General features: G+C 36.3%; 4 protein-coding genes across 4 annotated transcripts; 3 read left to right on the forward strand and 1 right to left on the reverse strand.

Moving 5' to 3' along the window:
- The first annotated feature begins 15,230 nt into the window (after positions 1–15,230).
- htr1fa (5-hydroxytryptamine (serotonin) receptor 1Fa) lies at positions 15,231–44,315 on the forward strand. Its single transcript, XM_028021883.1, has 3 exons — positions 15,231–15,427; positions 38,736–38,850; positions 39,228–44,315. Exons 2-3 carry the CDS (start codon positions 38,795–38,797, stop codon positions 40,423–40,425), a joined length of 1,254 nt encoding a protein of 417 aa, XP_027877684.1. The 5' UTR covers positions 15,231–15,427; positions 38,736–38,794; the 3' UTR covers positions 40,426–44,315.
- Positions 44,316–45,570: 1,255 nt separating this feature from the next.
- Positions 45,571–56,838, forward strand: LOC114148035 (uncharacterized). The gene is made up of 11 exons (XM_028022948.1): positions 45,571–45,762; positions 46,548–46,693; positions 47,015–47,096; positions 47,323–47,458; positions 48,036–48,238; positions 48,480–48,616; positions 49,157–49,295; positions 49,488–49,772; positions 50,983–52,119; positions 53,552–54,330; positions 54,823–56,838. Exons 1-11 carry the CDS (start codon positions 45,574–45,576, stop codon positions 55,847–55,849), a joined length of 4,260 nt encoding a protein of 1,419 aa, XP_027878749.1. The 5' UTR covers positions 45,571–45,573; the 3' UTR covers positions 55,850–56,838.
- Positions 56,839–59,183: 2,345 nt separating this feature from the next.
- On the reverse strand, positions 59,184–67,787 carry LOC114148036 (uncharacterized). Its single transcript, XM_028022949.1, has 11 exons — positions 67,587–67,787; positions 66,384–66,623; positions 66,125–66,242; positions 65,175–65,327; positions 64,865–65,059; positions 63,663–63,736; positions 63,233–63,430; positions 62,802–62,939; positions 62,619–62,708; positions 62,368–62,511; positions 59,184–62,298 (listed from the first exon to the last, which is right to left on the reverse strand). The coding sequence occupies exons 2-11, from the start codon at positions 66,621–66,623 to the stop codon at positions 62,170–62,172; spliced, it is 1,479 nt and encodes a 492-aa protein (XP_027878750.1). The 5' UTR covers positions 67,587–67,787; the 3' UTR covers positions 59,184–62,169.
- Positions 67,788–69,007: 1,220 nt separating this feature from the next.
- Positions 69,008–74,536, forward strand: c7h3orf38 (chromosome 7 C3orf38 homolog). Its single transcript, XM_028022950.1, has 4 exons — positions 69,008–69,199; positions 69,433–69,608; positions 72,572–72,780; positions 72,855–74,536. The coding sequence occupies exons 1-4, from the start codon at positions 69,067–69,069 to the stop codon at positions 73,216–73,218; spliced, it is 882 nt and encodes a 293-aa protein (XP_027878751.1). The 5' UTR covers positions 69,008–69,066; the 3' UTR covers positions 73,219–74,536.
- Positions 74,537–144,179: the final 69,643 nt, after the last annotated feature.

Here is a 144,179-nt window from a genome sequence, read left to right on the forward strand (position 1 = left end):
CTTTGAAATTGGGCCTCTGTCTCTTTAAGAAACTCCTGCTCCTCCCAGTGCTCCACCTGGAAGGAGCAGGAGTTTCCAGGTGGAGTACCTGTTCCTCTTTACAATGTTCCTCTTTATTGTTTTTACCAGCATTTGCACTGAGAAGTAGCTTGTATAATGAGCTCAGTAGACCTGCAGTTCCAAAAGGTGTTTGCTAATTGTTGCAGCAGCTTGATTGAGGGAGCCGAGTGGGGGAGGGGTGCTCTGTAATGCAGAAGCTCGACTTGGAGACTCGGCTTGAGGGAGGTTCATGCAAAAGGCAGCACTCAGCAAACAGAATGGTAGTTATTCTGTTTGTCCAAACAGAGGAGATTAAAGGATTTCTCCAACATGCATGAAAGAATCAAAGTGACGCTCCAGGTATGTTTGAGTGAATAACATTACAACCTTCTAAAAAGCTATTTTAAATAATAATTGAAGTTACTTGACTGTGCTATAAAATGACACCATGTCCATGGAAATTACATAATTCTCCACCCTTTAAGTGTATATATTCATACTGCACTGTGATCTTTACAATATCACAGTGCAGTATGAATTTTACTTTCAGTGTATGAGTTATTTCATGTCTTGTGTTGCTGCGTGAGTAATTCACAAAGTATTCTAAAATAATTGAAAACTACCTGAGCCTTTCCAAAGTCTCTTTTAAATTAACCTGGTTTCTTAACTTTCACAGTCCATTTAAAACAGTGACATCATTGGATAATTTTATTGTTTCAATTTTTACTTGCACTTGCTTACTAGTTTACTTTTAGTAAATGTATCTTTAAAAAAATCTAATCATAACATATCCTTGCCCTACCTGCATGAATTTTTGTAAAGTGAAACTTTCATGATTTTTCAAAATAACTACAACAAATGTATATGTTAACAGTTTTAGAGATCCTTATTTTGTTTGGAATATATTTGTGCTCTACCAACAAAAAAAAAAATAAGCACGTCTGCAACAACATAAAATAACATCACAAATGCTGGATACTTTCCAACTGGTTCAACAAGGTTTTCACGTAATGTTATTCAGAACTTGAGTCATTCTCCCTCTGCCCTCAGCTTGTACTTATGTTGAGCAAAACACAATTATTTGACTAGGTTAGAAAAGATCTCTCTTAAGCTATGCCGGCAATGAAGTGCAGCTACTGCACCTCATCTTGCCTGATCAGATGAATTGAGGCAAAACAAGTGAAAATGCACTTATTATAAATTATTAAAGAAGAGTAAGTAACAAGAGGTTCGTACCATGTTATGAATAAGGATTAACAAAAAAACCAGCCATGGGTTAGTGATAAGACATGCTTTGTTTATGGTTTTTACATGTTTTCTACTTGCTTGGAAAAGGCTTATTTATCATGCATCAGGCGAAACAATGACATTTTCAAATGAGCAAAGCAAACAAATTATCTGCTCACCGGGGATTTACATTCAGCTTCAATATTTGAAAGCATATGAGTTAAATGAAAGTGGACATTAGAAATAATTTTTGCTGGATGTTTTTTTCTGTGAACAGCCACTGTTTATAAATCAGTACGGAAACAACAAGCATGAGAACTCAATAAGCTGAGACCCTCAAAACCCATATAGGATGATACCATTTCATGCAATTTGTAAACAAAGTAGATCATGTGTAAAATGGGACTGTCAAATGTAGGGAGAGCAAATCTACTTTGGAGTTTCTTCAAAGATGTGGTTGTCTTATCAGTTCTTTAGAAACTAAATTGGTTAAAAAGGAAAAATCACCTTTTGGGCCAGAAATAATGTAATAAATCCTTTGATTTTTCTAACATGGTGCTCAGCCATCACATTACAACAGTAGAAAACACATCTTTGGTTTATCTTTAAGAACACATAGTCCCAGTCAAAAGTTTGCACTCATTCAGCATGGGCATGAATACTGTTAGGTTTGACCTTTTTGATTAACTGAACCACTCCTTCTTTCAGTCTGGGATGAATACACCTTTAGCTAGTTATTAAAACAAGAACTGAGTTAACTAGGCTGAAATTAGGGTTCAAATATGTAGTCCCTTAAAAACACATTTTCCACTTACAATATGTATTTGCTTTTAATTCATTGTCATACCAATTTAAGACCATCAAGCAAATATTTGTATCACATGAAATATATTTATACAAAATACAGTTTTAAAAGATAATTTTATTTGAAAATATAATTCCTTACCTTGTTAAATTATGAGGTAACGTGATTAAAGGTTATCTCCCAGGTCTTATTTTTCACCTCACAACTCAAATATAAACAGGGACACATACCTAGAAAATATACACAAACCACTTTTTCTGCCTTGTATTTACAACCAAGAGGTTGAAATGTCTGTCCTTACCATATATAGAAAACAATGTTATAATATGAGAAAACATCATAGATTTTTTGTGAACGGCATTCACAAAAACATTGCTTTTCTTTGCTTGTTTGAAATATGCCAAAGCATGCTGCTGTACTCTGTGAGAACACTAAAGAACAGTGTGACTGTTCACACTGGACAAAAATAGACCCGTTCAAATTCTGTAGTGAGTAAGAATTCAAAATCATTTAATAAAAGTTATATGAAATTCATGGCATGACATGCTCGGACCAGAACCTTTTCTTCTCTAGTAAAGATTGCATTAATGTACATTAAAGTAGACAAAATACACATACATACTTTATGTGAAAGATTATTCCACTCATTCAAGACACAGCTTTAGATCATTTATTGTTTAGACATAGAGAACAGTACCGGTAAGTAAATTCTTCCCAGCAATGGTTGCTGGTAAAAACCTTAGAATATGTTTCAGGAAGAAATACCTCTGACTTTCAAACAAAGACTTGTGGTCTACTTTACTGCTTAGGAATAGAGATTTGATCTAAGTAAACATTTCATAGATTAAATTTGCAGAGTTGCTCCAAGTTGTATTAAAGAGAGGAAGGAAGAAAGAAGGAAAGAAAATACCAAACACAGAGTGAGCCAGACCAAATCAAAGCTTTGCCTCTAAATTGTGATGGCAGAGCAAATTTAGTAAAAAGGAAAAAAAGAAGATTCACTTTCCCTAATTCAATGACAAGCTCCAGTGAACAGTTTCATCATTTTGCTGGTGGTAGAGTGCATTCCAAGGACAACTACAATTTTTGGCAAGGATCTCGACCCAAAGGACATGGAGGTGTGTTGTGGAATCCATGTCTCTCTCAGAGAAAATCAAAAATTCTGCTCTTTAGATGCTCTTATTTCCTCTCTCTGTGACTCTGCCTATATGGATGGGACTCTAATGGCAGCCCTTATTGCTGTTCATCAGAAAGAGCTGCTAATATCTGCCACACGGTTTCTGCTGCAACTTCAGTTGCTGCTGAGATGTGAGTGGCTGCTATTCAAATAGTGATTCATCTCCTCTCAACTGAACAAGACACCTATTTGTGGGTGAGTAGGCTTGTGCACATATGTGTCCGTTTTTTAGAATTTATATTTCTTTTATACATATATGATGATGACCAGCAACCTCTGTTACATAGTCGTGAACCCCCCTTCCGATGGCACTTTCTTTTCCTGACTTTGGATCATTCCGGTGAACCCAACAGGACTACTGACGCTGCTGAAGTCTGTGCTTTAATGTGTCGACTGGTTTGGACCTACAAAAGGTCTTACTGATAAGAGCTTTCAGTTGCCTGATACTTGTGTCAATTTTTAGACTGCAAAGCCATTTTTTTCTTTTATCATATGATGTTCTTACTCTTGACTTTAAAAAAAAAAAAATTCTCTACGAATGCAAAGATGAACAGTAAGGCTCTGAAACTGTTTTTCATCAAAGGACTCCGACATGTAAGCGAAAAGCAGACTAATGAGGGCAGACGCTTACATGGGTTTCTGCAGCCACATAAGGCAGAGTGACACGCGTTTCGATAAAACCTCCTACACAGTCAATAGTAGTTAGCAGAAAATGCCAGCAGTTATTTAAAAAAAAAAAACAACATGTTTTTGATGGTGTGGCTTTGAGGAAACTATGTTTCAACTGCATATTTCAGTTGCTTTTAAGTCTCCTTGATGAATTCGGGGCAATAAAAACTTTTTCATTTATAAGAAATTTTTATCAGGACCTTTATTTGTCAACTGTGGCTGACATAATAGTTTTTTTGTATGTCAAGCAGAAAGTTTGTTGTTTATAAATGACATTTAGGTCTGTATGTTGAAGAGTTCTTAAGCATTAAAGTGAAAAATTGCACATCAGCTCATGTTGTAAAAGTGTTGAAGTTTTATAGCATTCCTTTTTTTCCCCTCAACATCTGAAATCACTGTTTCCTGTTTTAGTTCAGTTAAAATTACCAAACATATTCACATATACTTAAATGCCAGAAAAATGACAGACATTTTTTTTTGCTACTTCTTTTAAATTAAGAGGCTTACATGCAATTAGCTTACATTAAATACACAAATATTGTTATGCCTACACGGCATGATGCCACAGCTTTGAGCAACCATCTCTCCACACATACACCTATGTTTTCTACACAGAATTCACCTCTGGTATTAGCCTACTCTCTGAAGGTCCCAGAGCTCATGAAAAATTACACACTCAAATGTGTAACATGTCTAACTCATGCATTGCAACAAAGAGGAAAAAACTTAGTGGAAAATCTTGTGTATAATTGCCTTTGTGCTGTCCTCTCAGATCCCCACATTTATCAAGCTACTGTTCTATTATTCTGCTAAGGTCAGCTTAACATTTCAGTCTGAAACAATCTCTGAGTCATGATATTATTGTTCTAAAAGCATTGTCTCAATGTTTAGAAAGGAGATTTGCTATGAGTATAAATAACCATTAAATTCCAAAGGCAATTGTTTAAAAAACAAAAAAAGTAAAAATTACCATTTCTGGGCACCACCTAGCCATCAGGAAATAATAGTCAAATATTTTTAACCCTGTTATTGCTTATAAATACCTACCTGATAAGTCATTTTCAGAGAGAGAGACAGAATATATATATATATATATATATATATATATATATATATATATATATATATATAAAGAGAGAGAGTTACATAATCCACATGACATCAAAAAGTTTCCTATCCTAAAACTCTTACTTGTCTTCCACCTGTAACTAAAAGTGAGTTAATGCAGTTCTTTCTTAAGAGTTTTTATATCAGCCTCTTTGTTCCTGGTCAGCAACCCTGTCATTCAATGCTGGAGTCCCAACAAGGGAGTTTCAGCTAATGTGTACTTTCTCAGAGTAAAAATGCGGGTGAAGTAGTAATAATAAAAGATGATTTCACTTATTGTGTAGATATAAGGCCTCAGATTCTGGAGAATAAAGATTGGAGCACTTTTTCCTCATGAATTCCAGCTGCTTTTGTTTTGATTTTTGTTATTTTGTCAGGTCACAGAATCAGCCACAAAAGTTTATTGAACAGAAATCGTTAGATTGTTTTAACAAGTTTTTGCTTCACTGTAATTATAACTTCTTCATCAGTTTTTTGGGGGTATAATTAGAACTTCAAAAGATTCTAACATCCTTCTGCTCTGAAAATTGAATTGAGTGAGAGATTATTTTCAATATTTTTCATTTTTAATACTGTGTGCAAACATACTTACAAAGGCATCCAAGGAAACAAGTTTTAAACAAGTTCTAGTTGTGAAAACAATTAAAATTCTGTTACTACTAACCTGCAATGCAAAAATCAATTTATATAAGTAAGCACTGTTGATCACAATTTTCTTTGCAGGTTTTTCACTAGAACTGTGGAGTGGAGGTATTTTAATTGTCAGCCTTGAGGGATATTTTATTCTCTCTCTGGTTTTTGTTTAGCAAAAAGCAATTTTCTAGAGAAGATTATATTCTAGTATTTAAGTGTTTTCCGCTGATTACGTAACAGAACTTGGGTTCATCTTGTGCAGTCTCAGGAAACAGAAATTCCCAACAAACAACTTGCAAAGCTGACATGTATTATCGCATTATTTGTTTTGTGCACACAGCATCGTCTTACACAGGATGAATATACAGTACATGCAATGGGTGACGCAGCTTTGCTAAAGATTGACATTTACATCACAATAGAAAGATATATTTCCTTCAAAATCATTTCTGAGAAACATATTCAGCAGAACTGTGCTGAACCGAAAAACATATGGTTACATTAAATATAGCAGTCTCGTAATCTGTTGCTGTTTGATTTACAATGTTTCCTTTACTGCAGTAGCGGCTGGTGCTAAAAAAAACTGAGGGGGGCGCACACAAACAAATGAAAAACAAACAAAACAAATCTTAAAAAATAGCACTATTTGAACATGAATTTTGCCCTCCTTTCCTTCTGCCCTGCAAATTTCTCAATTACATTCTTGTTAAAGTCAGTCATCTCTGTGAGTAGTCTTTTCTCCACTGACAACATGGCCAATGCATTCAGCCTGTCCTGAGTCATTGAGTTTCTCAGAAAAGTCTTGATTCTTTTCAGAGTTGAAAAGCACCTTTCAGCTATGCTAAGTTTCCCCCCAAAACTTAGCTTCATTGCATTGTCTAGGTGGCTGCGGCTGTTTTCGTGCCGTTTGCATTTTTCTGAAAGATGTTTTAAGTCTCTTACCCCAGTTGTTGTCCACATTGCCTCCGTGCCAGAACTTTGAAATAGCAAACACGAAAGCAGTAAAATGCATTGCTTAATGCAAACGTAAACGTGAATCGACCTAACGAACTGCAGCTGCGCTAATGAGTCGAATCGGGGATTGTCCAATCACACAATGTTTTAAAAAAAATTAGCCAGTACTGACGCTCTACCAGTAATGACACAACAAAATGGGTGTGTCCGGGACGCAGAGCGCTGCGCCCTGTGGAAAACCTTAAACAACCAATTAAAAGTCAGCCTCAGATCACCTGCTTGCCAAAAATTGATGGGCCTACATACATACTCATTAGGACGGCGCCCTGCACATAGGAAGTGTGCACAATGTGAGCAATTAGAATTATGTATTTACTATTTTAATAAATTCTAACATGTCTATTGGACACACAGTATGAATAAATACATGTCTAAGTATTTTGCAGTTCAGAATAGAAATCATTTATTATCTAAACAATTTAAAGGGGGCGACGCCCAAGCGCCCCCTACTGGCCAGCCGCCACTGCTTTACTGACTTTGTAAATGATTTTAATTGTGCGAAGGTACATAGTAAAAGTAAATGACCCTGCTTCCTGGAGGGTACATTCATAGTAATGAGTAAAGGCAACACATCCTAGTTAAACTACTTGGTTTCTGCTTGATAAAAAAACAAGACCAAGATTGTTTGGGTTCTTTTGCATTTCTTCCACATTTAATGTGAACTACAATTTGAAAAACTCTGCTGCAAAGAAGCTAAAATATTTTAGAGGCAAGTATAGAAACTATGCAACGAGAATAATGTGGTTGTGTAAGTGTCCACTAATCATCTGCTGAGGCACATTTGCATTTGATTACAGCACCCATTCTTATAGGAGTCTATCAGCCTGGCACATCTTGAATTTGCACTATTTGCCCAAACTTATTAGCCAAATGTTCCTGATTTCTCCTCACAGCAGTTGGCCAGGCAGATTGCTACATATTTTCAGCTCTAAGATCTGGCTGGGCCAGTCCAAAACTTTAATCTTGTCTGGTAGAAATGTTTTTCTTTTCTTTCTTTTTTTTTTAAACCTGGATGTATAGTTTTCTTGTAGTTGTGCTTAAAGATGAAATTCTTTTTCATCTTAATTTTTCAATCTAGAAGCAGAATGATTCTCCAAGATTGACTGGTAGCTTGAACTGTTTAGCATTCTCTCTATCTTGACAGATGCTCCAGTGAAGAAAAACAGCCCCAGAGCCTGATGCTGCTAGTTCTGTGACTCATTCTATTGATCTCATGAAACACATTTTTCTACATGCTTTTGTGAGACTTTTGTGAAATGGTTTCATTTATTAGGAAAGACTTAAATTTCACTACCCTATATGTGCTATATGTGCACTCTGATCAGTGTTCTTATTGTCTAATTATCAGTTTTGGAGGAACGTTGAGTTTTTGGTTACTGTTGGAATTGAAACATATATTTTCTCCTATGTTTTTGTACTGAATATTATGCTGACTGATGATGACTAAAACACTTTCAGTGTTTTTGTTCTCCTCTGAACTGGAATAAACTCACTCAAAACCTGAGATGCTTCTTTATTTCATGTCTGTAAACATGTATTTTCTGCAGAAATTAGCCGTTTGACTGAACACTAATGAGTGATTGAGGGCAAAGTTTTGATTATATCTTTTGGTTCTTGTTATAGAGTATTTGACATATGACATTCTCTTTTTTTAGCAAACCTTGAATGTTTTACTTTTCCTTTGATTTCCTGTAGAGAACTTTGTATTACTCTATGAATGAATGGTGCAATGCAGGTATGGATCTTTCAAAGTACATCTTGTCCTTTATAATGCACACTCTAAGTTACCTATTTTTGTGTGAGTGTGTGTCTGAGTAGCAGCGTTTTAGACTAGCTATTGTATCTCTCCTTTGCTGGTCTTCAGACTTCTATTGTTACTAATTTGGTTGAAATTTGTTCAGCTAATGAACTTGGATCGATGGCTCATTTCAGGAAGGTGACACACCGATATGAATTCCCAGTGGAATCTTTCTCAAAGCATCACACCAACCTTTCTTATTTAACTTCACATACTGTTCATTGTTTTCCTGATTTAAAAAAATATAATTATATTGCATGTTTATTTACTCTCTAACACAGCTTCTACTTGCTATTCACACCAATCAAGGATGGAAATCGATAGGTAACAATTATGTGGTAATGACATTAAAGGAGCCGTTCCATCCATCTGTCTCCCTTGAGTGACTAATAACTGATCGTGGAGAAAATTACTCTCATGTTATACAAAGTTGATCCAAGGTTGTTTCACACCATCTACCTTCCGTTTAGTTCCCACGCTGTTGGCTGAACATTTGGTTCCTTTTATTTGTGTTGCTCTTGATATGCAATTGTGTAGGTGGTGGAAAGGCTGGCTTGTTTGGAAAATAATAGATTACAGTTTGGTAAAACAAAACAAATGAAATTATTTTTAAAAAAAAGCCATTTATCAAGTGCTCCTTTAGCCTTGGACCTCTAATTTACAATTCTTGAAGAAGAAGAAGAGCATTAAAAGTCATCAAAAGCCCACAGTGGGTGTTAAAAAATGTGGAGGACAGGGAAATGATTATGTGCCAAGGGGATATTTGTTTTGCAGGCTCCTTTTAATCAACAGATAGGTGGAACATGACGTGAGGTGCACACACACAGACACACTCTGATGATTCAAACAAGCCCTAATCACCACTAGAGCTGTGCTGTGGCACATGGGAAACAGCAATCTCTACAGGGATTTTATCACAACTTACACATCAATTTTACTGATCTGATATTATATCTACCCTCCCTTTGACTTCTGCTCACATATATTTGAAGAGAGCTCTGACTCTGTTCTTTCATGCTTTCTCACAGGTGTGAAATGTGTAAGTCTGAAACATGGCATTAATTCTTTGTAGATGCAGCATCAATGGAAGGGACATTTTTAGTCTGGTCTCAGCTCTGGACTTGTATTTTTGTTTCTTATCTAACTTTCCAATTAGTGGTTTCCCACTTTTTCACTTTTTGGTGGAAAAAAATGTAAACATATACTTGATAAACAGCTGTTCCAATGAAAGATTTTCTGACTCAATTCAAATTATAGTTATTTTATATGTTTCTAATTATTAGTCTTTTGATGCATTTTTAGTATTCATAGCCTGGATTTTTTTCCCCCAGTTTGTCATGTTAAAACCAACAACTATGCCATATTTCAAAGAGATTTCATGTGATAGACTAGCACAATATATGGTATTTTTCAGCTTGTTAGAAATAAAAATCTTATATATGTGGCCAAATCTTGAACTGATCTTCTCTGAGTCAATATTTTTTAGACCAACTTTTCACTACATCTCCAAGTTCTTTGGGGGACAAAACAGCTTTGCACATTTGAAGACTGAAATCATTGTCTGGTCCTAACTCTGGTATTTGAAACACACAAATATGTTCAGCCTGAAAGCATGTTCTGAAACATGTAATGGCTTCATTAAATTTTCCATAGATAAGGCTATTGCTGCAAAAGTCCTAATCTCAGCACATGCTTGTGATCCTCTGTGTTTGATCCGATGTCCAGCTGTGTTTGATCAGTTCAAACAAGTGAATCTAACAATTTTAAAGGATATAGCTGAACATATAAAGTCATAAAGTTCTCCTTATGATCATGCTCCTGCTCACCTCTTTAAGGAGGCTTTCCCAAACATAGGGCAATTTATGTTCGCTGTTGTAAACAGCAGTTTGCTGTCAGGTATTGTCCCTGTAAGTTTTAATCATGCTGTGGGGCAGCCACTACTTTAAGAAACTTGGTCTTCACTCAACTGCTTCAGCAACTTTTTTTTTATAAACTCCCTTATATTTCTAATGTTTTAGAGAAAGTTACCATTTCTCTGGTCAAGTCCCTTTTAGACGAATACAATAATATGGAGGTTTTTCAGTCAAATTTAATGAGTTCTTAATGACATTATCCTTTTCTGTTCTAACTGAGAGGGAACAGGATAATCAAGTGAGGTGACAAATAGACAAGAAATCCATGTTGGTGAGTTTAAAATGGAATAAAAAAACCTGCATGACTGAGAGAGAGCCAAGGCAGCTGCAGAAGAGTCAGTGATGTCTGCAGGGGGATGTTCACTGGTAACAAGCTGTCTCATGGTGGTTAGACTGAGAGCAGAACCGTTTCTTCTTATATATTTTTTTCACATTAGCATGCAGAGTCAAGCTGATCTCCAAACACCCAGCAATAATAACCTCTTAGAAACAAGGGTATGGAAGACAGTAGAGTACACTCCACCCAGCATGGATGCTAATTCCAATGGTTTCATATGAATGGTGTTTATATCACCCTATAGCAGGTTTTCATACTATGGTATATCTTCAATCTCACTTTGCATATGAATACAGCTTCTCTGTTGGACCTGAAGAGGTTCTGACAGTTGACTACACTTTAAGCATTGCGTATGAAAAGATACAGCTGCCACCTACAAAGGTTATCCAATGGCTTTGCAGGTGGGTGGATGTGTCAGAGTATAAGAGGATAGAGGAGAATTTTGTGGACCAGTGTGAGTCCTTTGTAGCCAAACAACACCAAAAACCAAAGGGCTGATGGAGGTCTTCAGAAACTCCTAATGTGCTTCTGTCTAACAATCTTGTATGTCTGGAAAATTAAAAAAAAATTTGGAAGTCCTTGAGCCGAGGTTTTTCTTTTTCTCCTGCAGATGACCAAGTAATATAAAGTTTGTGGCACACGTATGTATTTTTTCAGTTTTTCTGCATGAGTCACCTACTCCTGCTGCCTCCATGCTGTAGTTCAACATGGCAAAGTCTTGCAATATATGTTAAACAAGAGATTTATACAAATTCAGAACCAAAAGAAGGAGCCAAACAATAGGTATCAACTGAGAGACAGCTGTTTCAGTGTATTTTCATTGTCCACAAGACACAACCTTTTTTCTTCAGAATGTAAAAGGCTGAAACCTGAAGACACTAAAAATGGACTCCTGAGGCCCCAAATCAAAATGTTTTCTTTCAGTTTATGTGATACATGCAATTTCACTACTACCCTAGAGTCTAGATTGCCTACAACTCAATATGAGAGTTAATAGTTGCCAGCCTCATTTTCTTCAGCTACTACCACATGCAGCTTGATGCATTTACTGGTCTTAAAACTTTTACTTAAAGCCTATAATCTTGCAGTCTGGCAACTTGGTTTAATCACTCCACATACAGACTGCAGTCTTGTCATGAATCCAAAAATCTCAGTGCTCCATGTAGTATTTCTTTTTTCTTTTTTCCATTTATTCTTGCCCTTTGTAAGGAATTGTGTTGTAACTTGAGACTCCTGTAGGATTGCAAAAACATGGATTATGAAATTATATTATGGGGATCCATTTTGCAGTCTTTGCAAAATGCATCACTGTGTTTCTGTCATTTTTTAAAAGTACCACAAATAGAAGGTTTTCAAAATACCACCACCTTCAAGGCATTTTTGTATGACCTGGATATTTATAATGTGATATAACACATTATAATTTGTGTTAAACAAATACTTTTGATCATTGCGGTGTCTCAAGATACAAGTGCATACCGTATTTCTAAGCCGCAGGTAATTCATAGGTGGTACATCTGAAGGCAAGCTGGGTGTTAAGTTTGAATTTTTGCACATTTTTGTTAATTAATAGGGTGAAAGCTTCACATTCATGCTCAAATACCCCACAAATATTTGGTAAAGATGAGATTTTAAACCAATAAAACTTGACACAAAAGGGATTTATGAGATAATGATCCCAGACATGGATCAGAAGTAATATTTAGAATGGAAATCATGACAATAAATTCAGCCTCTGGAATGGCTTTGGCTTTAATGCTATTAAACATCGTGACCCTAACTGAGCCCTAATAATAAAAATGGTAAGCTTACTGTCTACAAAAAGTGAATAGTTTTTCTGCAACTTGCTAATGGACATATCAATGCAGTGTGTATATTTTGGAGCCTGTCTGTATAATTTTGAACATGTCAAGTTTTAGAAACCAAACTCAACCCTGCAATAAATTTAAATGCATGCTCCTATTTTTGGTTTCTAAAGTCAATGAATTTGTTGTTAAAACTCTTCAAATGCATTACTAAAGGTTCAAAACTAACCAAAACTAATGACATCCCTGCCCATGGTGATTCTATATAAACTTTCCACCAGACCCATCTGCTGCCAGGAAATTCAGTGATACAGTTGCTGTATAACCCAATATTTCTTTTCAGGCACATCTTCAACATTGTTTTCCACCTTGCAAATATTGTTCTGTGAGTTATTTGAAAGTGTTGCCTCATCCGCAGCAAACCTTATGCTGGCAACAAACTCCTATAACTCCTTTGGCTCCTCTAAACTTGGATTTGTGGGCTGCAGTTGTGACGCTTCTTTAACATTGCACCCAAACAAGTGACCACACTACAGACAGAAAGGCCGGCTTGTTATGCACTATAATTCCATTTTCAGACTCATGTTATTCTAATCAAAACAAGCGAAATAAAGTTTCAGCCCACATCTGCCCACACATCACAACAAACTGTCTGAATTACTGTAGATCTTCATAGCATAACTATAGCTCATCTACGTCCAGCAGTCAATAGGGGGAATTTTGACATCAATCAGTGACTTTATGTAGAAAACACAAAGAGAACAAATTTACATAACATCCAGCTTAATAAATAGCAATGTTACAGCGCTCAGAGGGAGGTGAGTTGAGAAAATGATAGAAAATGTAACACAACACCTCCGAATCACACACTAGCTCATTGTCTAATCAGTGTTTTCCAGTTTCCTAATTAGGACTTGAATTCAAGCCCTTAATGTAGCCCTCATTGCTTTTTCTTAAAGGCTTTTCTGTTGCCAAACACCTAAGTACAACACTAAAATAGATATTATGCTTTCTTTGTAAAATAAGTAAATGTTTTTTTCTGTGATATGCTGTGAACTTATAAATAAATGTAACCAAAGTGTACATACTGCTGCCATAAATTCACACATCATCTTACTTTCATTAATAGATCTCTTATGTTCGCAGCTCAAGTGGTAGTGTGAATCTTCACATAGTTAAGACAAGTCTGTGACTAACCAGTCACAATTTGATTTAATATGAAATGTTTCTGTTGTAGTGTTTGACCACACAAGAAGACTTTCGGGTGTGCTAGGAAGATATTCTGGGCAAAGAATGGAGACACCGAGTCTGAGCAAATGGATTCCAGTGCATGAGGAGATGGGCAATACTGAAGAAGAGCAAAGGTGGTGCATTTAATCACAGTTCTGTAAAATTAATATGTTGGAAAAAACCCAGATATGGTGCTGTACATGTATCGTCCTGTGCCCTATAAAACCAATGCTGTCCAGAGAACAGCAGGGAATCCTTTATGATCCGACTATGACTTCCCCATGATTTGGTTGTGCTGACTTTGGCTGCAGTTTGTAATAAAATCTTTACTGTTCAACTGAAGTTCAGCCAGCAGAGCTTTTGTTCCTGAAGTATCACCAACTTCAGGAACAAAAGAAGGGCAGGACAGGGCAGGGCAGATCTACCAGTAGCACAATTCAACCATGGATGGTTGCCAAACTTGGGACCTTTGCTCCGACTGCCCATTTCCTCTCTGCTCACTTTCTTTTATAAAGGCCACTAGAGCTCCAGAATGTGTTCTTTGCTAAATTATATAAACTAAGTTTGACAAGAGCAAAATTTGTAGATGTGCAAAGCTAATGGAGGCCTACATTCAAAGAACTTCCAATTGTAACTGCTACAAAAATTTGTTCTACATAGAACTGACTCAAAGGGACTGTATCCAGATGCATTTAACACTTTCTGCATTTTAATTTGTAAACACTGAAAGCATTTTATTTACATTTCATAAAGTTTTGTTGTAGCCTTTAAAAATTTGAAAAACTGCAATTATTAATATTGTATGAGGGGAAGTATACACGCAGTTATGTATGCATGTTTAAAAAGTATCAAGATAGGATGCTTAGTACTTATTTGTATTTCAGTTTTGGTTTCTGGACTCCAGAAGATTTTACTTCAACAATTTATATATAATCCAAATATTTTAAGGGAAAGGCATGCAGTTTTTCCCGATGTTGACATAGTTTTAAAAAGCTTGTTCTTACTTATGGTGAATGTACTGAACTGTGATTTGCTATTTTTATTTTAAGGCTTCTAAAAAGTTAGATCTTGGTTTTACTCAGGAAAAGCCAGACTTCTGTGGTCAACATTAGAATTATAAACATCAAGGACTACACATTTTGTTTAGCACAGTTATGGTTGATTTATGTTATATGAAAATAAAACAAAAATAATCAACTGATAAACCTGATGGTGTGAGAATACTAGTGCACTTGGAGGCCACCTGTTGGATTGGGGTCTTTTTAAGCAGCTACTTAGTGCATTTATGCCTTGGGCCGGCCATGCATTACATAGAATATACACTACAGACACAGAGCAAAATTAGGTACGGATACTTATATCCGTACCTGACATTAAACGTGCCATTTTTTTAATTTATAAATTAAGTTATAATACTTATTATTATTATTATTATTATACTTTGTTGCTGTTGCTAATATATTGTCTTCACACCTCCTCTCCACTGACGCACCTCTCTCCGCTGTCTGTGGCCAAGAGGCTCGCTCTCGCCTGAGCGCGCTCCTCTGTCGGCTCACTAACTGGGTGTCGGCGTGAACGTCGGGAAGCTGTGAATGAACATTAATGTGGAATCTAATGTGCTTGTCGCGCCGGATGGTTTTCCTCGGCCATTTCATTTCTGCTTCGGAAGCCGGGTAAGTTAATTTCTGGCAAGTTCTGCGCACAATGGGACACAGGCTGGTGCGTATTTTGATTAATTAAGGAAGCGAATTTAAGAAGTACTTTCTGGACATAGACAGGTTTGATAATATAGGTGTGTATTTGGCTCAAGTGATATAGATGCTGTGTTTCTATTTTTCTACTCACATTCATGCACTAAATGTACACACAACAATATTTTCTTAACATTTTCCTAATAAATCATAAGTATTGTCTCCCATGCAGTTTAATAAAGTATCATCTTGGCGAATTTCGAAGACCTCTGGTTCACATACCCTTACATTTGTGCCAACATATATTTAATTTAAGTTTTTTCCAATTTTTTCCTCTCAGATCAAAAGTATTGATTACAGCACACAACATAATTGAAGGCTGGCGTTAATTATGCAAGAGACCAAATAAATAAACATACCTTTTGCAGGTATGGCGTTCACTGATTGACTCCCTCAGATTTAATTAAGATGGAAAAGGTCTTTCTTCTTCTGAGGGTTTGATTGGAAGGGAAAGGTTGTAATGAATGTGTTGCTGTATGGATCCAATATCTGCTCATAATAAGACTCCCATCTGATGGAGACTTTTATAGCACCACATCCTTCAAATACTTTCTGGAATTCATGAGAGAATCCATTTAGCTGCAATGTTTGGGTTCTTTGAGAAACAGAAGGTTCACTTTTTTTTCAGGACCAACCCCTAAGAGATCAGCTCCACACGCTGCATTAACTTTGGCATGTAGGAGAGTGCATGTGATAGAATAGGTAGAGGTTTGCATGTGAAATAATTGTATGTGCTGCAGTGTTAGTGAAGGATTCATTTACTGCCGGAATTGGATGGTACGATAGAGATAGCAGAGGAATCAAAGGGCTTGAAAGCTTTGTTGCATAATTGTGAGGATCTGTGTGCTTAGCATTGTGGATGTGCACCCCACCCAGTCACCAAAACAGAAATTTGATGTTGGAGATTTTTTTTAATAATTAAAGAAAAACAAAAATCTCAATTTTAGTAAATGTAAAACAATGTAAAACAATTGCATCTGGGAGCTACTGTACTTTGTAGTGAGAAAATTACTGTGATAGAACAGGTTGTACAAATAATAATAAAAAATAGCTATAAAATGTTATTTTATGCCTGCATAGACAAGAGGTGTTCAGTTCCATGCAGAAGTTAAAATACCCCCAAACCATTTCATAACTTGTTGCATTATAACAAAAAATATCAGTGTTATGTGGAACACCAGCTCAAAGTAGAGTACAATTTAGAAGTGGACAGAAAATGTAGTTGGTTGACCAAGTTGATGACAAATTCTGAAAAGTGTGGCATGAATTTCTGTTCATCCCTCCTGTGTCAACACTTAGCAGCTATTCTGTCAATTTCACATGCAAATCTTTAGTGGTATGTCACTCCCAGCTTTTCACATTTAAGAAATTTGTTCTTGCAAAATGGCTAAAGCTCAATCTGATTTAATGGAGAGCATCTCTGAACAATAGTGCAAATTTTTAATTGTATTTAGGTCTAAATCTTTATGGGACTGTTGTAATACATTTTCACAGCTGCATTTGAACTATTTCAATGCAGATTTGGCTGTATAACAACTTCTGCCACAGCTTCAAGACTTTTGCAGCTCTTTCTCTAGATTTACCTTGTATTTAACGCTTTCCCATTGGGCGTGGCGTGGTGGCGTAGGGGATAGCGCGACCCATGTTTGGAGGTCTTGAGTCCTCTACGCGGCCGTCGCGGGTTCGACTCCCGGACCCGACAATATTTGCCGCATGTCTTCCCCCTTTCCTGTCAGCCTACTTTCATATAAGGCACACTAGAGCCTACAAAAGACCCCCCTGGGGGCGGGGGTAAAAAAAACTCTGCCCAGTGTTTCTTTTATTTTCCGCAGAAAATAAAAGAAAAAAATCACCCATAATTAAGCTGCCACCATGTTCAAAGTTGCTGTGTTCAAAGTCATATGCATTCATATTTTATCATCTCACATAGTACTTTGCATGAAGAACAACATGTCCACGTTTTGTTTCATCTGACCGAACAAACTCCTTTTTGTTTTAATTGCTTCTACCACATTTGCTTGGCAAACTTTGAATTGACCTTTAAAAAATGGCTTTCTTCTTACCACTCTTTTATGGCTAATGATGCTAATGTTAGCATCAGTGCTAATGTTAGCCTCTTAGCTGCTTGTCTGAGTAATGTGCTTCTTTCTTGGAATTTATGTTTAGTTAGACTGTCATAATTTGGTGGCTCTGTAGTAGGGGTGCACCGATTTATCGGTCAGTCAATTTATCGGTGCCAATTTCCTTAATTTTGCAAGATCGGTGATCGGATGATTTTTACATGTGAAGCCGATCTTATCCACCGACGTTATCGGCAAAGGTCTAAAGATCAACCACTGTGCTTTTCTTTTCTCCCATGAGAGAGGTTTGAATGGCAAACCGGCTGACCAGGTCATATATTAACTTTTTCAGTTAACAACAGTTACCCTGTTGTTGCCAATTCAGCAACATTTCAGACAAAAAAATGGTATTGGTCAAAATCGGAAAGTTAGGCTTTTTAAAAGATCAGTAAGAAAACTGCAATCGGTGCACCCCTAGTCTGTAGTTATACCATAGTTTTGGACTGAGCAGTTCTGTGTGAGAGGTTCAAAACCCTACTTGAAACACCAAACAGGTGTATCAATTTGTCTTTATGAGACTGTTTCTTCACTAACATGTTCTTATAAATCTCTTAAGCCTTCACAGAAAAGCTGTGTTTATCCCGGAATTCAATTAGAATCAGCTGACCTCTGAAAGCAAGTGGTGACACTGGGTTTTATTCAGGAGGTTTTAAAAGGTGTCGAAAATATTTCCACGCTACACTTAATTGTAGGAAGCTATGTTACCATAGTACTTTAAGGACCCTCTTGCTTGATCATTTTAAATATTGAAGGTTGTCGAACTCTATGTGGCAATGTACATAAATTCACTGCAGATTTTTAATTACACTGAAGTAGTTATGTTAGAAACAAAAATAATGGACACCAATGATGAGAAGCAGAGTCAAACCAAGGACAAAGTCATGTCTGAGGCCTCATTGCAGCAAATAATCAGTGCAGTTGATTCAGTGTAACTCATTTAGACTGATATGAAACCATTTGCTAATGGAATAGCTGTAATTTCTCTCTTCTTTTCCCTAAAGCATTTACATACTACATCAAGCACAAATAGAATTGTTGAATGTGTTTCTTTCGATTCTTTGCACAACACTGCAGCATACTTTCAAAATGTAAGTATAGATGGTATTACCATCACACAAACCGTTTTGTAATTAAAACTTAAAATACATTTTAAGGCAGAGGGAGACAGAAGATAAGTTAATTTTAAGCATATGGGTGGCTTGAAGCTGCACTCCTTGGTGAAAAACAAACTGGCTTACAAACATTTTAAGGCAAACATATGTAATATTATTGCTGTAAGGTGGCCAAAGTCACCCTTGGAGTAGAATACATTTTTAACTCCTCCACATCAAGAAAAATAAGAGGTGTTTCTGGCATCACATCAGGATGCCTCCTGGGCACCTATGTTTGGAAATCTTCCATGCACATCCCACTGGAAGGAGACCACAGGGCAGCTCTAGAAATTACTGGAACAGCTATAAATCCCTGGAACTCTCAATGCCTTGGGATTTCTCTGAATGAGTTGGAGTGGCATTGCATGTCTTGGTTTTTGGTCTGGAACTGTTACCTTTGTGACCTGAACTCTGATAAGCAGGAGAGGATGAAAGTTGTACTCTTATCCATTCTACCTCACATAGAAGGGTAAGAGTCTTACAACCACTTTTAACTTCCATCATAGGACTAAGACTTTTTTATATAGTTGCAATTGGTTAATAAGCAATAACTACCTCGTTTTTAGTTTTCCTTTGAGAATGAACAGATTTCTTTCTCACTTTAATAGCCCTTACACAACTTTTTTTAAAGATGATGTTTAACTCTGACCTGTGACTAATGGAGGCATAAAAGAAAACTCAACACAAAGACTGAACCTGTGCTGAGTAACCACATAACAGACAACTTACTCAAAAGTAAATATTTGCATTTCATGGCCTTGTAGCCAAGAGTCCACCAAATAGTGCATAAATTTAATTGGTTGTCTACAAAAATATTTTAAAGATTAAGAAGCATCAGATTGATCACATTCTGCACAAACATGGAGATTCCAATGAGCTATTAGCTGAGTCATAGAATTGATTGACAAAGTGAAGCATGAAACACTTTTAGGTACTATGTAGGCTTTCTTTATTTTCTTACTACTTGTTCTTTCTTTTTTTACTTTTCTTTGTTGGTTTGTTTCTTTCTTTTTTCCTTCTTTTAACCAGTCACTTTGTCTTAAGCTATCATATTTAAATAAAGTAATTATTACAAATCGAGGTGGAAATTTAGGCTACAAATCCCAAACTAAGATGAAAAGCTTATTGAAGGACTTCAAAGTATTATGGAAGTGTGGCAAAATATACTTTGGTTGTAATGAGGAATGATTCATGTCTCTTTTGTACAGTAAATGTCTTGTGAGACAGGAACTAAAAGCATTACACCAAAACAGAATGGTGTTATCGCAATGGGAGAAACACATCAAACATTCACAATAGCTTTCAGTTTGAGTAATTCATCCATATACATTTTAAAAGAAATGATGAAAGCATACAAAATCTGAATTTCTAACTTAGATTTAAATGCTTATAAAAAAAGAACTAAAAGTTAAGAATTTTAGATGGGAAACTGTTCTCATCAAAAAGCCATTGGTCAAATTGTTTAGATGATGTTGGTTATTTTTACTTATTTCACAGAATATTTTACTGACTTTAAGAGATGAATCACTGAAAGAAAGCTGGCAAAGAAAATACACCAGATGAGTCAAAGTGAGGGTGTAGGAGAGACGCTATTCAATCTTTTTTTAAATATAAAGAAAAACATTTTATCACACACATTCATCACGTTTTCTTGTTTATTCTGTAGTGAAAGGTTGTACTCCAGCAAAACTAAACTTTGCATAAATATGTGTTTCCTGGTTTCAGGACTGTGTTAACCTTATTCATTAAGATGTATCCTGTGATGGACCTATAAAGTCATTTATCCCAGTGGTTCTAAACTTTTCAGCTTCTAACATTAAAATTTATGTCCAGAGAGAGTCTAATGGTTCCCAATCCAAGGGAGTTACAGTCCATCCAGTCATATCTAGGGCTACCCTGTGGGGTCCTTCCAATGAGATGCACCTAGAAGACCTCCAAAGCTAGGTGCCCTGGAGGCATCCTGATCTGATGCCAGGAATATCTCAGTTTATTTCTTTTGATGCAGTGGAACGCCACTACCCTGACTAATGACAGGAACAGGAACCCATGAACGTATAACACCAGATCTGGCCTCCATCCATTGGCTTCATGTTCATTACTAGATGAATTTAATTATCTTGTTGAATGTTTATAATGCCACATGGGTTGTCCTTGCTTATTAGGAACTTTTACACCACTATGCTACAACAACAGCACTCGGGTCTACTAACCAGATGTCCCATAAACCAAACATTAAAAATAGCTGACTTTTGCAGTGGGTGCACCCTTTTTATAGAACTACCTTTTAGTCATGTTTGTTCTGTTTTAAATAAGAATTTTTTCTTTATTTTTTTAAATTATTTTTAGATTGCTTTACTTTCAGTTATTTATCTTATTTTATTGTTTTAGTGAACATATCTTGCCATTGGTCCAACTTGCTTAGTTTTAAATGCCCTTTATAAATAAACTCACATTTACAATTATGGCATAATTGCACCATATTTATCTCTTGATGGCAGACACTGAAAACATGTATTTTGAGGTTTGTTTTTTTTAGCGCTGTCTATTATGGAAAAAAGTCCAGAACTTTGAGGAATTAGCATTTAATTAATTGTCACCATTCCATGGGAGATGAGAAATCAAATTAAGGCTAGCTGCCAAATGAAACCACATGCTAGACAGTTATTCTTGTTTCATCATTGGGATTTGAAGACCTTTGAAGGCTCTTTAACACCAGACTAAAAACAGCAGCACAACCACATCAGCCATTCGTTGCGTTTGTGTGTCTGTGTGCTGATGAGGGAATTACACCAGCAGTAGAAGAAGAGGCAGGTTGGGGGTGCATGTAATTTGTCAGGTCGCATGAGTAATAGAAATCAATTCAGGAGAGTACACAATAACTGACTCGGTAAAGGTGAACTTCTTACTGTGAATGACCTTTAGGCGCTAAGGTGGCAGGTTTGAAGAGGTCATAAATCATATAATACTATAAAGTGGACCTTATCCGAAGCCTTAAGAGATGGTCTTCCCCCATGGCATCTTTTATGAAATTGACTTCTAATGGAACAAAAGCTTAAAGCCCCTGTAGTAGCACCTGCAGCTTTTAATGTCCATTACAATGAGTGTAGATAGAATGTCCAGTACTTTGTTATTTAATGGTCATAAAGCCATATGTACCACTTCATGTTTTGAGAGTGGAGAACAGAGTAAAGCAGTGACTGTATGCCTATACAGCTATCCTGTCTACTTATACACGGTGGGCAATGTTAAATATCTAGCTCACATTTATGAGCCACTAGGAGGGCTGAAATCTTTCAAATTTGTCAAATATAAATGTTTGCACCCAGTTCCTAAACTTTCTCTGAGAATGCTCTTTTGTGTAAGATTAAAATTTCCTAACTGATGCTATAGAAGATGATTCAGTTTTCATCATTTGGGAATAATAAGGATGATTTGATTTGCAAAAATTGCCTAGCCAACAGTATTATTCTTTGCAATGTTACATTTATAAATTATATTAATGCAGAAGATATTTTTCTCAATAAAACTTGTCATTTATATGATGTAGTCTACATATTTTTCGGCTATCTAAGATTATTAACTTTACATTGCAGTTTAACATAAAGTGGGTAATTTACTGTGTACGTACAATTTCAGTGTACATAAAGTAACAGTTTCAGAACAGATTAACTTTTTCTCATCATACTATTCCAGCTGTTTGAAGCCCCTTTAATAAGATCTCTGAGAACATGACTGACTTTCACTATCTATACAGAGAATAATGTAGTAATACCTCTCCCCTTCCCAGGCAAAGTCCATCAGTTAATTGAAATAAGGCTGTTACATTTTTCTCATACTGATTGAAAATAATAAACTTGATGAATGGAAATATTCCGAGATGTGAAAAACACAGACATTAGTGGCGTGGAAATCACAAGTCTCAGTAAACATTTAAAGCAAAGCAGAAATTTACACTTGAAGCTTTATATAGATGATGTTTTTGACAGTAACGTCTTTCTTATGAGATGTATTTTTTTGTAGCTTGAGTTTCAGAGATGCATAATTCTCAATTCTATTAAATGAATTAAATGATGTTCACTACCCTGCATCTAATTTCTCAAGATAGCTTTTTTTTACCTGTGATTGTTTTTTTCTTCCCTATGCCATCATTACAACATAGATTCAAACCAATTGAAATCAGTTTGCCTATCATTCAAAAGGTGCAGCAAACTTGAATAATATTCTAACATTTATGTGAAATTATAGTTGCTTTTGGCCTCCATGGACTACTGTGTAATCTCAGTTTGGCTCTGCTGTTGATCTATTTTTGAGAAAATACATCAGAGATTTGCAGATGGCAAAGGAATGATGCCGTATAAATACAGAACTGCTCTTGTTAGCAGCCTAGACATATTTATCATGTAATATTTTAACCAACTGTCAACACTGTTTGCAAAATAGCAGGGTTAGCCGAGTTTCTATATCTACATTACCATGCCTGCTTTTGCAGACATAAATCATGGAGAGAAGTTGTTCCTAAATACTTTACAAATTCTTTGTAAATATATATAAATAAGAACATTTTTATAGCAGCAAAATCTTAGATCAAGCATGCATATCCACATCCTCTGAATTTGAACCATTCAGTTCCTTTGAAACTGAAAGGTTTCAAAGGAGCAATCAATTAGTATTAGTGTCTGCATTGGTGGTGATCTGAGATGATGCTACCCTTTAGCGACTACATTTGTGACTAGGCATGGGCTGGTATGGAATTAGCACAATAGCAATTTTGAGTCAAATGTTTTATTTTTTGTTGAAAACGGCTTACTAATCAGCTTGAAGCTTGACAGCTGTAGTTTGTTTTTTTTCCTGTATAGCTTTGATTAGTAAACTCAGACTTTTTGTATTATCCTTCTTAAATATTCATCTTGGGTTTTAAAGACAATATAAAATATATTTGTTATTTTTGAGCGAGTTTAATCACATTTGAATTGATTGCTGTGTAAGCTGTTCTATTGTCTGCAGATACAAAAACCTGAAATGCTTAAATTCTGAGGAGAGGAGGAGAAAAATCTTATCTAATCTGATTAGTTCATTTCAGAATGGAAAGAAATGGATAGACATTTAGTCCAGTCATGAATTTCAGGTACTGTAAGTCCAACATACTATAAAATGATTATCCATGTTGTTCAGTTAAAAAGGTACAACGTCTGAATACAAATTTCCCAGTGTTTTTTCTTAGGTTTAGGTCAAAACCACATCCAGTTCAAAGGTGTATTAATTTCCTCTCCCAGTAATTTAATTAAGTGTTCATCTTAGCAGAGGATGTCAGTAAATTCTCTTTTCTTCATAGTTCACTAAGGACAAGTCTGCTCAACAAACTATGAATGTTTAAAAATGAGAAATAAAGCCATGCATTGTTTTTTTTGTTTTGTTTGTTGTTGAAGCTGAGTAAGATGGGCGAAGATGTTATCATGACAGCAGCTGATGAAATACTCTTTTACTTGCTGTGAGCACATAGAATGTATGATTTATCACCAAATGCATTTGGCCTAGTGGCGCCTATCCTCCATGCAAATCCTAGGAAGATTTTAATAAATTAACATTATCATATTTTTTACCTGTGAGAAGTCAAAATGTTACGGCTGACCATTTTATATTTAAAATAGAAAAATAATTTCATCCTTTGAGAAATCACCCTGACCCCCTGACCTATTTTAGCTGCTTTTCAAAGTTTTTGCCTTTGTGTGTGTGGGAGGGTTGTGGATGTAGGCATGATAAAGTTGCATCAGAATTAGTATATCGTGTACATTTCAGCTATGCAGTATGTGTGAACATGAGCACTATAAGTTCCCACAGTGAGAAAACACTGCTTAAGGAATTCTGCAAAAATAATAATTAGCATGTTAGTGATATGTTAATAATTCACGTTAGAAAAAGACTGGGTGGAAATTTTCTCCCTCAGGTCTTAGAATTGAAGTGAGGCTGATAAACACTCAGATGTTTATATTAGCCAACTCCTTGGATTAAAGCAACCTGAAGGCACATTTTAAGAGTGATATTTTGGTATTTTTGCAAAGGTCGTGTTTTAAATCTTATAGTTACATCTCAATAAATTAGAGTATCACAGGAAAACATTTATTCCGGTACTTCAATCATGTTAAAGCCTACGGGTAAAACTGCTATCCAGCCAACAGTCGTTGACACTCTCCAAATTGAGAGTGAGCCACAAAAGGTCATTGCTAAAGACACTATCACACAGTGTGTTATGCAAGTACATTAATGGAAAATTGAATGGAAGGAAAATAATGGGGGAAAAGGTGCGCAAGCAACAGGAAAAACCACAGACTTGAGAGGATTGTGAAACAAAAAACATTCAAAAGTTTGCGGGAAATTCACAAGGGATGGACTATGGGAAGAGTAAATGCCTCAAGAGTTCCCATGCAAAAATGTATTGGTGTATAAGTCACTGTTGAATCAAAGATGTGAAAAGTATGTTACTTGGGCTAACTAGAAAAAATCAGAGCATCAAGGTTTCAGTTTCTAGAGGACGAGCAGTGAACCATAAAATCCATATTGTTTGAGGACCAGTCAGACGTTTTCACATTCAGTGATGATTTGAGGACATCTTCTATTGTTGACTAATTGGGCTCTCTCAAGTCCAAAGCAAAACTATTTTTATATTTGTCTGATGCAATGTAATTTTATGAGAAACTGAGTTTGGGGTTTTCATTACCCTTAAGCCATGGGCTAATCAATAAAATAAGCAAACACTTAGAAAAATATCACCCTCTGTTTACTTTATTGACATTTAAGTTTGAGTTTTTCAACTCTCTATATTTCTATTAAAGTTTTGCATAGTGTTGAACTTCTGCCTTCAGTTTAGAGATGCTCTCATTTTCAGAAAGTAGGTTGCTCTTAATTGCTCATGTCACCGATCTTGTACAAAACTGGACATTTGCACTCAAAAAGGAATCTGACTTGTGGGGTAATGAAGAAACCCGAGTAATGACCCACATTTTGATAGAAAAAAAAAAGAACTTGTATGTGCAAAAACATGACTGGTGGACATATTGTGGGAGCAACTGATTACTGATTTAAACTCCAAATCAGTTTAAATCTTTTAACATATTTAACATCATTAAATATTTAACGTCAATATTTAATGATGTTAAATATTGTTTTCAATGAAGAAACTGATGTGCATATGAACATGGTCACTGGTAGAATTTGCAGCTCTGTGCTCTTGAATAAAGTGAGCCTAATTTTTTTTGATCCAACAGTAATGTCAGCAGACAACCAGAGAGTAAAAAGTGTAAGGAATTTGAAGAGACAATCTGAGTTTGATCCAGGTTTAAAAATAATTTTAAAAAATCATCATCAGATACAATTTGGCTGTGAACAACCCTGTGCTCTAATAAGCCCCTTCATATTGCAACATTTTATGAACTTGTTTACTGAGAAAAGAAGTTAGATATTTTAATAAATTACTTTTTTAACCATGCAAAGTTAGATTGAATATATTTCCAGGAAGCAACTATTAAGCAACTTTTTGGCATATGTCTGGCCAAGCTATCTTAATCTTTTTGCCACAAACATTTTTGATGAGAACTTTGTTGATTTTTCATCCTGATTTAGTATTGCATGTAGACATTATTTACTGTCAAATTGTATTGCATAAGAACAACTTTCTGTGCTCTAAATGTGGTATGAATAAACATAAATATGGCCACTGCAAAGAATTGCTTAGCTCCGAAAGAAAGCTGAATAAAGGGCTGCCCTTCTTGTGTTCAATTTCTTTTAATTTAAATGATTTGAATTTACGTGTGCTGCCTTGTTAATACTGAGTGTTGTGACAGAAAAACTGCAGCAATCAATCAATGCCCTATATGTCGTCCTATCTCCATTGGGACAGAAGATCCTCCTATCCACTTTAGAAAATAGCCTATCCATTTGGAGATTGCTGTGGCCTGAAGAAACCATTTCCAATAAATGTAACTTAAAACTATTGCCACACCATGACAAGTTAAACATTTAAATATTTTGAGTTTTGTGAAATACATTACCATTAAGTGAGCATACATTGATCCTAGGTTTGTTACGCTGCATTAGGATTCCCACAAATATAAAGCTAGAACCATGTGTAAAATTTAGGAGAACAAGAATTGCTTCATTTGATAGAGCTGCTTTCTCAGATCATAACAACTTGTGTCTGTTATGTCTGCGTTATTATTTTTCCAAAGCCTTTGGCGTAAATAAAACACTATAAGCCCTTTATGATTAGCTCAAACTTACTAAAATCTATCCATTGATTTGGAACATTAACAACTTTTCAGAATATTTACTAAAGACATGAAAACTCCTTTGTGAGATCATATGCACCTTGGGTTATGCAGTGAATCTTAAAGAGCAGTATTATGTATTTTCCAGGCACATATGTCATTTCACAGCATAATCAAGTAAGTATGTACCTTTGGTTGTTATAAAACTGCTGTATATATCAAATATAAAAGAAATTTGACATTGGAAGTTGATGCCTTCAAATTGGACTCTGACTCCTTAAGAAGCTTATGTTCTTATTGATGCTTTGCCCTCAGCATGTCATCACAACAGTGCCTTTATACTGTTTACAGTCATACAGTCAAGCTCAGCAGACTCAGTACCACCAGGTAGGTGTTTATAATTTCTAATTTGCTAATGTCATTATCTCATCAAAAACATAACTTGAGTGTTGCATTCGTTCATGTTTGCGAAATTTTGGAATCTCCCATGGCAGCCATTTGGGGGTGCCTTAATACTTGTATAGCACATTTCACCAGCAAGGTGGTTCAAGGTGCTTTGCATAACAAAATCACAAAATTACAAAGTTAAAAAGAAAACACTATACAGTCAACAATTGTACAATGCGGCACTTTTCTACCCTAAGCTCTGCCTTGGAGTCTGCCAACCTACAACTTTCCTAAGAGCAGTTGTGAATGACATCAATGGACGGCATGATGGAGCATTGATGTGGTGACATGCTGAAAGCATATGAGATTCTTAAGGAGAGAAAGGCCAAATTCAAGGTCACATTTGTTTCAAGTCATTTTGACATATGCAACATTTTCATAACAACTGAAGTTAACATATATTTGCTTGATTTGGCTAAAAATTTCACTATATATTATACCCCCTTTAACACATTGTAGACTGTGTCTTATGTTTGTCTGTTTCTTCTGACTCTTGAAACACTGAGTCCAGCTGCAGTCGATCTCCTGTCAATCTCCCTCATACTTTTCAATGGGTTATGCTTTACATTCAAGGCTCTGGTCATCCCAGTTATTCATGCATATTTCTCCGCCACTTATTTCTGCCACTCATGTTTCCATAAATATACTAGGGTACAGCATTCTGTGAACATCCGGCTTCTTTAGCAATAAACTTTTGCAGCCCATATTTCTTGTGGAAGGTGTCAGAGACTGTCTACTGTCAAGAGAGAGCTGTCAAGTCATAACTCTTCTCCGTTACTGTGAGATGCATATAACGTAACATTTCTGTTTCGGGTTCTATTTAGCTGTGTGCCACAACCCTCAAACTGAAAAAAATAAACACTTGAAAAATATCTGTCTGTGCGTAATCAAAATATATTATAAACTTGCTCAACTGGTTAAATTTTGATATTTTTTTAAATATTTTTTTTACTTATTGAGATGCACTTATACAAAGTCAAATTCAATAAATTGTAATGTGTTGATTTGATAAGCACTACTAAATACACAATCTGTGTAGCTAATTTCATCCTTTACCTTAGATGTTTTTTTTACAAATTCATTTATAATTACTCAATTCAGTCCTTTCCATAGTATAAATTTTAACTTGCGTGACTATGACTAACGGTGTAGTTAGCAAGAGCTACGTTGGGTGAAGTTCAGTTATAGAAGTAGAATGTAACCATTGCTGACACACCTATATTTCCTAATCCCCTAAGTAAAAATGTGCACCATGAAGGAAAAAGAAAGTATGTTAATTTGTTTAAAAAAAAACATCCATTTTTCTGGAGGCCTTACTTTGATATCCTTCTCAAATTGGGAGTTTCAGCACAGTTAAGCTTGAAACTCACTCACCCATTTGATAATAAGCCAGAAATTCACCTTTTCAGGGAGGAAGAATAATGATTTTTTTTTTTTTTTTTATTCTTTTTGACTGTGTTTAACACCTGATGCAATGCTATAGACTACTTAGTTTTGGACATTGCTTTGTTTTACAATGTTATATGAAGCATGTTTTATATTTTCTAAGTTGCTGAACTTAAGTCTTGCTTTCTTCTTGCAGTTGTAGATATTAATCAGTTTCCAGCAGTGAGACGTGTGATCTGCTATGTTTCTGGCACAGTGTCATACTGGATGAGCATTAGCCCTTAGGACAGCGCCGCAAACCTAAATGTTATAGTTGTATGTAGACTAAAAGAGGTATTTCCAACAATACATGTAAAGTCCTGAATTTTGGGATTATTTTGTCTGCCTTTGTGCATATTTTTGTTATTTTGTGTTTTCTTCTTCATTGTTTTGGTGCAAGCAGTTTATAAAATATTGACAATGGTATTGTCACAGCTCAGTGTGAGTTGTGAAAGCTCACAAGCTTTTACATATTCAGTGTTCCTCCATTTCTTTTGTGCAGTAACAGTGAAAAAATTCTAACACATTATGCTCTTCTTAACTAATTTCATCTTTTGATTTAAATGTAATCTGAAATACCAAATAACCTAAATACCCTCAGGTTTAAATAGAATCAGTATTAAAAGTTTGTTTGTTTGTTTAATTTGTCTTTGTATTTCCACAGTTCTGTTTATGTTGCTTGATGTTGTATTAATACGCTAGTTAAATTTTGATAAAGATGAGACCTTTCATCTTGTCATTTCATCTGAAGAACACAAGACTTGTAAAGAAAGTACATTTTTGAAAGTTGTCAAGTGTCAAACCTTGCTTATATAAAATATTTGATGTTTATCTAAAATGGAGCTTTATTTATTTATTTATATTACAAATGTTAAGCCTACCAAAGAGGTCATTACAACACACTTAGACTTTTACATTAGTATGTTACGTCTCTCTCTCTCTCTCTCTCTCTCTCTCTCTCTCTATATATATATATATATATATATATATATATATATATATATATACATTCTACTTCTATATATATATATATAATTTGTGGTACCATATGACTTTTAAATATCAATTTTTCTTTAAATAACACATTTTGCTCATTTTTGGAAGTTGTCATGAGAAAACAGACAGCTTTAAAGTAAATGGCAGCTTATGTGACAAAACCTTTCACCACCCACTATTTCATGTGAGTTATGGCTGATTGTGCCCTAATGATTTGTAGCTCTGGCACTAAGAACATGTATTATCCCCAGCCACTATTACTGCTCTTTCTATTACTTTGTAAAGAGAAGTTTTGCACTGGTTAACTTTGAGAAACAACACTCAAGAGATTGGCTTATTTATTTTTTTCTCAAATAAAAGTGAAATTAACTATTTATACAGTTAAAAGTTAAAGTCTCAGCTCTTGTTTTAGGGACTTACTCCAATCATTAATTTCTAGACTACAATATGTGTTATATAATATCCATCTTCAGCCAAATGACGGAAAATAAAAAAAATTAAAAAAAACAGTACAGAGGACATGTTTGGTTAACTACATACTACATTAAAACATATCAGTTGATGTTAGTTTATATAATGGACAGGAGTGGGGCCTTATGAGATCCACACTCTATTCAGCACTCTCTACATGGGTGTTCAACTCCAGTACTGCAAAGACAGTGACCTGCAGCTTTTAGATGTGTCTCTGCTTCAACAAGTGAGTCAAATATTTAGTTTATTAGCAGGACTATAGAGAACGTGATTGCATGATGGTCTCTCATTTGATTAGGTGTTTTCGAAACATCTAAAAGTTTCATCCATCGACCCTTGAGGACTGGAGTAGAAGACCCCTGTATTTCAAGTTTTGCATAATGTTTTAATTTATTTTCCCCTGGCAAATTGGACCAAAAGAGAGAATTGTCTAGCATCTGAAAAGTAAAAAAATGGTTCCAGATGTTTTTCAGGGGGATGCAGCACTCTTGAAACTGCTAACATGTCAGGACAACATCACTGAGCAGGACACATAAGTTGAAAGTTCAAGAAAACAAATGTGTAATGTCTTGTTCTGAGTGTAGACCTCCAGCCCACTGAACATTTGTGAAAACATTTTGAGCTTGCTGTATGTGTTTGAGTGATCAGCACTACTTTACGCAATCTAGGTTAAGGACCAGGATTCCACTCTACATAATGTGAAGACTGGTGACCAAAAATGGGCAAATTAGCCAAAGTGCTTCTGGTGCCAATATCTAATGTTTACTATAAGCTCACTCAACTTCCAAATGGCAAATCAGATTCAGCAGACACAAAATCACAATAGACCACAAAACTTGTTTTACACAAAACTCTGATGACGTATATATATATTGAGCTTATGTATATATATCTATATCTATCTTATAGATATAGATAGATGTCAGCAGTGAATCGGAAGAACATGTCAGTAATTACCTTTAATTTAGCAGCACAGAACCATCCAGCATTGTAAAGCCAGAGTTGCTCATGTTTGCATCTTGCAAACATCTAAATACTTGCCACCGTCCACATTTTAGAGCAATATCTCTCTCTGGGGAACCTGTTCTTGTTGCCAAACATACAGTATGACAGTTTTGACTCTACAGTCGCATATATATTCACTCATACTCTTACTTACCTGCAGATAATTTCCTTATTACTAAATATAGGCTTCACTGCTTCACATTCCTCACTTTGAGAGCTCCCAGAATTTTTGATTCAGTTTTGCTTGTCACTCACAAATCTTCACAATAACTTGTGAAAGCAGATTAAATTAAGCTTTATCAGATAAAAGGTAAAGATAGCCATAAGTGGTAGTGAGTTCTAGAAAAAGTAAAAACATAAAATAAAAAAGTTGATTGAGTTTTTTAAAAATGAAAAATATTACATACTACTCATCAATAAAAAAAGAAATTTAAATAAGAAAAATAAATCAATATTTCCAATTAGTGGTTGTAGTGTAACTTTATAGAAAGGAGCCACATTGTCAGATCTTCACTAACTACAGCTTAAGAACATCCTCCTCTGCATCACTGTGTCTCGTGTTTTGTCCACCTTCCAGCCTAAGTATTGCTCAGAGGTCAGTCAGTTTTAATACTGTTCACTGGAGACCTAATCTTTGCCAGTAGTTCTACCTCAGCTGATCTCAGTAAAAATGTCCCTGACACTCAAAACACTAGGTGTGTTTGATCAGAACCCAACATTCAAGCTGCATTTGTTGTAGCTTTGTTGCTGGAAAAAAAAATTCTGTGAGTTAATTTCTTATCTTCTCACCTTTTACTGTTTTCTCTTGTTTTTGTCGAATGTGCTACTGAGGAAACATTTTTAGCCAAATGACCTAAGACCCTTAAAGCTGACCATTGATTCAACATGAGGTTCAGTAAAAGGCTCTGTTGTCTGTAAAAAATTTAAATATTATGTCTGGTCATCACAACCTGAAAGGACTCATCTGTTAAATTTTCTATATTGTACATATGAATGTTGAAGAGTTGTGCACATGTGACAGGTCTCCGTTCTGGTGGCATGCTATTTATTGAAATAGTGTTCTAAAAACAAAAAAAATTCTGAAACTCACCCCACTACAAGCTGGAAAGTATTTCTGTGGACATGAATAACTTCGATGTTTGCAGTATGTATGTAGTTCTGAGATTGTTTTCGTTTTACCGTTATCTTTCTTATGGATGTTATCACCAAAGTAAGGTTGTACACCTGTTTGCTTCAAGATGTGCATGTTCTGTTGCTCTCTTTCTGCTACTTAAGAATCCAGCCATGTGTTTTTCAGCAACACGAGAAGAATTCTCTTTTCCTCTCTTGTAGCATTTACCCACACAGCAAAAGTTATCTGTGCTGCCACATAGGTTACTCTGTAAACAGGCTGAATTCAAACACAAAGTTTACTGTTTTAAAACTTCCGAAACTGCTTTTTAAAGAGTCGGATGGATTCTTCATGACTTCAACTAGTATATTGTACAAAAAAAAAAAAAACTATGTAAATCACTACTTCCTCAGAAATTGGTCGGTTTTATCTTTTGTTTTTCTCTGTTTCTCCTCTGATGACTTGTTCCTAATTTTCTTGTGGCGCGTCACATAACAGATCCACTTCCACATCCTAAAGTAACATTACAGGTAGTAAATATTTCTTCACCTAAGGCCATTTTGCAGGGTTATTTTTTTCCCTTTTTTGCTTTATGTACTGATTTATTTTGATATTACTCCAACTTTCTTTAACAGATGAGACATTCTGGGAAAATTAGATACATAAACAGATAAGGAAAGTGAATTAGATGCACTTTTTTGAGCCCTGCATAAAATCACTCTGGGGGGGGGGGAGTGCTCACTAATGAAGGGAAATAATGGTCTTAAGTTCCAGGGAGCTTTGACCATAAAAAATCTTTTATGTCTGAGGCATTGAGTGTGGAGACTTGAATAAATCAGCTGTACGATGGCTGCATACTAATAAATGCAATAAGAAGAAATAAATGTTTTACATGTTATTGGGTTCATTGTCCAGTGAAACACATTTCAAGCATTTAAGGCTCTAAACCACACACATTAATATATCTAGCAATATAAATTTGATTCACTATCTCCCATGTACATTTGGTCTTGTCAAGAATGAGGGGAGGGTTGTGCAAAGACAAACATTTAAACAAGTAATTATTGTATTGCTTTCTTTTAATAACAGCAATCACTCTGTAGAAGAACTGTTTGATGTAATCAATGTAATAACCATCAACCCAAATAAAATATACTCCAACCAGTTCCCTAAAATATTTTTTCAGCTAGTGCTTCTGTCAGCATGAAGCAGGTACGGAGTGCAGGCAGTCACAAAGACAATGTAGGTTTATGAAGCGAAACAGTAGAGCTTAAAAGAAGGACACAGGTCAGTAAGTGAGAACAGAGACTTCTGTAAAGTTGACATAACATTTTATTTGCCTCAGATAAATGGAAAAAAATTGGATACCCTACAATTGGTAGCTATAGGTTTTTCCAACATATTTGAACACAGATATTTAATATTAAATGTAAGTATGCTGAGAAACTCAAATATTAAAAACCATGAAAACTGACAAAAAAATACATTCCTGAGCTATTCTGTAAAATAACATTTTAAAAATGTTTGTGTGGTGAGGAAAAATGAACGTTGCATTCATTACCTGCCTTCAGTACAAATAGAAAAAGACATTACATCAGGTGATTGGATGTGGGTGATTAAAACATATAGACTACATTTTGAAGGCGGCTTGTCCAGCTGAAGAAAGAATTAAAACCATGACAAGATCAAAAGAGCTGCCTGAGGCCTTTGAGGCAGAAGGTGTATAAGCTTATTAGTCTGGCATGGGTTTGGGAAGTCCCAAAAGAATTTGAAATCAGCCACTCTACTGTAAAGAAAATAGTTTGTAAGATGAGGACTTTCAAAATAAGTCCTCATCTTATTTTGGACATCCTTGGACAGCCAGACCTAATATGCCAAGGCCTGGCTGTCCAAGGATGTGAACCACAAAGAAAGACAGCAAGATGCTAAAAGAAGTCCGGACAGGAAATTTTATGTCTGTTCTATGAGAAAGAGACAACACAAGTTAAACTTTTTTGAGACATGTGCATGTAGGAAACTTTTGCTCTTTTAAAATTATGAAAACTTGTTTAAATTTACCAGTAAGAAAACATAATGAATATTTAATGTCTTGTCTAGATTTTATTTTTCATGAACCTCATCATAGCTACAACTGTTTTTACGAGTAAATAAATGGCTAAATATATAACGAATTAGTTGTAGACTGTGTTTGGCTATGTTCAAAATATATTTTTATTACAGGGTAAAGGACTGATAATGTCCTTTAAAACTTTATCTCAGGCCACATTATCACCTGGCTTGATATTTTTTCACTGCATTTTTTTCTAAAGGCTGATGAGTTAATTATGGCTAATTAAATATTTCCTCATGGAATTGAAGCTTCTAACAATTTCCAGATTCATATGTTTGGTGTCACTTCCACAATTACTCACCGAAGAAATATGAAACGGTTACTTATGCATGGTGTCACTGTGTTATTACTTTTGTGTTTAATGACCACTTAAATATATTCATCTAACACCTTCAGTGGTTTACACACAAGTTGTCAGATATTTAATAGTTGAATAATTTGTCATTTCTGTTTCCCCAGTTTTCCAGCATTGTGGGTGGGTCAATCTTTATTTTTACAGAACAGCTGCGCATCATAATATAAGACTAAATAACTGTTAGAAAAACATTATTAGAGCATTACACAGCATTTGGATGTCTGGTTGTCTATATACAACTCTGGACAGAAAGCAATAGTAGCTTTCTGATAGTAGCTTTTCAAACTGAATATGTGCACTGGATTATTTACTTCTGTGTAAATCAAATAAAACAACAATCACAGCCACTAAATAAAACAAACAAAAAAAGAATCTCTGAAATGTGTGAAGAATATGGGTACATTACCCAGAAAGTATGGCATTTAGTTCCACTCATTACAGAAGATAAAGCAGCATTTTAGCATCTTTGAAAATACTCTGTGCAGCTCATTTTCTTACCAGCAGACTTTGTCATAGACATAAATAAAAAGAAATATGACAGTGGATGAAAAATACAAACAAAAACACAGACTAGTAAATAAATGAGATTTGCTGTTTTCCCATGTCATTTACTTTGCAAAGCTCCTGAGCTGTCAGTCACAGTCATCAGCTATTTCACAGCTCCCCTCTTTCACAACGGCATTTGGCAGCTCAACAGCTTGCCTGGGCCAACCTGTGTTTCAAAGCTTCTACTCAACATGACAGATGCAACATTCCTGTTCTTGTAAGAGCAAAAATGGATAGAGGGGGCAAAGTAGCAAAGTGTCAGAAGCTGGGTATTTCATTTGACAATAATCCCAGTTATTTCTCTGATGGCTTTTATTTGTGTGTATACTGTAGTTCATATGTGTAAACACATGTATGCCCTGCTTAGACAGAAAAAGGCAGCGACATATTCCATCTTACAATGCCAAATTCTTCAGGAAAACTTTTTTGTTCTGGTAGCCAGATGCTTGCAGCCCACTCAGAAACCCCACCTCCCAGTAGCACTGTGCTGTATGATTAAAATCATTCAGCTACTATCGCGTTCTGTCCAGATGTTTGACCACCTTTTGTACAAATTAAATTCAGACTATTTACACCTGAACTGGATTATTCTAGAAAACATAGATTCTTCAAAGTGCAGTTTGAGATTCATGAAACATTTTATTCTATTTGTAAAAATCTTCCCCCTAAAACTAGTTTAGACCTAAACTAAAATATTAAATTCAGCTGTAATTATAGTTGCATTAAAGCTAATTTCTGAAAGGTTAAATTTTTAGCTTTACCCTAAATATTGAGTATTAGGTGTATCAGTTTGACAAATGCTGAATTAATTATAGATGTTAGTTGTAATATTGTTACAACTGTTTGGACTATACTGCCTTTGGTTTGTGCTTTCACACTGATGTGTGACTGAGGATCATCGACTGAGAGTAGATTTTTAAAAAAAATGAAAGGATGCATTTTAAAATGTTTCTGCTTTTATTAAATGCTGAATGAGTCTTGTTCTAGAATGCTGAGTACTTTTTATGCAGTACTGTTGTTTTTGAGCATGTCTTCTATTATTAGAGAATGTAGACAATTAGAAATGATTTGGAAAATCTGGTTACTCCCTTATCTTATCTACTCAGTCACAATGGGCAGATGTTGTAAAGAATGGGCTGTGGAAAATGTAGCAACACACACACATTCACACAAACAACTCACTGGATAATTCTAAAAACAATATGACCATAATTCCGCTTTTCAAATTTGCTGAATCCATGTTCAGGCACTTTTTGGAGGAAATAAAGCAGAACTGACTGGATTTATGCTGGTTCAGTAGAGCTTATCTTCAGTCGGCCTTGGGAGAAAAGCTGCACTTTAGAACATTTCAGAAATAGTGTTTTTACATTGTGTACAATGTTTGACAGTATTGCATACATCAGTCAGTGCAGTTATATACATGCACACACCATATAACTTGCTTAAAGACACTCTCAGTTCTTCCCTTTATTTTAGTTGGAAACACATTTGTGCACTGCTGACAGTGCATCAGTGCAGCAGTAATTATCATTTATCTTTCTGCACAAAGTAATCTGCATACTGTTGGGTTTTCTGTCAAGCTGTTTCCAGAGCAGAGAATGTTGAATTGCATTGTAATGCAGAGTAAGACAATTTATTGTCTTTAAAGACTATAATCATTGGGTTGGGGAAAGAACAACCAGCTCAGTTCATGGTGGCTATTTGTTAAGAATTTGACTTTTGTCCAAAAACTACTTTCCTGTCTTCTCTCTGTAATAAACTTTTTGCAGCTAATATATAAAGTACATATATTAGGCGTAAGTGAAATGAAATCCAAACTTCCTCCTCTCCTCCACCCACCCAGATCTTAACCCATTGCCTTGATATCGGACAGTCTTGTTGGAGACCTTGGCTCAGACTTTTGGCTGCCTCTGCTAGATCATCACATTTATTGAAAGTACTGTACTTCTTAGGTTTCTATAGCAACAGTTTCCGCTCATGTCTTCAGGATATTAAACAATGCGGTGAAGAAGATGTGAAGAAGCTGCATTGACATTCATTTCTTTGCACTTTGATTAAATGATAGTGACTGAATTCATTATTGTACAACCACTAGCTGTACTTGACATATGCAGCTACAGATGGTGACATTTTTAGGTTTAGTCTCCTGATACTCATTAGAAATTAGGTATAACATCAAAATTTATCCATCTGGGGGATTATACTAAAATATCTGCTTGAAGAACAAACAACTTTACCACAATAACTAGAAGAAGAAGTACATTAGTGACATTGCAAAATATTATTTTTATTAGCCAGGTGCAAGTCTCAATATATTTTACTGGGATTGTATTTGAAGAAAAAGAAACTAGAAGAATAACATGTAGTGTATTTGTACTTAGCCCTTGAGTCATGGTCAATACTTTACAACCACATTTCACCACTGTTACAGTTGCACATCTTTTGGGGTATATCACTGTTCCACCAACCAACTTTCTTATCGTACCAGGCCCTATTCTTCCTGAATGGCTTGTGTTAAACTGCAAACGAGCTCTCTTGGTTTTTTCTTTAAAATATATTTTTTCACTTTATATATATATATATATATCCAATCTAGATCTGAGGAGTGCATAACTAAAGATTGTCTTGTTAACAGATTCTCCCAGACGATCAGGATATCATTGTTGCCATGCGCCTCTTGGCTGCATGTCTGATTAGTGCTCTCCTTGCCAAGCCAGAATGCAAGGCCTTTGTTAGGTTTGTAGTGTTGTCATACTATTTCCATATTCTGATGACGGATCAAACGGTGTTCTGTGAAAAAATGTTATTATTTTATACCTTTGCAATGCTTTTGAGTTCTTCATAACTCTTCCTCAGATATGTCTGGTGTGTTAACTGTTGTTTTGTAGACTAATAATCTCTGTGAAACCTTTGCAGCCTTTACTGCAATTCTATATTTTTATACTGACAATAAATTTCAAAATATTATACACTCTTTGAAAATTAAGTGACTTCTGAAGGCAGTTGGTTGCACTGGATTTTGTTTCAGGGAATTCAATTAGAAGGAAATATTTGTAAAACATTTGTGAAGTATATCAGTTTCTCTTCAATATTTATCTCTCCACTTGCTTTTTGTGTGTGTGTATATACCTAAGCTGTATGTGACCACAAAACAAATGTAAATTATAATTGGCATAGTTCAGACTTTAGGGTATTCTCTCACATTGTTCCTCTCATTCTTACTTTCTCCTAGGCACTGAGCAATAGTGGTGAGGTGATGGCAGACTTGGCAGGCAGCACAGATCTCAGCAGATGGTCTGTTGCACACTGAACCGACCAAAAACAGCAAAACATCGAAGGATAGACAGGTAGGACTGAATTACTTCAATTGCTTCAAGGGCAAACTTTTGTGAGCAAGATAAGCTTTTTCATAGCTTGAGTTGCTTCATGGCCTTGGGCAGAATCAGTCTTTTGAGTTTAATGGCATGTTCTTGAATGAAAGGATTCTTTTCAGACATTTTGATATTTATTTTGTATGTAGTGCCAAAGCCCAAATAACCGCCCTTGAATGTTGAAAAAGAGAGGTGAAGTTTGAATAACTTTACCTTGTACATTTTAATTTCCTTACCAGATTGTGGTGAGATTACACAAGTCACAAACACTTTTAATGTTGTACCTTGGAGTTTTTTATCGTTCTTCATTGTATGCCTAATGTCGGACTCTTTTTTCCCATTTAATTTTGCAGAATGGATTTCTTTAATTGGACCGAAGGAGCCTTTCCTACAAACAACAGCAGTTTTGACTCCTTTGAGACTGCAACACTCCCTCCCAGTAAAATCCTACTAACAATAACCCTTTCTATTGTTGCCGTACTAACTACATTCTTTAACTGTCTGGTGATCACAGCTATTGCTGTCACCCGCAAGCTACATCACCCAGCCAACTACCTCATCTGCTCGTTAGCGGTGACTGACCTGTTGGTGGCTGTGCTAGTCATGCCCTTCAGCATAATCTACATCCAGAATGAAAAATGGATCATGGGCGAGGTGGTGTGCACCATTTGGTTGAGCATAGACATTGCGTGTTGTACCTGCTCAATTCTTCATCTTGCTACAATTGCCATTGACCGCTATAGGGCCATTACGGATGCTGTGGAATATTCTCGCAAGCGCACAGGAGCCAGGGCTGGTGCCATGGTGGCAGTAGTGTGGCTCTTGTCCATTCTCATTTCACTTCCTCCGCTACTCTGGCGACACTACAGCGATGACGAAGAGCATAAGGATCAATGCATCATCATCCACCACCACATGGCTTTCACTCTTTATTCCACACTTGGAGCATTTTATATTCCTCTGATGCTCATTCTAATCCTCTACTACAAAATCTACAAGGCTGCTCAGACACTTTACATGCGCAGAGAGGCTAGCAGGGCTAGCCGTCACTCATGCATGACCAATGGGAGCATGATTCCTTCATCCTATCCTCCTGGAGACAGCGATGGCGATGGTGGTCCTCAGAGTCCAGAGCCCATAAGCCCACCAGAAAAGTCCTTCTCTGAGCCTTCTACTGAGGAAACGCCACGTGAACGGGTGCGAGCCTCCAAAAAGGTTTTCCAAAGCAAGTCACGCAGGCATGACTCGAGGAGCGAGTCGCGTCGAAGCCAAATTTACCAAGCGCCCCGAATTTCAGGCTCACGGGAACGAAAGGCAGCATCCACACTGGGGTTAATAATAGGGGCCTTTGTTATCTGTTGGCTGCCATTTTTTGTCAAGGAGGTGATCGTCAACACATGTGGTTCATGCAACACTTCTATCGAAATGGCAGATTTTCTTACGTGGTTGGGCTACCTTAACTCTCTGATCAACCCCCTCATCTACACCATCTTTAATGAGGACTTTAAAAAAGCTTTCCAAAAACTTATTAGATGCAGTCATTACCTCTGATGCTTAGTCATGCGTGATCAAGCTCACACACCATTTAACAAATGTATGTAACAAAAAGAGAACAAAAGTAGTGGCTTCAGTCAGAGAATACTAATGGAACACTAAATCAATATACCACAGGAAAAAGGATGTAAACAAGAAAAAAAGACTGATTCCCATTTTCAGAATTGATATTAACTACTTCAACAAACTAAGTGGCACCCCATCTCACTGATGGGTATTGGTTTAAAGTTCAACACTGAAGTCCAGCCTCTGCTATTTATAGAGCAGCCCAATATCTCCCTAATGTTAATTGGTGTGTGTGAACGGATGCTGACATGTTGGTTTTGAAATATAAGGCAACTGCTGACATTTCTGAGGTCTGGGTTCAGAGCATTAGAGATTAGCCCTATTTAAAGGTCTATAAATAGCTGACCATCATGTCCGATCCAGATAATAAATTCATTTTTGTCAGCTGGACTCTGCTGGCTAAAATGTGTCATGTGTAAAATACCACAACCTACCAAGTCATTGTTTTATATGGTCATGGTATTAAAAAAAAACTTTTTTCTCACTTTCACTCTCATCATCAACAGAAATATTTTTTTGTGTTATATTTGTTCTGCAAAACCTTTGAACAAATTTGAGCATGTTGTTCTGACTTCAATCATTTAAAATGTCTTAAAGTTATGGAAATATTCTGTGGGTTTTATAAACTTCACTCTGCTGTATCTTAACATCCTGTGTTTTTAAACAGAAAAGGTTAACATTCAGAAATGTTTATAAAGTATTTGAAGGGTAATTATCTGCTTTCAGAACTATGGATGCCCCAATTAAGCTATTTATGGTAGATGCTGTCCTTATGCATTACCAAATTAACCCATGCCACACTAATTTATAAATAAATGGATAAAATGTATCTTAAAAAATATTTGCTTCAATCGCTCTCTCTCTTTCTGAAAACAAAATTTCAGGCTTCCTGGACAAATTTGGAGCTCCTAATTAGTGATTTAAAGTTGAAGAAAGTTTAGAAGAGTGCTCTAAGAATTTAAGGCGATAAGACCTTTGAGGTCTGGTATCTTCAGACACCTAAAAGCACCATCAGATAAATTGATTAGACACCTACCTGTTAGACTGTATTTTTGAGTCATACTAGGGAGGGCGAATGTGGATTTCAGCACATCTGCTCCATCCGGCTGCAAGACTGCCAATCCAGGGGGGGCACCAGCTGTTTTCATTACCCAGAGACATTTAATTGATGTGTTTTTTGGGTTGTTTTTTTTTTTTTTACTTTTTGCAATCATGAACTGAGCTGTAATAAGTATGAAAAATAATTTTGCAGAATAAGTTGAATTGTGGTTGAAGACTCAGCCCATATATTTTTCTGCATAAATATTGCAGTATACCACTTCTATTATTATCATCCTTAAGTCACACAACTAATCTGAAATGAAACTAAAGTTTTCCTTGTATCTGTCCCTCTGAGACTTTGTCCATACAATTCTTTTTCAAAATAAGAAGGCTTTCAGCAAAACCCTTTTTTCACGCAGCTGTTTACGATGAACCATTCTAAACACATGGACAATATTTACATTGTATTCTCTTTTTTTATTGTTAGCATTGACACATCTAAGACTACATATTAAACTGATATGTGATGGCACATGTTTTAGATTGAGCAGATGATTGATGCAAGATATAGTACAGTCAATAGATACCATTGTTCATTTAGGCCATCTTATACTTTGAGTCATGCCAGCAAAACGTCCATTGTTAAGACAGGGGTTAAAGATATGCACCTTATCAACAGCACTAGTTTCCAAAAGAGAACCATGACTCGTTGATTTTATGACTTGGTCAGTTGTTTACATGACAATGGGTACTTTTTTAAATGTAAGCATCAGTTCCATCTCACTTGGATGGAACTGATCCAAGTGTTCCAGCTTAATAGGTCGTGAAAGGAGTGTGGTACCCAGCTTCTGCAGTCAATGAGCAAGAAACATTGTATAGCCTGGACTGGTGTCAAATTCATCACAGGGCAGCACAAAGACAAAAAAAGGACAATAAACCTTGTATTCCCACATTCATGATTGACGGTAATGTAGAGAGATAAATCAATCCAACAGTCATGTGTCCGGACTGTGGGAGGAAAGAACTCAAGAACAGTGAGAACACACAAACTCCATTCCAAAAGGCCACAATGGGATTGTATCCCAGAATCCTCTTGCTGCAAGGCAACAATGCTAACAACGGTACCACAGTGCAGCAGGTGTGGTAGCATATTTCAATGAATTATTAATGCATGTACCTCATATCATCAGTGTTATATCTGAAATCACACCATCTGTGAACTGTGAACTGAAGCATAAAAGTCTAAATATGACATAGTGAGGTTATGTTATTTATATAGAGTATTGATCTTTGAATGCAAAGATGAAGGCTGAAGATGATATCACTGTGCCAAAAGAAATGATTTCTCCAGACAAAGAACTGCAGAAGACTACGAGAATGAGATCATCACTATGTCCTTAAACTCAACTCAAAACTGCTTTCACCAAGACTCCATATAATGCAATGTCAATTTTAGGAAAGAAAAAGGTGAACAATGCAGAAAAAAAAAACTAAGAACAAATAGATCTATGAGCTTTGCAGACCTTTTGGCTGTAAATTGACTTTATGAGAAGTGAAACAAAAAAAAGTGCTTAGTTAAAATCTAAGTCTTACAGGGACCAGTAATAGTGGATCACTACTTGCTGGAAAATACTAGAACAAAAGAGGTAGGTGAACGTGTTGAGAATGAATGAAACCCAAGGGTACAACCCTGGGCTAACCAGGCAGCCCTGGCTCAAGGAAATATCTGCTCATTACAAAATTATTTTCTATGCTACATATTTGCTCCTTTTATAATAATTTTCAAATAAATATTTAAGGTAAATGTTTGTCTGAGCTCTGCCCGAACAGCTAAAACTGCCATAAACCTCGCCTGTCAATGTGAGTCAAACAAGAAAACTGACAGAACATCTTGTTAGGAGTATCAAACAGAAAGCATTCCCTCGGATAAGTCCGATTTTCATACCTTTCTTTTAAGGAGCCTTTGAGTCAAGCGTCAGTTATATGAAATCTGTTGTGTAATTATCAGATAATTGTTTATAAACTTTATGATGTAAACTTACCATTTATGTAAGAAACTGCCATTTTTTAGATTGTAACAACGTTTCATATTCTATTTTCCCAGATATTTTTAATTTTATTTATTTAATTCTTTTTCCTGAAAACTGTATACAACCCAGCCTGCTTAACTTTCACACCGTAGCCAGCACAGGGTTAATCAAGCCTCAGAGTTACTGGCGTAGAATTCCTCATTATATTACTCCTACTCAAATACTTGGAATAGGACTCCTATTTTTCACCATCTTGAAGACAGTATGAGATATGTTAGGAATGATTGTGGATGAGTCAAATATGAGGGTGTACTGTATGCCACTGAAATAAGATAAGAATAGGTGTGGAATATCGTTGCTTACATCTTTTCCAGTGTGACCATACATTTCTTTTGCAGTGTCCATGTCTGAATTACAAAAGAAGACAAAAACCTAGATTGCACTACAGGAAATATGTTGTTAAGAGGTAATATAAATGTATCATTGTATGTATGGAGAGAGCTGTATAGGAATAATAATGATTTTTCACCGGTGAATTCTATTCAGTCTGCTGACAGATTGTGATTTAACAGGATGTTTCGAATTATTGTGCAAAGGTGCCATCTTGTGGCTAAGAGAGATAATTTAGACTTCCCACTTGGTTGTGATGACCTGCAACTTTGCTGCTAAAGAAAGATGTATGAATACATTTATGTGATATGGTTCATTTATCTTCCTTCATCAAAATAAATAAAGGCAGTTGAAATTTTGCTTCCTTTCTCTTTTTGAATAGTCAATTTTTCCCCCTGAACTTTAGGGACATTTCCGAGGGAAAGAAGTCAATTCTTTTTTCTCCCACCTACACATTATGTAGAGACCACATTAGATCCATGTTTAGTGATTTCCTGTTGATTCCATTCTGTAATTTTGTCCTACAAAAACTGTCAATCTTACCCTCTTTTACCTATTTGGAATTGCTTTAGTTCAAATCAGTAACCAGGCAAAAGTAACAAAGTACTCCTTTGATTTACCTGAGTCTCCACAAGGATCTACATTTTACAAGTTGTTCCATAATATATAAACTTTGTATATATTCATATACACAATTTACTTGTATTTTTCAGGTGTGCTTTTAAAAGATCAATAAACCAACCTGCAAGCACAGTAATTGAATCAATAATGGCCCAAATGCAAGATTTTTATTTTTTTTTTTTACATTTTTAACATTTTTCAAGGTTTTATTATTATTTTGGAATTTTATCTTTTACATTTTTGGTAGCAACAAATCATATTGTGGTGATAAAGACCTTTTTTCAGATCTTTACATACAGCAACCTGTATTAAAGTGAACAGTTAAATGTTACAATAAAGGACAAAACCTTTCTCATTGGTCCAGAAACATTTGTATTTTAAACCCCAATATAAAAAGAACATTGAGATGACCTCTTTCTACTTTAATTTACATCTGCATCCTAAGTGAAGTTTTACATCTCATCCCAGGGGATCTTTTTGCTAAGGAAAATAAAGGTACTTCCTCAACTTAATTTTTTTCCGTCTTTTTTGGCACTATTTTGTCCTCCCTCATATCTGCGTCCTACTTGGGTGCTGCCATCTTCAGTACCACTGCTGCAACCCATACTGCAACGCACAATTACCTTTAACAGTGGCCCGACTCCTGTTTGATGCATATGGAAAGTATACAAGAATACATGGGATGGAACGTTCAAGCACACAATGGAGTGAATGTTCACCTGTAGATCACAAAACCAGTCAAACCTCAGGTTTGAAAATTGTAATATGCGTGACTGGTCATGTGTTCTTATCAACATCTTTAGTTTATTCATTTATAGAGGCTTTATGCTGTTTCTCAGGACATAATGAACAGTTCTAACAAATGTTGAAAATATTTTACCAGTGAATTGTATATATACGTACAATTCACTGGTACAATTCACTTATACAAAATATATATTTTCACAATATAAAGTTGGTTGCCAGATTCGTAGTGCCTCTGTAAGGAGGAAAGCTCATGCGGTGGATAATGCGGGACAAATCTGGCAACCTTGTCTATGCGCTGGATAAAGCATACAGTATGGCGGACAACGAAAGTGATTTGGAAACTGACGGGCTTGAATTAGCTCTGGATTCACTGTGTCTTAGACACTGCAGGGACGAGTCGTCTCTAAACAGCAAGGACTACTGCTCTGAGTTTTGTGAGGTGTGTTGGAAAAAACTGTTTCGACAAAATTGGAGTTTGTTTTGTGCTAACACTCCTAGCTTTTATAGCTCCCGATAGCCTCCAGACTAGCTCTATTTATGCAGTTGTATCGCCATAGGTAATCAGGAACTCACACGAATAGCCAGTTTCTAAAGATAAAAACAGTACTGTGCCTTTGAAACTGTATAAAACGGTGTTAATTATTTGACGTTTGAAAATGCTTAACTGTGTAGCTTTTCAGTTAAGCTAAGCTAACAGGATAATGAGAGTGAGAGGCGAAACAAGGTTTGTGTGTACACAGCGTGGTGAACGTTACCTGTCATGATTAATCAAGACAAGAAGATTCAAAATAAAAGCTTTATATTTCAAATATCACCGGAAACGAGATATCCAGTATCTTTACCCAAGCCGAAGGCACCAGTTTTCCTTCTGTCAGTAACGACAAATGTGATGTTCTTTGTGATTTATTACAGCGCTACAATAGAGACACGCCTCATGTTTGGAAAAAGAAACAACTTTGAAGTTACACACTTAACTTAACTGTACTTCATATCATTTTATTTTATTAGATGATGTTTTGATCAGTGCCTAAAATCGTATGTAAATCTTATGTGTTTGCATGCTTACGCAAACAAAAGCCTGCACTGTATGTCAATGTTTACAAGATATTCATGGAGAAATGTTAGACCTAGGAAAGAATACCAAAGAGCTCGTAGCTGGAGTTAACTTATCGGGCATTTCTGTGTTTTTGGTGTGGATTAATTACCTTTGTTCTTCCTGCACAGTTGGTGGAGGAGTACACAGCCCAGTGGCATGTTCCTCTGCCTCAACTCAAGGTTCTGCGGACTGCTCTCTGCAATTTTACCAAAGCCACATCTACCTTTCCTGATGACTGTCAGCACGTCCACTATGTCCTCAGCAGTCTGGCCTTGTGAGTACCGTTGGAATCTGTTTTAGATGCTGTCACTACAAGAAATTAATGTCCATGTGAAATCCATGGACATTATTGGAAGGTTCAGGTTTAAGTGACAGGCAAGTTGAGGCCTGCAGATTCATACCAAGTTAAAATATATCATCAAAAAGCTAGATAAGAGACTGTACTGTAAGGGCAATTTTACTGCATAAGAAAGAAACACACTGCAGGTTTTAAAATTGGTATACTCAAATTCAGAGGAATGTGCAAACTATGAACCAAGCTGAGGTTTGTTGTTATTCGTATTGTTGGCCTTATGTCAGTCCTTTTCTCTTGCAGGAGCTTCTTTGAACTGATGCTGTTCTTTAGCAGGGAGGAATTTGTGGAAAAGCCTTTGAAAAACATCCTTGATTGTTTTCAGGTATCGAAACAACGTCTGATTACTTTATTTGCTCAATTGCTCTGGCGATTGAACACTGTAAATAGCCAGAGCATCCGGCTTCAGCCACTTCTTTTCAAGCATAAAACAACACAACAAACTTGATAATGAAAAACCTATCAGATGTGAACTTTCCAAAAGCTTATCTAACTTTTTAAATGAAATTGAGTAGTGCTCTGACTTATCGTGATTTTTGTTGTTGTTGTAGGAATGCCACTTGAAACTTTTGAGGCACAGGAACATCTATCTACATCATGTGAAGCAGGTTATCAAAGGTGGGGGTCCATGGGAGAATTCAGTGTTGCAGAGAATTCTGAAAGAGGGAGAAGTGCTCCAGAGTGAAGGTAGACGTGCACCGCATTAGAAAGTGAAATAATGTTTTAAAAAATGACTCTAATTAAACTGTTGTTAAAACTGACTGACCTTGATAGATTTTGTCAGTTAACATAAATTACTGGGGAATGATACTGCTTTAATTAGTGATATCCCCATCTAAAACTTTTATGCCCAAGATGAAGCATTTGCTCCAGCCTGGTTCTACATTAAAGTCAACGAACTTCATATCCTCACACTATTTGGCTTTGAAGTGCAGCAGAATAAAATGCTATATTTTATTATTATACTGGCATTGATATTTCCTGCTCAACTCACTCATTAATAGCAATCATGATTCTGCAGTTCCTTTTGATGTCAAGAGATATTTTGTACCATTCAAAGTATGTGAAAACTTGACTATATTAAAGACGTCTGTTGACATGAATGTTGTCTAATGGACTGTATTTTACTAAAAAAGTTGGATCTGTAAAATTATTGACCTCTAGTTAAATTTTAGCAGGATCAGGTGTCATTTTGGTTAAAGTTTATTGGCTTGGAGCGTTACAGAAACAGTCCATCTAACTGATGTCCTCTCCGTCTGTGCAGTTGATGACTACTTCAGTACAGAATTGCCTATCTTTTTGGAGCTGCGCGTTCGATATCTGCAGGCCTGTGAACGGATGCAGGAGGCTATGGCTCTTTCTAAAAGCTGTCTGGAAAACCAGGAGATTGGAAAGCATCTTTACTTCCATCAGGCCTACTTGACATGCCTCTACAAGGCCTCTCTGTATGAAAGCCTTCAGAAGGAGGTAAGGTTGTTGTTGCACTTTGAAGCAGTTGAATAATGGCAAAAGCTCTTGTTTTTTTATTTTATTTGCCTGACATGTCAACCTTTTGTGTTGCATTTATTACTCAAATTATTTTAAGTATATTTAAGCAGTTTCTTCAGCAGAGAAGTTTGTTTCTGTCCATTACAATACAAATGACACATTTTAGTGTTATCGGCTATGACTGTACAGTTATGAATGTGATGTTTTTGTTGTTCCTCAGATGGCAGAAATAGACGGCCGTGATGCAGTCGAGATAATCTGCAACACTGAGAGCGTGGAAAAAGATGAGCTTTTGTTGTCGCTGTGTAAAGCTTTCCTCACTCGGCAGTTGCACAAAGGGGACATGTATTACATCTGGTTAGTGTGACATTCTAACCAGCATTTTGTCCCTTGAAAATTAGCCATAAACTCCCTGTTGATACATTTATTTAAAATCTTTTTAATATTCACACATCTTCAGATTTCAGAATTTGTAGGAGGTTCTGATCTTCCACAGTTGTTGCTAGATGTTCTGGCAAATTAACGTGTCCTTTCTTCAATCTGACAGCAGCAGAAAGAAGTATTAATACTTGCATGTAGGATTACTTTTTAATTAGCATATCCTTTTATTTATATAACTTTGAGGTTTCACTGTAGTTCACTGTTCATTTGTTACACATTAGCAGTCAAACCACGATCCTTCTAAAATATTTACTGCCAGTATGTTGTTGAACTTGCTCTAGTCTGTTAGTAGGAACTGGGTTTACAAATTTAAGAATGTTTTCTATGACTGCCATGATTTGAGTATAAAATCTCAAAAAAACTGAAGAATGAGGCTAATTTGTAAATATGTAGCCATGTGTGTCCATGGCTGCACACCTGAAGTAGATGTAGTTGACCGTGTTCACTTTCCTGCAGGGACCTCGTCTTTATCTGGAGTAGATTGCATCTGAGGGCCTATCCCTCCCGACAAGGCTTCCTGGCTGAGTGTTCAGAACTTGCTTCATCTGCCACCAACATCAGAGCCATCTTCCCCTTCATCAAGCTGCTCACTGAGGTAAGAATGTCAACTCATCATTAGCTTAGATCCATAAGGTACATTTAATTTTTTAATGAAATGTCTTTTTAATTCTTATGACACTTTCACACAAAGTTTTGACACTCTCCCATCTTGTCCTGAGTCATTTGATTTTCTTATTCAACTTTTGGCTCATCTTTTTTCCACTGGTGTTTCTTTTCATTTGTATAGCTCGGCGGTGAGGGAGTTGTGGTTGCTGTTGAGCTCTGTGCCAGGGCGTTGCATCTCTGTGATATGCGGAGTGACACTGTAACCCGCTCACTTGTCTGCAAGACCATCGCCTTCCTGCTGCCTCATGACCTGGAGATCTGTCGCGCGTGTTCCCTGCTGGTCTTTTGCCAGGAGCGAAGCCTGGAGGCGTACCGGACTGTGTGTCTTCTTTACAGGCATCCAGATCAGGAGCAACATCCTCACAACAACCCTCTCCGGACCAATGTTCGCTTCCATATTCTGCAGGTTCGTATCTAAAATATTAATGACAAGACATGCATCTAAAGGCATTACATTTTCAGAATGTACAGTACTATTTTTTACTCACTTCATAAATGAGTTCATTACACACAGACTGAAATATATCAAGCCTTTGTTTCTTTTAATTTTGATAATTATGGTTTGAAGATGATAAAAACAAAATTTTGTTTCAGAACATTTTAATATTGTGAAAAAGTAAAATGTAAAACTGTAATCACCCTCTAATCAGCTTATTAACTCAAAAAATGTGTTAGGAAAAGGTGCATCAGTAGATGCAGCCTTGAAAGGAATGTAAAGAAAATTCTTTTTAAGAATTTTGGGGAGCTTCAAACGCAGTTCACAGAGGCTGGAGTCAGGAGCCACGTTCCTCATTCTATCTGGGTTAAGGAGAGACAGAACTGGGCTTTTGCATAGTGGTTCTTTTCGGTTAAAACTGAAGTTTACATTTCATTTGGAGGAAGAGTGGAGAGGCACATAATCCATGTTGCAGGCAGTGATGGTTTGCAGTGCCATGTTGTGTTGGTCCACTGGGTTTTCTGAATCTATAGTCAATGTAGCTGTCCAGTAGGAAATTTGAGCGCCCTTCATGTTTCCTTTTTATCATAGGCTTTATGGTGATGCTGATGTTTGTGTTTTGAATGCATAAAATGGAGAGAAATATATTATGAAATTGTATTACTAACAATAGTTTGCACTAGAACAAATGGAAAATTCTATTACTTTTTGACTTCTAGCAATATCAGGTGAGTGTGTCAACTCGAGTGTGATGCCATTCCCAGTTCATTGCTCAAGTCAGACTCAGCGTTAGCTCAAGGACACTTGGATTACGCTGCAGGACAGTGATTCGAAGCTAGACGTCACATCTACCTCTCAAAGATTCAAAAATATTCTTAAAGTTTGAAGTATCAGGTTTGTTTTCAAAAACCCTTGAAATGTGACTGATTTGAAATTATTTCTGCAAAGAACAATTGGTGAAAGTCGCTCTGCATAGATGTTAGTCTTATTGCAAGGTGTCACAAATGGTTTGACCCATTTGCCCTCTTTCTGCCATCAAGGTTTTTCTCCTCAGTGAATAAATTCATCATTTGAAAACTGTAAGATTGGAATATTTTTCAAATTATAGCAAAATAATTAAAAGGACAAATTACAAAATATTTCTAATTAAGACATTTTAACAATATCTTTTCCTTTCCAGATGCTGAAAGAGCGCCTGTGCTTTGACCCTGAGTTTTGGAACCTGCTAACTCTCAGGACTCACTGCTTAGAGTTGATGAGCGATAAGGTCATGAAAGACGCTGTTCTCGATGAGATGAAGCTGGAAGAGGAAAAGGAATCTAGTGAATATCTCTTACCGAATAACTGTGTGAATGAGTCGTGCACCCTATGTCTTGATTCATGCCTCAGCACTCCAGGTCCAACTGAGAGCGAAGACCTTCCTGAAATCCCGGTTGTGGTTAAATCAGAAACAAAGTGTGTTCCACGAGGTCATATTCATCTAAGGAGGAAGAAATGGAAGAGATTGAAGCAAACTTTGCCAGACGAAGAGCTTGACTTTGTTGATGATCCGGAATTTAAATACAATCTCAAACCCACTTCTTTGAGTAGTAAACCCATGTACTCTCTAAGATGCACCCAAATAAAAGTGGGGAATTCTGCCAATGTGATTCTCCCTTCAAACCACAAGAGAGAATATTTGTCCCGAAGCGTTAAGAACCAGATTTTTAAAAGAAGGGGTCGGAAGAAGAGATGGTTGCAGGGTCTTCCAAAGACAGAGCAAGTCCAGACGTTTACGGTTATCAGAGTTGGTGGCAAAAAGCGAGGAAGAAAGCCTTTACCGAAGCTGGAGTTATCTTTCCCCGATAATGAACTTCACCTCACAGAGGAATCATGTGGAGTTGAGGTGGAAACAGAAACAGAAGACAAACAGGAACTTGTACCTGATTTGGATGATATCCCTTCAAACTTTGCTAAACACACAGAAGAGGTAGTTCAGCATCTGAATGAACTTATCAAGGAAAACAACAAAGACTCAAGTATGGTTATTGGTTCCAGTCTCAGTGAACAACCTCAAACATCTTTGGAATCGAAACTTTGTGAAGATTTACCAAGTGAACCCCCAGCTCCTGCTGTTGCTGTCGAAGCTGACCCCGAGCTCGATGGTCCTGTCTTTGAGTTATTGGATAATCCAGTTGAGTTGCTACACAATTACTCCCTCCTGTCTAGAGACGCTGAAGGTGAAGAACCAAAACCTTCAGAATTGAAGCCATCTGATGAGATTAATGGTAACATAAAGCAGGAGTCAGATGTGGAAATAGAAGAACCAGAAACTGAGGTCAGTCTTTTTTTTTATTTACTCATCCTTATAATACGGTATTGTTACCGTAACTCTGCATCACTCCACATTGCTGCCAGTTTTGGAAATCAAAACAGTAACTTTGAAATAGAGATTCAAAAGTCACTTTTCCCTGTTTTGCCCTTCATCAGCTCTGATTGGTGACAGGAAAGCACCTAGATTCTGATGAGATCTAACTTTTCACTTTAGTTTATTGATTAACAGCTTTCACTTTGAATGTAATAAAAATTTGATGGTTGGCATCAGATGCTTTGTATTTTATCGGGATGATCTAGTAGTACTTTTTCTTTTCAATTTATTCTATCAAATAACTATTTTCCTCTTTGTTTTGAATCGGTCGAAATCTACAGGTCAGATGAGAAAATCAGAAATCAACATCGGGCAGGATAAGATTAGTTTTTGTTTAAACAGCAATTAATTTTGACTAGTTGACCAGTTATATGTTGATTTTTATCATTCTTTGTAATCTATCTTTTTTCATTTGATATTTTTCCCTTGAGTTTGACATAGAGTCGCTTGATTATGAAAGGACATTATTTTCATAAATATTAAAATTTAGTTTTTAAACTTTTGGTCTTAGGAACTTGGAAACCTACATTTCTAATCTAAGTTTTAGTGAAACAATTAGCATTGCTTTTATTGTGTAGAGAAACAGAAACACAGTCGTTTATTTTCTGAAAAGACAGTTCTTTATTTTCTGCTCTGGCTGTAGCCAATTCAAGCTTTTTGCTTGTGAGGTCATTTACAATCTGAACGAGGAGGAAACGGGTCTGACTCCCGCTGGAAAGAGTTTACTGCATGAGGTACTCAACCACCCGTAAGAGCAAAATCGAGCTTTCTGCTACATTAAGTCTGGATGCCCACTTTGAGTGCTGATGAAGTATCTTTTTTTTTTTCTACTTATTATCTACCATTAGGTCATGTTGTTTTATGATGGGGTGGTTGTTCTGAGTTGTTCAGATTTGGTGAGAGGGCATAATTTGTCATATTTTATCAGTAGGGTGTAATGGAATGAATGAATTCATGATTTTTTAGAAATTAATACAAAATTAAGTTTATTAATAAAATTTGAATACTTCTAAGACTTTCTGTATACAGAAAATATGTTATCCAATTGTTTAAATACATAAAATCTTAGTGGTTTGTTTTGAGGTATGAAATGTAAGAATGAAATTTCAGTGAGTGAGTATGAACCGGTGGTATCCATTGGTGAAGAAGCAGACTGATATAGAAAACAACAATTACATCAATTTGCCCATTGGAGTGTATTATAAGGTTTGTTTTTTGTACTGTTGGGAGAAGATTGAGCAAAATCAGATAAAAATGTTTTGATGATGCAGCAGCTTCTCATATTGTTTTGTATAGGATTATAATTGACCTCTACATTTTGCTTCTTTGTGTCTTTGTCCAGATAAAACCCATAAAAACATGGAGGGAGAAATTGCTGCGGACTCAACAGTACGGTCACTTAAGTTATACCTGTAAGATCTGCCATAAAACATTCAAGGGTTTGAATGTGATGAGGCACGCATTCTCACATTTAAAGAATAGGAAACTAAAATGCATTCTCTGTGGAAAACGCTTCAAGCTTCTGCCTTTGGCCAAAAAGCATATTCTCGAACACATTAATGAAATGTCGAATCATAAACCAAATGTGGAGCAAATGCAGGAAAATCCACCTACTAATGGAATCATGGAAAATGAGCACCCGCCCGATAAAGAAATTGAGATGCCTGTTGCCGAAAACGAAACTTCTGAACAGAAACCTAAATCCAAATCCAAAAAGCAGGTGTTGATCCTGAACAGGGAGGAACGGATCATCAGAAATATCCGCGTCCTGCTTAGAAAGACGGCTTTGTTTCATAAAAGAAACAAAAGACCAAACACAGAGATTAACCTGATTGAATTCACAGATGAGCAAGTTGTTATTACAGATGGTCTGGTGATAATAAAGAATGTGGCTTCGATAAAGGAGGAGGTAGGGGAAGAGGGCAAAGAGACCCCAGTGGGGGAGAATGGGTGCAGTGTGGATTATACATATCCCTTGTGCCCGTCAGACATCTGCGATCGAGTTTTCTTGAAACTGAACAGTTCGCTGACAAAGCATGCCATCAAATGCCATCTTGGTGAAGAGAAGGTTCTGGAGAAGACTTACGTTTGGTCCAAACACAAGTGCTGTTTCTGTGTCAGGTAAGAACCAAAATCAAACATTTCTATTTTGATAAAAACAAAAGATCTAAATTTGTTATCAGGTAAATTAACAGGTTCTTAAAAGTTTGTTTTCTTAAAAAAAAAAAATTAAAAATCACTGACTCCATTTTTTTTGGATGAAAATGTCATGCAGCCATATCACCTAGGGCCAGATTGATTTGGATAGGTATTTTTCCCTTAATAAAGAAAAGCATTTTTATCTCTTAACATTGAAATTGAAATGTATTGAAATTTATGTGGAAACAATTAATAAATTATACAAAGATGACAAAATATGAAATCTAACAGCTGTTTTTCACAGTATTGTGTTTATGAAAAATGTAATTTATTTGAGGTAAACTCCATTGCGCACAATCTTTATTCTTCACTTTAAGATCTTTGGACGTCAAATATGAAATATTTGCAGATCTCACTGTTATGTTTAAGGACTCAAAATGTTCTGTTTTTTTAAACGTCTGTTTCCTCTGGCAGGCATATGCAGTTCCTGGATCAGTATAAGCACCACATGAAGCTCCACGATGATCCTCTGCCATTCTTCTGCTACCACATAGAGTGTAAACAGCGCTTTGCAACACAGCCGGAGTTAAAGGACCACATCAACACCCACCAGCCCTTCAGACCTCAGTGTTCATACCCAGACTGTGAGAAGCTCTTCTCATGTTTTCAGGGTCTTTCTGACCACGAATGGAGACACTACATCCCAGTGCCACAGAGGAAAGAGCTTGACCTTGGAGCCAACCTAAAAGACAAGATGAGCAAAGAAGCTCCATGGAAGCAAAGGGTAAAAATTGAAGAAATTTGGCTTCAGAATAAAAAGTCCCAAAGCCAAATGAGTCCTACTTCTGATAAAATCAAAGCTGAAGATGGGGAAACAACTAGCCTAGACAACAGCCAGGATTTAGCTACATGTGATAACTGTCCAACAACAACACGTAGCCCTGAAATCTTGGAAGATAGACCCACAATCAATGGATTTGAGGAAGTGACAAAACTTACCCCAGAGGAATCCAAGACTGCAACTGGTGCTGCGAAAACCCCTAAAAAGAAACCTGAAAAAAAACTGATCAACTGGGACGTCATAAATATCAGAGAGTACCAAGATATTTCCACTCTGGCTGAGGGAATCCAGAAGAACATAGCAGAACCGCACATCACGGAGCACAAGACCTTTAAACCCGAAGATCCCGCCTATGCCCAGTTTGTAAAAACCCCCTTTGTCCGACCGCCACCCTCCACCTACTTGGACGAATCGGTGCTTTCAATGCGGAAGAGGAGTTCCGCTGATCAGCAGTCTGTAAAAAAATATGTCAACAAGAAGAAGATGAGAGAACTGGCTGCAGAAAAGGCAAATCAGAATGTGGTAGTCCCGGACCAGAAAGTCCGACATCGCTGCGGCAAATGTCTGTCCTCCTTCAGCACATTGGAGGAATTACAAATGCACGAAGGCCGCAACACCTGCTCCTCTCTCTTTGGTTTTGATTCAGATGATGAAAGTTAGCCTCATTGGCTCACTGATCAGAACATTATGGCACAAAACCTCTCAACTCCATTCATAAACAGATTGTGTTTGAAGACGAGCTGTGAATTATTGTTTTCATTTGTCTCATTTTCATATTTACAGTGGATCAGCAACAAAATGTGTAGTTAATTCTAAATCGAGCAATAATTTAATGGACGCAGCTACTGTACTTGTATTGTGTTTAATTAAACAACAAACTGATTTTAATTTTATTTAAATTAATTTATACTAGTTACAATTATTATGCAAGTTATAATTTTGAGTCTTAATATGAGTCTTGAACAATTACAAACCTGAGTACTTCAGAGACTAAAAGGGCAAAAGTAATGGGCAACTGTTAGTGTCTAGAAATATCTAAATTAAAATATTTTCTATTCATTTTATTAATTGTCAATAATGAGATTATAAGAGCCCCCAAGATTTTTAAGTATTTAGTTTAGGTGAGGAAGGAAGCCATATTATTATTTCTATCTTTAAGACATTTGTCTGTTAGCCACTTAGCAGTGGAGCATCATCCTGCATAAAAAATTGTTTTCTTAAACTTTTCTGACTGCTCTTATCTGTACCTTTTCGTGAAGAAACTTCAAATAATTTTAAGTTTATTTTGATTAAGTTCTTAACCTAAAATGGCGCAACAAGCTCATCCTTAATCATCCCAGCACTCCACCTTGCTGCAGTCAGGTGAAGTGGAGTTCTCAGTCTAGTCAGTCCATAAAAACGTTAAAAAAAAACAGCCTAAGTGTGTTGTACAGCGGCAGTCGACTTCTAGACTTCCTTACCTCGGCTATGTCTCTGAGCATTGAACATTTTTACACCTGAGTAACTCAGGCAGACACCACTGAAGGAGAACACGCTCCTTAATTACAGACGTATGATTCACCTGACATACTTGCATTCAGTAAGCATTAAAGTTGATACACTTTGGAGTTGGAAAAAGTGTGTAAAAGTAAAACTCAAAATAATTACTTGCATAATAACTGTGTAAAGTCTACATTGTTTTATAAAAAGCAAATCATTTGAAGCGTAAGAAGGCCTTGTTGGGGAGTTTTTCAAAGGTAATGTCCACATCTGTGGAGTTGCTCAAAATGATGGGTACATCTCACTAATTTTCAATACCATTAAATATAAATTTAAATAGTTTCAAATAGGTGCTCATATAGATTCATTGCAGAAAATGCTATGATGTACAGTACAGACCAAAAGTTTGGACACACCTTCTAATTAAAATGGGCTTTCTTTATTTTCATGACTATTTATAAGGCAAGAAATCCCACTTATTAACCTGACAGGACACACCTATGAAGTGAAAACCATTTCAGGTGACTACCTCTTGAAGCTCATCAAGAAAATGCAGAGTGTGTGCAAAGCAGTAATCACAGCAAAAGGTTGCTACTTTGAAGAAACTAGAATATAAAGGGTATTTTCAGTTGTTTTACACTTTTTGTTTAGTGCATATTTCCACATGTGTTATTCATAGTTTTGATGCCTTCAGTGTGAATCTACAATGTCAATAGTCATGAAAATAAAGGAAACCCATTGAATTAAAAGGTGTGTCCAAACCTTTTGGTCTGTACTGTATTTCAAGCATTTCTGTTAATTTTCCCAGTTATGGCTTACAGCTAATCAAAACACAAGTTTCTCAGAGAATTTGAAATTTACAATTTTAAAATAAAAAGATTTCTAATACTTTGATATCCAAATACTGAGAATGTAGGTGTATTTTAAAGTGCTGTACATGCAGTCAATATTTGGTCAGAGCTCTGTTTGTATTAATTTCTCCATCAGTGCAGCATAAGTCAACAAGATTCATTTTCATTGATATTCAGATTGATTGGAAGGTTGACCTATGGGTTTGATAATCTAATTAACTCACTGGCATTATATTCAATGGCTAAGAAAATGTCTTCCATAAATTTGTGCCCCATTCTTAACATTACCATTTTAAATTGAAAAATCATTGATGTCTTTATCTGAGATTTTTAAACTATTACAGTTGTTGTTACTGTTGCCTTGCAACATAAGGACCCAGGTTTGAATCCCAGAGAGGGTTCTTTCTGCAAAAGCTTGCATGTTTTCCCTCTGTGTGGGTTTTCTCCAAAACTCCAGCTTCCTCCCCAACAATCCAAAAGACATGTCTGTTTTTTTTTCTTTAAACTGTCCTTCGGTATGAGTGTGTGTATGCATGTCTGTCTTGTGTGTTACTGTCGCCCTGTGATGGACTGGTGAACTGTCCCGCCTCTCGTCTTAGGACGACAGGAGATGGGCACCAACCGCCCCCGCCATGCTGCATGGATAGGCGGGTAGATCATGGATAAATCCTTCAACTGTTGCCAAATACAGCAAATTTTAAAGACCTACAATGTGTTTCCATGGTTGTACATGAAGGTCATAACTTTTGTTGAGTAGTTTTCTGATAACAGGAATAAATGTAGGTTTTTTTTATTAATAAAACAAGTTGTCTTTGTGCCAAGACAGAATCGGTGTAGAAATTGATGTTATTTCAAAGTTGAGGCTCAGATTCTTACTTGTGGACCTCACTTTGTAGAATTTCACTTTGAGCTTAAAACAAAGACTTTTTTTTTTCTGTTAATTTTTTATGGTGTGATTCAATAGGACTGCATTCAAATCTTATTTATATGTAAAAAATGTTAATAGCTGTTTTGTAAATGTAATATTGATCCATATATTTTTCTTAAGATGTGATTCAATTTCTTTAAATAAACAAATTGTGAAATATTCTGAATGGTTAATCTATGCAAACAGTAATTGTGCTTTCTTTGATTCACTTCAATAGAGTGAGTGATGCTCACTCTTAGTATGAGATTTGTATGACCTTAAGTAAAAATATACTATTTCCAAAAGAATAAAAAATACGTAATATACTTTTTATTGTGCTATAAGCTAATATTAGATAGCTGGCGAACTATTTTTGTTAGAGGCTGTTAGCTGCTTGACAGGCATCGTGCTGATAAGTTATTAAATAGCATTACGTTAATGTGGGTGAAGCATGGCACTCCTTTTCACACCACAACTAGCAAAACCAACGTGGGGAAGCCTTCCTCCAGGAGGCTGACTGGCAGTGTGCAGCGGCATATTATGCAGGAGGAGCAGTGTCAATAATCTATCCTAAATACAGCTAGAGAACATGCAGACACATTCTATGGAATCTCGTTCAAATTACAAAAGAGTAGAATCATTTTCTTGATACCAGTGACTTGCCTAGTCAAGGTTAAAACTTAAAAGCCTAAAGAATTTGAAATTTCATTTCAAGAATGTAAAAAGAGCAGAAAAAATAGTGGTGCATCAGAAGATCTGAGAAATTGTTACCTTTAACCAATCATTGGACGTATAAATATAAAATCCCAAAACATGTTTGTTTTCTTTAATTATTACAACATTTACCTAAGAGTAAATTTTATAAAATGAAAAAGTCAGATAACATTTATAAATAAATTTTTAATTCAGCATTGCATATTTACTGTTTAACATATTGCATGATTGTTAATCCCTTGGAAAGGGTATTAAAGATTAAATTTTCTTTACATTGGTATCATTTATTAAAAAGATTTTTTGCATCACATTGTTCTGGTAAATGAGGTAATTTAAAGATATACAAAAAACATCAATACAAGGAAAAACACACACTGTCTTATTTTCTTTGCAAAAATTTTCTTCTGCTTTGTAAGTAGCCTGTAACCTCAGTCACCTGATCACAGAACAAGCCAGAGGTCCTATTTGTCCTTCAAGGCTTCCTGCCCAGTTTCATTTATTGAACGGAATTCTCAAACATTATCTATCCATCAGCATGCTGATGGGTAATGGCTGGTTCAATGCTTATCCAACATCCGATCAACACAATTCAGTTTCAGACCCTTCAGGGTGAGTTGACAGGCATTGTACAAAGTACAGACAAGCAGTTCTGCTGTAGGCCAACATTCAAGGTTAGAGGGGTTTCCGTTATCCCATGCAATAAAGGCATTCCAGATTTATAACATGCAAAAATAACCATTTTCTTTGGCTGTGCTTACTGTTATTCAAATAAATAAATAAATAAAAAATCAATTATTCTCTGTATAGCAGACAAACCAAGCTGGTTTAAAATCTTCAACACAAGCAGCATTCATTGCATTGAAAATAAAGAGTCCACATACAGTTTGAGCTTTGGTCTAACCTGAGGAAAATTAAATGAAACAATAAATTATATCAGAAAACTTAATAACGTATGTACTGTAGAGTTGTGTTCAAAATAAATAGCCCAACATCACCAACCAAATTGATCACTGTTTTTGGAAGAAAGCAGTTTTCTCCATGGCAAATTATTTACCAGTTGGCAAAGTGGAGTAATAAAAATAAACAGATTCTGCAATCGTGACAAGCATTCTGCGGATTCATTGTAAGTGAATCATTAATTGAAAAGATTGTGAAGTTTAATCAATAAAAGAATGCAAACAACTGGGCTTTATTTAGGGACAAAGGAAGCCCAGTGTTATTTAATTTGTTCAGTAAATATTTGAGTTTGTAAACGTAATCAGACCTAAGACCTAAAAAAATATAATTTTGTCCTTTCTGTTGATTGATACATTTGTGTTTTTGGTGATGTTTTGTTTTTTTAATACAATGTGGAGTATCATCAATGCATTTGTGTGCAATGAATACAAATATTCTCAGAATTTTAAACTTGACCTTCTTGGAGAAGCTATTATTTTGAACACAACTGTATGTGCATCCAATTGCAAAAGAATTATAACAAAGTAAAAAAAAAAAAAAAAAAACAGAGGGAAAAGAAAAACAAAACATTATATGGTGAGTAAAAATTACATTAAATGCAATTTTGTAGAATAAATACCTAAAAAAGTTAAATCATTGAAAATAAATCTAAAATGTACACATTAAATTAAAGTACAAACACATCTCATTAAGTAATGAACATTTCTTGGTGAGGTTATACTGACTTCGTTTCAGCAAAAATTTATCGAAAACACAGCTAAATGTTTTCGTGTAGGACAACACTGAATCATCTGTGGAAAAATAGTAAACATGTCTCAACCGCATAGAAAGTTATCAATCCGCATGCAAAGTGTCAGAGTGCATTCCAACTTTTTTTTTACTAAAGTTTTGTCACTTTATTTTAAAAAAAAAATAATAATTAGTAGCTCTTTTACAATTTTCAACGGAAGACCTGGATCAAAGAGAAGGTCATCAAGGCATGTATGGGGATAAGAAGAAGAAACTTATGCTGTGTTGAACTCGCTGCTTAAGTCGGATCTCGGCTCTGGGAATAATGTTACACTAGAGCTGAGTGTGCTCTGGCTGCGAGCCGGATAGTCAAGTGAAGAAGGGGGATTTGCTAATTGTTAATATGCTAGCTTCCATCAGCAGCACAAGTATTCACAATAAAAGGAGATTCCTGCTACTTTGACAATGTATGGTGACAGCTGTTTTCTAGTTTGAACTTAGAGATACTTGGGAGAGCTTCTATTTGGTTTTCCAAACATTGAATTTTGAAATTCTAACTTTTGATAAATGATTGAACGAACTGTTACTGCTGGAAACGGGTATAAAAAACAACATTTTGCTGCAAATCTTTAGCCAGTCAACTGATCAAAAAAACTGACAGCAGCATCTGACATAGTTTGAAAATCAAGTTCTTTAAAGCAAGTCTAAAAATATTACGGTATCCTTCATTTGATACAATATACATCATTAGAATCAATAATGTATTTAAAAGTATTTACTTCTTTTATTTTTGAGATATCTGTAGCATTAAAATGCAGGACAAGATTTGATCAATTTAAATCTGATGCATTTAAAACATCAGTTCTGCAAATATAAACACTGTTGTTGGATATGGCTTCTCAATTTGAATTAAATGAACCACATGATGAAAGTGGAAAGTGTTAAACTGGACTTATCGTAGTTGTAATATTTTACTCCTGAATTGCTGATGCAGACAGGTAACACTTGTTAGTAAAATAAAATGTGTATTGTACTATTTAAGCTAATAATGAACCTGCTGGAGTACAAAGGATTGAGTCTGCAAATTTTTAGTTAGCCCACACATTCTAACATCCTGCATAAAATTATATGATACCTATAATCAAGGGTGGGAACTATCGGTAAAACCCTCAAGTAAGAATAGGGGTACTGTGTAAGTATGCATCAGATGTACAGTGCAAATGTGTCCTTACAGCTAAAATGTTGGGATCTTATTTTGGTGCAAACTTCCATCCCCGGTGGATTCTAGCACACATAGCTGAGTAGACAAAATGAGAAGCTGTAAAACCACAGAGTGGGGATGCTCAGTGGGCGCTGTTGGAGCTCCAGTCATAAGGGAGGAAGCTGACTTTAGTTTTCCCAGCAGAAAGGACATCCTGAAGGCTGGTCTTCTTTGGAGAGTCACCCATATGATCTAGCACCCACTTCAGCAGCTGTAAGAGAAGGTGAACGTGAAAAAATAACGAAAACAAAAGATGTATCCGTAAAGTATTTAAATGTACCTTTTCATCTGTGCCTCCAAAGTCAGTCTTATACCACTTAAATATCTGACTAAGACGCACTTCGTTTTTGCCAGAATCAACCATACACGCGTCATCGTTCTCCAGAAAGGCTTCAGCCGCGATGAGGAGCTGGCTGTCTATATCCTGTGTTTGAATCAGAAATGTTTCCTTTTACTGCCAGGATCATCCCGCAGAATGAACACAGATCACTGCACACTGTAGGACACCAAGAAGAGCTGACATCTACATACCTGAGGTGTGTAGGTTTTAATCGGGGGACAGCCCTTTGCACCACAGTTCAAAGCAAAGTGAATCAGGGGCTCAGCATCTGGAAGCGCCATCTAGTGGATGACAAAAGGAGTGCTATTTAGTTACATTGATGAAGCAAGAGTAAGATTTTACACTGGCTTTTGATAGCGAGTGAGCGTGGAGACCTGCAGTCGAGGATCTGTTTTGGAAAAGGGCTTTCGGAGCTGTGCAATTCCCTTTCTGTTCCCTCGAAGGACGCCATTTTCAATGTCTTGTAAAGTGAAGACTTCACCTCCAATAAGGTAGCTAACATAGTTGAAAAACTACAAAAAATAAACAGAAGCAAATTAATTTACACTTGCATCACATATAAGAAAATGCGATACCATGTGAAAATAGCCAAATACAATATTTATGAATCTAAGAAAAAAGTGTAAACATTACATATAATGTAGAGAGTGGAAAACCTGCAGAGGCTGATGCTTCAAAAAAAAAAAAACAGTGCATTGTGTGTATTGGGAAGGAACTAGCAAAGCCCAGCGTGAATAAATATTTCATAAAAAGAAAATCTATATAGGGGTAGAGGTTTTGAGGCACATCTTCTTTGTAATCCTACTTTGTATCTCTGCCACATGTTGGTAGGGGCCCCCAGGCGCAGGTACCCATGGATGACTAAGGCGTTATAGATGTTGATGAAGAAGGCCAGCTTCTCCTCGCGGCTCAGTGAGAGCAACTCCACCCTCTGGAGCTGAATGGCCAGCTCACAGTAACGTTCAAAGGCTGGGTCCACAGACATCCCTTTATAATCCACAGACTGTAGTAGCAAGAGTAACAAAGAGGACAAATGCAATGTTTTGCAAAACAATATAAACAGACAATGTAAAGAAATGAAACATATACACTACAATGGTGAGTATTAGCATCTGTTGTGCTTTCATTGCTGTAACAGTGCATGATACGGGTCATACACAGAACTTAGAAAACAGCCAAAAGCACAGATGCTGATATATTACAACCATTAAGCCTTGGAGCACTGACAACATTACCTTGCCATCAGCAGAGAGATGCTCCGAGAACAACTTCAGAATCAACTCTCGTAAAAGCAACGAAAGCTCTGCAGCTAGAAGGCAGAAAGAACGAGATTGTTAAAACGTACAGTATACCAGATATAAAGTTTGTCAAGTGTTTTGATTGAAACATTCAAAAATATGCGCTGCAAAAACTTTTTTTATTTTATTTAAACTATAGCATAACAAAAACGTTCACTGTATAGAAGCTAAACTTCATGTTTAACAAAAACGTACAATTGGTGTCATGCGAGGCTTTGTGTGGCACAAATTAGATTATTAGAAAGTAAATTGACTCACACCATGAATATAAACTTTTCTGTGCAGAACAGTATAAGACACTCATTGGTTAAACATGCAACAGTCAAATACATGAATAAATACATAGCAGCACAGAAACCAAAACAATGTATGGCACCACCACCAGCAAAATTATGATTTATTATAAAATTAGGATTAATGCAAACATATCATTTTTTATTCATTTAGCAAGCAGAGCAAATACATGAGACAGAGGTTTGAAAAGACTTCTATTTGATGTGTAAATGTGGATAATCCTCCTTCTTTTTTGTTAGACTTCAAACTATTACTTCTGTGAAACATCCTGCAGCTGATTTATGTTTCTAAATCATAAGTCTTTAGCATAAAATAACTGAATCAGTCAAAATATAAAGTGAAAAGCCTGATCAGCAAATCATACTCATAGTAATTGTACTATTTATATAGTTTCAACAACTCGGGAGTTGTTACTGCCTGGTCTCATACATGTCTCAAAAAAAAACCTTTTTCAAAATCTTTGCAAAATTTTGTTAATAATAATAATTAATTAATAATTTTGTTAAATCTTCTTACAGATGAGTATTAATTGAGTGATAGAATATGAATTTGTTCCACAGCTCCACATATTTTGAGGTGCTTCATGAAAAACATTTCACAAGTGGCTAATTGACTAATTTCTCCGGCAAGTCAATATTAGATGTGTCAGTAACTACTGCTTTAACTTTCACCATCCCAAACATCCGATGCATAGCACACAAACCTAAGTGAACCCAAAAGGATCACACACCAAAGCCAGCAGCAAAAGACAAGCATTAGAGAAAGTTGAGAGTTAGTAATCTGAATCTGCACCAATTCAGAAAGCAAAGTGTGTATGCCAAGATCCTGGTCCTCTCCTGACCTACCCTGTTTCGGAGTATAGGCGGCTGTCTGTCCTCCATTCAAAGGTGAATGAAGGTCATCCTCCAGCAGCCTGTATAGTGTGTCCATGGTTTCTTTTCCTTCTCCAAAACACCCATCCTCCTGTCCAATACCTCCCACACTGACCATGAACTTCTTCTGCAGCAGTGTCTGGCCCGTATTACAGGCCTCAGCCCTGTCTAGCACAGACATGTCCACGGTGAAGAGCTGACAGAGTTTGACTTAAACAAGTGTTTCGACTTTGAGTTCATTGTTTTCATGTTGCACGTCAGAAATCTCTATTGCCCAACTTACCCATGCCCTTTTTTGTTTGCAGCCAGTCAACCAGCTGAATGCCTGAGAAGCTGTTTTTGTATAAGGTCAGTCCCCTCCTCTGAGAGCCAATCACACCAGCATGCTTCAGGTCCTCTACCAAGTCTGCAAACTCATCTCTCTCACCTCTGAGTTCTGTGAATGGCAACATCCCAAAGCCATTTACGAACACACAGAAACAGATGTCTGAAGCTATATCTTATAAGGAATGAAGGCTTCTGTGCAAGCCTGTTTCCTATGAACAATCTCAGCTTAGTGTCAGGTGGAAAACACATCATTAGAATTTGTTGATTTTATTGTGTTTTAGGTTTAAAAAAAACGTAGATGACAAAGAGAAATTCAAAAGAGCAATTTCATAAAATGCAATATCATAGTAATTAGGAATGCAAACTTAAATCCCGAAGGAAGCTTCATTTATCTGAGTAACTTTGCTGGTGGTGCCATAATGAAAAGACTATTTACGCTGTTGGATACCTAATTCAAAGATTTAAATGGCTCCCCTTCAGCAGCCAGGTGCTACAGGCCTCATTTATAGAATTAAATATCCTGTCTCACCGCTAACAAGCACAGCCAAGTCTGGCCTCGAAAAAAATCCCTCACACAAACACTGCTGCTGTTACGTAAAAATACCACCATGTCCTTCCCATCAGCTCGCACTATTTCATAACAACTGACTGATTTAGACTCGTTCTCAAACAGAGGTGACTCAGCAAAATGTGTCTCCTGAAACAGTTATCCTTTTGCTTTTACAAACCTGACACAGATTTTGGTACTTAACTTATTTCTTACACTTCGGAAAAATATGAAAGCATTGTGTATCAATATTTCAACACACCAAGCATTAAGGAAAAAGCCCATAATTGCAACAGAATGCTGTTTTGGTTAAACAATAATCCCAAAAGCACCAAATAAATTGATAGTAAGTTGCTTACGTCCATCAATCTCCTCATCTGGCGCCTCAAATGGATTACTTTCTGGTAACGGTGGGGCATTTGCTGAAAGAGGCTCTTCTTTAACCAGAGTCACCAGTCTTTGAAGCTCCTCAGTAGCCTGTGATTGTAAAACACATCAAGTGAGCCAAGTTGGACTTTTGCATGTTCTTCCTTAATAAAGAGCTACATAAAAGAGCAATTCTTGTGATCATAGAATTAGATCTACTGTATATAATCATTAGATGTTTGTTCTACTTACCAGTTTTTGGAGATCATCGTTGCCCCCAACATGGATGTTATTAAAGAAAATTTGAGGTACGGTGCTGCGTCCTGTAAGCTCCTTCAGTTTCACTCTTAGCTCTGAATGAAGGCCAACATCCACTTCACATACTGGTACTCCCAAGGACCTGAGGGTAGCTTTAGCCTGTACACAATGCGGACATCCCTGGATAGAGTATACCGTTACCCGGCCAAGAGCACTGCTCTTAAAACCCTCCATCTGCAACAGAAATAAGAAGATTTACAATTTATCAAATAGGTGCAAAGGTATTTTTATCTTATCTTAGGGTCTCTTTATACATGTCACATACTGTATACACATCTGGTCCTAAATAAATTACAATCTCTGGTTTAGAAAGGTGGATTTATAATCCTTAATCCTATATAATCTCCTTGAAGCTTTGTTCTCTGCATGCTATCTACAGTGCCTGGCAAAAGCATGCTACAAGATATGTTTGTCAGAGTTTGTCACATTACAAGCAAAAACTTCAAAGCATCCAGGCTCGTGTGTCAAAGGTAATTTACTCAACATGTGTACAAATGTGCAATATCCTGTGTGAGACATAGGCAAGCCGGTAAATAATTTACTAAATTATTTAATGGATAACAAAACAGGACAGACTCCTACGCAAAAAAAAACGGTTTCTTACAAATCTTTGACAAGGTTTTTACTCCCTATTTTTGGACATTTCTGTGTCGAAAACATGTTACAAAGTTATGATTGGGTAAATTAGTTCCTCGTTACTTAAACTAACAAGAGTTGCACGCAGGATCTTTATAATGATTCGACTGTGTAAATGGGGTCCGATGTCCAGGACTGAACCACTATAAAACGCATGTTCTCAAAACGTTTTCTTTTTTCCCCTCTTTTTGGAATGTAAGTTTTTATGCAACAACATCACCACTAACCCTCTAATAAAGAGCTTTAAATAAAACAAACACTTTATGTAAAAATATATCACAAATGAAAATATATTTTATATTCCAATATAACGCGCCTTTAAATTAAATTCCCTAATTGTTGTTTACATTGCGGCAACGTTAGTATATTACCTGCAAAATCAGCAGATATAAAATGAAAATGTTAGTTTCCGATCCTTGTACATAAATATGTCCTTATTGCAGAGTTAAATTATTGAATGACAAGCGTATGACTTATTAGTAAACGATAGAAGTACGTTACCTTTCTTGGTTTCCCTGCTATGGTCAACACAGAAGTATGGTATAAAACTGCACAATTAATCCGTATTAAACAACGTTAGCTAAACCATACTAAATAATAAGTATTTGTAGCTCAAACTAAGACACTTTCTTCCTGCCCTGACGGCGCACCGCCCTTTCCGCAGGCTTTTTGCTTGCTAGTTCCCGAGCAGACGCCGCATTGGCTTCGTTGCCAAGCGAAAACAGTACGTCGACGTGTCCGCCATATTATGAGTGGCATGTTCTCACAAATCACCAATATAATCATGGAAAAATGCGATGTTTTCGTTTAACTTTTGCTGAAAGAAGTCGTTGAAACAAAAGCGTCAAATTTTGGGGGAAAAAAAAAAAAAAAAAAAAAAAAAATATATATATATATATATATATATATATATATATATATATATATATATAAACAGAGACTGAGAGACCAGCAATACAGCACACACCATATGATTCAACTGCCTTGAAATATAGCGTGGAATCCCTATGAAAAAATGCCGAACTGTTTGATGGCTTAGCTAATTTTTTTTAAATTAAAAATGTAAACATGTATGAGACATACGGTAGCTATAGACTCATAGCTACCGCTTGCAGGGTCATTGGAGGCTGATCTCCAACAATCATGTTTAACAATGATGATAAAAAGTACTATCACTACTATGATAGTACAATCACTGCTAAACCTCACTTTAATATTAATTATACTACTGCTACTACTACTACAAATAAATAAATAATAATAATAAAGTTGTTCAGGGAAAAATGAAATAAAAAAAGATATCCACAATGTCACCAATATCTTGTAAGAGGCTTACTATCCGACACTCTTTAAATAATCTGTTAAAAATAAAAGAATGACACTCACAATATGGCTACAATATGTCAGACCATTCCAATGCGGACCGGACGCTCCGGAGTCGTCCTTCCTCATTTCGCCTGTCTTCTGATGATACCTTCAGAGGCTCATTATAAACTTGGAACTTTTGTACTTTTCTTTTAAGTTTGACCATGATTATCAATGCACGGTATCAATATGATATAATTAACTTTGCAGTCAAAGAAATTAGTTAGGACCAAATTTCTTGTCATAACAACGATAGATATTACATTTGAAAAGAACACATAATAAGATGGAAAATGCTAAAAGTTCGACAAGCAACAAGGAACGCAAATTATCCTTCATGACGCATTTACTTGAACTCGGATTCCTACAACGGTCTTTTCAAAAACAACACTCATGTATACACAACAGGGAATCATATGAACACGTGAAGTAAATTTTGAAATAATAATTATACCTGGGGTATAAACATAGGATAAATTAACTAAAAAAACAAACAGCACCAGCACAACCATAAAAATATTTGTTATGGGAGGAACAGTGACAGTGAAGTAAATGTTTCTGTACGGACGCATTTCCAAGCAGTGCACATAAGGGCGAAAAGCCCAACATTTTGGTTATGATAATGTCTGGGCTTTCAGAAACGGAGCGTGTTGGCTTTAAAAAGATATTGAGCTCGATGACAGATGTCGACTTAAGGTCACTTAGTGACACGGTTACAAATAAGATGATTGTCGTGGAAAACGTGACAGGTAAGACTTCAGTCTAAAAAGGACTACTCTTCCTGGATTATTCCTAAAGCTCTTCAAAATCTTAATAGTGATCTTAAAAATGTCGTAAATTTGGATAATTATTGTATACCTTTACCTAAAACAACAGAATATATTTTGGCATGCGAAAACACCAGAGAAAACAAAAACATACATGTTTTTTTTTTTGTTTGTTTGTTTGCTGTTTGCTTACACATTTTTAATTTTACATACAGAGGCTATGGAAACAATTCTGAGTTTCTCCAAAAGTGCAGAGGAGCTTCTCAGAAGGAGAAAGGTTCACCGCGACCTCATATTTAAATACCTCGTCAAAGAAGGGCTGACAATGCCGCCAACTAGCGAGAAACACCAGCTGATAAAGAGGACCCTGGAGCTGTGGTCTTCAGTAACGGTAGGGCAGGGTACCATGAGATGCTATTCTGTTTCCATGGTTATACAGTCGTAGTTTAATGAGTGTGATTTAAAACATTACGCCACTTTTGCACCTAAGACGGTTAGTAAAAGCTCTGACGCATTTAATAAATGATTGAAATAAGTTGCAATTTGAGTTTTTAATTAATTTATGTTCAGTTTGGATAGTCCATTAAATTTCAAATTATCTACATGTTGCTATGTGCTACCTGTGAGCTGCTTGAAACAACCCTACAGCACTTTTCTCTGACTTTCGGAACAGACAAAATCATCAAATTATAAAATGTTTATGTAGTTCTAATTTATTAATTTCAGATCCAGTATGTTGATTTCACCACAGACACACCTAAGCTTACAGTATTTATTTTAACAAAAGAAAAAGTGAAATTGGAAGTTAACATCAGTCCAGCAGCTTCTGCGCCACAGTTACAAACTGAACGAAGAAAAAGGAGATGAGTTCAGTGTGATTGTATTGTGGTATGGTATTTCACACAAATTCACAATAATCTTTATAAGTAGTCTTTAACATATACATGTTTAGTAAAGGAAAAATGTATATCTGCTATATGTAAAAAAACATCTCTCTCTTTCATCACTCACTTTAGTTTAAACCTCAATCCCTTTCTATGGTCTTTTAAATTTACATTCAAAGACCATCACACTTTGTATGAAAAAATTGATACATACCTAACAAGAGAAAAATTCAAATAGGTGGTTAAGGTCAGTCCAACAGCTTCTGCACCTATACATTAAATAAAATACAATAATAAAAAGAAACAATTTCAGAGCAATGACAGAACAATTGATGTTATATATATATGTGTGTATGTATGCATATACAGTACAGACCAAAGGTTTGGACACACCTTCTAATTCAATGGGTTTTCTTTATTTTCATGACTATTTATAAAGCAAGAAATCCCACTTATTAACCTGACAGGACACACCTATGAAGTGAAAACCATTTCAGGTGACTACCTCTGAAGCACATCAAGAAAATGCAGAGTGTGTGCAAAGCAGTAATCACAGCAAAAGGTTGCTACTTTGAAGAAACTAGAATATAAGGGGTATTTTCAGTTGTTTTACACTTTTTTGTTTAGTGCATATTTCCACATGTGTTATTCATAGTTTTGATGCCTTCAGTGTGAATCTACAATGTCAATAGTCATGAAAATAAAGGAAACTCATTCAATTAAAAGGTGTGTCCAAACTTTTGGTCTGTACTGTATATACCCTATACAGTGTGTGTGTGTGTGTGTGTGTGTTACTTCAGGTTATTTAAGTAGCAGTAAAAAAATAAATGCTCTTGTGAATAAAAAGAAATTGGATAATGTTACACATTTTTGGCTGTAAATATTTGCCTAAATACCACAAAAATAACATATTAAGTTATATGCCAAGAATCTCATACAGAGACTCAGTATGAGAGTCACTGAAACAACAGCTTCATATCTGAAGCTAGATAGATAAACTGTATGTATTTGAGTTTATATAAAAGGGGGACATATTCTATTTCACATATGAAAGTCAACAGTCAAACATTGTTAGTTTGACATTTTTTAAAAGACTCTATTAAGGGATTCAATCCCTGTAAAAGAACATCCCCCTCATCACTCACTTTAGTAAAACATCTATCCCCTACTATCTATTAACAATTGTTTTACAGAACTCTACTTCGAAAGAAAATATATATTCCATTCAGCTATGAAAAATCTAACATTTTCTGAGACTCATTAACTATTGTTTCTTGCAGAAGTATTAATACCCACTGAAACGTTTTTGCAACTACGCATCTAAAAATGTATGCCTTGTCCTCTTCACAAAGTCAGATTAAATGGAGTGTGTCTAGGAAAATAACATAGCCACTTTGACTGCAACATTAAGTTTTTATCTAGACATTCCACTCTAGCACTGGTTGTGTATTCTTGACTTACCATTGAAACATCTACGTATTTGACCAATGCACTTTCCCTCATATGTTGCTGTTTCCCTTCCATAAGCTGTGGCAAACTTGAAACACATATTGAATATCTGAATGACTTTCTTCTTGCTATTCATCAATAAAGGCCAGGTTTATGGTTTGCAGAACTGAGAGTTATGTCTACAGATTGTCCCACCTGAGCTGTGGATCTTAGCAGCTCTTCCAGACGTAATCTGGGTCTTTTGGTTCCTTCACTGATTCATGCTCTCCTTTCCTGGTCTGTCATTTTAGTTGGATCAATCAATCAATCAGCTTTATTGTCAATTCCTCTTACATGTCCAGACATACAAGGGAATCGAAATGACATTTCTCACTATCCCACAGTGATACAAGACAGGGCGTTACTAACATTGAGTAACAATAAAAGACACAGTCTAACTAAAATTATCCTTAACAATTAATAAATAGCATTCAACGTTCGTATTATGTTTGTATGTCTACCATATTCTTTATATTTTTGAACAGTGTGTTGAAGAGTGCTCCAAAAGATGTTCTCTAGCAAACCTTTAAGGATTTAAATTACTTTTAGCTGGACCCTATGTACTAAAAAAATCTAACTGAAGTACAATAAAGTATTTTGTTGTAACATATCAGGGTGGAAAAGTTCAGGGGGCGTGAATTTCCCACACTGTAACATGTCTGCCGAAATGACAACTGTGATGAGAAAAAAAGTGTCTGAAGTGTGTATACTTGTATTTTAAACATTGATTTCTTGCTAAATACCATACCAATTGTGACCTTTGAAATAATATAATTCTAATATATTTTTTATTGTATATTAATTACATTGTATAATTAGACACTTTGATTCCTGTTTTGTCTCCAAAGAAATCCCTATAGTCACAAATTTTATTGTTTTTTTATTTTATTTTGAATGTCTCTTTTACAGAAAGAGTTGACAGTTGAAGTATGTATTGCTGCATAAAGTGTGGTGTATGACTAAATTCTGCTACTCATTAAAGGTGGATGAAGCCAAGCAGCAACAGCCTACAACATCTGATTCCAATGATATAAAAACCCAGGTTGGCTTTGATCCACTGATTCTGGGACAGCAGTTCTGCCAGTGGTTCTTTCAGCTCTTGAACAGTCAGAATCCTTCACTGGGCCAACAGCCTCAAGACTGGGGGCCACAGCATTTCTGGCCAGATGTGAAACTACGGCTTCTTTCCAGGTAGGAATATTAAACCAATGGGGAGGAAAAAAGATGTCTGTTTTAAAGGAAATTGATTATTGTGTGTTTTTCAGAGCTACGACTGAGCAGATGGAGGAGTTCCAAGGGGCTGAACTGGTCAGCCTTCGTCTCTTGGCCCTGACCAGTAGAGAGTACCTTGTCTTCAGTCCTAACCTGGACCCTCACGGCCTCAGGGCAGTGGCCTCCCCCCATGGCTTGGTTCTGGTGGGTGTGGCTGGGACCATCCACAGAGACCAGTCCTGTCTTGGCATTTTCGAGCAGATATTCGGCCTCATCCGCTCACCCCTGGATGAAAACAGCTGGAAGATAAAGTTTGTCAACCTAAAGATCAGAGGACAGGATGCCATTGGAGGAACAGAGGTAGCAGCTCCTGCTTTAAACTACAACTCCAGTGAACTGCAGCTTCTTTGCAGCTGATAGCAGTCATCATAACACTGGATATCTTTTACACTTTTTTACCCAGGGATGTTTTACTTGATGGGGTGTGCATACTTTAATACACACTTAGCTGAGTTGCCTGAACAGATTCTGATACTGATACTGAATTCAGATACTGAATTTGGGTTGGGGGAGAGGAACGTTTTGCTTAGTTAATGCAAATCGAGGCATGACAAATTTTTACATTTCCTTTAGAGTATTTCTTTGCTTTTACAAATGCAGCAATTCTGTTGCTCTCCTGCTAGAAGCTTTTACTAAGTAAATGTCATGTTGCTGCAATGTTATCTGACAGCTTGTGCTGTCAGATAATATATTCTGTGGATGCACTCTTGAATATACCTTTGTAAATATGTAATATACAAGAGGGAGTTGACTTGTGTACATTTATACTGCAATTAGAAGTAAGTGCTACAAATTTGATTATTAGTTTTGTCTCAATGACATTGCAATCCCAGGCAAAACTGATTATAATGTAATAAAATTTATGTTGCTTTCTTTTGATGAGTAAAGGTTATCCCATGATTATTGATCTTCTGTTGGGCATACATATAAACAGAAATAAATTAAGTGGACTAATGCAAAGGACTGTAGTAGGTGTGCCAGATATGTAGGCAAGTTTTAAAATATTTTCATCAAATATTTCTCTGAAAAGCATCTTTGAGGAATCACATTCTTTACCAAACTGTCATTTTAAGATTTTTTATTTGATTTCTATAATAGGTAGAAGTCTTATTGTTGAGGTACATTTTAGAGCAACCATTTGCAGTAGATAGCCAATAAAATTTAGAATAGAAACCTGTCAGAGACTTCAAAAGAGTGAGGACTGGAGCAGAGTTTCTCCTTCAACCTGAAAAAGAAAACTAAACATATTCATGTGTTAGACTAGCCTAGATCTAAATACAGCTGATATTTTTTTTTTCCTAAGGTAGGAAAATTGTTGTTTTACATATGGTCTAAACTCAAGCCTATTATGCTTAAGACATTTTGTAAAAAAAAATAACTATGTGAATAATTGTGTGCAAAGCTGATAGAAACATACCCCAAAATATTTGCAGCTACAATTGCAGCCAAAGGTGAGTTTACAAACAAATCAGCAGGCTAAATACAACTGCAAAACATTGTTTTTAAATCCATGTAAAATATGTATCTAATTCACAAAAATGTGATATGGTGCATTATTCTGCCACAAACTGTTTGAAAGTGAAATATGCAAATATCTAAAATGTTTGCAGTTGTATTGTAATGCAAAAAATGTTTAACAGTTCAAAATTTTTCAATAAAGTTGTAAGAGACTACATAAAGAAGGGGAATATTTAAACTGAAAGATATAACACATTATTTTGCTAAGTTTGACAGTGTTTGTCTTTAACATCGCCATAGATCCTCATGATGCTTCATTTTACGTGTTTTGCTAACTAGAGTTCTGACTTCTAGTACTGCAGCACTTACTGAAGTAATTTGTTTTGTGGTTTTCTGAAGGTATGTGAGCTACAGTCTTAGGACCAAGATTAATGTGTTTGGAATTTTGTTTTTAATCAATTAATGTGTTCTGCTGTTTCCCTTACAGGAGCAGTCTTTGTTGCTGTAATATAACAGTTTTGTGGTAAAAGTAAAGTAACTTTATTAACCAAAACAATAGATTACTGTGCTTGGGAAGAGAAACTATTATGTGCCAGATAACACACGTAACATAAATGAAAGAAGCCAAATTATCAGCAGCTAAAATGAGTAACTTCTAGAAATGTCAACTAATAACACAAGATGTTGAAACGTAAGAGAGAAATGTCAGGAATGTGAGGGTTAAAATCATGACCCAATTACACCAGGTATCATATTTTGTTCTTGGTACAGAGCCTGCTAATAACTCAGATCCCAAATTTGTTGGGCTGGGTTATCTCAGTTGTCAACACACATGGTGCAATAGACATGACGTCACACTTGAATCTGGTGTAAATGGGTCATACATGTAGGAGGAGGCAGGGGATGCTCCAGCTCATCATCATTAACACCGACTTTTTAATGGAACAACAGCTGAGTAATCATCATTTGAGGAATTGAAGTCAAATAATTAATCTTGGAATTAAAAAAGTATTCCAATCACACTTTTTTCTGTGTTACATGTTAGTCACACCATATAACATTTACGGAGTCTTGTGAAACTTCTTAACCCTAAAGTCTTTTTACATTTTTTCTGCATTACAAACCTCAAAGTTCTATGACGTAGGTTTATGTCATAAACCAACACAAAGCAGTGCATAATTGTGAAAGTGAGATGGAAATGACACATTATTTCCCCCCCCAAATAAAACTGAATGACTTGGTCTATATTAGCATTCATCCCTCTGAGTCAATGCCGTCTAAAAACCACCAGTTGCTTTTATTTAAAGCAGTAGATTTTGGGAGGGGTAATTTTCTACCAGATTTGGACATTTAGATATGTGAAGTTTTCCCAGCATAGATCCGGCTTGGATGGAAAGCATTTTTGAACGTCTGGTTTTCTTGTCCTCTATTTGGCTCCCTCTGTTTTTCCATCAACTCTGACCAGCTTCCCCTTTCCTTTTAAAGAAAATCACTCCCATTGAATGATGTTGCAACGTCCATGGTCAACTAATTGAATGACACAGATGCAGCCTATTTATTAATTAGATGAATTCAAAATATTGCTAGGAAGGCAGTTAGCTACATATACCAATGTAGTAACACAAACAATCATCTTTATTTCACAAGCTTTTTCATAATTCTTTATTGATGCAGCAGCACTGAACTTTTATTGATTCTCTTGAGTCACCCCAGGGAGGGCATGCATGGTCTGTGGAGAGTACAGTATGCCAGCATGCCTCTGTGGCTTTTGTGGGAACTGTTACATGTGGGAAATTATTCTTGGCAGCCTAATTTAAAGGGCCCTGGAATAGTTAATTTCTGTTACTCTGTGGGTCTGAGCCACACGCCTCCTTGTTCTTTACAGCACCATAGTTGTGGTGAGAGGAAACCGCTGCCGCCATTGATCTCAGCCTGTTCACCTCTTCGAAAGAATAACATGCTGCTTGCATTCTGTCTTCATGGCACTTGGCTTCTCTTAGTTTTAATAAGCGGTTTGGAGCATGGGCACAGCGCTGACGCACAGATTTGAAAATACCACAGCAGTGGCGTCTGGTCATGGTTTTGTCTTCAGATTATTATTTTTTTTTCTTCTTTCCCCTAATAGGGAAGTGTGTTTCTCGTTAAAAAACGTGCCTAAAACTTACACTCATGTCTCTTTGAAATAGGCTGAGGGTGTTGAATCATGGAAAGAGGATGGTTAATTTTAAAAACTATATTTTTCTGCTTTTCACTTTGATTTTAGTCTGATTTGATGTAAAAAATATCCCCATTAGTGAGAGGATGTTATCAAACACTTTATGCCGACAGTCTAATACTTTTATATATTTACTATTTAACATTTTAACATGGCTGAAATAGTAGTTAGAAAAAAAATGGTCTTTTAATCGAAGAAAAATAATAAATTTTGTATGAATAATGCCTCTACTATTAGCATCTACCAAGTACACAGAAAATCAATTTGGGGGTATCAAACCACGCAACATAGTCATAGTAAAAAGTGAAAACATCCTAGGTGGAGGAAAGATATCAAAAAGCGAAGTAGAATATATATATACAGTATATTTATAGCACATGAAATATTTTAAACCCTCTAAAGTGTTCTACTTTCATTTTTCCATGACTGTAAATATAACAGAGTCAGATGTTGAACTATGTTTCTGGTATTTTAGGGAGTTTCTACTGTTAAACATTGTTTTCCATCTTAGCATGCTTTGTATGTTACACAGGTCTAAATGTCAGAAAATGGCACAGATGGGAACATCAAGTCATATTATGTCAGTTTGAATATTATGTGGAATTCAGAAGGTTACACTTTGTCAGTACAAAGTGGTTTACTTTTGATGTCTAGTAGCAATTTAGTTTTTTTTAGCATATTTAATACAGTAAATAAGGCCTTAAAATATTAAGTATTGTATTTAAAAACTGTTGTTAAAAGGCATGCTTGAGCTATGATTCGCTAGGTATACAGGTATATTTTGTGGTTCAGTTTATCAGTTTTGTTTTTTGTAGTTCTCCTCATTTCTATGTTGACGAAAACAGAAACCGTTAAATTTCTAACGTAATTTAGATTTGAATTAACTAGAATGATTCACTAATTAAGATTTTACATTTGAGACTTCTGTAAATAACTGTTAACCAGTTTTATTAATGTAAATATGCTTACAGTACAACTGTTCAATATACACTGCTCAAAAAAATAAAGGGAACACTTAAACAGGTGTTTAACACTTAAAGTGTTCCCTTTATTTTTTTGAGCAGTATATATATATGTCTAAAAAAAATCCAGTTTCTAAAATATAGAGCTTTCATTTATTGTACAATGAGTTGTTTCATCAGTGTATAGACATTTACTGTTTAATGTTAAAAATTTGACATGTAAAGGTATAAACAGACAGATTTGTTTAATATTAGTGTCGTGCCAACAGTGAGTCAGCTTGATGTGACCCTTTGACAACATGATGCCACAAGAGGGCAGACAAACTGCACCATAGACAACAACCTCTTTGATCCCTATCCATAAAAAAGGAGACAGAAAATAAAGAAAAAAACCTTTTAACACTATTGAGGAAACCCATCAATTTATAAGAGGGATCTCAGTGAGCTGATGTTAGCAGGCAATCTCTATCTGGCCAAGTCCGTGAGGAAAACTGTAAATTTTTCATGCTTGAATTGTCCTCCATTAAAGTAATGGGGCTTCTTAAAGACGGACATGTTAAACTGTTGGCTTCCGTAAGCACAAGAGTGCGCATTTCACAAGTTACCAAAGTGTCAGTAATTTATCTGCGATGCTGAGGGTGTGAGAGGCAGCTTTAGCACAACGTTCTCCAGGCGCTGCATTATCCAGACAACAAAGAGCGGGATTTATGGGTGGGAAGCAATTCAGTCAGTATGGCTTGTGATATTTCTCCTTCCGAAAGAAAAGACAAAAAAAAAAAGAAAGTGTTATAGGACAATTCAATCAAAGTTTGACAGAGTTGTTTTGTCATTTTGTTCGACTTGCCCTCCAACCCAGCAGTGTTTCATAAACATGTACGCAGTGGAACTGCACTGACGAGGAAACGAGGTCAACTGTGTTTGGTGTTAAAGCTCTCTAACCTAACACTCTAGCTGCTTTTTTTCCTCTTTTCTTCAAAATGTAGCTGACTAACATCTGTGTCACGCCTTAAGGTTTTTGTTTGAACCTAATCACGGCTGTGCTTCAATGCAAATCAGTCATCCTTCATATCAACAACATTATATTAGAAATAATCTTTTGGCTGCAGCTAAAGGACACGAGATCTTCCTCTTTATCAAGTGTTTCCTGAAGACATGACAGAACGTTGTGTTTGTTTGACAGTTTCAACTTCTTGTCACTTGGTTCATGCGTGCCTGAGCATATATTATGCACGTGTATCACAGATTTACCCTACAGCATCTGTTTTCCTTGCAGCTCCCTTTGTCTAAGGTGACATCATCGCTCCGGTTTAACGCAAATTGTTTTGGACCGGTGAGGCATCCACCGCAGCTGAAATCAGCCTCTCTCTGTGCCTGCCGGTGTATTCCTTACACATGCATCATTATCTCACGTAAACACTGGAAACGCGAGACTGCCGGGGAAGCGGACGCCACTCAAAGCAACAAAGACGGGCCTGATTGAAAAGATCCTGGGCGGTGACAGTCTCGTTTAGTGTCAATTTAAGAAAACAACAAGCAGAGCCCTCCTTTTTGGGAGGACCAACTGGATCGAGGGTTTTTAATTTATAGGGACTTCATGCATTCAGGGATGGTTTTGATAGAAAACATGGATGCGACAATATGGGGTTACAAAAATTTCTCTCACATTGAGATGTACTTGAGAAGAGCCTGCACACAGCTCCCTCCCCCTCTTCATCTCTTTATTTACCCCCTCTATCTCTCTCTTTCACACATAGTGGCTCCACTGTGAAGCTTTGCAATGAGTCCCTTTCGTATGCAACGCAGGGGCCCCTGTGAGTTCCGTCCCTTGGCTCTTAAACTAAACAGTGAAGATGGTGTTATCTGAGAGCTGCCAGGAGGTTGTCAGCTTGCATTGGGCTGGGCCGACCAAGTGGCCGGAATGGTGGATGCATGTCCATGCCAGGCCCCCACTGCCTTTCCTTCCGTGGACATCTGCTGTGTGTAGAAAAAAACGGTGGGATTTGTCTGTGGTTGCATCTTAATCCTCCATCTCTTCAGCTCCAGCCATGCCTGGCTGACCGAACCACCAGCTCTGCTCACATTGCTTGTATTAATTGCCCTTGCATGGCTCGCAGTTTGCTTCTGATTACAGTCATTAATTTCAATTCCCCTGGAAGCCACTGCCACCGGAGCTGCCTTAAGGCAAGCACATATACACACGCTTTCACATGTGCATGTATATATATTAAGAAGAGCAAGAGAAGGGTTAACTCTTACATGCAAAACAGAGCAACAAGGAGGAGCCTGAAATTGGCAGGTCAGAAAAGAGGTTTGAAAACAGATGTAACCCCTTTTCCTGACTTGCAGCTGTGTGATGCTACATGCATATCTTGACAGCAGGGTTGACTGAGTAGAAAAGGTGGCTTATTTCTTTCTTCTTTTGATACATTTACATTTAACATTACAAAATGAGATATTCTAATTATCTCAGATGTACTTATATGCATATTCTTTACAAGCTGCCATGTTTTCTTACAGTACAACTAGAAAGGTCTGTTTGTTTTTACTTAATTTTATATCATGTTAACGCCTCTTTCATGTGAAGAGGCCCATAATTTGATTTTGAATGAGCTTTTAAGAAAGCTCTGAAAAATGTGGCGTTCAGTTGTATTTAGCCCCATTTAGTCAAGAACCCCTAAATAAGATGTATTAACTTCAGGAATCATCTGATTAGTAAACTGTGCCAATCTGTGTAAAATGTGTAAATGGAGTAAATCCAGCTGTTCTATCAAGGCCTCAGGGCTTATTCGATAATATAAGTGCTCAAACCACATTATGAAAACCAAAGAATATACCAGACAGTAAAGAATACAGTTCTTGAGAAGGTTAAAGCAGGGTTAGGTTGTAAGACAATAGCTCAAGCTTTGAATGTCTTGCAGGCCAGTGTTCAATTCATCATCCAAAATGTAAATAGTAAGACAAAACAAACTAGTTTAGACATGGCCATCCACCTTAACTTACAGGCCCATCATAGGAAGCATCAATTAGAGATGCAGCTTGGAGCTCCTTGGTAGCTTTGGAGGATTTGTAGAGTTTGACTGCCCAGGAGGGAGAATCCTTCAGTAGGTTAACTTGTATTTTCATGGAAAAGTGGCAAGAAAGCCATTGCAGCATCATGTTGTGTGGATACTTTTAAGCAGAGAAAGGGACATGGAGATTCCTTGTATCTCCATGTCAGAATGGACATGGAGATACAAGGAACTAAACACTGCTGATGTGGAGGTTCAATTGTTACCATGGCAACTCAAAACAGTCCTCTCAACCTCTAGCTCTAAATACACATGTGAACTGGTAACAAAACTTGAAAAGTGGGATAACACAGCTTGATCTATTTTGCTAATTTAAAAAAAAATCTACCATGACAGGGCTAATACATAGCCCTGCTCATAAAGTATGTTCTACTTTATAAAGTAGTATGTTCTACTTTATGAGCAGTTTGTATTTGTTACTCACATTGGATGAACACACTGTGAGTTACAAGCACACATTTTATTTCGGACACTTTCAAAATTTTATGTACTTTGAAAACACACGCTGAATTCAGTTTTCACCACTAAGATGAAACACATTGTACACATTTGCATTTTCTTTATTTATGTGTAATTGTGTAGTATCATCTTAACATCTTAGGCAGACTTCAAAATGTTTGCAGTTCTTTTTCATTCCACACTCATTCCAAAGTGTGAAATGACTGTGCAGAGTCACAGATAAATTTACATTTATCAGTCCATGTCAAAGGACAGAAACAAAAGTCATTTGCTGCTGCTGCTCATCATTAATCAGCTTTCCCATCCCAGCAGGTGCGCCACATCTGGTAAATTCTCAACATCTGGATCAGAATGGTGGCCTGACCTCTTAAGGTTCATATATCGGGTCAATATTGCTTGGACAGAAAAATAAATCTCACCTCATTTGAGTTCATAAACCAGCACTGAGTTTCTAAAGGTGTGGCATAATTTGACCTATAAACATGAATCAACTTATTTATGTAAAATATGTAAATCAGAGACTTTAGATAGTCAGAACAATAACATGGTTTTGCTCCCAGCTTGCATATGGCGCACATAAGAATGGAGAATAATTCAATAACTAAACGGGTTGTATTGAATACTTAAAAACTGAGGAATGCTCCATAAACATATGAGCACACAGCTCTCCAGTGTTGTGAAATTCTTCGCAAATGTCACCATATATCCATTTTTTCACAGGTGCAGCCAATCGAGGTAATTAGGATATGAAGCTCATACACAATTGACCAAAAACTAATAATGTTACCGCGTTCCATAATATGTTGCTGCATCCAGGTGCATGTTTCAGTGTGACAGCACATTTAATCTACAGCACTGTTTTCAGCTTCCTTTTTTTTTTTCTTTTTTCAAAATGATATACCAAATGGCTACTTCTTAGCAGCCACTAAGTAGATCTATAGAGAGTTGTAAAACTTTACCATAATTTCAAGCTATGCAGCCCTTTGCTGTCTGTCACCTTTTCACCTCAGAGTTTAGGGTTCTCTGGGAAAGTGGGGCTTCTGGGTTGAGTTGTCAAACAGCTGTACCATAAAGGGCCTCGTGGGGGCATCACAGTGAGGGTCACTGCCCTAGACTGTGATGTGGCGGCCAGGCATACATAAAAGCCTCTGAAGCCTGACAACTTCCTTGCTGAGCCCACGTGACCCAATTAGGGAAGCGGTTCTGAGTTGGAGAAAATGAAAACATTCCGGTCTCAATTTCCCAGGACGGTAGTAATTGTTTATTAAGCACAAGTTCATTTTTTTCACACTCTTCCTGAGATTTTGTGGACTGATTTAAGTGGTTCACCAAGGAGTTGCCCAAGAATGTAATATCACACTAATGGGCTACACATACTGTACATATTTATATTTTAATACACTGCTCGCTGTTTTCCTTTTTTGAGTTTTGTCCATTTGCAAATACAATCTTCAATATTTTTGGGGGGATTTTACGCAAAAAGACCAACAAATTGTATAATTGTCGAGTAAGAAAGGTGATAAGTGAAAATCAGAAAATGTGGCATGTATTTGTATTCACACAGCCCCCGAGTCAATATTTCATAAGGACCACCTTTTCCTGCAACTACATCTGTCAGTCTTGTGGTTTATGTTTCTACCAGCTTTATACCTCCAATGATGGATTGTTATATACATTTTCCATTGCAAAAGAGCATAAGCTTACTCAAGCTGGATATAGAGCATTGGCGTTTGAGATTTCAAACTCCTTTCAGCTTGTTTAGGGTCATTGTGCTGATAGAAAGTGAAACGCCCTTGTTTTAGGTTTTAACAGGTTTTCTTCTGTTGACGAAAAGCATCTGAACAGCATAAGGCTGCGACCGCCCCATGTCACTGCATGGAGGTTGTCTTTTGGATGATGTGCAGTGTTACTTTTCTGCCACACATATCAATTTTATGATTCCCAAAACCAGAAATGTGCAATACTGGGTTAGTTGGTATTGATTCTATACCAACTAAATACAGGATCAGTAACACCAATACCAATTCCAATACAGATACTTTTTTCTCAAAATGTCATTATCATTACCATTTGGTTTTTGACTTCAGTTATAAGACAAATAACTGATTTTACCTGTATTACCTATTAAATAATTCCCTTTTTACCTCCTAGTACACACATTTTTTTGTAAGGTTAATTAATTCTTTAACTATAATCTGTAGCCTAAAGAGAAATGTTGTTTTCCTTTCAATAGTTCACACAGAATTGTAATCATCTTCAACCATATTAATATTTCATGTTTGAGATACAGTATATATCTTTACATAAGTGTATATTTTTAAGTGGAGTAAGATGTTTTTTCAGCTGTCTGAATAGATAACAATAGTTTAATCGGCCTGCTAAAATTGCAAATCTGATCACAGATTACACTGTGAAAGTAGAGAGAGCCGAGAGAGAGGGGTGCGCTGTTTGCACAGACTATGTTGGAGTAAAGATGCACTTATGGAGGAATTGAACAGATTGTGTTTGAGAGAAAGCAGATGTTTTGAATGCAAACATAGAGGTATGAAATCCTAGTCTCAAATTGAAAATGTAAGCTCTTGATATTTTAATTCCTGCATATGCGCTGGCATAAACTCTGTGAGGAAATTTGAGTAATTTGCTGGACATGTAAAAGAGAAACTGAGAACAAAAGTATCAGTCTCATCATATTGATCTGATACCAGTAACAACCTTGGTATCGATATTTGGATCAACATCAATTTTCGTCTCATCTGACCAAATAATGTTCTTCCACGGCTTTGCTGTGTCCATTACATGGACTGTGGGAAACGTCAAATTGAATTTCTTATGCCTGAATTTGTGGAGCTAAAACTCCACCAATTCTCTCACAGGGCTGTTTTCTTGTCCTGTGAGTGATGCATTGAATTGTTGTAGTTGTAGTCAAAACAAATTTGAAAAAGTGCAGGTGTTATAAATAAGTTCACAAGCCACTGTATTTACCTGCTGTGATCTTTTCCTAAGGACACTCTGATTATTCTTAAGCTCTGTGGGTGCTTAAAGTCTTCATTACCCAGTGGGCAGGATAGCCTGCAGGCCTCAAGATGCAGAAGAGTGAAGAAAAAAGTAGAAAAAAAATCAGTGCTTTAGAAGGTCATATTGATTGATAATCAAGTATCCTGTGGATTGTGCTGTGACTTACTCAATCCCCAAAGCATGTTTGTTGTGGGATACCAGACAGTTGCCTGAAGGCCCTGAACAATGCAGGCAGGCAGAGAAAGACAGTGAAATCAATGGCTGTCTCACAAAAAGGCTCTTGTAGGTTCTTCCCAATCATCTAAAGTGGCTCTCTTGGCACCTCTATTTGCACTTACCTCCACTGGAAAAAAAGGTTTGATTCATTACGAGCCCTTCAGCTCCATAGAGTGTTCTTTCATATGCTCCTCTGCACTAAAGTAACAAGCGGTGACTGAAGAAGATTAAATTCTCCCAAAAATGTAAGCATTTGTGCATTAAGATAGCAACTCGCAGACAAGTGAGAAGTAGCAGAAATTCCGTCCCGTGAGAGATAAGGATGATGGGGAGAAATGCATGAGAGCATGGCTACATATGCCTGTTGAGACCAGGCCCCTGGTGTTTTCTCATTCCCCAGTGGGCTTCTGACAGAGCCAGATAGGGATTCTCAATACTGACAGCCAAATGTCCTCATCCATCCTCATCCAAGAGGCCCGCAGGCATCATCAAGACTGTCGAAATTTCCCCCGACGAAACCCCACAGAAGAAATTTCTTGCCCCTAGCTTCGCAAAGTGATGGAGCTGGGAGTTTCCCCGCAGAGCCACTGTCAATATGTCATCATCGTCATAGCTGCCAGTTGGCAGCCTGTATAACCCGCTGCAGATGTGTCAGCAAAACAGTCTCCATTTTGTTATTATTTCTTTCCACTAAATATCCATTGCAAGGCACCGTCTTTTCTGTATTTTCACTTTAGGTCATCACTCAAGCTCCTCACGATGTGCTCCCGATCTTGTGGTGGAGAGCTATTTGTGATGATGAACAGACACGTGGGGGAGCTTTTGTTTAGTTTAAGAGGGGAACTCTTTGCCGGGTGAAGCTATATACAAGCACGCATAAGCAATTCTCCAACCTGGCCGTGTTGACAAAACTGTTACAGTGGCTTTGGAGAATAAACTGACCATTTCATAGGATTATACACTTTCAATACAAATGTGTCCTATATGAATTAATTAGTTTTATCTGTGTAAGTGGAGCTAGAAAGGGAAAATGTGATTTTTTGACTATAAAGAAATGTTTTATAAGTCTCCTCTTTGCCAAAGGAAAAAAATGGCCCTGTGAAATCCTTCAAGAGAAGCTGACATTAAAGAGCAAATACAGATACATACAGTATAAACAGAGAGTTTTAAGAAGAACGGGTTATTCTTAAATGGTGCAAACCAAGCATTAACATTCATGCAAAATTGCCAATTTCTGATTAATTTATTCCTGAAACTTGTGTTAAAAACCAACATATTGTTAGAACATCATTACCACATGGAAAGTATTACTCGCAAAAGTCTACATCCTTTTAGATTCCCCTCTGCTCCTAGCCACCACACGACAATTTGTGATGTTAATGTCACAAATGTTAACGTATTTTATTAATATTGTATGTTAGACTAACATAAAGTACTGCATAATTAAGAAATGGAAGGAAAAGGATGCATCATTTTATTTATTTCTGAACATACCAATCCAAAAAATGTATACATTTTTGTAATTTGTAATTTGCACTCTTTACTCTGCTAGATCTAAATAAAAATCTTGAGATACCAATTACCTACCAACCCCAGTTTTATAGTAAATTGACCTTTTTAATCTACATTAATCTTTAAAAAAATGCAGCTGTTCTGGGAAGACCTCCAAGTGTTGTCAGAGGACATCAGTGAGGTAAACTCTTTCTGAAGACCAAGGGAGACAACAGAAAGGCCGTACTTAAAACTGTCAAAAGTATGAACCAAATCAGAAGGAGCATACAATGTCCCAAGGTTTTAACCTTTAATGGAACTGTGTTCAAATTATGAACCAAAACATGATTTTCCCCCAACACTAACAAGCTGGGCAGGGAGAACATAATAGTGTAGCAATCAAAAGTCCATGATTTGTCTGAAGGAGCAGGACAGATCCACAGCTTTGATGGGGTAATCTTTTGAGAGGACAGGTTTTGGTTTTGCACTTTAGAAATTTCTGGATTGTTGAGAGAACACCACAAGAAAAGGCCATGTAGGGAAAACAGCAAATATGAGAAACTGGATAAAATCAAACTTTTGGTCTTCCAAAAACAAAGCTATGCGTCACCCTGAAAACACTACACCTCGTGTGAAGTATGGTGGCTGCTGTATTATGCTAGCACAAGCGGAAACTGCTCGGAGTTTAGAGATCCTTCCATCCATAAAAATAATAAGCCATGCATCAGCTTCCTTCTATTTCACAATTACAGACTACTTTGTGTTGATCTGTCACATAAAATGCACAAAACTTTAATTTTTTTATTTTATTTTTTTATTTTTGAGTAACAAAATCCAAAACGGTGCAAGGGCTAAAAACAAATGCAAAAACAAACAATAGAAGTGAAAAAAATGCACAATGATGTTGATTTTCCAAGTCCTTTACAATTATTATGGGGAATTATTTCTGTACGTAAATAGTGTGGAGAACAAGGTTTGTAATGCCTGTATCCTCTCTGAGGTATGCTGTAGGTGTGCACAGCTAAGGAAACAGGATAACTCTGAAATTTCATTAGCAGTAAACAGGCAGACACAAATCAAAGATGCAATAAGAATGCTTCCCTAGAGATGCAAAAAAATAAAAGTGTCCTTTGGCTTCAGGACACAGAAGACGCTTTAACTGCAGGTTGAACATGTGCAGCTGTGTTTGACATTTTGACTTTTGGTCCCATACAGTATCATATTACCGGTGGAAGAGTCCTTAAACTTAATGTGGCACTATAACACTGAGTTGACTTAGTTGGAGGCTGCTGCTTGTGGGGTGACATGTGACCTCTGACAGAGGAATGTTTTCCAAGGCTCCCTCATCCATCTTCATTTACTCCTGGTGGTTATTGTGCTATACAACATTAATTCAAACAGCTCAAAGTGTTTGGATAGCTTGCTCCAGTCAAACTAAACACACCTTAGTTGTCTGAAATGACATCCATCAATCATACTTTGTTTTGATAAGGGATCATGTTAACTTACGTTATCACTTATTATGATTGAACTTTCAGAAACCACATTTTTCGCCTGCATTGGAAGGAAAGGAGAGAAGTTTACTTCTGTATGACGAGACACTCGGGCCATTGAGTTTTATATGGGAACTCCAATTAGGTAATTATATATTAGGAAAAACAACATATAATAGCTTGAATTTTTCAGATTTTCATTTACTTGTGTTAGCTCATTGGGAAGTACTGTAGTATGTTTATGTGAAAATAGGTCATCCACAAATTAGAATACAATTTAGTAGGATTTTATGAGTTAAATCAACAAAAAGATGATCATTCATTCTATATACTGTTTATGTTACTACAATCTAATTGTCATGTTTGAACAACGTAACATGGTTTTGAAATATCCATTCATCTATCCATCTATTCATTCTCTACACAAGTGGTCTCAGACTCCAATCCTCAAAGCACGATGTCCTGCAACTCATTCCAGAGAGATGTCTCTCTGCTTTAACACAACTTGCTCCAATATTAGCACATTAGCAAAACTCTGTAGAGGCTAGTGATGCATTCAATTCAAGTGTGTCACATCAGAGACAGATCTAACAGTTGCAGGACCCTGGGTCTTGAGGATTGCAGTTGGAGACCAGTACTCTACTCCCATTCATCTCTTCAGGGTTATCAAAGACATAGCATGTTTAGCACAATATTCTTTTTACATATGTTACGAAATATCTGGTGCTTGAAAGCGTATTTAATGTAACTGTTCTACACATGGAGGCACAAGGAGGATAGAATCAAATTGTGCTAAAATACTTAACGAGATTGGCCAAACACACAACATTTGCAACATATATATATATATATATATATATATATATATATATATATATATATATATATATATATATATATTAGGACTCCTTAGCTCTAAAATTAAAGTTCACTGGAGGTGGTGTCCTTGCCTGACTCATCAATCAGGTCTAGGATATGACATCTATTCCTTGCCATGTTTTATTAATCTTTCTGCATCATCCAAAAATAGGCCAGTCACACAGAGCCCAGACTATCCACATGTCCTCCTACAGATAATATTATTTTTAGGCTCTTTTTTCCCCTTCAGTTAAATGTATAGGTTACCTATTACTCAATTTAGAGCATTGAGGTCAAGACTTGCACAAGAACTGCTTTTGGATGATAAAGAGGAAGATAAGAAAAAAGCCCACAAACAGGTCCATTGTCCCTGTTGTGTAAGATCACATTAGTGTCATTGTGGTGTTTTCAGCTGTGTTACACAAAAACGTTTATGTATAGTCTGAGGGGTTCTTGCATCCAAACAAGGTTAAGAAGTTGCTTTAATCTGCATGACTGTGTTGTTCTCCCCCCTACCATCTCCTTTATAAATAACACTTACAGTAGTCTAGACATTTGACCACACAAGGCGACACTGGTTGTCCTCAGTTTAGATATTTCCATATGTGTGTGTTCATACAGCTTAATCTGGTTTTCCCAGCTACTCAGAAAAAACAGAGATTCATGTCGCACACATGTGCACCACGTGGCTCTGGCAAAAAGAGAGTGAGTGTGAGACACCCCTCTTTCTTCTCCCATGGGTACGAGAAATCAGTGACAGACGTGTCACCCGCCTTGGCTACTGCTTTAATTAAAGCTTTAATGGTAGGCTTTCAACTGGGAAGCAACTTATCATCACACATAATCGCTCTGCACCAGTTAGTACGGCCAGAATTACAACCATCTGCTCTGCTAAGAACACATTCTGAACATTCCTGAAAAAGTAAAGAATAGAATAGAATTGAATAGAATAGAAAAAAAGAGCACTCAATATTCAAATGAAGAGATGAGCCCTTTTGTTTTAGTTAAAAATACAGTTGTTGAGAACTTGTTAATAGTAATTGTTTTCTGTCAAAACGGAATCTTGCATGATTATTTTGGTCAAAGTTGTTCAGAAAACAAAAGCAGTTTTAGGAAAATGACCAGTGACACAGTTGTTAAGTACCCTATAAACAATTCCAACAAAATGTATGTATCTCAAACAATTTTTCAGTATAATTTATTTTTATTTTTATACTTATATAAAAAAAATATACTTAAAAATGAGCAATAACATGGTATAACTTGTCAGAGCCACTCAGATGAGATGGAAAAAAGAGCAGACATTCAAGTAAGGCTAGGTTATCTCTAATTTTCTATGTCCATTGGTGTCCATATTCAGTACTAAAGCGCCAATATCCTGCATTTGTTAGAGTTTTCCCTGGTTCAACTCACCTGTATCAAATGATGGTGCATTAGCAGGCCTCTCCAGAACATTGAAGAGGTAATCAGACCATTTGAATCAGCTGTGTTGGACCAGAGACACATCTAAAATTGGCACAACGCTAAAAAATGTAAGGACATTTCTGGCTGTCAGAATCAAAACCAAAGACGACATATGAAAAATAATATAGATCATCAGCTGCTAATGGTGTCTGATCCCTATCCTCCTCTTTTGTGTTCACTTGTCTCTTTTCCCCATCATCCTCTTTTCAGAGTCCAATGAAAACAGGATGCATACCTCAAACAGGCTACCCATTTGTTAATGCACTGATTGAATCTATTTGATCCTAATCTGCTAGAGCAACAAACCTTTCAGTTTAGCAACTTTCTTAACAAATAAGTGGAGAAAGTAAGTAATATAATTTTGGTACATCAAGCTCATACACATTCAAGATGATTTTCTTAATAACTGTGGTTGTCAGGCCAAAGCCAGATGTAAGTTGACCCATATTTTATCTTTTCACCACATGCTCCAAGGTTCAATGTTAGAGTAAGTAGTACAGCAAAAACTGTATTATCTTGTAAATAGAGAGCCAAAATGAAACCTTAAAACTTTGTGAAAACTGAAATGCTTAAGTTGGCTCCACAAGACATGAAACAGTGTTGTCTATAAAGGCAGTTTAGCTTGTGAAAAATGCCTGCAACTCTACATAATTAATGATTTTTTAAAGTGAATAAGATCATAAACACTGACGGGATTAAAGAGGCTTTAAATTACACCCACATGATGTGCTGTATGTAAGCTTACAGTTTGAAGCAGAACATGAGAGGAAATCTTTAGGCATCACTGGGGGATTACATTCATTTCTTAAATAAAAAAAACCTGTGCAAAGCAGTTTAGAATGATGTATTGTTTTAATGTTTGATTCATGCTTATGTTTTTCATGTTTGATTTGCTGGCAGAGACCATCTTGGTATGCAACAACAGACTGTTTTCACACTTCCATTATGGTGTTTGACTTTCTGTGTGCAGTAACAAGATTTATATCCAGCGAATCAATCTGAGGTCAAATAAGGAGCACTTAAGGATTATTTACTAGCTCTAAGACACAGTCATAGTCTGGCTGACAAAAAATATGCAATCCTAGAGCTGATGTAATTCTCCACAATGCTGGATGCTTCAAATGTTTTGCTGTTGGAAAACTGTGCCAAAGGAAAGTGATGAGAGCAGCTTGCTGTCACTCATGTAAGTCCTGCCCCTGTTTACTGAGGTTTCATGATCAAAGGAAAGAGTGAGAGTAGGAGGGTTGCGTGGGGAGACATGAAATAAAGGAAAAGGTTGCAGAGCTGAGTCAGTGTAGGAGTGCTTAAAATACTGACAAGTTAATAGTGTATTCTTGTGGGTGATACTTTTAACACTGGGGTTGAAGAGTTCATAGAAGCTGAGAAGATGATCATTTGCTGGCTGTTTGGACATTTTTAAGCTCATGTACAACTCTACTAAAAATGACTTCCTCCCTTACAGATTTTTGTCTTTGCTTTGTCATACTTCAGTGTTTCAAATAAACTATTTTAATGTCTAACAAAGATGACCTAAGTATAGACAAAAGTAGCCTCTAAATTGATATCTTATTTAGATCTGGGAGATATCGGTGACAAAATGCACAGCTGCCCGAAAGGAACATTAAGATCTATCCCAAATAATAATAATAAAAAAAACATCTTTTTGATCCTCATGACTTTTGGAAAAATATTTTGTGGATTTACAAGAAAAAAGTGGAACTTTTTGTAGAATTTTCTAAAGGGATCTAAAGCACCCTATTGTCCACCTCTGAATTGCTAAGAGAAACATAAAACAAAATGAAACTTTCAAAGTGACCTAGTCAAAGTCCAGAGTTATTTCTAGCTACTGCAAATGCTTTGGTGGCAGTTGTTGCAGACAAACAGTGGCACACAAAGTAATTAGGTTCAAGTGGGATTACTTTTTCACATAAAGTCATGGATCTAAATGGCACTTTTCCACAAATTAATCCTTTTTCAAAAACTACATCTCATATTTACTCATTGTCTGGTATCAAAATAGATTTGATAAAAAACATTCAAGTGTGACAAAAACAAAGACAAAATCTGTAAAGGTTCTGATATTGTCTCACATCATAGTAGCAACTGATCAGTTCCTAAGGACTATGGAAGAAGATTTTATCTATGCTCAGTACCTGATTTCATCTTATTTTTTTTCAAATGTCTTTTTCAAGTTCATCCTGTAGGACAACAGCCCCCTCCTTTCTTGTTTCATGTGGCGTGCAGATTTCATCTGCCTGCAGCTAAAAGTTAAGAGGGTGACTGAAGAAAAAAGATGAGGAAAAGGTTTACTGTCTGCAGTGTCTGACAACCTCTCCCGACGGGGCTCTTTAATCATCCATGCTTCATTAACTGGGTATCTGTTATTATTTTGCAGCTCTCTTTTGAAGGGTTGAGGTAGAGGTCTATTTGGCAATAATCAATTTTCCTGTAGCACAAGAGTGGCATTTATATTAGGCCTAGATCAGTTACATGTGATAAAACGCTTGGATCAAAGAAGATTAGAGGGTGTTTGAAATATGACAAGACTTTTAACCACAGTTATATGTAAATAATAAAGAGGGGTTTTACTACTATAAACATATCCTCGAAACAAATATGTACTGTTATTTAAATTTGATCATAAACTGAACTGCATATGTTTGTTGATAATAAAATAAATGACTTTGGGAAGTATACTGCAACCAGGGTTGTAGTCTACAATATGATGGTTAAAAGCTATTGCTTAACTCAACTGTAACTTTATATGAGCAAAAGAACCCAACATGTTTATATGTTAGTGGAGAAAAACCACAAAGAACTTTAATAAAATCTCAATTTGCTTATTGTGATAATATACAAGCTACTGCTAGCACTGCAGCACAGCTGCCTGTCAAAGGAAGTTACAAGAGCAGACCCTTAAAACTAAAAAAATGTTGGTTTAAAGTTAGATCACGGGATATGAGATTTTTTTAACCAATGAATAGATTTCTGTCAGTATTTGCATAATGTGCACAATGGCAGATCTGTGAAAAGGTAATGACCTTACTTCATCTAGTCCTTGGTTGCAGATATTTTTTGTTAAGTTTATGGAAGGTCTGACTCAAACTTAGACTCACTGTGAAATACTCCTGTCTGGTTGTTTTGACCTGAACATAAACTTAATCCCTTGTAGAAGTACTATGAAGTGTACCGTGTTATTGTCAAACTGGAAATGTTTCCCATTCTGAAAAGCAATTACATGATACACTTCAAAATAAATACTGAACTATAGGATTTATTTTATAAGAAAGCAAATGTGAGATTTGCATAGTTTGAAATGTCTGTGGATTTTAATGGTGTGTCAACTGAGAACTTGGCTGCGTGTTTTGAAAAATACTTGCTTCATGCATGAAGGACCTCACTGTTTTCATCACATCAGGAAATACAACTGGTCAATTGAGTAATTACCATAACATGATTCCATTTACTTTGAATAAATTCACATTTCTGAGGCTCTGAGTTTATCTGCTTTGTCAAAATGTCTTACTCTTTTCATCTTGACCAGATTCCTAAAGTAGAATTCATACCCAATCTGTAACAGTTTGTTACATTACATCTTCAATCTTCCATGTGTTTCAGTGGAAATTTATGAGAAAGACCAAAACAAAGTAGTGGACAAATGTAAAGCTGAAGGAAAATGATAAATGTTTTACAAGAACGTTATCAAATACAAATCTGAAAAGTGTGACATGCATTTGTATTTAGTGTCCAAGTTTAAGGTGACTGCTGAGGTTGCACTGATACTTTTCATAGGTATGAAAGTCAAGGGAGCTGAATACAGAATACATACAGGGGTTGGACAATGAAACTGAAACACCTGGTTTTAGACCACAATAACTTATTAGTATGGTGTAGGGCCTCCTTTTGCAGCCAATACAGCGACAATTCATTGTCCAACCCCTGTATATACAGTATGTACACCACAGTTTTCAGTAACTGTAACTGGTTTCATATTGACTCAATGAGTGAATTATAATCTTATTGATTAAGCCTGTTTCCACAGATTGTGAACTCAGTTAATACATAAAACTATTCCTCATATATTTTTGTACATCCGCTGAAACAACTTGAAAGCATGTTTATGTCTTTCTTGCTCTTTGCTTTGATCTCCTCAGACCATTTACCACTCAGTAACTCTGAACGTGCGCTGCCTATGATCCATGATACACATTACAACCACCGATCTTCATGGCTGGCTCTCAACCAATGTATCATGACAGGCAATTGACTCCGTGTGATCTTGCATGTTCCTCTTGCTGAACTGTGCAGATACGATCAGAGCTGGGCTGCAGATGTGAGCCAGGGAAATGATGGCAGTTTACTGGAGTTGAATTGTGCCCTGGAGAAAAGGAAGTGTAGTTTTTCTATCAGATGGAAAGATCAGAGGAGACAGATAATTCAGTTATCACATCTTCAGTGATTATGGCGACAGGACACAGTTTGTTGATAAGGATCTGCCTGTGTCTTGGAGGCTCTGTTCTCTTATTAGGGAACAAGGGAAGTGATTTTTTTTTATCATGTCTTACTTCTTATTTCACCTCGGCTAACCTGTTGTTTTTTTGTTTTTTTATCTTTTAATTAGGATGAAACTACAAACTGCTTTCCTACTTCATCAACAAAATGCCCCTCACTTTTCAAATTGTCTTCTGAGAACTTTTTGAGATGAAAAAAATTGCCTTGCTTCCTTCGTATTTGTTTTAAACCTTTCCCATCTTTACTTGGCTAATATAAGTTGATTTATGCAGACGAGAAGACATAAATGAAGCTAAAGAGAAAACAAAAGTCATTTTATGCAAAGGGAACTTTTGCTAGCCAAACCAGAAAATCTCCCAATTTAATTTATTAAATTTTTCCTTAATCTCTACTCCAAAAATTAATTCTGCTAATGTCATGTTACAGAGATTAATTTTTTGCCTATGCTATTAATTATATACTGCATATTTGTTTTTTTATTTTAGGTTTTTGTGTGTGGAAATCATAAAATAATTTCCTTTTTTCTTTTGCAAGGAGTGGCCTCCATGGTTCTTGTTTGTCCAGAATTTCCCTCAGTAGCTTGATTAGATTGAGATCTAAGGAATTTGGAAGCAAAGTGAATGCATCAGTTTTGTTTTGAACTCCCCAATTTCTCAACAATTTTGCTTTGTGGACAAACACATTATCCTGTTAAAAGAGGCCACAGCCATTAGGCAATATGTGTTCACCCTTACTGGTCTGTAATGTTGCTGCTCCTATGCAACAAATGTTACAGCTGATCATTTTGTCTATAGTTAAAAATATATATATGTATATGCTGTATAAATTAACACTTAAGCTTTTTTGTTTGTATGACAGAACACAAGATCTGCAAAATTCAGAATAATTAGAAAAATATATTTTAGGAGAAAATTTCTTTCTTTGCTTCTTTGTATTCTGTAAGTATTTGCCTGTATGACACAGGTCAAACTTTTTTGGCATACTTTCACCATCTTCTCACAATAGTTTGCTGGAAATTTGGCCCATTCCTCCAGACAGAAATGGTGTGGGCCACCTTTTTCACACACACCTATTCAGCTCTATCTACAATTTTTCTCAAAACTTTAGTTAACATATTTTATAATATAAGTATAAACTGGTTACAAATTAGTTACAAAGTGCTCAGGGCAATTTTCCTATTGGAAAACACATTTACATCCACGCTTTAACTTCCTGGCACCAGCTAAAAAAAACCACAAAATGGTCTGCCTCCCCCAGGCTCCATACGCAGTTGAGACTGTTCTGAGGTTTGCATTATGATCCAACACAACAGCTTTAGTTTCATCAGTCCGTAGTACACGTTGAGCTTTCCATTTGCTCCCCTTTCAGCTCTTAAGCATCTCCTCATTAGCTTTACCTGCTCCCTTCCCCAGTTGCATTCATTTGTTTATAATTAGTTATTGTATCATTTCCTCTCCCTCATCTGTGCATGAACCTTCCTGGTCTCATTGTTCTCCACTGGTTCCTTCTGTTGCACCCTGTTGTTACTTTGCCATCCAATTACGCTGCGGTTTTGCCTGTTTTCCAGTAATAATGAACTCAATCACAATTCCGTTCTCCAGTCTGCACTTTTAGTTCTGCCACAATATGACATAATGTCTTAAATTCTTGCTGTTTGCCTTTGTTGTTTTTCCTTGTGTTGTACCACTCTTACTCATCTTTACTCTCATGTCATTTTGGCCCTCCAGATTTCATCCTGTGCTGATAAATTTCTGCCAAGAGCAAATGTGCACTGTGTACTGGTTAACAGTGACTGTATTTGTTACAGTGTATATACCCCACAACGGACTACAAACAGTTCTCCCAAGCTCATATCAACAAACAAACTGTGCTGTGCTGAGCATGCTGGGAAACTTTACTCAACCAACCATTCATGACACGCTACAATAAACAATTAAAGCTTTGGTTACTACAAAGTCCCCTTCCTGCATAAAGTCAAGAACACAAACAGAGAACATACACGATTTACCAAGTGATCTTTTTCCCATGAATAAGCAATTGCAATGGGTTGCTTTTTTTAAGAGAATGAAACAGAGAACAGTCTGTGTCACATTTAAGAAACTAATGACTTTATACATGGGATAAACATGCATAAAGTCTCCAATATATTTTCCACAGGAACGGCTCTAAAGGCACTCTAAAAAAAAGGCAATGGTGTTTGTCTAGTGCAGGGGTGGGCAATCCTGGTCCTCGAGGGCCGGTGTCCTGCAAATCTTAGATGTCTCCCTGGTCCAACACACTTGAATCCCATAACTGAATCACCTCCTAAGTGCAGTCAGGTTCTCCAGAGTCCTGCTAGTGACCTCATTATTTGACTCAGGTGTGCTGAAGTAGAGATGCATCTAAAAGTTGCAGGAGACCGGCCCTCGAGGCCTGGAGTTGCCCACCCCTGGTCTAGTGGCATCCCACTGTTATAGTATGTCACTTTTTACAGTATCTCTACTTTAATTAATATAAATATATCGTCACCATTCATTAATTGGTTTATGAAGCCAGTTATGTTCTTTGATTCTTGTTTGGAAAGTGTGAATTTAATATGCAACAACCGTGTTTTACTGCAGCATAGACCATACAGTGACACTCGTAACAGCAAACACATAATGTGGAACATCTATCATGCTGTGGGGATAGTCTTCTTCATCAGGAATAAGAAGATCAGTCAAGATTGATTTAAAGATTATTATAGCTAAATGAGGGCAGTCCTGACATAAAATCTTTGTATGGGCTGGCATTCAAATGGTTTTACAAATAAAAATCCGATTCTAAATCCCTTGGAAAAATACAAACTTGTTACCAACTGTTACCAACTACTCTGTTGTTTTAAAATTTCCCTTGTTAAACTGTTATAAATTCTTGGCCACAGTAAGTTAGTGATTCAAAACACATTTTGAGTTCTTTAAAAAAATCTGAACTGCAGAATAGTCTTCTCACACCCATTAGAGTAAAATCTCTCACAGTCATAGTCTCAGGCTTCTTGATTTTTGATTTATTCCCACACTTCCCCTTGTAGCCTGAAGATGAATGGCCACCCAATCCATCAGGCAAATATTGAGGGTACTGCATTACTGGGCCTAATGTATCCTTTAGCAAGATACTCGGTTGTTGACGATGTTTGCAATAGTCGGTCCTTTGAAAGTCACTCACTGTTGAGTTCTTTCAGACCCCAGGCTGGTGGACGGTTTCTGTTTGGATAGCGTTGGAGATCAGTGGGTGGCATCACAAATCTCACAGAGTTTTTCCTGTTACTTTTACTCCCATTAGCCATAGAGATGATTTGTTTTCAGGGTTCCTTCCATGAGGAGTTCAAAGGAGGACAACCACTTGTAGGTTTATTGGCTGCAGCAAATCTGTCTTATTTTATAGAAGCCCTGCTGGTGCTAATTAATTGTGTGTTTGCTTGTTCTAGTCTATAATTTTTTAAATAAAGGTCAAGTGGTTGAGTTCCTCCACACATCTCTTACCAGGACATTCATCTCAAACATGAGTATTACTGCCTACATGGCAATGAGGTTGTAAAATATGACAACTTTGTATTTTTTTGATAATTAAAGGGAGGTTTCTTAAAGTATGTTGTTGAGATGAGGGAGGGGAGTTAATAGTCAGATAGACCTCCCAGTACGGCAGATTTTAGCAGTTTGAAACAATTTAGAGTGAACCATTTTATATCTGTGGAATACAATGCTATAAATGTCAACAGTTTCAGAGGATCATGTTTTTTGTTATTTTTCTTAGTCATGCATTTTATTATGATGCACAGTTTAATTGGTTTAGACCAGGCATGTCCAAAGTCCGGCCCGGGGGCCAATCACGGCCCGCGGTCAGATTTCATACGGCCCACAGCTTCGGTCTTATAATGTATTATTTATGGCCCGCCTGCACTGTGAAACAGAATAAACAAATCATAAAACTTGAAACTGTAATTCCTCCTTTCACCAAATGGTGGCAGCACCACTTTAATACTATCAGTCTCTGCCTCCGTGCAGCGAACCGCTCTCCACTCATTTCTGCCATCGCCACTGCAAAGAAAACGAGTTTACAGTGAGGGCCGCCGCTTTCAAGAGAGATGGGAATTATAATACTTCTTCACTGAAAATCAGGGCAATTGTGCTTGTCTAATTTGTAATGAGACGGTTGCCTTGTTTAAGGATTTCAACGTAAAGAGACACTACCAGACTAAACATGCTAACACATACAACAAGCTAACAGGAAGTGACCGTGCTGAAAAAGTGAAGCAGCTCCAAGCTGCACTGGCATCACAACAGCAATTCTTCACGCGGGCCTGTGAGTCAAAAGAAAATACCACCAAAGCAAGCTACGAAGTTAATGTTAATAGCTAAACATGGCAAACCTTTTACTGAAGATACATTTATCAAAGACTGTGTTATGAAAATGGTGGAGAACATTTTGCCCTGAGAAGAAGCAAGAATTTGAGAAAAATGTTTGCCTGGCAGTAACAGTGTGGCACTGAGAGTTGAGGACATGAAACTGAGTGTTTTGAACGGCAACGTCTGTCACTATCAGCAGTGAAGAGCCAATCGAACATTTATGGCACTTATTTTTATTAAACTCTTGAGTAAGATTTGGTTATTACTGTTGATGTTATGAACCTGTAGATGTGACAAACTATTACTTTCTGAAAGATATTGTAAATGACAAGAGCAAAATTCACTTGTTTTAAGATTTAGTAATAACAGACAACTTTGCATTACTTATAACTCCTGTTTAAAATGTTCTTGAGGCAAAGATATTTTTAAACTCATGCAAATTTAAGGTATTTCATACAGTTTGTTCAATGTTATCTGACTCCAGATATGAAAGAAAGGCAGAATTTGTGTTTTTAGAGTTGTTCTCATTTGCCTGAGTGGCTTATATTTGGTTATTTTGTCATTTGAAAAATAAAGATAATTGTGACAATGAAAATTGTTTTATAACAGTGTGTATTTGCATGAAACGTTTGTAGTTAAAAAATGTCCGAACAAACTATTGGCCCCCGGGCATCTTCACTTTATCAAATCTGGCCCTCTTTGCAAAAAGTTTGGACACCCCTGGTTTAGACTGTATAAATATACTTGATCACTTATTTGGGCAAGGATTGGCAAACCATAGGTCCACCAGAATAATTTCCAATCAAAAAAACAATGGGAAGAGAAAATCTAAGGGACAGCACATATTTTATGAACAAACAAATTTGTTCTTTATTTAAGTTGGGGGAAACAAAAATAAAGCTCTTTCTAGCCTAGCCTTGTCATAATTAGGAAAAATTTAAGTCAAGTCCTGATAAATCCTCGTAGATTCCCCTATTGTACCATTAGTATATAATACTTGCCAGAAACCTCACAAGAACAGGTTCTGCCCACATGATGTGTTAAGAACAAGCTGAAAAACAGAATGATGTCATTTTGATTTTGCAGCCCAAGAGTGAGAACACATTTCTTTGGAATATGTACAGAACAAAACCTGACAAAGGATTAACATTACATTGAATGACTGAGACTCTGACTCAAACTTCAAAAGTTTACTTCACTTTTGATGAAAATAGAGTGGACTGATGAACTACAACCAATGTGAATTTATGTAAAAAACAACTTTGACCAATACAACTTTATGTATTACTATAAATTGTAGAGTTTTCTGTTTGTATGTATAATGTTGCTACTGTATGTTTGAGGGACTTCCGATTGAAATGACCCCACAGATCTAAAGTCTGGTACAAACCATCTTTTTGATTAATGCTCCTGCACATGGTCCCTGTCGAAAAATATATAACACCTAAAATAAACTACCGTAAGTTAAATAGCTAAAATCTGTTAAAACAAGGGGTCTGTCCAGCTACTTCCCTGTTCTACAAAATAACTTAAAAATGGCATCAGATTCTAACCAGATTCTATCCAATGGACCTCTGCACAAATCATCTATTCTAGTAATTGGTAAATTTGAGTTGTATTTCATGTTACTTTATTATAAGCACTCCAAAGTTCCCACAAATCATGTTGCATGCGCAAACAATTCAGAGGCATTGGCAGAGCAAATTTAGGCTGCACAACATGAATAACTCCATCCGGGAAGCATTATGTTTTCCTCAAAATACAGACAAATTATGTGCATATGAGTGTAATTTGAAAGAGATAATGGTTGGCATGCTGCTCACTCCAAGCTGGCAGCATTCTCCTTGGTTTTTCCCTTACATCAGTCTTCCTACTGTATGTTTGGGTATTTTAGTTTTTCCACATTTGCAACCAGGTTCCAGCTGCAAGAACATGAAGTTTTCATTGTGATCACTTTCAGAAAGAAAGAAGAAAACCAATTGTGCCAAGTTGTGAAAGTGTTTCTAAAAGTTTATGTATTGTTGTTGCAGGGGAGTGGAGTGTTTTCTGAGCTGCTGCAGTTCTCAGTCTTGTGAGGCCTCCGGTGTAATTAGCTGGCGCTGCAGTTGCACACACCTGCACAGATTAGCACCATGCTGGCTCACTAAATAGATATTTCCAAACAAACTGCTGATATCTGAACCTCTGTGCGAGTTTCCTCAATGTTAAAAATAAAGAAAACAGGTGCTCCTCTAACAATTCCCAGCTAACAGCTTGTTTCAGATTTTATTATCTGTTCTTGGTTCTATAATAGGCAGCAACTGTCCTGTCTGATTAGGCATGCTCAGCGGCATCCACCCCCCTGACTCACTTCACCCCTGGCCAAACCCCATTCGATTCCTATTTAATAACAGGAGTAGAATGAGGTTCCCAACAACCTTAACTTTTTTTATTACTCTCTCTCTCTTTGTGCTTGAGCAGGAGCAGGAAAGCCCTCTCAGACTTAACCCATTATTTGCTCTAGTGTTCCCTTTAGTGTTGTTTTTACACCTTTATTTCTTATTCTGTGATTTATACTTCAGTTCAGTGACACTTATAAGCAGAACATATTTTATATAGTTGTTGTCTGGTTGAACAAAGCAAAGAAATTAAAAAAATAGCTCTCCACAAATATTTATTTTCCATTTTTAAACTTGTGATTGGTGTATATTCACCAGTAGATGTCATCTCATGCTATTACGAGAGCAGGGTTAGGGCACATACAGTTCTACCTCTCAATTATTAGTCTGAGAGGGGCCAAGGTAAAACTAGACCTCAACACTGATGTAAAAAAAAAAGCTTATGAGTTAGGAAACAGAATTTATGAATCTTTAAATCCTTGCATTGGGTCGTTTATTTCATTGCTTATTTACACAGGAAATGAAAGTAGAATATGATGCACAGTACAATGAATAGTATAAAAGCGCAAAAAGCATCAAAAAGTTAGTGGTTTGATTGAACAGTATATTATTGAATTTTGTTCTTACCTTAGTAGGCGGATACTCTACTGTAGGCGGCCACTTTACATGTTTCTTACTTTGGTTGTGTACATTTTGCACTGTTATTGTTATACTATGCAATTAATAGGATAAGAACTTATTTATTTATTTTTTTTTAGGAAAATCTAACTTAAATCCTGAGCTGTAACTATAAAGTCTTGAGTGGGCACCAAAAATGTTGCTTCTGTCATGTAAAAATCTTAACGGTTTTTGTAGATACGAACAATAATTAATATTTTTTAAAAAATCAAATGAAACAAAAGCAACTTAATATTTTTCAGAACAAATGTCAGCCAGTCAGAGCTTCAAACATTATTTTTTTTAGTATTCAGATTAAAAAAATATATTAAGCCTTTGCAATGGGAGTAAAATGCACTATCATAGAAAAAGAAAAAAAAAAATGCTTATTCTACACTCAGACAAGAAAATCCATGTAAGAGTACGAAAAAGAAAAAAAATCATTGTTTCTGTGCAGCTGTTGAGACAGAAGTGCTAAAACCTTTTCTTCTTTCTACATCTTTTTATGTAGTATTGTGAGCATGAGGGACTAGAGGCTCTGAATCGAACAGTTCCACTTTTCTTTTTATTCATCCATTCCCATGACAAACAAACCAAATCTGAATCAGTCAAAATTGTATTTAGCAGGTCAGACCTCAAAGAAATCCAGAAAAGCCTGATGACCACTACTCACAAATTCTAAAGACGATACATAACCAAACAATTAAATTCTTTGACTGAAAACCTGTTAGATTTCATTAATACCATGCTCTCAATCTGATAAACTTTGACAACTTAGTTAAATATTGTAATGTATCATTATTCTTAAAATGGCTGAAAGGTCAGGCTTTTCAGGTGCTCAGTGATCTCATAGTTTCTGTCAGATCTGCTGGTTTAAGAACTTGTGGTGCATCCAAACAGCTTTTTCTGTGTAAACCTTTACTATGTGGAATTCCTTACCTAAGAACTTGAAACTGATCCCAGACTGGCACATTTTTAGATTAAGATTGAATGAGTTTCTTAAAGAAGACCAGTCTTGAAGTCATGGTTAACTGCCAGCTCACGAATGATGGCTCCATAATGTCTCTTGTTTCATTATGGTCTGTTTTAAGTTAATTTTAGGATTTGTGCTATGTATGACATTTTATCTTTCTGTGCTGTTTTATTGTCTTTTAAATTGTTTTATGTTTTTAAAGGCCCATCTAGGGACGTGCACTTCGAATTAGCTAAGCCTATAAATGTTGTAGTGTTCTGTTTTTGCTTAGACTTAACCCTTGTTCCCATGCAAATAAACAAACAAAAAAAGGACAAAATAATGCAACAAGTCAGAAAACACATGTCTAGCAACAACAAATGGACAGCTAATACTTAGCATAGTTTGTTCAAAAGTTTTTCTCTTCATTTCCACACACCAAAAATGTGACCCTGAACTTGTTTCCTGTAAATAGGACAAACGCTGCATATGTTTCTCCTCATTTTGTCGTTTCACTGAGAGGGTGGGTTATGCAAGCCTTCTTTCACTGCTAATTCCATCAAAGCTTTGGGAACAGTTCTAATTGGGCGTCTCTATTTTTGGTTGTCTTCCAGCCGTGTTTTGCTGCCTTTGAGAAGAGGCAGCGCAGCGAATGTAAAGCTGTGTGATAACAGGGCCATTCGCCACAGTACTGAGTTTGACCCTGCAACCAGCCTCCATGACGGATGTGAGATGATTCTTAGCCCTCCAGCTCAGCACGACACACTCAGCACAACTCGCACACTCTCTTCGAAACTCTCTCCATTTTTCTGTCGCACTCAGTTTCTCTCTCTCTCTCTCTCTCTCTCTCGCTCAGTCTCTGTTACTCTTCAGATCGACTTCGTGCAGTATGCTATTTAAAGCTGCTGCCATAACCGCCCACGGCTGCTTTAAGAAGTGGTGACTCACCTAAACAGATAGCCCAGTACACTGTGGGCATGTTTGCAAGAGACATGGGACGTTATATTGACTCTGCTCTAGGTCTACTGTGCCTGGGCCTTTCCTGCTTAGTGACAAGTACCACTACGTGTACATACACCCACATTTATACACATCTGTTCACTTAATATCACAGTAACATATATTATGGTAGTGATATCCTAACAACGTCCTGTAAAAAACAATATATTGAAATTCATATACAAAATTATTATTTATATTTATTTCCTTTGAAATAGGACATTTATTAGATGCTTAGCTATAAAAGTACAAATTAAGACTGTATGTCAGGTAGGACTGGACTTGCTTCAAATGGGAAACAAACATATGGTACATATGGTATGTTTTGTATTTGTGGCTGGCGCTCGCAGGCAGTTTTTCACTGTTATGATTTTCAGAGTCCCTTCCTCCCTGCTCTGCATTATTAAATAAATCTTAAATAATTAAATCGCTTTTGGATCAAATAAATACTTATTTTGCAATTGGAACCAGCAAATAGCTGCTACTTAGATAACTGCTTAAATTTATTTCGAGGTAGTGAAATTACTTGTCATCTCCTGACGGTTGTGAACAGGACACTGTGGAGGACAGAGATTTTTCTATAGGACCAATGCTTCTAAATTCCATAATTCCAAAATGAGTGGTTTTGTCATTTGTATTTTTTAATGGATTGCTTTTACTTTGCTCCGAGTTCAACAGCCATAATATTATTTTCACCAACAATGCCAACACTAGCTGAAAATTCATACAGTATGTCGACAGGCAAATTCAGAAAAGCAACATTTTTTCAGACCATATCTGAGTGATGATAGACAAAATCTAAGTCCCAGTGATGATGCTGCTGTGTTGCGGCGCACAAGGACCCACTTGTGTGTGTCGACCCGTTAGTCATGCTTTGATGCACAGTTTAAAGAGGACTCCTGGAAGCCTGCCTCCTGCACATGCGCAAGCCAACTCACAGATGGAAATGTTATACTTTTTTTCACATTTTAAGAAAAAGAACACAGTCTCTCTGAGCATAAAAGAAAAACCTCTCTGTGATTTTTAGATTTTTCTGACATTAAAGATGGCAATGGCTTTTGATGCAATGGCCTGGACTTGCTTAACAGTAATACTCAGCAAGAGTTTTAGAAAGTGCAAGGATTATTGTGTACAGTTTTGTCATAAAATTGACCAGAATTTAGAAAAGATTCCAACATTTTATCAGTGATTAGTTAAGACCATTTAATTTAGTAATTGATTGAGTTTTACCTGACACAAACTAAATCTTTTTTCTTTATGTGTTGATTAATAAAGTTACAGTCTGTGATTATAAATAACCAAACAATGAAAAATAGTTTTTAAAAATGTAATTAACAGCAATCAAAATAATGAAGTAAAAAGGAAACTTCTGCTATAAACTGGTGGTCAAATTCTTTGGCTGAGAATAATCAATAATTTTTGTAAGTATTTCTATGTCAATATTATGAAGTAGTTTTTCATTATTTTTGATTAGAAAAAGTAAAGTTTTAGTAAAAACTTTAGTCAAACTATTTTTATAAAAACAAAAAAATATCTAAAAAGCAAGAAAAACACAAACTGACATTTGCCTATAAAAGTAATTAAAACTCTTAAAAGTGAATTAAAAACATTAAACTATTATTCACTTGAGTTTTCTTCTTACGACATGTCCGAAGATTGTTTTTAGCTTCTTTTTAGTTTTCTTTTCCTTGTAAATGCTGCTATTTTTACATTGCAAATGAAGTTACATTTAATATCATAATGGATGTTATTTATTATGTCAACTTCTCAGCATTCATTTTTCTTCAACATAAATCAGCGGCTCAGAGTTAACTAATGAAGCTTTGAAATGTTAAAAAGAAGACTATAAATTGAAAGAGCGAGTTGACAGCTCGACTCCAAATGGAGGCCTGTGCATACAGGGACCAGCCTGGCTTGTTGCCAAAAATTGCAAGCGGCAGTCTGCACGCTCCGTTTATTAGAAAGGTGCTCACTCATTATTTAAAAACGGTGGAAGGAAATCCAGCAAGCTCCCAGCAGCTGAAGCTGCTCCGTCTTCACATGCAGTAAAGTTTTTTGCCTCATGTGGGGGATCTCTCCCTCTTTTTGAGGCAGACTTTTTGGTCTATAATTTATACATTTACCTTACATGCTTTTGCATGCGTTGGCCTCTTGCATTTTTTAAAGGGCGGGTATTGAGGGATTTTCTGTCATGCTCTTTTGCTTTGTTCTGATCACGCAATCTGCTGCTATCCCACATGGAGGAACACATGGAGGAGCACATAGGGCTAACTCATGCCATCGAACGCTGAAACGTACACGGGCATGCATAAGAACTGTCATGCTAAACAAATACTGAAAACACACACACACACCCCTACACCCCCGCCCACACCCCGACACGTAGGGGAAGTCCCAATCCCGTTTTTGGAAAGACTGTGGGACTTGCTCCATGGCGTGAGTATATTTGACACAACCACACTTTAAACTAAGTCAGCTTTTAACTTTTATGTTCCTGCAAGCACAGGGTGTTGAATGTTTCTCTCACACCATGTGGAATGTAAAATAGAGAAAGAGTGAAACAGAAATGTCAGTGTAAAATAGAGAAAGAGTCAACACTCGGGATGAAAAGAGTAAGGAAACTGAAAGAGCTCCTGAATAAAGTTTCTAACTTCTGAAATAAAGCATCACTTCCAGTATGCTAAAAAAATAAAGATGAACAGGCTTTAGAGTCTAAGATTTAACTATAAAATAATACAAGTAATAATGTATATGTAAGCTTAAATTTATCAGTTAATCTTTATAATTGTGCCAAAAAGCAATGGTCATTACTCTTTAAGGAATTTAATTTTGTCTTTCAGGCCAGTGTCAGCAAAATTAAACCGAAAAAATATATAATTTACAATAAATAAAATTTTGAAATGCAGGTTGTCTGTTGGGATCTTAAATAAATAAATACCATATCCTACATTTTCTTCCATTTTTAAAAGTTATTAAGGGGCTTGGAAGCAACTGATGCAACCAAGAGGCCTTTCAATGATGAGTTATTGTGACTTGGAGAATAAAAATATTTAGTGTAGTAATAAAATAATTAAAATATTTCTGTTTTCATATAGTCTGTTTTAGTGTGGCAATTGCTCCAGTATTATTTATTTTAATCACAAAATGACACAACAAAATTATTATTAATAAAAATCAATAAGGCAAAACAAAGTATATTTTTCATGTTTTTATGCTTCCATTAAATCAGAAACTGTTTTATTAATGCACTGGTGCAACCAAAGAGTATTTACCCTTAGCCATCATGTAAAATGTGCAGCTGTAGAGCAGTAAGAAATAAAACAGTCTTTATTGTGTGGATTTACTGTTTTAATGTTTACACTAATTTGAGCAAGCCATTCAATCACTACACATGACGCATTTTTTTCATTCATTAAATTATTTTGCATTTACCTGCACAGAAAAATATAGTTGAAGAGGGAAGAAAATATTTCTATTTCTGTTAATAGAAAACGTCTGCTTATTTCAATGCTTTTAAATTATCACTAATGTTTATTTACTTTATGATTACCGTATTATTTTGTTAATATTTTACTTTCAATCCTGATCTACACTGTGTATGTTTATATTTGGATTGAGGCTGAATTCCCAAAATACATTTTATATATTATAGACTGAAATATAAAAATAGCGACATAAAATATATTTTTTTCTAATTATGTCTTTGCTGTGTTTTCTGAAATGTCACAATTTGTTTTCAATTTTAGTTTTTGGTGTTTTTATTCAATTTTATCATGTTTTAGATAGCTTGAGAGAATAAATTAGATTAGTTCTATCTATCTATCTATCTATCTATCTATCTATCTATCTATCTATCTATCTATCTATCTATCTATCTATCTATCTATCTATCTATCTATCTATCTATCTATCTATCTAGTAGCTAGTCTTTTTATTCTGTGTGTGTGTGTTAATAAAATCCCTAAAGAAAAATAAATTTTTGAAAAATACCTGGATTTATTTATTTCTAAACAAAAACATGAAACTTTTCTTACTGTCAAAAGTAAATCCCTCACTTAGTCGGACAAACGCTTACTCCTCGATCTTTTCGCTCTCCAACTCCCTCCATGTGCTGTCATTTAGATTCTCTTGCTAACATGTAAATTTAGGTCAGGCTGCACTCTCCTCTCGCGGCTACACAGAAAAATGTGGAAATGGATCGTTTCACACCAGTTAATCTTATTGGGAGAGAGGAAGGGAGACGCTAAAAAAACAAGTCACTAATGTGGAGAACAAGAAAGCGAAAAGAAGGAGAAGTACTGACAAGTGAGGGAAAGCGCAAGAAAAAAAGACAAGAGAATTAAGATGGAAGAAGGATGTCAATTTAAGAAGAAGTGGGGCAGAGCAGGAATAGCAAAGATGAACAGAGGATGAGAAACTAAAGGAGAGGTCACAAAAGACAAGATGAAGTCAGAGGCTTGGTAAAAAGGCAACAGGAAGAAGAAGGAGGAGCATGAAAAACACTTTGGGAGATAAAAAATAAGGTGAATAAAAGATAGACAAGAGAACCAAAGAAGAAAAAGACAGGAGTATGCCCCTCACGTCTCATCTCGGTACTTTTTGCCAGCGTCACAGCTCCCAGTGCTGGCAGCTTGCATACTAACAGACAAGCCATATGGCTTCATTATGAGGAGCACACAAACACATCCTCCTACACGTACACTATGCATCAGCTCATAACAGTCCAAACAGAATCGCAACCAAACACATCCTCAGCATATAAACGGTACACACGCAGACGCAGGTGCACCCCCTCGCTCTCCTGCACTCAGGGATGAGGAGAGGTGTGACAGATTGAATGAAGGAAAAGAGGAGGAGGAGGATGTAATGGCATGTTGAGATTCTTTCCCCTTCTTTTTCACATCCGGGGGGCTCCATGGGAGAGCATAGCTGTCCCAATTACTAAAGCTTGCATGGACATACACTCAGACATGTGCATGTTACAGACTTGGTCACGCAAGCTTTTTTCTCAATCTGGGGGAAAAAATGCAAGGACATAATCTTTGTATCAGATATGGGGAAAAGCAAATATTTGGAACTGTGATCAGCAAACCGCAGCGATTCTTCCAACGCATACACACTCTTACAGAGATTTCCAGGGGACACCAGGGAGGAAAGACTGTACAGCTGCGGATGAGTTTTGCAAGAAGGTACTAGATGCATAAGTTGACTTTTACTCATGTGTAAACCGCTTGACAGACATTACAGCCTAGAGTATCATTATCCAGGAAATGGACATTCCTGATTGCGCAGATTTGGAACGGGCACTCAGTTGGGCATCATTGCAGGGATTCTGGAATTGCTCACTGTGGACTGTTTGTTACAGTCCATTAGCAGCAGCACACAACAAGGGTGTAGTAATTCACAAACTTCACATACCTCCATGCTGCACATTGCTTAATGTTTGTTGAGATATATTTTTTTGTTTTGAAATGGAAAAAAATAAAACTAAGGAGAAAGAAATTAATTAACTCCTTTTTAGGATTTTAAAATTGCTTTGTTAACTAGACTAGGTTGTTTTGATAATCCAGTTAAGGATCAAATATGGTTAATATGGTTATCTTTATATATTTATTGTCCCTCTCGCCTATTTACTCCTAGATCTATCAGCCCCCTACAATTCTGCAAGCACAAAGAAAGTACAGCAAATTGACAGATAAATAAAACTAATACTTTCATTTTGAATAAATATTTCTCTTTTACCAATCAAGGTTATGAATTCTGCTGTTTTTATGCCTGTCTTGGGTAGCCTTCATCTTAAACAATAACTTATTTTTCTTTTGGCTTTGCCTTGTTTAAATCCATTATATGTTAAACCAGGTTTTGCTCATTTACAGTGGCTAGTCAACCTTACATGCATGATTTTAATGATATTTTTGGATTCTAGGCAGAAGACAGAGTCCTGAAAAGATCCCATCCAAAACCCACAATCTATTCCAATAATATTACATTAATCCTATTTAAAAGAATGATATCTGACCAAATAGTTTTAACAATTACCAGACACCAACTAAATCACACAAGAACATGTTTGAAACCTATTTTAAAAGGAGAAGCTGTTACCATAAAGAAAGTAGGACATATTGGAAAAGCAATTTTAAGGGGTGTTTGAGCTCTACAGAATATTAAATGTCTTTTAAATTTTTTTTTGATATTTTTTTCTGCAAGTATATTAACGTCTACACTCAAAAAATTAATTCAGGAATGGTCCTGATGTTGAACATTGCATCCAATAATTTGAATTACTTAACGGCAGTTAAGTGCAAAAACTTGTTCATTAATGTGAGGTAGACATTGACACCACCCACTTACACTGATTTGATGATACAGCATAGTTATGTCATTGTAGTATTCCTTATTTCATTTTGTGGAAGAGGTCCAATAAAATATCACCAGAATGTTGTAGGGTTCAAATGCCTGTATAGAAAACAATGAGACGCCTTCTCGTTTCTTCTCTAATCCAACAAATTAGATCATAATTTAAAACTCTAATACTTAGTTCTACTATAACCTAGCTTGGCTGTCTTTTGCATGTGCAGAGATGCAATTTAAACTGTAGAGTACCAATTTAAATCGTTCAACCATTTTTATGATTATATTTCCTAAGTTTACGTTAAAACAGTTTTTAAGTATGTCTTAGCTTAGTTTAGTGACTAATACCACAATATGGAAAAATTAAAAATAGAAGATAATCAAAATATACCGATAAAGAAAAAACATATCCAATAAATATAATCGATATTGTACACTGGTCATTGAGTTTCCACAGCTTAATACCTTATTCACAGTAGACCACAGAGTTTATTCGATTTCAAATGTGTGCAACATTGAGAATGTAAAGTTTAACTTGAATGGTATTTCCACACAGCCGTCTGTGTGCAAATACCATTGAAGACTGCTCCCTTTTCTGTTACTTGTATTTTAATCCCGGCAGACATACTTTAAATGGCTTGTGTTATATGATGTGGTTTCTGTTATCGTTGTGTGGTGACGAGCACATTATTTTGGAATTAGGTGATAGATAAAGCAGAATCCTGCAGAGCAGCGAGACATTTTTATCAGATGATGTGTTCAGTATGGATTTTTCTTTGGTTTCCTATTACCGTATTCAACAGCTTATTGAATTCATCTGAGCATGTAATCCTGGAATCGCTGACTCCTCTTTATTTCAAACCACTTTGTAATTCACTTGACATTATTAGATACTAACACACATGTTATTCTAATATAATGACTTACTTGTGTGTCTTTGAAACACATCATTGGGACAGTTTGATGGCGCAGCACTGTGCTTGCTTAGCGATCTCGTATGAGAAATGACTGGCTCCTTATGCATTAAGTCCATTGACATTTAAGTTTGAAATTACCAAGCAAACCAAGAGAAATTCAAAGATTTACAATGGGCCTGCTTGCATTTGTATTTGCACCATATACATTTGTGTGCAAGTTGTGCTATTTAGCAGGAAATTAAACCTAGCTGGATTTTGTTTTCTCAAGCCTTTCAGTACAAACTCAAAGGAGTAGCCATTTAAACTGTTTTCACCCTGAAACGGTACAAACTGAACACTTAGTTTAATTGCTCCCTTTGACAATGGCAGACGCTTTAGTGACCCTTAGTTTCTATTGTTCAAGTTAATTCATCTGGTACAAGTTATAAGAGCAGATGAAGTGAAGCTGATGAAAAGAGAATGGAATCCTGCAGTTTCAATCACCACGGGACAAGTGCTTTCATGGTTCTGGGTGGGGGCGGTAGAAGAGTAGAGGGCTGCATGTTGCCTGGATACTGGCCGGATCCAGTCTGGAGGTCCTGCTGTTATATTGGACAACATGCTTGACCCTTCTAGCTAGCCCAAATTGGCCCCTGACCTGAATAGTCACACCCAATCAATGCAGCCATGCACATGCTGACACGGGGCAAGACTGGTGCTGCCTACCTGCTGGCAGAGGCGCAGAACACTGAGCAGTACGGCGGATCAATATCATACAAAGTGACATCTGTAACTGTTTAAAGTCACATTTAGTGTAATCAGTCTTTGATATACTGTCTTGGATGTGACATTTGGCATTTGAAAAATTTTAAGTGGTTCCCTACTTTCCAAAAGGTTTTAGAAGGAGCAAAATAAATCTGTGGAGAATAAATGGGTTATTGGGGTATCTCTTCAATTACACACACAACCCAACCCAAATGAGTGTTTACGTTATAGGGTTTAACAAATTTGTTACTTCATATTGAAAGGTGTTCTTTATAGAATATAGTATAACTAATGTTTCTCTTTCCCTCTACAGAAACATTGTAAATGCTATACTAGCAGATCTCACATTTTTAGTACCAAAACAGGTATTAAAATTACACAGAGATTTCCACAGTATAGTAACCCTGGCTAAAAATAACAGTTTCACAGTAAATCAAATTTATATGATCAAATATAATTTATTTTAAACAGAAAACCAACAATTTGACGAGTGCTGCTAATATAACGTAATTACTACAGCTAGGTGCTTACCTTAAAATATTTATACTGGTTTATACTGCAGTGTTAAAATCCTACTAGCTATTAATTCAAGTGTTGGGCTCTTAATTGCTGCATTCATTGTGGTACAACATTTTCATGCCTGCAAAATCACTTCCTGTGAATTATTTCTCCCTTTACATTTAATGAGAGGTTTGTCAAGTTCTTGTGGTTTCATTTTATGTGCTTATTAATTATGAAATATGGTGGCTAGAGAGAGAACTATTATAAAAATTACTATGATTATTAATTTGCGGTAAAGAATTTTTTTTTGTGCAGTGGAGAACCGTTTTGTTGTGGTTTTAAGCTAATGTTAGGAGCATTCCTGGGCCAGGGTGAAGTAGTTTGCTGTACAAAGACGTTCTCACTTATTTTTGTAAAAAAAACAAAAAAGAATATTATCAGAAAAAATGGCTGGTAAGGATTTTCTAGTTTAAGTTCAAGGATAGGGACCTTTTCACTGACAACAAAAGGCATCTGAGATTTTTATGGATCTTGTATAAGTGCCAGGCTTAGTTGCAGGTTATTGTCACGTAAATTCAAAACATTCACTGCAGAGAGTCACATTTGATTGTATTAAAATAAGTAAGAAGCAAAAGAAGATAAATGTCTAATATGAATCTTATACAGATTTATTTTTCATTAAAAAATTAAGTAAAAGCATATTTCAAACTGTTTAAACACCAGATACTATTTCTATGATGTGTTTATTCATTCATTGCATTTATTTCCTATCCACAAACTATAGAACACATGCTCTTGTGCTCAAAATACACATGAATTTTTAAATTCAAAACTAGAGTCTAAAAAGAATTTGTAGAAAACTGCTACGCAAAAAAGTGAAGCAAAAATTCAATATGTATATATTGATGTTGAGTCAGTCGTTTTTCACTCTAAGAAATGAGGAAAAATAAAGCTTGCAATTTTCTTTTTCCAAGACTTATAGTTTTGATTCCTATTTATTTGTTCTTGTACAAACATTTAAAACTTTACTGTAGGTATGTCTTAATTGGTCAGAGCTGTTGAGGCTGGAGTCCTCTATAATTTATCTGCATAAATCTACCAATCTTTCGGAGTGATTAGAAGGTTTGTTTTGGCCACGGATGTTACAGAACCCACCCACCTTGCCAGCAAGCTCATCTATTCACCTGACCACAGCACCTCTTCACATATAAATCTCTGCTTCTGCTTGCTGGCACATTTTACAAAATGTGTATTTCTGTGCACTGTTATGCTCATGTTTGTTAGTATGCCAACAATTGTGTACGTGCATATATCAGAGATCTCAGAGACAGATAGTGGGGCTTCTGTTCTGGGGCGTGCCATGCACATACATCACTAAGGCAGTCTGGTTTTCCAGTGATTTAGGACTTACTGAGGTGGCCCTTCTGGCCAGTGTACTCTGACCACGGCCATTCTATCACCCACCCACATCGTAATGTTGCAGAACAACCAATAGTTCAACTGATGTCTGTTTTCTCTTGCTTTAAGGATTTCTTAAAGAAGTTGCAATGATCATTACATTGCATATTAACAGCTTGTTACTCGTCCTTTTGCATGTAAACATAGGCTCATGCCATTTTTAAAGGCTCAAACATGTTAAGAGCTTATAGCAACTAATATTGCAATCAGTATTTTTGACATATTTGAATTTTAATTATTATTTAAATTCAGAAATCCTACATCAGAACTCATTTTGTTCATAATATCAAGTTAGTTCCTTTTAAGGTTGAATAAATATATTGAGGATACAGTCAAATTGTCCTCGGCTACAGGCTTGGAATTTATTGGAGTGCTGGCTGTCCATCTGCACAAAGCGGATTTTGCATCAGACAGCTTAGAAGTGAGAATTGCTTTGAAGTGCTCTAATCCTTCCTCTACCTTCAGACAACCCTTCCTCATCCACAGCAAAGTCACAGTGCCTGCTAACTGCTCTGACAGGACGGACCATACAATTTAGATTTAATACTAATGCATACGTTTAATATATATGCACATAGAATATATCAAGACCCGTGGCTACTATAAGACATAAAAATGAGTGTGAGAACACAGAGTTCACTCGCAATGAAAATATTTATATCTATGGGACACAATGCTATAGTAGCAAATTATTAACCATCCCCACTTCCAGAGGAAACTGTTTAGTTTATTCTTGTTCTTTCAGTCAAGCAACATCCGTGCCTCTACATTAAAATCATGTTGAAGACAGGTGCCGGCTGTGCAATCCCAAATTGCAGTCCGATGGGATTTCCATACAATTGCAGCATCTTGAAAAGGAAAAAAAAAGCCAGGGATTCATCTGAAAAGTAGTTAAACATCCACAACTCTGACCTTTATGCAGACTGACAGCTATACGAGTCATCTCTTCTACATGTACAGGAAGCTATTACTAGTACTAGCAACAAAGAACATCACTTAAGAATAAAATCTAAATGATCTTTTTAGCCTTATATTTCACATTTTGCAGTAGAGTAGAAGTTGTGCTTGCAAATTAACTTCCAAATTATATTGAAAAATAGGATTTAAACTGTTCAAATTCATTAAAATTGGTAGCACATACAATTTCAGTTTAAAATATTTGTAATCTTAAGTTTGTTGTATTCTGATTTACTGTCCAAGTGCATGATATACTTTATTTGCTATTAGACACTTAAAGTATTAGACTGAGTACATTTAAAGCTTAGCAAATTTATCTTATTTCCCTGGTTTGTCCCATCTCCTCCATGTTAGCACTTAATTCTAATAGTGGTGACAATTTTACACTTAGAAATGTGACACTCCTTTAAGAATAATAATCACTTCTTGCTGATTCTTTAATCCTGACCATGCATCTTTGAGCATACTTGCATGTATTTTGGAAATAGCGGTCTGATGGCAGGCGTCAGTGAAAAATACAGGTCAGATGTTTTGCTATAAATGGATTTTGATCAAGTAGAACTTTCTAAAACATTTACTATGGCGCATAATTGTTTCAAAATTGATGTTAAGTAGAAAAATATTTAAACATATTGAAAGTATTTTGATACTTAGTACGAGTGAAAGTATTTCAACATTGTACATTATAGGTACATTTATTCTACATAAGAGTAGCACATTAGAATGCATTAAATAAAAAACTATGGAGATTATTGTTTGTAAATGTACTTGTTAAAACTCATTAAAGAATAGAAATAAACTACAATTCGCCCCCTTTTTGCCCTTCAAGTCTTCTTTTTTGAACCAACTAAATAATATGCAACATGCTTTTTCTGAGAGTAATATGTTCATTACATCTAAATAGAATTACTAAAAATAGATATGTTTATTCTGGGGTAAATCTGGTATTTTTATTTTATTTATTTCTATCAGCAAAAAACTGTATTTTGACATCTCCTGTAGGCTTGATAAATGCTTAAACTGATACTCATATTTTATCTCACAGATGTCAACGTGGCATGAATTAGAAATCTAAGTCATACTTGTCTATAGAGGAAGGGAAACCCCAGCAAATTGGATCAGCCTCAAACGTGTCATGAGAGTTACATATGCATTTTCCTTTCTTTTTATGCTATCAATTTAGGTCAAGATTTTGTTTAAGGAAACAGAACTACTATTCAAAACAAATGAGCACTGAAGGAAAAAAATTACACAAGCGTGTCCAAATTTCTTTTTTCATATGTATACATATCCACATGTGCACACAGCAAGCTCACATCCTATCCAGCAGAAGGTCTCAGATTTAGTTCCATTTCTCCACTCCGCTGAAGGGGCCGAGCTGTCAGGGTGGGTGGTGTAACCAAGAAGACAGCCTGCTGTAACACTGCTGCTCTTTATTTGCCACGCACAGATTAACAATTTTCAATTTCCTCTTTGCCACACACTTTGGCCCACGTGCCCCAAGACTACCTTCAGTCAACACATTCCACATTCTGGGAGCAAGGACGATGGCTTAAAGGAGTGAGATGGAGCTGTGGGATTATCCAATCCCGGCTGTTGTTGTTGATGGGTGGTCTGACTACTTTCATGCTCCTGTCTTTTTGGTTCAAGCCTTTTAACCAATCCTCTGCCAGATGGGGTCACTAAAGTCTCACCAACACCACCCCTATTGGCTAGGGTAGTGTACCGAGTAAGAGTAGTGAGAGCAGAGAAGTGATGGACATCAATAATACAGGAAGGCAATACATTGCATGTGCTCTGGTCAATATGTTTCATGCAAGCTGTCCAGCTACATTGTAGACCACTGAAGAATAATGCACATTACTCGTATGTTTTGCTTCTCTGAGTTATTTTGTGTATGTGTGTGCATTATTGTTTGCATGTATGCACTCATTACCTTCTCTGGAGCTGTTGGACCCAGATGGTGTCTGTTGGCTGCCTCTCTCTCCAGGCTCTGTTCGTCAGTTCTCCCTCTGAAATGAATCTCTGCCTTTCAAGGCTCTTTTTGTGAACTGCTTATCAAAGAACTCAATGATATACCGCTGGTTTTGAAGTGAATATGCCATTTTTTTGTTGCGAATAGATTTTCTGGTTATGGTATTATCATTCCTTCTTCTACGTTTTTAATATTTATATGCATTACATGCTGCTTTGAAAATTAGGTCGTTTTATTTCTGTAGGATATTGATTTTTATGGGATGTTATAAACGATATGGACAACTACCTTCATTTTCTTTTTCTTTTCTGTTTTGTATTAATTTTCTTTTTAATTTTTAGACCAGTGCGTAGCTTTTTATTTGCATAAAAAAACATGTGGTGTTGACTATCTTTCTCAAAAAAGAGATTAAAAAAAAACATCATAGTGAAAGAAACGGCAAAATATTGCAGTTTAGGATTAGGAATTAGTTGATAATGTTGTATTTTGGAAAGTGACCTCATCAAAATGTGAGACCACAAAACATCCAGTATATATTATTGCAATTAATCTGTATTGCAATATTACAGTTAAATACAAAAAGCTATGTGGTAACCAAAAATTCAAGAAAACAATGAAAACAAAACAGCCAATTTAAAGGTAGAGCCAAAATAAATGTTTGGCCAATTTGTCTCCTTTTTTTTTACCCAACATTCTTCTGCATGAGAAGGACAGCAAATATGGCCACATTTTCCCACCCATGAACTTTGAAAACAATGATTGGACAGTCAGTGGTAGACTGGAAAATGAAACTCTTGGGCGGTTGAAAGAAAAACACCAGCAAAGCCTACAGAGGAACGATGGAACTGGGTTAAATAGAAAGGAGGTAAGACAACACTTCCCCTCCCAGCTGGAACGATGAAGCCTCTCTAATTAGACACGACTGTGTTCTAACTGGGAGAGAATGATTCCACTTGCTGGGAAGGGTGAGACTGTGTGTGGTTGTTGTACCTCTAATAGCCTCCTATTAAATTAATTTTCTTAAAAAAAAAAAAAAGAAAAACATCGACTGTGATTTTATTTAATATCAAATGGCAGCATGTTTTGCTTAACCAAATTCTGAAGGTTGGTGGGAATAAACGCACAAAAATTAAAACTAATAATGTTACTGAGGCTGACATAAAACTACATTTTGTTGGGTGAGAACCTGACCTGACTTTTGATTAAATGTTTCTGATTGTATTGCAAAATGTTTTATGTTTTCCTACTTCAAATAAAAGTATACTCGCTGCACAACATTCTGCCAAAACTTACACCGTTTAAACACTTTGAGATTAAAGTCAAAATATCAGATAGAATATACAATACTTTCCACATTTATGGATGTTTAGAAAGATTTGAAATGAATGCACCATTTATTGCTCATTTAAGTTTTTTATTAAGAGTTTGAATTAGTATTCAACATCCATTTGACACATCAATTTTCACCACCATCAAGTGGTTTGAAAGCTGTTGTTTAGATTTATCTATTAAATCAGTCCAGTATTTAATATATAGTCTGAGTCAAGGCATAAAGGCTTTATTGTATGGCAGCTCCATTTTTGAGCAATGATTTGTTAGTCTAGCAAGCCAAGTTCTTTGAGTCCTCTTCGTCAAGTTCAACTGAGAGTCATCATTTAATAAATGTACACAATGTTCCATTGAACAAGTAACTCGCAGCAAATTACAGAAAGAACCACAATTTTTTTAAGCACATTCTACAACAAACAGTTAACATCATTAAGAGATAATGAGCAATAATATGTGTTGTAACACATTTGGTAAAACACAAACACAACTAACCCATGCAAATGCTTCATACCAATGTCAGAGTATAGTAAAGGGATGAAGAATTGAACTTAAAGCCATTAGACTTTTGCACTTTGAAGTCACTCAGCTGACCATGAACTCCTCTGCACACCAAAGTATCTTATAGTCAGACTTGAGATTGTCTGCTCAACAGCTGAAGCTCTGAAAAAATGGGTCATTCACCAGAGAAGTGATCTCAAGCCCACATGCCAAATAATTTATTCTGATGTATCCATGAAGTAAATGTAAACACAAGTGTAAATGTACAGTATAAATAGATAGAATTAATTCAATAAATAATAATGTCTTATAAATGTACATTGTATATGCAGTCTTCTCGCCTACTCCTTATTAAATTCTAAATAAAGCAGAAAATTTAGGACGACAGTGATAGTGTAAAGATATGATTTGCACAGTAAATACAGTGTTTGTGTAATTGAACATTTTTTTCTGATTATGTAAAGTACCTTTTGGCATTTAGATCACTATGATGATCATAGAAAAGAATGACTTTATTGAAAAGAAGCTCAGGAAATGTGCCAACAGATCTCACTGAGCATATTGACATTATGTGTTGGCTCAGGAATGTTTTGCCGACCGAATGAAAGGGTCCAGCTAGAGAGCAAAGGCTGAATGCTGTAATATAATTTTGAAGGACCAAGTATTTCATTTTTACCACCAGACAATCACAAGAAATTGTATAATTAACAAATAACATGTATTCAAATTACTTTTGCCATATCCTACTTTCACTATAAAAAAGAAATTAATCAGTTTATCATAAAATTGGAATACCATAAAAAAAGAATTTTGATTTTATAAATGTGTTTTCATACTATGCAAAATGTTTCCCAATTTTTCCATGGCGTAGATAATGAAAAACCAGTGACAGCGAGACTCTATTGGTCACTGCAACTTCAGAAAAATATAAATGGAATAAAGAATGTTATTTGACAAAAACTATTGAGTGGGTAATCAGATTTTAAACTAAGTTGCTCTAACTACAACAACAGAATAATACCTGTAAGGCTTCGAAGTAACTCTGAAAATAACAGAAATAAGTACGATAAATTCTAATCTTGTAAGTGTTACTACAACCAGGGTAAATTGAATTTCTCTTAAATAAAACTGGCTTCAATTAAGTTGCACTGGTCGATCCATCAGTACAGAAAGCTCTTAAATGTCTAAATAGTGGAGCTAGGAACGATCCTATACCATCCCAGTTAAGATGTCATCATAAATCTTCAAGTCCTTTCCTACCAGTTAAAAGAATGTGTCAGATGCATCTGTTAGAATCCATTTTCTCATCCGTTGTATTGGATAAAGGGGGATGATCCGGTGGAAGCGAAAGTATCAGGTAAGCAATTAAACCGAAGCATCCTCTTTGCTCATCATTTTCTCTTCCTGTTCCTCCTCCTCCTCATTCTCCTTTCTGTTTTCCAGTATTCATTAGGCCCAACTTCCCCAAACAGTTTTATCCACAGGAAACTTTACCGTGTTGAACTCCTGATCACCCTGATAAACCGCCAGGCTAATTAAATGGAGACCCGCACAATGTTTATATGCATATTTATGTGTATATGTGCACGTGTAATCCACAGAGTGAAGCTCTTTATCTCCTTTCCACTACCCCCTTCTTCTCACTCTCTCTCCTTGTCTGTCAGGCTCCAGGAAATGATGCTGAATGCTGAAAATATGGCACATGCTGAAAGCAGCATTTAAATCTTGACAGTGGCTGGGATTAGCTAGGTAACAAGGAGGACGTTTTGAGGAAAAACAAGCCAGAGAGGTGAATTTGAGGACAGTGAGGCGGAGCAAAGAGATGGGGGGAAATTTCACACTTATGTTTAATAATTATCCCCTAAACTATTCTTTCTGAAAAGTTTCACTTTGAAGTTTCTCTCTCTTTTGAGGATTGTCACACTTTTCCACATCTCCTCATCACAGACTTCAGCTCGTTTGGCCTGGAGTTTAAAACTTCTCTCGGCCTTTTTGTGTCCCATCGTTATCTTTGAAAGATACACCAAAGTGACTCATATAAAACACTTGAAGGAAAGCGCAGCTGCTTTTAATGTGCTACTCCTCTCCTCATTTTTAATCAGCTCACACGTGCTTTGCTTAAAGGGAACATGATCCTGGATGTGTCTTTTTCCTTTGTTGCCTCCGGACTGCAGCCTGCTAAATCCTAATCCCTTCCCTTATGAGTCCTCCACAAACCTTAGCTTGATGAACATGTGCGGAACTGACTCTGTGGACTTCCTCTCCGGTCTGCAGAGAGGATGAGGTGGTGGAAAGTAAAAGTGAGTGGGAGAATAAAGGAGACGGTAAGTGAAGGAGAAAAACTTTTCCAATTAGAAGCTCTTCACAAGAGCTATGCGCCCTGCAACACACATGAGCGCACACGCCGGCACATACAGCACACACACACACACCCACACACACACACACACACACACACACACACACACACACACACACACACACACACACACACACACACACACACACACACACACACTGTCCCATGATGGACTTGTGGTTCTTTGGCTGGACAGAAAAAGGGAATAGGAGGTTACACCATATGTTGGCCTGCCCGCCTGCCTTTCCTGCCAGTGTGCGTTGCATATGCAAAGCTGAATGTTTTATGTATGATGTGTTATGCAATCTATGTGTCAAGGCCTTACAGTCGGGCTGCATTTCTATTCAGACAGCACTGGCACTTCCCCCATTTCGTATTTCAGGCTGGGCATTACATCCACTGATATATATTCCATTGTGCCACTTACAGCAGATACGTCCGTTTAAGTGATATAAAAGAACAGCAAGCAGTCCATAATTGACTTGGAGTTGTTCATAATGCACTGAAGCTGACATAAAATTCATTTATACCATTTAGGCGTACATAACAGTGTAATTTACGGAAAGGAGGAGTATTTCAGGAAGACAATAAATGTAATTTTGTTATGCATGAAGGTTTTATTTAGTTATTTATGTAGTTCGTTTTAACAAAAAATATAAACAACACAAACTGAAGGGTGTTGTTGTGTTTTTACATTTTGTGACATCACACCACAAACTCAAATACTGGAATTTGGTGTCCTAGATCAACTAGAGGTGGACAGATAAGGAAGGATTGTCTGAAATGTTTACAAATAAAAGTTTGTTACGGTCACTGGCCTCTAGGGGCTCTCTTCATGAGAGAGCTCTCTTTGTGTTTCAGTTCAACCTGGCTGTCACAGGTGAAATGTGTTGGAGCTCGTTAGCCACTCCATAAAGAGCTCTATTCCACAGATGCCAGGCTCCTTTTTTCCTGGGACTTGCTCTGCAGTGATCTTGTCTGTCTGCTGACTGTCTGTGGGGATTTAAGTGATCTTGTTGTGAGCAATATTGTTAGGAATTAAGTGTCTAACTAAAATAGTGTGTTTCTATTCACAGTGGAAGCTGGGGATTTTTTAGAACAAAAAGCTAAGCTGTTTTTCTCCTGTTTTATTATTAGCCAGGGAGTTCAGGTTCTGTGCCTTTTTCAGTTCTCTAGAATGTGGTGGTTTTGTTTTACAGTTAAATGGGGGTGTTTTGTTTTGGCTTTAGAGACCCTGAAGCTTAAAACTTTCCTGTGTTTTTCTTCTCTTGTGACTGAGATTTTACCTAAATTGTAAAATAAGCTATCTTTTGCTACTGACATCAACTGTTTAGTGATTACACTTTTTGTTACGTCCAGTTTCAGATTTTACCCTCAGTTGTCTTAGGGAGGGGTTGTAACAAGTTATTTCACATATTCTCTTTTGGAATGATCCCATTAGTTTTCCAAATGCAGAAACTGACATTTTAACATCTTGCATTTCATGAACTATTTTGAACAACTTGTCTGTATACATTGTAAATATCAATAAATTTCACCAGTTTTGCATTATTTTGTTAGTGTGTTTTTATAAACTCCCTCCAGCAGTCGAACCCAAGAATTTTTCTGATTTCATTAGCTCATTCATTAGTCATTTTAATATTCATATAAATAATATATGTTGCATTGTAACACTTTCTCACTTTCGTTTTATTCACTATCACTACTAAATGTCTTTGACCTTGGGCTCTTTGATTAAAAGTATTTCTTTAAACAAAGTTACATACTTCTGTGCTGTTACCTGGGGTTTGGTTATATCTCTTAGTTTATATATTATGACACTTTGTACTGGGAGATTTATTGCTTACATTGGCTTTTTACTGAGGTTTGTTTACAACAGGATCCAAGGTTACCTCTGAAACTCTCTTTCTCCACATTACTGAGTGTCTTTGAAGGAGTGTAATAAAAAGTGTGCCACATAATTAATGATCTGCATGGGGAAGCAATGATCTGACACATTTTAACACAAGTGTGGAACTTGAACTGTTTACCAAAGGCAAAACAAATGGGAGTTCTGTGTAGGTTTATATTTTAATCTTGGGACAGTTCAAAACGACTGTTTCAAGAAAGGTAAATTGTCTCATTTATAAAGTATCCCAGCTAGAACCAAACCTGAGATCTTTGGTAAATAATTCTATCAATGTTTTCATCACTTTAACCTGGAATACAGGCAGATTGGTTAAATGATTTCTGCATAATCTCATTAATTTTATTAATTTCCCATCACTGGGTTTCTTTTTTCAAAACTTGTTTAATCTTACATTGTATTGCAAAAGTATTCATATCCCTTAGACTTTTGAGGTTTTCATTTTAAAATGACAAACTTCAATGTATTTTATCAGAATGTTATTTGATTTAAAAAAAAAACTCTGTAGAGCATGCATGTGTACTATAAAGTAAATAATGCAATGTTTGCAACATTTTTAAAAAACAGAATTTGAATAGTTTGGAGCATTTTTATTGGGCCCCAATTCAATGCCACTTTTCCTTGCAGTTAGTTTCTTATAACTAATGTTGGGACTCTGTTAATAAAACTGAATGTTATTCATGATCATCATTGTCTCTAGATGTAGCAACAAAGACCATCAGATAAATTTCCAAATCAAGTTTTCTCATTAAGTCAATAAGTGATCTGATTTTTGCTTGTTTTTTTTCAGGTGATAGCCACCCATCTGCCGAGCATGGCTGATGTACCGCTGCCTTTGAATTAAGTTTTGGTTGGTTTCCGAAGTTGTTTGACCACTGATCCCTCTTCTCCATGGGAACAGACACGGTGTTTTTTTGATCGCCCTTTGACGCTCAGGTTTCATGGTGCCCACTGATGTCCTGAAGCCTGAGGAGTCATACTAAGATTTCTGACCTGGAGCTGATAACTGAGATTTTGAAATTTATGATCACGTTTCTAAAAAAAATAAAATAAAACAAAAACAGGTTAAGGGCACAATATCCTAAACAAATAGTAATTAGTATTCATAAAGCATAAAAGGTTTCACATGAGTAAATTAGCCAATAATACATTGCAATGAATCTCAATATATCACACATACCATAAAAGTGGAAGACAGCAGTAACTGGGCGTATCCGATATGTATGTGAAAAGCAGCTTTTGCTCCATTTATCAGTTTAACCTTGGATGTCAGTGATGTGTCCGTTTGTTGGCGCTGTCACATTACTGTCTTGTCAGAGAGAAGCCCACAGAGAAAGCTCAGACAGGCCCTCTGAACTCCACCACTCACTGGTTCAAACCCTGACACATCAAGCACACACACCCCAACTCACGCACACCCACAAACACATGACTGACAGAGCTGGCTACAAGAATACTGACCAGCAGATGACCATCGAAAAATGAACAAGGTCACTCGATTTGTGCTAGCCTTTGCACATCATTTTATCTGAAAAATTAACCGCAGAAAACCCATTATTATCACACGGAATATGTCATTATGTACAACCAGAAAAGACCCTGATATTAGTCAGGAATTAAAAAGAAATATTCCCTTGATTTTCTCTTTATTTTGTATTACATTTTCAAGACTTCATTGTATACTAAGGCCATTTTTTTTACTTCGTTGCAGTTTTATTTTTTTTATTTTTGGTAGGCAGAAAATGGCAAGAATAATGTGATAAACTGGTAAATCCATACTGAAACACTAACAGGAGAGAAAAATGTCCATGAAGTTAAATTCAATTGCAACTGTAAAGTTTCTCAGTTTTGATCATTTGAACTTCAAATATTTTTATGAGATAAACAAAAGCAAATTATTGCAGTTATAAAAAAAAATATTAATTTGCACATTATTAATTTAATTAATTGAAGTAATTCAATTTAATTCAAGCTAGTTTATCTATATAACACCAATTATTACAGTCTCAAAGCACTTTACAAACAATTAAATCCAGTCATACATACATTCCAATTGATCCTAGTTATCAAACTGCATTAAGTTCAGTTCATATGATCACACAGCACAACACAGTTGTCTTCATTGTGTTATTGACTTTACAGCAAAAATTGTGTAGAAACAGTTTCCCAGACTTTAAAAGTATCACTGAACACTGCTTATTCTATCATACAAAAATGGAAATAGCACGATACAGCAGCAAGCCTTTGCACACTAACTGGTTTGTAATTCTACTGTAACAAGATCTAAAAAAATGTTCAAAGGACATGATTGTTTTGGTAAGGACTGGGTAAATGACCATGTTGGAAGCAAGAGTGGCTGATATGAGTATGATTTTCCAGATATGTCACTTTTTTACAAGTTCTAGCTAGGTTTCAACTATAATAAAAATGGAATCCTCTCCCCTTGTTCTACACTGGAGGAAGATAAAGTCTTTGATATTTTCCCAAATGATAGGAATAATGGGTTCTCCGTAGGGGAATGCAGAAAATGTGTTGATCCCAGAGCAGAAATGGGAATAAAGATGGCTTACAAGAGTTACGTTAGAGAATAGAACAGATGTAGGGAAGCATTACTGTGAGGTAACAACGACATAATCGACTCAGGAACATTGAAGGCTCCCCTGTTACTGTGTCCTCTTATCCTTGTGGCTCAGTGGCAGTCTTTGTTATTTTTACAATAGTGGTGTTGTGTGAGCATGTCATCCTTTCACGGTCATTGTTTCTCACCTCGACTCAACAGAGAGGGAACGTCTCTGAGGGGAAGATGTGACCTCTCGTTGTTTGTCATTGAATCATTCTGTCTTATGCTTTTTAATTGTCCTTATGTTAATCCACTTTCTACTTTGTTTAAAGAGTGATTTTGATCAAACTGTTATTCAAAATGGAGTTTGAATATTGGTTTACTTTAAAACCAGCGAAATAAAATGAAAACAGGATTAACAATATATGGAAAATTAAGTGAAGTTTGTGTTTTGATCTTTCATTGATGTATTGAACTCAAAAATCACCCATTTTGGTTTTTGACTGACCCTCCTTTCTTTCCTCTCGCCCACATCACCCATGTGGTATTGGTGATATCTCTGACTCTGGGGACCAGACACATTCACTCACACACATACATGTACACGATCACACTCATTACAGAGCGGCAGCTGGATTCTGAGGCAGTATTAATCCTATTTCAGCTTGTTAATGGGATTATGTCTTTTAATTAAAGGCAAGTGGAGAGCAATTATGAGCAGTGAGAGGATGTGACACAGTTCACCGTTGTGTCATGTCAGTGTTCAAGGTGCTCCAATGCAGGTGGACTAAAATATAATGTTGCTTCAGTATTTTACACAACTTAACCAGCATGTTGTCTGTTTTTTCAGTAAGGGTGAAAAATTATTAATATCAAACTAGATTTCTCGTCAAAGTATTTCTCCTTAGGCATTACTTAGTTGCTGTCATATCTAGGCTTTGTCTGATGAAGTAACTGTGCAACCACAAATCCCCACAATATATGACTTTGTCTTTTCAAAGTATACAAGTCTATTCACAATAACCTTGGGCCATCTGTGATTTTAGAATATGCAGCTGGGATTAGGGAACCAAAAAGATGTGGCTTACAATTTGCAGCATTCACATAAGACATGTCCACAAGATGAGATGGGAAAACTCGGTCAATCATTGCAAGGCTGACCTGCAATGACATGGAGACAGTTTGAACGCACTGAGAGGTTTGAATACTAGCAGAGCTGATGACACCATTCTGAAAATCTGAATCATATAACGGAATATTTCTCCAGTCAGATAGACCAGACAGACTTGTGGTACCTCTGTTCTGTGTGCACCACCACACATTCACGTCATATTCTGTAACAGTTCACAGTATTAATGGATGGAGAATATCTCCTGAGGTAAATTGGTGTGTTATATTGATGGGTCAACTTAAAGCTCTTATTCCAAGAAAAGAACCTTTCAGTTTATTATGACACATAAATTATAGAATAAATGTTTGATCTGAGCAGCCAGATATTTGAACTATAAATGGAGAAGTTAAACTTCAAACTGAAATATTCTCCATTCATTACAGATTTAAAGTTTGCTTTGTGATTTGTTAAAGCTTTAAGATTAGGAAAGCTAAAATTTATAGACTTAAAAAAATGTTAGAAATTCTTGTCTTATTCTCATGAAGCCAAAATGATGTCTTCTCTTGTGAGCTGAATTTAGTGTTATCCCGTTTTTCTCAAACTTCTGTAAGATTTGGAATTGGTTCATGATGTGTATGTGTGTAGTGTTTGCATGTTTTTTTATGTAACTCTTGAGCTATACGAGCAGGTGCGCCAGGAGTCGTGTTTTCCAAGTGTCCCGCATGAGAATGTCAAGCACTTAATTGAGGAGATGTGTGTAAAAATTAAATTACCTCTCATGGGAGACTCATCACATTTTTGCTTCTAATTTGCTGGTTTATGTTTTCAAATCTCTGCACGGAGAGATATTTGATGTGAGGCCAACAGAGGATTGAAGAACAGCTGTGAGAACAGGGAAGTGCTTCAGGTGACTGGCAGAGATTGTAGGTGGCCATGTCAGTGGCCATGGGGGAAATATAAAGCTACTTCTAGATTTTCCATGCCATGCAGTTTAAGCAAAACCCCTACCTGCACTGGATAAGTAACACATACCTCTTTATGTCTGACATTAAATCAAGTAAAACTTAATCTATTTTAGGTCAGTCAGTTAAGCCCAACTAGATTAAAAATACTATTTATTTAACTTGGATTTTGCTACCGGGCCAAGTAAAGAGTAGGCATGGATTCTGAAATTCTCAAAAGTCACATAAATCTCTACAGAAGATTTCTGTGTAAAAATATTGTTGAGATCTGTAATTTTAATCATAATATTTATGTAATATTAACATGATTAGGGTTTATCCTCTTGTTTGGCATTGTCTAAGCTAACAACGTAAACATGAAACAGAACTTTCTATAAACCTAGTAAAACAACTGTTAGTACCACACTGCTCAAATTTGTAAAAAAAAATAATAATAATAATAATAAAAGGACTATTCAGAAGTATTCTCAGATTTTCTTTCCATAAGTCAATTTCAAAGAGTTACTTCTAAGAGTGAAAAATATTAAATACCACTTTGTACAATTTAATGTTAAATTGTAAAATCCATTATGGGATTTCACATGAGAGAGTGACATAAAGTAGTGCATAATTGTGAAGAGGAAGTAAATTGATAAATATTGGTATAAATATTATTTCATTTGAACTCAAGGGAGGACAATATTATATAAACAATTTCCAGATGTACACTGAGTGATATAAGAGAAACAAAGAAAAGCACCAAGAAATATAATGACATTCACTATATTGCACTTTAGAGGGACAAACTGATCTGATGTCTGTTGCAATTGTGAAGATGGGAGTCTTTGTCCTTTACAGAGTTTCACAACTCAGTGATCACCCATGTGTTTTTCACTTCATCAAAATCCACTTACAGACATCTTCAAGGGTAAACTGACACAAGAGTGACATCTTACGATGAAGTGTTAGCAGTGGAAGAAAGCAGAAAAGAGTTGTGAAAGGACAGAAGTACACAACCTTCAATCATGGTTACCAGCTGAAAGCTGATGTGTCAATTTGAGGCATGTCTGTCTGATCTCATGGCGCAATGTCATAAAATTGGATGGATTATTTAGTTTTTAAAATGAGGGTCTGATGAGAAATTTTTCCTTTTTAATTCTAGAAACTATTTTTCAAAACAACAAAACGCGGTCACAGATTGAAGCTATTACCACAACTGCAGCAAACAAGCAATCTAGAGCTTGAATGATGAAAACATGCTGTGAACAGCAGCGCATACACAAGAATGATTGACAGTGCTGAGACATTCTGAATCTGATTGGTTGTTTCTGAAGAGAAGTGGAGTATTTCTGCAAATGGCAGTAGAACCACTGGATGAAGCCAGTGAAGTTTACTTTTCACTCATTATGTGACTCATATTCTACTGTCAGGACACAGTAACTTTTTAAGCAAATATATGAAAAACTTTTTTTTTCTTTATTTTTATAAAAGTTACCTGCTGCCGCTTTAAGAGGCAAGGCCATGAATGAAACTGTTACTGAACTTTACTAACAGACTGCTACTCCTAGGCGCAGAAAGGAACTTTACCACAGATCCTTCCTGTCAGCAGCTGTAAGACTTTATAACCATCACTGCTCCCAAAAAACTCAGTTTTTATAACTCTGCTGTTATTTGCACATTTGTGTTTGGAGTTTTATATATCTGTGCACATCCTGTACATTTTTGCTTCACTAAATGAACTTTCTCAGCAGCACATTACTTTTAATGTGAGTATAGTCTTTTTAAAAAAACTGTATGATATTATTTTTCTTATGCTGTAAGTTTGTCCTTTATGGACAGTCTTTCATTCTTATTTTTATATGTGTTTTTTTCACCTTTGTGTCAATATGCATTACCCCACTTACCTTAACTAACTGCTGCCACTCCTGAATTTCCCCACTGTGGAACAATAAAGGATATTCTTCATGGTTTCTTGTCTCTTCTGTTATATTCTTGTTTTTGCAATTCATTACAAGTAAGAGCAATACACATTTCAGAAAAAAAATGATTATACGGTAACTTATAACTACCTTTCACTAAGAAATATGTGCACACCACATTCGAATGTGCAAAATAAAGCAGTAAAAAATCATTTGGTAGAGTGTGCACACAGCATATGTAGAGGCTGTAGTCCTCAATGTGGTTGTCCTGGGTCATCTCTCTGCTCCCTATTTATAATTGTCACAGAAGCCTAAAAAAACAGAGAATTTGGGTATTGAGATATTGGCTTTTTCTAGATCTAACCGTAGCATACTCTTTTAATTACCTGCAGTTGCAGACATGGTTTGGTCTTTATCCCTCTATTTCTCTTTTTCCTCTCTGAGAACAGGAAAGCATTTTGTTCCAATTAGTCTCAGTAGACAAACTTCCAGCAGCAATCCAGTCAGCCCCCATGATGATTAAATCCAACTCACCTTCCACCCCTCCTCCAACTGATTACCATACAACTACGCTGCAGGCAGACGTGAACAACGATGCACAAAAACCAAAGTTAACTGCAAAGGACAATAGGGAACAAGAGCTGCCAGAACATAGAAAACTGACTATTGAAAATTAAGGATGGTAATTCAGTGAAAGAAAAACAAAATGGTTATACAAGATATTTCTAGGTAGACACTATATTTAGAACTTTCTGTTTTCAACTTTGTGGCAGCTAAATATATCAAAAAAATGTCAGAGTCAACAGGCTTCTCTGTAAAATGTAGATATAGCTGTTTTGTTGAGATTAAGCAGTCTGCAGTCACACAAACGGAGGTGCAGACAGCATGGCAGATTCCAGTTTGGCACAAAATGTGTTTTTCAGACAAACCAAAAAGACTATATTTACAGCTAAACCAGGCAAACTTTGATCTGTTAGTTGGGACACTTAAGCCTCTCTTCACTTAGTCTGGTAAAGAAAACTTAGCTACTCTACAGACATACAGACACAAGCAAACTTTAAACATGTAACGACACAAACCAGACCAGGTTTTAAGTCTTTGTAATGCAAGATGTCTCCATGACATGCCTGTTCAAACAATATAATGTCCTTACATTATAATTATTAGCAACACATACAATGGATCAACTCTTTATCCACTGCTGTTTTTAAGCCTTCGTTTGACAAGGTGTTGATTAATTTGACACATAATTCATTTACACTTGGCATGAGACTATGAAACATGAATATATTGCATTTTCCCACGGAAAGCTGTTCATGTCGATCACTTTACACAGTAAATGTTTTCACATAATACTCCATAAACTTTATTACCACCACATAAGAACTGCCTCGTAGAAGAGGAACTAAATTATATAGATGGAAAGCCTGCCTCTTTGTCACAGCCTCAGCACCAAATAAAAAGCCTAAATTATCCACAGCACATGGATAATTTGAGAACAAAGTCATTGAACCATCCTGCCCAGTGGGTTGAGCAACATTTCTCTGCTGTTTTGTCTTGTATTGGGCTTCATCATAGGAGACTTTTGTGTTTTGTGTTTTTGTGGAAGTGTTTAGCATTTACACAAATTATATTTAAAAAGCAACAGATTTTTCAAGCCTTCCTATGTCCCCTATTTTTTTTGTTTGTTTTACCATGACTTAACATTTCATGCAATTATAAAGTGCATTGATGGTAGAATATAAAAATCCAGTTGTTGTGAAGTGTGATCTTTACTTTATAGATTGAAAGGACATTTTTAATCTTGTCATACTTTGTAAATATTAATAGCTTGGTAAAATGGCTTTTGGGGGTACTTAAATATAGAATTTGTTTCCTTTGTGTTTCCTGGTGAAGCTAATATGATTTCAAAGCAACTACAAAACTGTAGGTAGGATTCATCCCATAGACATCTTTCATTTACTTTTACCTTCTGAAAATATATAGTATTTATCTTTGCATTTATAGAGCTCTGTTTTGTTCCCCTCCTCCAACTATAAGGCTTTATCTTTTCCACCTTTTCCCCTCAATCTGTCTTAATCTCATTGGTGAAGTCAGTGGCTAACCGGTTTGGTAGACCCTGATAAACAGGACCATTACCCTAAAGCGACCTGCAGCAATATTTACTCTATTACCAATTTGCAGATCCCAAGCCATGCTTGCAACCACAGGGCTGAACACAGACATACTTGTGAATGTTTTATGTAGGCTAACACTAACATACACTTATAATAGAGGAAACGTTATGAAGAGAGTCTTGATCATTTAGTTGCACAGGTAAATATATCATTCAATGTTTAATTTATCTAATTTAATATTTTCCGTGAAAGATTGTTAATATAGTGGAAAAAATAAAGCATTCCAATGCCATACTTTTAACCCATTGAAATCTGGAATATCCTCCAGCCACAGTGAGCTAAACTGAGCAGGTATAAAAACCAAATCAATGGATGAAGACACCTCTTGGATTGTTTTGCTATGTAAAAGTAATAAATGCACAAAATCAACCACTGGATGTGGGATGTTCTGAAAGTTAAGTTTTAATTTATTCTTATGATCAATGTGATAAACTTAACCTCTCATATCTGCTGTTGTGTTGCCTGTGATTTTGTGAAAGCCAGACTGAAAGAGTTGTGTTGACGTAATTTGTGAGACTAATTAAAATTCATGTCTTTTTTTTCATATTCAAAGATTAAAAATTACAGAAAGGGCTGGTGATTTTTGCTAATCTGAGTTTCCTCACATAATTAGGTGTTTACCTTTTTTTTTATCTGTATGGCAATCATGGTCAAATAAATATTTCCCTTGCTGTTGCAGCTCCCTGTCTGTTGTGTCACACTGTGCCAATATAGTTGTCTTGTGTGGGGAAGAGCCAGTAGAGATAAGCAGAAACACCTATTTTACTTTCAAAGCGAACACTATGTGCGTAAATTGCATACAGTAGCCAGAAGTGTCAAAACTTCATAGTTCCAACAAAAACAGGAGAATAAACATTAGACCAGTGTAGTTTTATCAAAGCAGGAATGAGAGAGGAACAACTTGCAAAAAAAATGTCCAAGAACATATCTCTAAGGTGAAAGTTTTTTTAATTTTTTTATTTATTGGTATAGGGGGAGATGGATGGATGGATGGATGGATGGATTATGATGGTGTAAAGCACTTTGACCTGCCTTCTTGCTGAAATGTGCTTGACTTGATGCGAAGAAAAAACAACCAACATAAAGGCAACTGGTGAAACTACCTTTTCAGTATTATTATTCTTACCATGTGCTCACTTCTGGCAAATATTCTTAAAAATGATTCATAAGACAAGTGGAAGCAAAGTTCCAGAATCACAACTTGTGTGTATGTCTGTGTTAACTTGTAGTTCACTTTGCAATTCTGAGGATTACCGGTACTGGCCAAAGCTCTGTAGGGATATAAATGAATAAGATCTCCACATGGCATTAAGTAAGTATGAACTAATTAACTCCCTGCCCTTCTAACCCATTCATTTGTTCCATGACCTTTTACAAATCCTGCTGAGCAGTCCCAGTATGAGCTTTTAATTTTAAAAGTACTTACCTGTATTAACTTCTCCACTATCACAAATATCTGAAGGTATCGCTCATGGCATCATGTGGCTGAGAGCAGTATTATGTGTTTTCCTTTTTGTAGAACAATCAAGTAACTATTTTACCTTTAGTTGTTCTAAAAATGCTGTACATATCAACCATGACTTAAAAGAAAATTTACTTTACTATTTAGTGCCTTGAAATTGGGCCTTTGTCTCCTTTGTCTTCCTGCTTTTTACCACACTCCACCTTCAGCACATCATCATGTTTCTCCATTAAGCCTTTAACAACATTCATAGGAGCATTTGTACTGTGCATTAGTTTGTATGAAAAGCCCAGCAGATGCATGGTACTTATAGGTGTTCACTAATTGCTGCTGGTGCTAGTCTGAAGGAACTGAGTGGGGAAGTCTTGGGAGTGGGGTGCTCTGTGAGGCAGCACTCGGTGAGAGAAAGTGTTTATGCATGGAATATTGAAAATTTCTCAGACATGCATAAAGGAATCAAAGCAACATTTCTGGTATGTTTTGATGATATAATAACATTATAACATGATGTAAAGCTTTAAAAAGTCAATTTTACATAATATCCACTTTTAAAGGCCCACCATGGGTGAGCAAAATCAGTTCTCATTGCTGTGGTTGTGTGACAAAAAATTGCATCATGTTGTTCTTGGTCTCATGTTGTCCCCCTTCTTGTTACAACCTTTTAGTGAACTTTTTGCCCCCCTCTCCATACAAAACTATTGTGTGATTGGTTGGAATTTCCTGGGCATGTTTGTTTATGCAGTACTCAACTTGCAGAAGCCATTTTTTCAGCCAAAGAGCAGAATGGATAGTTCGGAGGAGCAATTGAGGAAATATGCACTTTTAGACCAAAACACTGAAAACATCTTGCTTGGTTCTGGGCCGATGCAGTGGGCGCACGTTCAATCAACACCTTCTACTCTTTTTTTTTATTTCTGTTTATTGAACACCCTTTCCTTTTATTAATGTAAAAAAAATCAACTAAATGAATTACCCCTCTTTCCTTTTAATTAAAGAAAAAAATACTTTATAGTTATTTTTCTTTCTGCAGTGCTTCTGTATTGAAATTTATGCATCCCTTGCAAACTACATGGATGTGATGCATTTTCTTGTTATGAAGACACTGTATTGGTAGATAACATGAAGGCTGTGCATGCACATGACAACAAACAGAATTCCCAAATCAGAAAGGAAGAGTAATTAGAATCCCAACACACTGCAACAAACACTTAATAGCTCAGAGTTGCTCTTCGCTCATGTTTGCTTATGTTTGCTCTGTGGTACGGGGGAAAGACAACAGACGTACTGCTTCCAGCTTGAAGTCTTCATTTGGGAAAAATTGTCTTCCACACAGCTCTTGACTGAGCTTTCATGTATGACTCAGAGTCAAATATTAGGCTTTTTTGGTTTTCCAGCGTGGTTCACTGTCAAGTTCAGCACTTTTTTCCACTATGATGAATATACAAATCGCAGGCAAATGTCAAACACAGTCATGCTGACACCATAGGTTGGGTGGTCCCAGTTGTCATGTGCACGGTTTCCAGAAATGTGTGGTTTAAAAATATTACAATGGGAATGTGGAAGTTTTATACAATCTTTTACATCAGCAAACATGCCCAGGATTTCATATTTGAAACTGCAACACATAAGATATAGCAGTCATCATTGTCCTATAAAATATTGCCAATACATGACAGGACAACAGCAAACAAGAGACATAAATATGTCTAAATTAACTAAACTTTGATATATTGATGTATGCAAATACAACCAAACTGTTGCAATTATTCACACAAACATAAATGCACATATTGTGAAAACACATGGAAGCGCAACCAGGGAGATCCATGGTATCAGCATCTATGTGAAATCTGGGTTCTTGCTCTGCCTACTGCCCAATCTGGCACACACTTGCCATCAGCCCTGCCATCTGCTTGGCTCTCAGCAGCTTGTTTAGAGGTTAATAGCTTCATGATCCCTCTATCAGTCCTGCCTGTTTTCAAATGGCTAATTCTTCCTCTCTGGCAGCAACAAGCAAGGCCTGTGGCGTAGCCTCCTCGGCCCATTTTCTGCATGATCAGGGCTATCATCATAACAGCAATTCCTGCTTGTTGCCGGACATGTGATATCGCACCAGAATGGAGCTTACAAAATGTGCAGCCACAACTAAATGACACATCTGGAGCCATTGCAGATAGATCAATATCCAATTCTCAAAGGTATCAGGGTTTATAAGAGACCCTATCACTCTTACCAACTAACAGATCCCACAGTGAGAGTTGCTAAATAGTGTTATGACTCTCAGTGGGCAGTTCAAAACCTAGGGTATTTTTGTCAAGTAGATGCTTGTTTTACATTTTTATGTACATTTTATTTTGTGTTTGTAGTAAGATTCCTGTTAAGATGAGAAGTCAGGTATACTTTTAAAATGTATTCTTACCTCCTGAAAATTGTCACAGTTTGTCACCTTACAACCAAATAAGTATTTCTATGGAAATTTATATTAAAGACCAATTAAAAGGGTTGCTTAGTTGGGCACTTACCTATTTTTTCACATTCCTCATTCTGTTAGGTCTAAATAAAATCCAGTGCACCCAGTTGCCTGTAGAAGTAACCTAGTTGATAAACAGAGTTCCAACAGAGTTCAGGTGGGATAAACTATTGGCAGGACAATCTTTGGTTGTCCACAAATATGGCCTTTCTGGAAAAGTGGCAAGAAGAAAGTTGATGGAAAGCTATACACAGTCCTTTTTGTAGATTTGCCTCAAGCCATGTAGAAAGATGGCAAAAGAAAGATGGCAAAAGAGTTGCTCTGGTCAGTTTTGGAACCAGAATTTTGGAACTTTTTGGCCTATGGTCAAATCACCGTGTGAAAAACCAATACTGCACATTGCCCTGAACACTGCTACCACCATTAAATATGGTGGTAACAGCATCTTGCTTGTTTTTAAGTTTTTCTTCAACATGCATGGGAGGAAAGCTGACAGGAAGATCCATAGAGCTAAGGTCGATCCTGGAAGAAAACATGTTTGGGGCAAAAGACTTGATACTGACTTGATACTGTCTGCACCCTAAGCAGACAGCCAGAGAATACAGCCAGATCAACAATGGATTGATTTAGATCAAATAAAATAAAATCCATTAAAGTTTGATGCTGTAATATTACAAAATCTGAGAAAGTTCATGTAGTAAGAATACTTGTTCAAGATTCTGTATATACAATATTGTGAATATTGTTTTATTTCTGCTAACATGTTAGGTGCTGTGTATACGCTTTGTATATGTTTGTGGAGGCATAAACAATAGGATGGGCAAACTGTTTCCAGATGACTTAGCATATGTAAACAGTAATTTGTTCATGCTGCAAAGTGCACAAGTGTTTTTTGCCCCTAAAGTCTGAAAGCTCTATGGTCTCATTTGTGTAACATCCTACTTACTGCTGTTCAGGATTCTCATGCAGAAGTTGACGGAGATGCTCAGTGTTAATATGATGGCTGTGGGGTTTAAAAGAGTGCATGCACAGTAAATCTTGGGAGATCAGCTCATGTCAGGGCTGCAGGGACCTTTCAGCACTCTGGAGGAATCTGACAGTTTGACTTCTACTGAACCTTATCCATAACTGACTGATTTTCTCAGAAAAATCTTGAACTGCCTCTCAAATTAAGTTAAAGGGATTTTTTTCTTTATGACTTCTGGTTGACCCCTACAAATTTGCATATTACATAGCTGAGAACTGAATATTAAGCACTTGAGCGAATTACTGTCTCTTAGTTGATATTCCCCATGAAGCTTGAGGTTGTGAGCAAACGAGCGGGCAGGCATTTAAAACTCCTTTTGAAGATAATGTGATTTTTTTCATTTAGCTGATAAGGACGTGTCATGGAATGTTTCATTATTTTGGACACTAAGCGTTTTTTTTTCTTTCTCCATCATCTTCATATCTTACTAAAAGGGGCAAAAATTAATCCAGCAGCATATTATTGCTAGTTCAGATGAGGGAAGAGGGTGTGGGAGTAATTCACTGTGATCTCTGTCAGATTGCCTGCGGGGACTTGCTCTGATTCTGACGATGCTTGCAAACGTCAAAGCTCTTAGGCTTGTGGCTGTGAGATGACGCGCTTTTTCACACCAGCGGCAGTGCATTTACTTGTCTCTTAAAAGACAAAGCACTGTTGTGTGGATTGCTCTCATCTCGTCCTGCATTCTGCCATGATTCAGTTTCCAATAACATGGATTTCACTGTTTTCAGGGAGAAGCTTGTTCATATTTTATAGATATTGCATGCCATCAAACATCAGATGTTACACATCTGTTTGAAACCTCCGCCATCACCTTTCAATGCAGATGTCTCAGGTCCACAAATGTATTGCTAAGTAAAACATTTTTCAGTCACACTATGTGGAATTTGGTATCTGGTTTCAGATGATTGCTCCAGTCCATGCATATGCATCACATAAACATGAAAAGGCCCGATAGCTCAAAGGGAAACTATGATCTCTCAACGCATTCTAATTAAAGATTCCTCACTCTACTTTGGCCAAAAAATGACTGCAATCCAGAATCTTATTTGCAATTTTCTCTCCAGTCAACTGTCTGTTTTGGTTATTTTCCATTCTAACACATAAACACTGACATCATAGGGCCTGCTGCAAACAAAGATCCCCTTCTCCCCCATCTGTTCTGTTTGGTGGGGATTTTCTATGTAGTGATAATCATTGAGCAGTGCAGGGTAGGTCTTTGGACTGAACATAGTGGATGCTGCAGGCACAGATGAATGGTTGAATAAAGACACTGATGGTTCCCAGTCTTCATCACCCATCCACACCTTTTTGTTAGGAGATAGAAACAGTAAAATAAATTCATGAGCTTCCTCTCCAAGTAACTTGGCTGAGAGTGAGCTAGCGCCTGGCACCAAGTGAGAGTTGTGATCGGCCAAGAGCAGCCAGACACAGTGATGAGCAATGTGAAAAAGAGAGGGTATAAACAATCAAGGAAGACAAGTGTTATAGTAAATAGTGGAGGGAGAATTTGCATGAGGGCAAGTTTATATTTCACAGTCAAACAGTCAAACCCTATTTCTCTGGTCAGGTATTAATTATCTCTACTGGGCTTTGTTCCCTTTAATGTGGAAGTGATGTTCCATTTTTTTAAGTGAGGTCCTGTTAATTTGTACAAGCCCTTAATATCTGACCTGCAATAGAAATGTTTATAAATTCAGCTTAGTTGGTTGCAGTGGATGAGCCTAACTGTTAGTTAATGGATCGTGACCAAAACATACTTCTACTTGTCCTCAGCAGCTCCATTCTCAAATCAATTCATACAAACACTTTACTGCTAGAGTACTTTGTAGGGTTGTGCTGATTAATGTGACTCTGCAATACTGCATGGACATCAGAGCCATTTCCCTGCATTGGCAGACCAATTCAAAAAGGGGACCTGTAGAGTGTGATCCAACTACAAGAGGATCACACTCCTAGCGTCCCTGGTAAGGTCTATTCCTTGGTGAGGTCTATTCTGGATACCTCTGTGGTGAGGTATCCAGAACTATTTAGTCAATAGTTATTTACACAGGAAATAGAGGCAGGAGGCAGTCCATCAATGGTCTTCCTTTGTGAAATGTACTGAGGATGAAATGTATAGAACAATCTAGGCTAAATGTTGGCTAAATTTCTATTATAGTGAATTTTTTATTTACTGTAATCAAAGGTCAGATGGACATGGTTGTAGAGACTGATGGACTCAGGAATAATAGCTTGAAAAAACATATACAGAAGAAACACGATGAGTTACAAATATGTTTTTTTTTTATTCTGAAAAACAAATTCTTGTTTTTTATTCTTAAAAAACAGTATTTATGCAAATTAATGCTACATTTTTCAGTTGTCAGTAAGGCATGATGTACTTGATTGTTCAATTACAATTACTACCCTTACAAGCAACTCATTAAAGTTTAGAGTTTCTTATAGAATATTGATTGGACAAGTCTGCAATGGAGTTGCTTCCTCCTGGATAAACCTCTAAGTAAAATTAATCTGCATTTACTCTATGAAGGTGCAAAGAGAGTTATCCACAGCAGTGGATAATTTATGACCTCTAGTCTTAACAGAATCTTATTCTAAATCCTTGACCACTTTAAGCAAGGCATAATACATACTTTAGAAAAACAACAAAAAGAACCACTTAAGGTCAATGATAAGTGCTGGTTTTGATAAGTTTCCATGCCTGGAGCTCAACAAATTGAAGAAATAGATTCACTCTGCTTCAAGATAATTCATCTTGTTGAAAGGTCAGACCAATAACTGTCTCAAATGATATAAATTATTTTCATGATTTCTCTTTGTTACCTGACATCTCTCCAAGAAATGCTTACAAAATTCTTAACTTTTAAAATGCTTACCCTCTGACAGGTGATGCAAGACAGGTCAAATTCATTTATATAGTACCATTCATACTCAAGGTAAGTCCTACTCAAGTAGTCCTTTAGAGGAAAAAGGCAACACATATACAGAGAATTACATTAAAATGTTAAATACATTAAAATAATGTCGGGAAAGGCTAAGAATTAAAAACTTGTTGATTCAAAGTAATGAAAGGAAAGAAGAGATAATCATAACAACCAAGGCCTTAACCGGTAACTTTTTTCATACCTTTTTCATATTTCATTATTTGAGATTTCATATCAAATAATGATGACCTGAACAGACTGTTTAGATCAGTAACTGACTGTCTGACTGAGCACTGAAAAATTTGTCATTGACAATCTTTCCATGATCTTGGGTCAACAGTTTCAGAACAAAATACACAACCTAAAACTCATCCAGTATGTTCTTTGAGATCACCAGTTGTCTCAAAGCTCTCCAAAATATTTATGCAGCACAAGGTTGGGGACTTCTCTAATGGCACGGTAATACCTAACAAATGCGTATTGCAGGTTTGTCATGGAAGGCAATTGTTTAACTGTCTATGTGAGCTGAGATCAGTGTGATTTTTGGACTCCTGTCCAAACAGCGGGAGAACAGCCAAACAGTGACCTCTTGCAGTCTAATCATTCTTACCACATGGAGCATGTTTGTACAGACCTGCCATGGCTTCAGCCCAGGAATGCATGTCTTATTCCGTTGCATCTTCACATCCTATTTCTCATCTTCACACCAATGTGATGGGAAACTGAAAGGAAGAAAAGAGGTTTCACAGATGGCATCTGGTTGCTACTGCATTAAGAAATCTATCCTGGTGTACTGATAAATGGTACTCCATCACAAGCAGGGGATGATGATGAATGCCCCATTAACATCAGATAATCTGTATGCTGGTTTGTTTTCGTAGGGGGGTGCTGAACTGTGGTAGAAGGGCAAGGTTTTTATTCAAGGGGTTAAGAAGATATCCTCAGGCTAATGCAATTGACTGGGAAATACCAAGTGGTAAGAGTAGTTAATTTCACTATTGATGTTTGGTTTAAAAATAATTTATTTCCAAAGTAAAGGTTTGACATGAGGTTTTGAACTATGGGAAAATGTGATTGAAAGCCAAAAAGGTGAAAAGATGTCCACAATACAGATGTCAACTGCAGAAAGTCACATTTGTGACATTTTATTTTTACCTACATATAGACAAGGACTGGCCATCTTCAGTCAGCCTAACAAAACATCACCACTGGAGTTGAAGAGAATGTATAAAAACCATATATTCTTTCCTCAGTTTGTGTTGTTTGCTCAATTTGTGCTTTCTCAGAGGAGAAAGTTGTGCTTTTTGTGCTTTAGTAAAAAGTTGAACCTGTCAGTACGTGCATGATGACCATTGTACATGAAGTTTCTTGTAGCTATAGACCACTTTAGTCAATTGCACTGGCAAGAAAACCTTCTATGTCAATTTGCTTTTGGTTTTCATAGTCAGTGATGGAAAGGGCTTAAAATCAAGTGACAAGAAGTCAAGTCAAACGGAATAACAGCAAAAGACTTTGTGCATCGAAGGAAATGAAAATGACTGAATGGTTATTTCTAAGGGATTTGGTTGATGCAGACGGAACGCCTCCTGTCCAGAATGTCCTCTTTAATTGTGAACTTTTATTGTAGACTAAATTATGAAGCAATACCTTTTATGTACATTTATTCTTAAACCATTCCCCCTTCATCAGACACAGACACACAATGTTATTAATATTCCTGTTTTTATTCATGTGTCTTATACTGTCTTAAGTCTTACAGTTTTAAGATTTTTTGGATATTATGTTCTGACTCTACCAAATAGGTGCAAGTGATCTTCATACTTATAAGTAAAGTTGGCAATGAAAGTCTGGGCTGTGTTTAGAAAAAAGACACAAAATATTGGTAAGCAGCTCAAACTAACTTGCTAAACAGCACAGATTTACAACCAGCTTTTTATACTACCAACTACTGTAACTCTAGGTGAGAATTTTATGAGTGTTTACATTCCTAAAATCACGGTTTGAGTCATGTTTTAGCCAAAAGTGTTTTTTTTGTTGTTTGTTTTTTTTTGCCTAAATTCCTTTATGACAATAAAGACATGATTATTTTGTCAGCAAAAATCACTTTTGGCAAAAGAATTATTTACACCATTATTTTAAGAAAGGTGACAGGAAATGATTTAAACTATGTTTTTTTCTTAATGCAAAAAGTGCATGTAGTGAAAATCTAAAAAAAAAAAATAACATGGTTAGATCCCTTCACCTCTGACCTTAACCTCTGAGTCAAGGTCAGAGATCTAACTCACCTTAAGTCCAAATGAACATCACATGCTATTAAACTATTATGGTCTCAATACTCTAATGTACATTAGATACTGTAATCTCTCTGATGCACTCTAATGTAGTTCACCTGCTAAAGTAAAACTCACCTGTACTCAATAATGGCTTAGTAAAGTGCAAGTGGAGCAAGAAGAAAACGGCCAATTGTGTTTTTCTTTTCTCTTCATCCCTGTCTTCTTATTGGAAGTTTAGTTTGAAGGTTGGATTTCAAACAACAAAACACTTAAGTGGAGCTAAAATTAATTTGCAATTATTTATTTGGTATTTAGCTGTGTTCTCCTGTGGATAAATAGATCACAGCTGTTTTCAGTTTAACTTCACAGGGTTTACCTCAGATTCCCACAACAAGCACAGCAAAGACCATTTATACAATAAATAGACAGACAGAGAGGCAGATAAATAGAGTATTGTCAGTTGTGTAAAAATGTTGTCAAACTAATTAAATTTCTGCCTTAAATCTCAGGTCACAAATCTCTGACATACTCAGTTTTGTGTCACTGAGGGTAGGTGATCATTTGATCATTCCAAAGTTAAGGTCACCTATTGTTTTCCTGTTAGCTGTGACTATTGCAAAAGAGGTCCTTCCATAAGAGACCTCTGCTTTCCTTTGAGACATGTCTCTCTCAATGCAATCAATAATCCAATCTCAGTCTTTTTGGGGGGGGGAATGTATAAGTGCTAGTCTGTGTGTGTATGTGTATGGTGAAGGGAGGGGGGTGAGAGAGTGTGTGAAACTATACACCGATGAAGGACACAACCAATTGGGGGAAATGCTCCTGTCTGACCTCCAGCAGGCATCATTTTCCACCTTCTCTGTCTGCAGGCTCTGTCGGTCGAGCTTACATGTCTCCATCTTGCCCCGTCTGATCTTTGTCTTCCCCCAACTTTGCTTTCATCTTTTTACCTGTCTTCATGCATCAGTATGTCAATCTGTCCATCTCTGGGCCACAGTCAATAATAAACTGGTGAGCTCTTCAGAAAGTTCTTCTTCATATTCTGTGCTGATTACCGTCAGTGTATGTCATCCTGAGTGCATGTCAGAGTGATCGATGCAGGGTGTATTCCTGCATGAGTGTGTAATTTAACTGGCATGGTCCACCATAGCCACCCTGGGGCCCTCGGTGAGATTTTATTTGGAAACCCTCCTCCTCTTCTCATCATTCCACCAATTTATGCCTCCACTCAATGTTATCTTTGATTTATTTATTTCTTTGTTTACAAATGTAATGTTGACCAAAACACAGATTGTAATTAAACAGAAAATGTTGAAAATAATTTGATCAGTTAAAGGATATGGCCAGTCAGCAGGGTTTGTTGGTGCAGCCATTATTTCTGATGCATGGATAAATCTTTGCGAGGTAGAGGGAACAGGAGCAGGATGCGGCGACACCACTCAGTTCCTGGAAGGTGGAAGCTCTTAGTAGTGCTGGAGAAGGCCCAATGGGCCAGATTTCAATATCTCAATATTGCATCTGTAAAGAAAAAGAGAAGTATGGTCCCAGAAATAAAAGTAAATAAGCATAAGACATATCGTATTTACTGCATACTGTAGATGAATAATGCACATATTTTTTTTTAATGCAATTTAGATCAGATTGAAATTAAGTGGAACAAAGTTTAATGCATACTTCAACAAAACAATACACTTCAAAAGTACATGGGAATGTAATGATGCTAGTTTGACAATTTTATTTTGTTGTGAGCTCACTCAATTGACTTGTTTTTGCTCGTTTAGTTCCTTTGTGTTAAGTGATTTCACATTGAACACTCTACTGATACATTTAACAACCAGAGATGGAAATAGTACAAAAATAATGTACTCAAGTAAAAGTACAAATATTTTTCCTAAAATTTGACTCTGACTGGTTGGTTTTAACGGGGAGCGATGTATTTGTGCAGCTGACAAGTGTAGAACTTGGAGGAGTTGAAAGAGCTTGTCTCTTTGAACAGATGATTTCTCATACCATATTTCACAATACAATGATATGTTACATTGTTAATATATATATAATCATATGTAAAAAAAATAAAATAAAATAAAATAGGATTACTTAAAGTAACATACTGCAGCTATAAATGATTTACAAATTCTTCTCTAAATTTTCATGGATACATTTCAGAAATTTAACCATTTTCCCTATATTTGTAATGTTTGGGTACACATTGGTACTGAATTTGATATTGATGTGCACTTTAATCCTCTAATTACACAAATATGTAGACACATTGCCAAACCCATGTATTTGAGGCAGATAAGTCAAAGCTCAGTAACCAGAAGCTAAGCATGAAGGTCCATGAGTAATCTGAAAAACCAGTTACTGGATTAAAGGGAAGAGTGAATGAACATCACTGGTTTTCAACATCTATTACTAATGAAGTGTTACTGTCTATAAATTATTGTTAATTTGGAAACCTGCATCAATTGTCCATATGCATTTAATTTAACTTATTTGCCCACAGAAGAGAATACATTTGACCAAACACAATGTGCCCCACACTGGAGCTGACCAGGAAGATGTATAAATCATAGGAGACTAGAATTACACCAGGCACCTGTGTTACCTTTTCTGAACCTTGGTTTTATGCTTGGTTGCATGTCACTCTCTGTGGCTGAGAACATAGACAGTTTTGAAAAACCTTCTAATTAATGGAGTCATTACCGTCTAATCTAGTGATGCCCTTTCCTTTGTGTTGTCCTCAGCCTCCAGAGGGAAGCTTAGTGAATTTCATCTGCAGTGAGGAATTACATCCCTTGAAATAAGACCCTGAAATGACCCTCAAGTTTGCCAGCTGGGACAATAATATGCACAGGAAAGCAGATGCTGCATCAGTAATAGGACTGAGAAAAA

Source organism: Xiphophorus couchianus, chromosome 7 (genome assembly GCF_001444195.1).
Source record: "Xiphophorus couchianus chromosome 7, X_couchianus-1.0, whole genome shotgun sequence".
Classification (NCBI taxonomy): domain Eukaryota; kingdom Metazoa; phylum Chordata; class Actinopteri; order Cyprinodontiformes; family Poeciliidae; genus Xiphophorus; species Xiphophorus couchianus.

What these genes read in the sequence shown, in the direction of transcription:
- htr1fa (XM_028021883.1), top strand. Translation starts at nt 38,795, where the DNA reads ATGGTCTGTTGCACACTGAACCGACCAAAAACAGCAAAACATCGAAGG. An exon ending in AAACATCGAAGGATAGACAG is followed by an intron (nt 38,851 to 39,227) that starts GTAGGACTGAAT and finishes TTAATTTTGCAG; the next exon opens with AATGGATTTCTTTAATTGGA.
- LOC114148035 (XM_028022948.1), top strand. Translation starts at nt 45,574, where the DNA reads ATGCGGTGGATAATGCGGGACAAATCTGGCAACCTTGTCTATGCGCTG. An exon ending in GGGGACATGTATTACATCTG is followed by an intron (nt 48,617 to 49,156) that starts GTTAGTGTGACA and finishes ACTTTCCTGCAG; the next exon opens with GGACCTCGTCTTTATCTGGA. An exon ending in TAGAAGAACCAGAAACTGAG is followed by an intron (nt 52,120 to 53,551) that starts GTCAGTCTTTTT and finishes GTCTTTGTCCAG; the next exon opens with ATAAAACCCATAAAAACATG.
- LOC114148036 (XM_028022949.1), bottom strand. Translation starts at nt 66,623, where the DNA reads ATGGAGGGTTTTAAGAGCAGTGCTCTTGGCCGGGTAACGGTATACTCT. An exon ending in ATCTCTCTGCTGATGGCAAG is followed by an intron (nt 63,431 to 63,662) that starts GTAATGTTGTCA and finishes TTGCTACTACAG; the next exon opens with TCTGTGGATTATAAAGGGAT. An exon ending in ACATGTGGCAGAGATACAAA is followed by an intron (nt 62,940 to 63,232) that starts GTAGGATTACAA and finishes TATTTTTTGTAG; the next exon opens with TTTTTCAACTATGTTAGCTA.
- c7h3orf38 (XM_028022950.1), top strand. Translation starts at nt 69,067, where the DNA reads ATGATAATGTCTGGGCTTTCAGAAACGGAGCGTGTTGGCTTTAAAAAG. An exon ending in TGTCGTGGAAAACGTGACAG is followed by an intron (nt 69,200 to 69,432) that starts GTAAGACTTCAG and finishes TTTTACATACAG; the next exon opens with AGGCTATGGAAACAATTCTG. An exon ending in AAACTACGGCTTCTTTCCAG is followed by an intron (nt 72,781 to 72,854) that starts GTAGGAATATTA and finishes TGTGTTTTTCAG; the next exon opens with AGCTACGACTGAGCAGATGG.